The sequence below is a fragment of the Antennarius striatus genome, chromosome 5, assembly GCF_040054535.1.
Source record: "Antennarius striatus isolate MH-2024 chromosome 5, ASM4005453v1, whole genome shotgun sequence".
Classification (NCBI taxonomy): Eukaryota; Metazoa; Chordata; class Actinopteri; order Lophiiformes; family Antennariidae; genus Antennarius; species Antennarius striatus.
In genome coordinates this window covers 14,188,522-14,305,703 of record NC_090780.1, presented here as the reverse complement: position 1 = coordinate 14,305,703, position 117,182 = coordinate 14,188,522, and the positions used below count along the sequence as shown (strand labels likewise).

Here is a 117,182-nt window from a genome sequence, read left to right as displayed (position 1 = left end):
ACACCTTACTTTGTTGTTCATCTTTTCATAGTTTCATAGCATAAAATCTAAACATTGCTATCTCTGACTTTTTCAATCACAGCTTCTTTAAGTTTGCATTCATATTTTTATAGGAAATGTCCCAATGGTGATTGTATAGATTACAGTGAGATATTCCTCTAAACATGACACCTGCTAAATAGCAACATCATCATGTGAATGTACTGTATTAATCTATCTTGAAGACCAAGAAACATCGTGGTGTCCTTGGGTGAAATTGCCACACAAACAGTAACTAGAAGGAGAAATATGCATCTTCTCATCTGAATTTGACTTGCTGACTCAACATTTTAACGAGTCTTCTCAGTTATTAGTGACAGGTTGGCGTGTCTAATCGGCAGGTCTTCCCTCCATCTCTGGGACTTACTGAAAGATGATATCTGCATTTAGCTTTGGCGGTTTAATCCTGCTGTAGCCAATAAAAATGTAAACCTGTTGTTTACATAATAAAAGATAAATTATTGTTGTATGTAAAACGAAAGTCTTCATATCTAACATTGCAACCTGGATGATTTTTTGCAATTTTGTTTGGAGCAGTAACAGGTCTCCCCCTGAATGTACCAACAGTTTACTGCTGGTGCATCCTCAGGTAAGATGTCCAGATAAGGCACTCCTTTGGAAGTTTTTAATTCTCAGGGCAGTTTAATAATATAGCGTTTTAATGACCCAACGTAGAACTGAACTCACAGAGAATCAATCTCATAAATTTTCAATCCCAGGGCAGATGCTACAACCAAAAGTTCACTGACATGGATGAATCTTTGATAATGTAAGGACTACACAACAAAAGAGAGTAGTAAAATAGCACTAGTAATTTTACACTTCAAGAAAATGCAAAACAATATCCCAAAGAAACCTACTTTTGTGCATTCAGAACTAGTTCAGGATTCTTCTTTGAATTACTGACATTAACATAAAAGCAAGTGAAGGGAATAAAGGGAATACCACTGGCACCATTAAAGATAATAGGCCATTAAGACAATCGGTAAATTCAAGCATATTGAGCAAGCAAACAAATTTAGAAAACGACTACAGGATAATGAGAGTTTGAAAACAAATAAATGATTCAGTCTTAAAGAAAGGATGAATGCTTGGGTCAAGTGTTCAAGTCTGCGTTGAACCAAATGTAATGAAACTAGACACCAACTTTTACCATTGCACCACAAAAAATATCCTATGCTGTGAATGGAGGATCTGATTCTCCAGAGGAGAGGAAAGGACTGCAGCAGATCACTAGGACTGCTCTACAAATCATCAGTGCCCCTCTCCCTCCCCGGAACATATTCACCCAATCCTGCTCAGAAACAGTGCTGATAAGGTCAGGCATGACTACACACTCCCAGGGCAATGCATCATGGACACCCCCCCTGTGGCAGGCTCAGGGCTGTAAGGACATGGACAAAAAGACTGAATAACAGGTTCTTCCCTGGTACCTAATTGAAAGCCTGAAATGGATTTGCACCCAAAATGATGGGAAAGTGACTGCTCTCATACAAAAATTATAATTGTTTTAAAAAAAAAAAAGCACAAATTATAATTTCTGCATTCTCAGAATTAGCAATACTTAAGTTAAAGTTAGCTCGGAGCTACGTTACCAGAAACTTCTCCTTTCAGCTTTGAACAAAAACGTAATACACATTTTTATATTCATTCATTCGTCTTTGGAACCGCTTTATCCGCCACAGCAGGTCACAGGAAGGGGGGGCCTATCCCGGCTGGCTTAGGGCGTGAGGTGGGGGAAACTTTCCACACAAAGACAGACAACCATGTATGCACACACACACACACCCACACACACACACACACACACACACACACACACACACACACACACACACACACACACACACACGCACACGCACACGCACACACACACACACACACACACACACACACACACACTACAAGCAATTTGGAATGGCCAAATAACCTGAAGTGCATGTTTTTGGAGGTGGGAGGAAGCAAGGAACCCGGAGAGAACCCACGCAGACACGGGGAGAACATGCAAACTTCGCACAGAGCAGGACTCAAATCCAGAACCGCCTTGTTGTGCGGCGACAGCACTACCCACTGCGCCACCGTGCCCCCATTATCTCAACCTTCATTTCTATCTATTGAAATCAAAGCCAAAACTGACCTGCAACTATGCCACTAGTGTGTGCTAGTGGGCCATAACAAAAGAGGAGTGGTTATTTTAATGCAGTGGTGACTTTACTTTCCTAAAATGCTTTTTTCAAGGCTGTATGTGGTATTGAATTAGAGTACTACCTGTATTTTAATTGAGTACATTTTGCAGGTGTTTACATTTTTAAAACTACTCAAGACCACATAAATCCCATGTAATCACACAATATTAGAGCTATATGTAATTTCATGTGATTTTCTCGTTCCCATCAAACTGCCCGAACACTAAAGCTCTAAAACACTAAATCAGCTTCTCTCTGGCTTCCTTAGCTACCAAAACATGGCCCTTATTCGGACTGGTCAATACAAAATTGTAGGTGTGAGTGTGATACTGAGAGGGTGTTTGTCTATTTATGTCCCTGCAATGAACTGGCGACTTGTCCAGGGTGTACCCCACTTCGTGCCCGTAGTCTACTACGACTGACTCCAGTGTAACCCAGGACAACCCATACTTTTAAAAAGCATCCGATGAAGAATGAATGAGTGAATAAACAGGTCCTAAGCAGTTAGAGATGTCTCAGTATCCACGTGAATGACGGTGTTAGTAAAAAGGCATTTCATATGTTTGATATAAGATACAGGTACTTGGATTGGTAAAACGCCCTTCAGGTAAAAAGACCTTCAATTTGCCTGCAGCATGCAGTGTAAGTTATTTGCTTGAAGAAAATTTTACAGAAGGACAGCATACTTTTATTCTAAGCCCCCTAAAAGTCTTCCTGTCTTTTTCTACAACTGACTCTGCTGTGCTTCGCATGTGGTTTTCAGGGCATGAAAAAAATGAATCAGTTTGAAAAATGGGCAGAGATATCTGTTTCAAGAGGCCATGCCTTGGTTACTTTAGAGTTTAGATAACCTAACAACCTTGCTGAAGCCAAGGGCATGTGAGACCTACCACAGGATAATGTACTTTTTTGTTGTTGTTTTTTATTGGTTGATATCAAAAACATGGGGAGAGCTATTTCTTAAAACTGAACATACACTTGTAAAACACACACACACACACACGATCGCATGCGCACACACACACACATACACACACACACAGTTGAAAACAGCGAGATAAAACTTTCAGAGGATTATCAAAGTAACTATGATAAGTTTTTAGGGAAGTCATAAAACAATAGGGGGCTTTTGTGTGCCGGTCCTGCAAGACTGAAATAGAGACAAGTGGAATGCAACATTCATTAGAGCTTATTACATTTCACTTCTAATACGTAAGCAGGTTCATCTATCTAAATTAATATCACATTCTTTATTGTACCACCTGAGATGAATAGCTGATTGGTTTCATTTCCTTTTGCAGACGTGATTCACTCTTCAGGGATGCAAGTTGTTCTTCAGTGTGCTTATCTCAGCTCTGAAGCACTGCAGGAGTTTAACTTGTCTGTTGTCAGAGTTACCTTAGAAATGTCAAATGATGCAATTTGAGTGGATGGAAAGAGAAGCTAAAATATGAAAATTCAAAGAGCTAAACTGTGGCAGGTATGTTTTCTGAGCCTGCTTTATCCCCATGTTTACTACCATGTCTGTTTTTGTTGAAATAATTATAATTATCACAAAATTATACTGCTTGCTAGATACAAATTAATTAATATTACAAATGTCATTTAATACCATTACTCAAGATTTCATCAATGGAGGCCAATTTTTCTATATTTGAAAGACACTGCACAAAATATACGCACTGCTGAAAAATAACACATAAAGCTCTTATTTTTTTGAGGGCATGCATCTAAATCAGAGCAACGTCCACAGGGCAGACAATTAAAATCCATTATTGTTCAATGTCTCACAGTACTCAACCACAGCAATGTTTTGCTGCTGTAGGCATCTTTAATGGTCCATCAGCGAATAGCATTTCCACTGCCATGTCTCGCCACCTTCTCACTGCGAGACAATGTGCTTCAGATGAAGGCCCTGGACCCTCTGTCGGCATCACCCCACAGTGAGCTGTAATGAGTTGGTGTGTGCGTAATGAGAGCTAATGCTGCCACAGCTATTGAGCTGCTCTTGCCACCATGTCATAATGTCACTCCTGCTGTGATGTGTCAAACAGCCACATTCAAAACAGACTGGTGCCAGTGAGCCTGATAGCAGGCCTGCTGCAGTGTCTCCCCTGAAGCAGATGGATCACAGGAAGAGGGACCCCATTGAGCCGCAAATGACAGCATTTGGCTCTGGTTCAATTCACAACATGAGGTGGCTGGATTTTTGTTGTAAATACCACCTCTGTTGACCATTACTAGTTTTGGTCCTGGTACCTATGTTGCCTTGAGAAATGTACAATAATCTCTGCTATCACCCATAGAAGCTTTTCTTTAATTTAACAAAAGTTGTCAAGACTCGCAAATAATGAGATGTAATAGGCTACAGATACAGTCATACTGTATCCAAGTATTCATTATAAAGAAACAAGTTACTGATCTAGATTACATTATTCATGTGTTAAACTGTTACAACAATCATAAACAAGCTTAGACTATTTAATATAGTTGCACGTAGCACCCTGTGGTTTCTAAAAGATTCTTGAAGGATCAAAAAACAAAGGAGTACGATATAGTACAAATGAATAAAAAACAAAGTTCTGATGAATATATTGTATTGTTTATCTCGTTTATTTGTAAAATTATGTTTGTTTATGTGTTTTATACCTTAGATAATTACATCAGTTATATCATGTTAGAGTTTTATCGATGAGATGTTTCTATGTGGAACTGCTAATGAGTGACACACATCCTATTGTTTCAGACACACTATTTTTATACATAAAATGAAACACCTTGTTAATAAGGCATTTATTTTACAACTGTTTTATGAAATTTAATTTACAATATCTCAAAAATTGTAACCATGACATTCAATTAAAAGTTGTTTAATTGAAAAATACAATAATCTATTCTAGAATATTGTGGAGTAGAAATATTTGAATTAACCTGCACAGTTACTTTCTACCACTGAATACAGACTCGATGGTGCTGCTATGCCTACTCACTGCCAGAGTTATTGCAGAATTTATGACATCATTTTCCTTTATTAAGTAATAAAATAGATTTGAGCTTTTTTTATATCTGTAATTGAAGTTTTATGTCCTCCGAAGAAACCAACAGACTTGTGGCTGAAAACAACAGTGTTCTGGAATTCAAGAATTACAGACGGATAAACAAACTGCCTTATTTGTTCCTTGTCAATACATAATACAAGTAAACCTCAGCTTACATTGTTCATTGGTTTCAGGAGTTGCAATATAACTTGAAAAGAGATGCAAGTCAAATTAATTTATTTCCACGTTAAAATAACCACTCCCAGTTCCGTACTGTACTTCATTTATGAATGCATTTTCAATAATATATTTTAAATACAGATCTATTCTAAGCTTACAAATGATTAACTAGTGATTTTATGATTCCAATATTTGTGGTTGACAGATGTAAAGTCAAGTAAAAAGATATAAAATTGATATTTGTTTTTCTGTGTACTGTATTTTTTTTCAAAAACTGATGTATAATCAAGACCAAGGTAACTCGAAATGACGTAAGCCAAGGTGTACCTGTACTTTATGATCTTAATGACCTCTAAATGCTCTTTTCCACATAAGCAGATTTCCTAAAACATTATCTGAATTAAAAATATGTACCTGTATATGATTTATTATGATAATACCTGTATACAAATCTGCCCAAACATTATGTGTCAGCTTTTAGTGCTTCAAAGTTTTCAGTTTGGACACATTAATATTTTTCTTGTTGTATTATAACATATACAGCATTGATACAGACATCTGATCAGACTCCTTTTTGCACCATTAATGAACAGATTTCATGGTAAAACTTGCACTGCAATCATTATTCAAGTTGTTGGCTGATGTGTTGGAAATGCTGAGGCTTGTTAAATGTCTTGTGTTTGCGTGTGTTCAGCTGAACCGTGAGCTCGGAGGGCAGTTTGTCTCCTGGCCAGTGGCTGTGTCGTCTGACAGATGGCCTGCTCCTCACGGAGCAGGATAAAGATATTAGCTGGGCACTGTTGACACTGCATGCACACTTGTAATGACCTCATAAATTCTGCTCATGTGAAAGAGAAACAGAGAGTGAAAAAGGCAGGAAAGGGCCCGTGGACTCATTGGCAGTCCACTCTCACTCTCGAGCTGTTCCAAACCACCCAGCATGCTCTCTGTCTGCAGTACTACTCTGGGTCTGCTTATGTTATGGTCTTATGATTCTTTTTTAAAGCAGCACTTCACTAAAAAGACTTATCTGGTCTTTAATAAAGTTTCCTTTCACATATTAATATGACTGCACTAAAATATACACACACACAGACATGTGTGTTTAATTGTTGAAGATTTTGTGACCAAGGAGACCTGGTACTCCAAGTAATTTCATTTAAATTATGCAGCAATATTTCTGCTCCTCCCGCTTTATGGAGGTGGCAGTATTACAGTCTTTCCTGAGTCTACAGTCTATGGGGTTGTAAATGTCTGAAACATGTTGTCCATCTTGTCAGAAATGGCAATTTTTTTTACAAGATCTGACCTTTCTGAGTCAAAATACAAACTGGTCATTGTGTGGTCTGAGAGGGGGATTAATTATGTACACAATTGTACAAAACATCCTGAAGCAAGATACTGAAAATATAATTTTTCATGTTAATCATGTTAAAATGTTAATTCACACATCACACATGGAGTTAGGCTTACTGAAAATACATTATCAATCGGACTCTCTCTCGACGGATGTAATGATGGATTTTTGCCAGCGGTTTTCGTTGACTCACTTCAACAATTTCTGTAACTTGTTTAAAGTTTTGATGTGCGCATGGCTCAAACAGCATGGCACGTACCAATCACAATTTAACAAATTTCAATCAAAACCTGACGCCATTTATTGAGGCTGAAGTCCTGAGGCTTGAACTGTGAAGTAGGATTTATGGATAGCGAGTTAATCTCCAGGATAGCCTGGGGCGTTCAGTGTTTAGGGGCTGGTCCTCTTCTTTCTTGGATATGTCACCGGGATAACTTATGCTACACACCAAACCTACACCAGAGGGTGTTGTGTCCAGGATAAATGATAAATTAAAAGCACTGTCTACTGACCTATCAATGTGTGGAACATGATGTTATCATCGAGATCAGTGCACATACCACTTAAGATGTACTATGTGGGAAGATCCTTCATTCTGTCTCCCTTTGTGAGCAATATCAAAGTTAATTCATAATCTTCACTAAGAAATTAAAATGAACCCTTAAAAACCTTCCCCTGTTATGCGGTGGCTAATCTCATCCGTATCCTTGGACAAAAAAGACCTCAAATTCCAAAGACATATTTGATTGTTTTTCCTTTTTTCTTTAGTTAGCTGCTAATTGCTAGTTGTGCTTTTTAAGTCCTGTGGTTCAAGCCCCACCAATGTGCTATTGGTTGATCACATCCCATTTTGTTTTCTACCTCACATTTAAACAGATATTGAAATTCAGTGCTTTTATCACCCATTTGCTGTCACAGAGGTGATTCAAAAGAGATTCCTTATATGCTTTAATTGCTTTTATTCAAAACGTTAGATGTGCAGGAGTCCTGCCGAAAAAAAGGCCTTGTGCATGGGATTAAAGAGTAAAAAGCTCTACAGAGGTCAATTTCCCAATCAATTCAGGTTGAGAATCTCACCACGTAATCTGGTCACTCTTCCATCTGCCTTTGACATGCTTGTCTATTCTAAACAGATCCACCATGAAGCTCACCTCCCCAGAAGCCTGATGGTCTCTTCTATTCGATGAGTGTTTGAACTTCTTTGTGCTGGTCTAATTCTGTAGTTTGCTTTTCATATGCCCCTCTTTTTCCTGCTTATGCTCATGCTCACATTTGGATAGCTAGTTTGACCAAAAGAGGTGAGATCTACCTTAAAGTTACTGACCACCTCTCAGGGACTAACTTTTGGTTGTCATTATGTGTTGGGTATATGTTGTGCTGTTTTGTGCTGCTCTGATTGTAAACTAGCAGAATTATTTCTCCAACTGATGCAATCAGATGGCCCAATAGTCTGTTACTGTCTCCTCACATGAAAGCCAATGATTATGCCTCTATGTTGAGTAAGCCAAAAATTTCAGAAAAAAATTTAGCAATGTCTTTACAATTATTCTGAGTAACCATAACTCTTAATCATGTTAAATAATTGTGATTTAATAATCTTTATTCCCAAATAAAATTTTCTCTAAAGAAATAACTGATTGCTGGTAACAATTTTTGATTGATTGTTATGTTTAGTAGAAAAATTTGTAGGATTTGTGATCCACACAAGAAAAGGTCACTCATGGAATAGTAAGTATGCGCATTGTTGTCAAATCAAATCACTGAGATAAATTTAATGGTGAAATGTGACTGCCAATGACTTTGGTTAGATTAGATTCTCCTAAACGGGCAGTGTTTCTTGGCAGCACTGATATCACTCATGCTTGCTCCAGTGTCACATGGCCAGTATTGATTGTTAGATACTGGGACTGTTAAGGGACTACTTGCATCTCAATATGTCCTTTAGTCAAAGATAAATGTTTCCTCTAAAAACATAAAGTCTATTTCATCTGCTTTTTTCCTCACTATTAATGAAACTTAAATGGCAGCCGGCCAAACCAGAGGAAACATTGAATATTTAACAGCAGTTATTATTACATAAAACAAGCACAAAAAGTGAAAATGAAACATACTTCACCTACAAAAAAAGCTTAAATGAATGTATTACTGTAAATGTGGTTACAGTATTACAAGTGTCGTTTTACACTTTATCATTTTTTTATTGCATTGAATTTACCTCAAATGCCGGGATGGATAAACACATCATGTCCACTGACAGGTTATTGAAGATGGACATAATGCCAGTGATGGCGGGTCAGTCCAGGTTAATTTAATGTGGTTTCATGGAAGCAATATTTGAATCAACCTGATTGATTTATTGACCAGGTTCAGTGAAAAACTGTCATTTTAATCAACAGTGATTAATTCCCTGAAAGTCCAGATCCATGAATAAATCTCAGCATGTGTTGTGATATGCATTTTGTGCAGAAAATTATTTTAAAAAATCAGCACAGCAATTTAGTGTATATCTAGATATGCTGACAAGGTATTAAGAGAAGTTTGAGTAATTCTAATCACATGTTGGAATATGGGGGGTGCAGAGGCTCAGAGATTCCCGTGGATTCAAGACTGTTTATGGTTTACTTTGCATTGCTGCTGCTCCTGATACAGAAACCCTCTTCTGGCTACAGGCAGAACATGAAGAAATTTGATGAATTGTCTAAAATGATGTCATTTGTTCCAGAAAGACTGGAAATTTCAAATGAAAAAATATCCAGGGTGTGGTGTCAAAGACATGTGAAGTTCCCGTGCCTTTATGGCTCTCATCTCTGCTTAACACTCACGGCTTGACACTATATGTACAACTTGTATTACCTGAATGGCTACTATTGTATTGTGGGGAATGAAGGCACCAGGTTTTGAAAAGGAAGAGGAATGAAATAAAAGTATCTCTGGTTTTGCATCATTACATTAGATGTCCCTTACAAATAAACTGCTGCAGATGTGTCATTAAAATAATTCATGCTGTTACCCGTTTAGTTCAGCCTATTATTGGTTGAACTCAGTTATCTTACCCAAGTTTGTATCAGCAAAGAAAACATGAGAAAAATCTTAATAGATATAAAGGTTGTAATGGTGCTGTCATAAATCTTATTTTTACATCTTTCCTTTGTCAGAGTGTTTCCCATTGTGCACTTGTCAGAAGGTTCTCACAGAAGAACACAAACAACCCTCCAGCTGTGTTTTCTTCCTCTTTATGATGTGAAGACAGACTAAAATTAGACAACTCCAATAGAAGAGTTAGTTCCTGCATCCTATGGGTTCAAAAAACGTCAAAGTTCCCAGGACTCAGTGTTTCCCAAGACAATACAAGATAGGTCCCATTGATACACAAATTGGCATCAGTGTTTTTAGTTTATGTATGAATTTGTTTTGTGTGAGCAGTATTTTTTACTAATAGACACTTAATTCCTTTTCTAGTTGTACTTTTTCATTTTCTGAATTAAAGCCAAGAAAATATATTTACATGTCAGACTAATTACAATAGCAGGCTTTCACAATGTAATAGAAAAAATATAGAATATGATATACAGTACTGTATATTGAATATAAAATGCTCAAAAAAATTTCAAGAATTAGTCTAAAATGGTGGGGCTTCCTGGCAACAAAACACAATTTTATTGAAGTAAGCGCTGATTTAAAAAAAAACAACATCATAATGAAAAAGTAGAACAATGAGGCCCAGGTTGAAAATAACTATTATTATCCATTAAGGTGGGTGACTACTCCCTCTGTGCTCTACTTACACTGAAAGACTCAAAAACAGTCACAGGAAGGAGTATATCAATATGGAGTTCCTTTTTTAAGCTCCTGTCTTATTGTTCCACCTCAGAGCAGGAGAGAGGAGACGATGCACTCTTTCCTCGCCTGAAGCAAACAGGAGATACGCAGACAGAGACAAACCTCAAGGATCTGACTGTACGATGTCTGTGTAGGTTCTCAGTCATCCAGGTCATGGTTATCCAAAAGCTGTTGAGTCGATCCACTGGACGTTAAGAAAGTTCTTGTAGACGTTTCGTCTCTCATCCAAGAGACTTCTTCAGTTCTGAAGAAGAACTTCAGTTCTGATTCAGTTCTTGGATGAGAGACGAAACGTCTTCAAGAACTTTCTTAATGTCCAGTGGATCGTCTCAACAGCTTTTGGATGATCTTACTGTACCTGCCTTGAAAATGTTTTTTTAATCTATGAGCCAATACACACACATTGATCAATACTGTTACTGTACACATCTAATATATTCAGGATGTATGTCTGACCTGGATCTCCCAACCCTCCTAATGCAATCGCAGTACATAAATAAAAATTTATTGATTAGTTGTTTAACTATAGACATTCGTTTTGATTTGAAGAGGAACATAAGCTATTCCACTGTTGGAACAGTGGTATAGCTTACACACACACACACACACACACACACGCAAACACGCACACACACACACACACACACACACACACACACACACACACACACACACACACACACACACACACACACACACACACACACACACACACACACACACACACACACACACACACACACACACACAGACAAACACCTTTTAGACTTAAAGGAAAGGAAGTAGTAAAGTGGAGTCATACACAGTGGTACTAAAGGAGAACACGGCTTTGGTGTTTATGTGAGATTTGACAACAACATTTTGGAAGCACAAGGATTATTATTCTGTTAACATGTAGGTGGAAACCTACACCCTCACCCCTCTGTCCAATATGTTTTCATATCGGCCATGTACGGGGCCCACCATCCTCCCCTTTATTGACTTGGTATGAAAACACAATTATTGCACCAACAGAAAGGCGGTCAGGGGTGCTGCCACATAATGTTTTTCAATGAGGGCAACCGGAGCAGCGTGGAAAAGGTATTTTGTTTCCTTACTGTTTAAGCTGGTAGTTTTTATTTTCTCTTGGAATGTCTCAGGATTTCCATTAATGGTTGCAGGAATTCACTGAACTGATTTAATTGATATGAACATGAACTGAGCAGAAAAAACAACGGGGCTCCATTTGTAAGACTTCTTTCTTTAAAATTTGGTAAAGTTCAGTGGATTCATTTTATGGCAAAGTATACATACATGAAATGATCATATCTGAAATAAAGCAATCAGTGAACAATTACATATACTGTATCACTATCAAATAAAATGTAATACACAGTTGACTGAGAGTGCTCAAAAACACATGTGATGAAGAACCAACTCAACCAACGTGAAGCAATATCAACCTCCAGCAGACACTGGTGCATTGGATGTTATAATAGGGACACCTGTGCCTCATTTCAGGGAGAGTTCTATATTTCCATATTTTTGCTGACTCTGATTCACAGGACAAATGTTTTTTAATGAGAAACAATTCCTAACTAGCTGACCACTATTAAAGAATAAAAATGGCATCCTTTCCTTCATCACCAATGAGTTACAGTGAATTCACCAAGGGGTTAAATGTTAAATGAAGAATTCGAAGTTGGGCTGTGCAGGAAACAGGGAGAGCAGTTTCCTGTTATGTAGAAAAGAGCCTGTTGTACACCAATCAGACAGTCAGATGGGGCGCAGGGGAAACAAGGCTGTTCATCAGTGGAAGAGAACGGATTGAAGATCAAACGTGTTTTTCGGTCAGACATGATAGTGAGATGTTGAGGAAAATCAATTCATAAAAATATCTTTCAGACACAACTGGGCTCTGTGGATGTTTACCTCAAATCAGAACTGGTTTATTTTTACCAAATTGTTGAAGCTTAGATTCAATGGAAATAATAGCACAATCTGTTTTTTGTTAAATTTACTAATATGACTCAAACGTAAAATGTATGACGTAAATTCTAACCACACTAGTGGTTAGAATAAAAGTGATGATATATAGATCAGCTTTCATGCATGGGTGGTAGAGGGTCAGACCTTCGGGGGGCTCAGCCCCCAGAGATAGAGCAGATCTTTGTGCATGCAGAATTTTTGCAGACTTTTTTTGTTGCCATAAAACATCTCATTTTAATCGACTACGGTTCTAGATCTTTATTTGTATTAGGTCTTTTTACGTTTATATGTACTTGTATTTTGTCATAATCAAAGATACTGAAAGCAATACCAGGTCAATAAATCAAGTTCGTTCATTCATCTTCTGGAAGATGAGACAATTGCAATTGTCTCGTCGACAGCTGCTTATTCAAATCCAGCTCCTGGGGTCTGCTGGAGCTTATCCAAGACCAGGCGAGAGACAGTGTACACCTTGGATGAGTTGCCAGTTCATTGCAGGGCCACACAGAAAGACAGACAACCACACATGCTCACATTCATACAAATGGACAATGTGGATCAACTAGTCAACCACAGTTGCATGTTTTAGGAAGTGAGTGGAAGCTGCAGAACCCAGAAAGAACCTATTCAGACATGTGGAGATCACACAAACTCTACACAGAAGCGCCCCTGGTGGAATCGAACCAAGGACTTTCTTGCTGCGAGGCAACATTCTGACCCACTGCTTTGCAGAGCAGTCCTAAATCAAGAGTAAAATATAAAAATAAAAAAGTGACATAAATTAGTCCTACAAAGATCCAAGCGCTTGTATCTTGTTCTTGTATACTGAGTGCAGTTTTCTTTACTCCAACACTCTGTTAACCATTTTGATTGGAAGGCTCATTTTATGAACCAAACCGATGTTGTGGATACTGAGAAGCTATAACTTCTCAGTAAAACAAGAACATTTATTGTGAACTGGTTAGTCCATTTTAAAACCTGTCTTTTAAAAGTGTATAATTATCCTGTTGACTTCTTACACTCTTAGTTGTTTTCATGTGTAATCTGTCAGTAATAAGATATCAAACTCTCTGTACAACCTCCATGCGTCCATAAAACATCATTTTCGGTCTTAATATTTTACATGAATCACAAATGACGTCTGTAAAACTACATGACCATATTTAACAATATTAATAGAGAATTTGTAACTCTCTACTGAACCAATTGCAGCTGCGATAGAAGTCCTGTAGGGTTGGCTATGGGGAGCGCGGCTCCAGCCCTTTCTCCATTTATTTTCCAGTCGCGTTCTGCGCGCCGTAGGACGCACAAACGATCAGCTGGCTGCGTTTCCTTCTCAGTGGAAAATAGACGGAGCGGTGTTCTTTTGGACCCACTCCCTCACTCTCTGCACCGCTCAACTGAGTTTGACTCCTCTTTTTTTTTTCATGCAATACAAACGAAGCTGCTTCCGCAGACGAGATGTTGAGGATGGTCGATTCGCCAAAATGAACTCAGGTGAGACGATTTCTTTAAAATGACAAGGGTGGGTTTGAGCTGCTAGTCTCAAAATATTACAATTCCTTACATGTTGGATGTTAAGTAAGTGAGCATTCAGCGTTTAATAAAAAAAAAAGTTTCATTTGATTATTTATTTTACATTCCCTGTGAATACATGGAGAATTCCTGCTTAGCAACAGGATGTGAAGAGCACCATAGATTGTTTAATGCAGTTTTTCTTGCTGTTAGAGCAATTACCGATTTGAAAATGATTGTCTTCATATTTCTCTGAAAGCCCTCAGTGGGTTCTTTTTAGCAAAATTTCGACTTTATTAGTTTCAAGATAAGATCATGGTCATAATTTTCTTAATCAGAAAATCATGGACATGGTTTTCTTACACAGGGGCTTCATTAAATGTTAATTTATTAAAGTGTTAACAAAACGTAATAATTACATACATAATAATAACTCTTTTGCTTTTGTGCCTTGCTACATATTCCGTTCTCGAACCGGTAAAGTCAGTCTGAGTGGGTTTTCTCTTGAATCACAGGAAGTACAGCAGGGAAATCCCAAAGACTTTTAGATTATTTTTCAAATCATGTATAAGCTAACAATAATTTGATTTAACTTATAGTGTACACCAAAGTTTTAAAATCACTGACCGACATTTGATGGTTTGCCAGAACGGTAGCAAATGCTGTGCTCTTTTTTTCACAGAAGCAAACAGTAAAAATGCAACCATATGACAATATCTAGAAACTCTGAGCAGGTTTAGGTCACTGAAACACAATACAAATGACCTTTGAGCTATTTTAAAGCCCATAATCTTACAGTTTCCTTTTCCTGTTGTTCTTTCAGACTGTACCAAGCCTTCTGTCGCTCCAAAGCCAAGATTTGTTTGTCACAGCAGCCTGAAGCTTCCCTCCCCTCTCATGTCTGCAGCCAGGGGTCCCAAACCTTTTATAGCCCCAAAACCTAAAGTCACACCAGAACTTAATGGCAACCATGGAGGATGCATCAATGGCAGCTTGCTAACTTCTGAGGGTGATGAAGCCCATGAGACAGAGAACACCCTAAACAGAATGGTTGCAGACAAGTTACCAGCAGAACAACAATTGAGTGACTACATCTTCAAATCCCCACAAAAGGATGTTCACAATGTGTCACTGGGAACGGAGGATGACAACGTGACAGAAGAGGAAAAGGAAGAGGAAGAGGACTTTCAGAAGGAGTATGAGGACTGGAGGTTAACTGACAGTGCTCTTACAGAGGAGGTGGACTCCCTGGAAACTCTTTGGGTCAGTGACGTTGCGCTCACAGCTGATTCTGAAGAGGCGGTGGAGATGGTTGACACAAACATGGCAGAGGACATGAATGCTGAAGGTTTGGATGCAGGTGAGGCACTCGCTGACACAGATGGGATCTCTGTGGGGGACATTTCTGTTAATGGCATTGATGAGGACGCGGGCTGCTTTTCAGCCGAAAATAAACTGCTGAAGAAGAGGCAGAAAACTCTCCAAGTCAAGGAGGATGAAGGAGGTGACTGTACAGCTGATGATTTAACTGAGTCCCTCACAGATGAATCTGAACTCTTCATTAATGACACTTGCATGCAAATAGATAGAGACGGAAAAGAAGCCACGGATTGTGACATTGCAAGTAACATTCAGAAGTTTAACCATGACACAAAACAGACAGGCGAAACCCTACCGAACACTTCTTTTTATGGCTGTCTTCCAAATCATCCAAAACAGGTCTGTAATGCAACTGGTAACCATGCTGAGGAAGAGGAGGGTCTGAATCATGAACCTTACTACATCTCTTCAGAGGACATTATTAACAGAGAGATGATACAAACGTTTAAAACCACTCATGGACAACCAGAGAGTCACCTCACACAACAGAAAATGTTGTCCATAAGAAGAGTATCAACTGGGAAACGTGAGAAAACCTCAGCAAACTCTGAGGATTACGTGGAGATTGCTAACAATCGGTACGGTGATGAAAACCATGTAAGAACATATAAGAAATGGACGACTGTTAGGTCAGATGAACCTGAGGGTCAGACGGCAGAGGCTTTGCTCAATCATTTGGACAGTCAGCCGAGGTGCAGACAGGTATCTATCTCTCTGCCGACTGACCCTGACACCTCCTTGGGTTCTTTTTTCTCAGAGAGCCAGCTGCACTCCCCAACTGACTCTGATATCTCAAGGGATGAGGAAGACCTTGAAGGACACATAGTACCGTTTTTAGATGACACCACTGACACAGATCAGGACATCAGTAATGACCATGTCTATGAGGAGCCAGGGCACAGTTTTGAGGGAGAAAATGTTTTTCTGTTTGATAAGAGGTCAGCAGAGATGTGTTCCCACACACGATCACAATGGATTAATAATAATGTGCCGGACATGGGAGTGCACTTTGTTTTAAGGCCCTATAAGAGTGGATTCGGAAAACCTACGATGAGTAGCAGCCCCATGCTAAGCTCAACACACAGAACGCATGCCAAAACCCCGTATTTGTCCCTGTATCCCCGTTCTCTGTCCATGGAGGGGCAAGACACATCTCTGGGTGTGTATGGGTACAGGGAAGGAACCTCAAGACAGGGAGGTGCCATTTGTTCATCTGGAAGTTTCTCCCGATGCTCAACCAGTGGACTATCCACCCCAACATCTGCTGTGGACATCCCTCCTCCATTTGAGCTGGCCTACATCACCAAGAGACCCATAACAAAGAGCTCCCCATCACTTTTCACCCAAGGTGACTCACTGGAGAAACAAAAGAAAAAAAAATCTATTAAACATTTCCTGATGCTTAAATTTGGACGGAAAACTGAGAGCAAATCTGTGGTGGATATCAACTCATCTGTTTTTAAGTCGGCCACAGAGTGCAGCCACCAAATGTCCAGCAGGCTGCTGGATCTGGATAGACGGAGTATTAGTGGTTCTCCACAGTTTAACTCAAGGTCTGCTTATAAACCTCATTCTTCACCTGAAGCCGCCTCAAAGTTTCTATTCTATGAGGACAGCAAAAGAAAAGGGAACTCTGTGTCCTTTCTCAGTCGCAGTGTCGTCCGTGTTGAGTCCTTTGAGGACCGTTCCCGTGTGCCTTTCATCCCTCTTCCTCTGACCAAGCCTCGCTCCATCTCCTTTCCCAACACAGATACCTCAGACTATGAGAATGTTCCTGCCATCAACTCGGATTACGAGAATGTTCAGGTTCCACAGCGACGGCCTGTCCGACATATTCCAGTCACAGAATTCTTTGATCGGCCCAATCGAGGGCTGTCCTCTGCTAATGAGACTGACGGCTATGTGGACATGAGCAGCCTCCCTGGGTTTATGAATAAGATGTCATCACCTGAACAGGAAACAGAAAGGTATGTACTGTAAATGAGACAAGAAGATAGTAAGAGTCCCCAGTCACGCTAAAAGCTCATTGAGAATAAACTAGAGGTGATTACTGTTAACGTATCAGTGTTTAGCAGTCGTAATGTTTTCCATGTTCATCATAAAAAACAAAAAAAAAAGTTTATCTAACCATAAAGACCCATTGAGATTTTAAAAAAAAACTCTTTTACAAGGGAGACCTGGATAAGGTATCAGTCATCATACAGTCATCAATTCTAATTAAAACGTGTCTGTTACACAAATTGACAAAAAGATCAAAATGCTTTATTGAAGCATAGCGGGCTCACCAACATTTTTCTCACACTGTATGTTTATGGTGCTCTTAAAGTCATTAATCTATATTAATATTAGTAGTTTCAGAACCTTTCTAGTTGTTCCATGAAAGGAAAACTAGGAAAACACTGTTTTAACAGATTCTGTCAAAGTGCTGAGTAACAACAAAGAGCAACCACATGTTAATACAAAGATGGTAACTACTAGAGCTTATAGAGGAATTGAGGTATTCTGGGAGTTTAGCCAGGAAAGCTCTACAGGTGAACATACAGTATACCAGTATTTTTGTCTATGAATGGTAATGATGATCCACCAACTAAATCACGACAAACGCAGTGATGTGAGAGAGTTTGCTTTTGAGATAAAATGCAGAGTGGCATGATTCACTGAATTAAGGTTCAAAGCAGAAGATACTGCTTGCATGTGCAGTATAACACCACAATCAATCACTGGTAAAACAGTGGTAGACAAGAATGTGGACCATGATTTATGTCTAAAATAAAAGCCAATTTTCATGTTGGGTATCTTGAATAAATTAGAAATATGTACAGTAAAAATAAAGCTTTTTGTCAATCAGTAATTGCAGGTACTTAAAGGAGGACATATTTCAATTAATGTATGTAATTTACTGTATGTATGTATGTATGTATGTATGTATGTATGTATGTATGTATGTATGTATGTATGTATGTAGGTATGTAGGTATGTATGTATGTAGAATGATTATGTTTTAGTTTTGCAAGTACACTTTTGATTACATCATGAATTTTGTTTTTTGTTGATTTTAAACCAATTTTAAACCCTCTTTCTAATGAATGAAATGCAGCCCAGAGGATTTCTATCACATGTTCTGCAGATGGTGCAGATGTATAGATAATAATGTCATCTGCACACACATGAAATTTAGCTTGAATGTCTTTACCTTTAGTGTGTTTGCATACTAACATTTGCTAATTAGCACTCTGTGCTAAGAGTGCTAAAGAATATATGGGGCTCATGTGACTGACATTTGAATAGCATGTATTTGGTCTTAACCAAAATAGTGGACAATTTGAATACCAACCTAATGACGGTGGCTAGCTAGGATTACTGCTCTGGAGATGATGAACATCTGTTGAAAATTGCAGTTGATGCAGGTCACACTGCTAGTGTTTGACTTAATCCTGTTTCTGTGTGGAAGTGTGTGTTCATGTAGATTGATGCTGTTGGATGTAATATTAGTGCTCCCGACCACCTTTAACATTGAGCAAGTCCTTTTTATTACTGCTCGGCCACTGCGAGGGTTTAACAATGCCTACGGGGGGGGGGGGGGGGTTTACAACTATTTATCATCTTGAGTCCCCCGTTGCTGCAATCTCAGCAGACAGATGAATTTCATGATCGGTGATACAGTAGAAGGAACGGTGCAGTAGCTTCCCTCTTGTTATGCAGTGAGGTGTACTGAGCTGTGAAGTGTCTGTGCACTGTTGAGGTATGCTGGGGGGTAAACTGGAAAACACTGGAGGTGAGCTCTTCAGATCTAAATGAAAACAGGCTGATTTTAACCATAAATCATCTTTTAGATGAAAAAAAACCTTTTGTGTTGATGTTGTAGGTGTGGCCTCCTTGTTGGTATGATCAACCACCATATGCTGATATTAATCCATCCCCACCACACCGCGGTTAGCTGTGCCTGTATCATATACATGCTTCTCAGGATGATTAATTGTCAGAGCATTTTGGAGTCACTGCAGTTCTCAACAACAGGCTGAGATAAAATCTTGGTATGTTCTGTAGTCAGCAGTTGTTTTCTACAGTGGTTCCACTCATTGTAGGGGTAAGATGTGTAAGATTAACTGGATAGTAAAAGCTCTTAAAATACACATTTTTGTTAGATGGTAGACAGATGGGGTGGGTGATGCCTCCATCGTGTGTGCTGTAGTCACAACAATAAGCCCCCAGTCTTTAGTCTCTTTATGTAATGATTGACCTTTAACATTTTTATTTATACCATTACACTACAAGGAAAACCTGCATCTTTTTCAGCTACGTATTTGATCCTACCATGAAATGCAGCACACATGTTGACTGATAGGTAAATGTCAGCCTTTGTAATCTTACCTGGTTTATAATGAGCATAACTGCTATGCGTTGTCATAGTTTTTGATTTGACCATGTGTCTACTATTATTACTAGGTATTATTCATTAGCTGATCAACAGAAAAAAAATGCTTCACAGAATTTGTTTTGTTAAATTTGACCAAAACATGGCAAGGTTTCCAGAGTGCATTTCAGTTTCTTGAAATCATTTTCTATTTTGCTTTAATCCTTTTAATAATTTTTGTTGCCATATTGCATCATGACTGTATTTATACTTTTTTGTTGTGCATACCAGGCAAACATTCCTATGACACAAAAAAATCTGAAATGAGATACCTCTTCTCCCCATATTAGTATTTTTCTTTAAAATTCAGTACTGGATTGTAGGCCTTTGTTGTTTTCTGGCCTTTGTTAATGCCAGAATTGTTTAAAATCTTTGAGTTCATTAAAATTAAAACCTTCATTATTGATGCCCTAACAAAAAATACACAGCTGTAAATGTTAAAAGTCCCTGTGGTAGTGCTCTGTGTTATAACAAAGATGGCAATGTGATTATCATTGTCCTCACTGTGAGCCTCCAGTGAATACAGCACAATAATCACAGCAAAGCAATCTCTCAAAGGACTGTCAGTAGTTGTGCCCTTACGTTTTACAGTAGCCTGAAGGAGCAATAGTTTGCAGATCGCTGATGACTTTACCCTACCACCGCTGTCACTGGAATAATTAGTCTCACAAATAAACCCTTGGCAACAAGAAAAATACTATTTTTTATCTGTCTGTAATTTATCTCGATCAATTTAGCCCTGAGCCTCTATACAACACCGCAGGACTGCTAGAAGTGACAGTGGCTGTGCTCATGGAGTGATATAAAATCCTAATATAGAAAACGTTCATGTAGCTTATGGTTTAACATCCTCTCAAACCCCTGGTACCTCTTCCAAAGTCGGATCCCATGAGCAGTAATGGACCATGTAGTGTGTAATGTGTGCATTACAGAGACCAGAACTTCTCGCCTATGTTGTTCATGTGCTGCTAATTTACATCACGGTGGGTTTAAACCTACTGTTGCTCGTAGTGAAACATGACAGGAACATTGGCAAAGCTACTGATCACATGAAGTGCTGTTACATTACCTATGTATCTAAAAGATGTGTTTTCCTTTGCAATTCCCATTATCATATTCATGTGGTCTCCCTGCAGAAGAGAAGCATGTAGCATAAAATGTAGCAACACTACCTGTGTTTGGTATCCTAATTTTTTTTAAAGTTCTGTTACATTGCCAAACACTATGATTGAATGTGACCATTCATTCATTTTCTCTAACCGCTTCATCCGCTTGCGCGGATGAAGCTGGAGCCTATCCCAGCTGACTTAGGGCGTGAGGCGGCGGAAGCTCCGGGCGCGACGCCAGTGCACCGCAGAGCTACAGAGAGACGCAGACAAACACGCACGCACACACTAACACCTATGGGTAATTTAGAACGGCTAATAAACCTGAAGCACATGTTTTGGATGTGGGAGGAAGCCAGAGAATCCAGAGAGAAACCATGCAGACACAGGGAGAACAAACCCAGAACCGCCTTGCTGTGCAGCGACATCGCTACCCACTGTGCCACCTTGCCACCCGCTAAATTTTTTTTTTAAATTTAATTTTATATACTGGTTTGATCCCCGAAGGGAAATTAAGAAAGCACACTCTAGCTACTGATTACAAACGCATGCATACATATTTGTGAGTACAGGCCCCTGTATCACACACACACACAAAGGGGCCTGTAGGCATGCAGGGGAGGTAGAGTGGCAGGCAGCTCCTTCTTGGTGCGCCTCAAATGAGCAATTTGTAAAGGGGACGGCACCTTGCTCAAGGGTGCCTCGGCAGTGCTCCGGAGATGAGCTGACACCTACCACTGTTAGCTCACCTCCGGGTATTTTTGGGGGGGCGGGAGCGGGAATCGAACCGCCGATCTTAAATCATAGGACGACCCGCTCTACCGCCCGCTTTACCACTGAGCCACTGCCGCCCCAATGTGACCATACTTTCCATATATCTTGAGTGTATGACTGGCATACACTCAAATCTGTTTTTTTCCACTGGTGTTGCACATATCAGTGCATAACATATTGCTTTTTATAATTTATCCTTTTAAGATGTACATTTATGAATTTAGTTTTAACTCTGGCATAGGCCTCTTCCCAGTCTTTCTCTAAAATTTCAACTGCATGTCTTTTTTCCATGTATACAAAAAAACAATGTCAACAGGTTGGGAAATTGTTGTAATTCTATTCCTTATCATAATTTATTTCTGATCTGATGGTATTTTAAAAATATTTCCCATCATGACTAAATTTGGAGCTCAGCTCGTCAGGGACAAATACATATAAACACTGTAAATATTTATTGACATAAATATTTATTAGGCTTCGGGCTGAGATGAGAGGAGCTGCATCATGTGCGTCAGCTGAGACTAGCACAAAAACTTAGCAACAGATAGTCTAGCTCTGTACAACGGTAAGCACATTCTCGTAACATTGAGATGAGGAAATATCTTATATTGTGACATGTTTGTTTAATCCACAAAAAAAGAAAAAAAATAGAAAGTGCCGACTCTAGAAAATTACTGTTGTCAACCAAAAAAGATAGAAAGGTTAATCAGTAAGCTTTCAGACTTGTTGTTTTCCAATTTCCAGTGTCCCAATTCTGAATGCACCATAGCGGTACAACAGGGCCTGACTCATTTTGAAGAATTCTTCTTCTTTTCATTTTGTGTTGGTGATGTTTTGATTTTTCATGCAAAGCAGAGAACATTAGCAAAAAGGACATCCTTCACAACCCGAGGACTTAAAGTGAATCATCTCAGTTTCTTGTGTTGATATAATGTGACACATTTTTTATTCCTGTGGGGAAATTTGTTTTGAACTTCATGCAACTGACAGAAATTGGTAATAATGCGTACAGAGTGAGCCTGAACATTCATACATGTCACATTTATATGAATATTGGTACATTCCCTGTGGTCAGTGTTGCACAGGTGACAACATAGTATTTACCACCAAGGGTAAATAGTAACATTTTGCATTGACCCTGTGGACAGCCTTTGTGTTAACAGTGTTTTTTGAGGATATTATTAGACATAAGCAGTCATGAATGGTTGCCCCAAATTGGACTCTTCATGGTGATATAACGATATAAAATATTACAATATACACATGTAGAATACATTTTTAATGAAAATTTCTGGATAAATGTCTGTCATTAAACAACATCTTCTACCACAACGGTTTTCGAACAAATTATATTAGTCATAATTACTGCTATAATTACCGCTCCTACTAATATAGCTTTAACTAAGCCCAACTGCAGCGCATTTACATTACAGTGTTGCAGCGTTTACTCAAACTATTTGAACTACACAGGTTTTATTACAACTTGACTAATCATAAGCTCAACAACCATGTCAGTGAATACAGGAAGGCAACACACATGTGCTTTGTGACAGAGAGCTAAGAACAGGAGCTGACAGCGCTCAATCTTGCCATCATAATTCTTAGTCAAAAAGAAGACAAGCGAATTGAGACACAGCTTCACATCAGCCCAGCTAAGGGCTCCAGCAGCCAACTTAGCTTACATGCTGACTCCAGCTACATGTTTACAATACAGATGGATGAATGCTATAAATCATGTTATATTATTATTCACAGTAAGAAATTAAAAAGATGAATTCCCCAAAAAGTCAAATTATAAATTACATGAAAAAAACAAATAAAACAAAACAAAAGACTGTTTCTTGATTTGAGATGTCACAAGCTTGGTACATTTGGAACCATATTGTATAATATTTTGTAATGCAAGTATTATAAATTTGCTTTTTTGTCAGATGTCACTTAGTTTTTTGCTTGTGGTTGTGTATGTCTGTGTGTCTGTGTGTGTGCATCACATAATTTGTTCCTTTTTTTTCAGTGCCTATACAGAAGCCTACAACGTGTGCTCAGTGGCTGTCTCTCGAGAGGCTGCTTCAGTTGGTGAGAAAAGGGGAGAGATGAAGGGTGAAGACCAAGGACGTACCTCAGAGGAAGAGGATGGAGGTGCAGTGTGGAACTATGAAAGACAGGTTAGTTCTTACAAATCTAAATTTGGTTTTGAGGAAAACAACTGTTTCATTTGCTTCAGAAGTTTTGATTCCCTTTGTTTTCTTTCATAGAACTTTCAAAAATTAAACTTCATAATTATTTGATTTATGGTTAATTTTTTCTATTGCTATTATTTTTTCCTAATGTGAAATATTTTGTATTGTTTGTTTCATTTGAAAGCACAGCTCTTACCTTTTTTAAAAGGCGGAAATTAGACAAAACAAAATAAAATAGGAATGTTTCTCACCTTGACAGTCTGCCCTCATAAACCAGAATTTTAATACAGATTAAGGTAATTTAATGGCTACTATAATGATGTTCTTATCATTTAATTTTTGATTGTCACTGGGAAATGGTGTGTAGAGGGGGAAAAAATCAATATTTGCTGAGCTGCTTCCAAAATAACTCTTCCAACTTCCAAGGTTATTAAATGTAAATAACATATGAATTTATTCCCAGGCTGATGGCCGATCCAGGGCCTTTTACATTGCAAAAGAACTGGTGGATACAGAGAGATTGTAAGTGTGTGAAAACATTTTCCTTACAAAACATCTTTGCCTATTTTCATTTCCTTTATTTTCCTGTTGTATTGTAAAATTATTTTTCTGTTCTCAGACATGTGAAAGCTCTGAAGCGCTTGCAAGAGGTAAGTGACATATTCTGATTCTTTCTAAGTTAACTATAGGAATGTCATTGTTATGTATAAACCTAGATTTTCTCTATATGATGGAATTACAGTAATTTCTGTGATAGCAAAAAACTGCAGCAGTCCCTCTGTGCTTTGTAGGGCTGAGGTTACAGAATAATCGGTTTGATGGCACACTGACCTGTAATGGCAATATTTAACGTGACTTCTTAATAGGACTAGCTGTTAAAGATCCCTAAGATTCAGCACATCAGTTGGACCGTTGTTGGAGGAGATGGAGATGCCTTGTTTGATTGTGTGAACTTTGGCGATAATTTTGGTGATGATCACGTGATGCCGCCAGCCCAGCACATCTTCAGTTGTTTGCCCCAACGTCAATTACAACAAGACATCCTCTGCTGAGGTTGGCCCACCACAGGATGATCAGACCTGGGTGTGTGGCAGACGGTGGCACCATGTGGTCATTTGGAAGCCCATGCTGCATCTTTATGTTTCAGTGACTGCTACATTCTGCTGCAGTTGCAAGTTCTCTAATTGCCCTCCGTTGAGCCTGCCCTCTAATCCCTACCTCTTTCAGGAACCTTGTGGTGGACCTGGCTACAAAGCCTCTACAGCCAACCTCCACTGGCCACACCATCACGTTCCAGCCCTGCCCCTCTGCCTGAGCTGCTAAATTATTATATCGCAGTCTCTTCCGTTCAAATGCTTCGTCAATTGGTATCTAGGCTAGCCTTGCAACCCACCAAGATGTGTTTTAGGATCACTGGGGCTGCACACTTGGGATGGGCTGAGTCCTCTCCATACCAGACACATAGATTGGTTGGAGAGGGCAGGACATCATATGTGGCTCTGATGATGAAGCTTATCCTGTTGGACTCCATGCTCCACAGATCTCTCCATGTAATGTTCCTCCTATCCACACCCTCCCACTTCATCCAGCAGCCTTGCTGGGCTTGGGAGACTGCTGTGGCACACCTGGCTGCTTCCTCCTGGTGGTGCGCTTCTTCCACCATTATGTGCCGACATTTAACTGGAGTAGCTTTTTTCCAAGTGGCTGTTGTTGTTTCCAATCCAAGGCCACCTCTACCATGTTGGACATGCCCCACGATATCCCGGTGTCTGAGGGCAGTCTTTGCCACCGCAACTGCTGCAGGTGGTTTTCATTTCCTCCCCGTTGCTTGGTTTGGAGCAGGGCCTCTGACACATGGATCCCAGGACTCAGTGAGAGTCATCTCCAGCCTTGATTTGGCACAATTGAACTCCTCCACCAAGCTTGATATTGGTAGGGAGAAAACTCCATTACCATAAAGACCTACAGTATGTTACTAAGGCATTTCGGCAGACCAAGCCACTTCCTCACTTGCACACTGACCAGTCTCTCCAGCCGATTGGCATGGGATAGTGTGACCTCGTAGATGGACATTGGCCATATGAGATGGGACAGCAGCCTGAACTGAATGCGCCACAGTTTCAGATTTCCAGGCAGAGCCGTGCTGTTGATCTGCTCGAGGCCACTGATGGTATCCTGCTTGAGTTGCTCCAACTGCTTCAAGTCCTTGAGCTCTGCGCTGTACCAGCACCCAAGGCTTTTGATAGGCTTCTCCAGAACTATTGGTATTGACTTGTTGTTAGCATGGAACCTCACATGATCAACAATGGTAGTTACATGTACTGTAAACTCACTACCATATGTGTTCTCTCGCTTATTAGACAAAAGTCATCTAACCACAATTGTGTCTTAGCTCTGCATGCAAATACATAAAGTTGTATCTCCCCAAGTATGCCTTGCAACATCACATCGTTTATTACTTGAATTAGCTTAAAAAATGCTCTGTTTGCGCCTCAGCATTTTGTTTGACTAAACATGTTCCACATTTTAACTCTCAAACCAGGGATAAAGGCTGAAGGCATTGCAACAAGGTAATTGTTGTACAGAGCTGAGCTGCAGCACTAAAAACTGAAACAATAGTCTATTTTGATGTTCCTCAAACATGTATTTCTTCTAATGACCAGCAGGGGACAGCACCATTGTTTAAAAGAATTAATCTGATTGTTTTTAATTTCCCCAGAAAATGACGCCACTTTTCCCTTGATTATTTAACCAATTAATTTAACCAACCATTTTCCAAACAAGTTCATTACTTTAGGTATTAGTTCAAATGTTTTTCACAATGTTCTTTTCATAAATTGTAGTCCCATTTAGATTAAAATTAATGATAAAGCTTTTGGGTGTGGCTAATTTTTGAGAGGCCACAAGATACTACTGTAGAATGTCCTGTGTTCCCAGCCCAGTCAAGGTAGAGCAATCAATAGAGGAAGACAAACGTCTGTCTACATGTCGTCACTTCTTAAAATCCAGGACTGCAATGGCCATAATGTTAAATCTGACAGTTCAAAATACTAGTAGGCAAAACAATAGGTGATGTCACAGTGACACCGTGAAAGTAATAATTACCTTATTTGATTTGATTTGTGTTTATTTGAAGAAATGTTGGAATGCAGAATCCTATTAACTTAGTCTGAGTGTGATCCTGAGCATTACGGCTCATTTCCAGGAACATTTGCTCCATGCCCATTCACCTCAAACATATATGCAACATTGGCGTCTCACTGCTCCTCTGAGATGGTTCGTGATTTTCTGCATTACTTACAAGCACTTTAGCAGTAATAATGAGATAGAAGAAGTGCTGCCCTCTTGCTTCCATTTGTTGATTTAATCCCTGTGGTGTGGGGATAAAACTAGTGACTGAGACCACCACATCCCCCTGCATTCTTATCAGTGGTGAGATTTCTTGATGTGATAGCTCACATAGCCCCATCTGTCAGATATTATCTTGTTAATGCAGAAGATGGAAGGAACAGGAGAGAAATGCTAATTTTCATAGCACTTTGAATACAAAACATGATAAATAACACAAACTCTGTGTGTGTGTGTCTGTGTGCCAGGTTTTTCAGGAAGCAGTGAGGGCAGCTCATGGGAACGAAGGAGAACCTTTCTTGGATGAAGAGAGGCTTCGAGAGATTCTCAATGAGCTGCCTGATGTTTACACCCTGCACTGCAAAATCCTCAACGAGCTGGAGGATAGACTCCGACACTGGTGAGACGCATACACCAATCCATTACTCTTAATGCCAAGTTTGAATATACTAAGAAGACATTAATTCTCCCGCCTCACTTCCGAAGAGTGCAAATATGAAAGCAGCCCCAAACACATTGCATGTAACCTAAAGACTGATTGGTGCATGTTTTCCAATCTTCTCACCTGTTTCTCCATTCAGGGATGAAAGCCAGACGATTGCCGATGTCTTCTTGTCCAAAAGAGCAGAGTTTTTGGCTTTTACCACTTACATTGGCCACTATGATCGCAGTATGACCCTGCTGGAGGACAGCTGCCGAATTTCCCCTGCCTTTGCAGCTATTGTTCACCGGTTTGAGGTCAGACTTCCAGTTCTTGTCTAACTCTAAATTCAAAATAAACAGCAGATGATACAGTCCATTAGTGTAGATACAGTGTGGAAAATCCTCTCAAAATCACTATTGTTAAAATGTTCACCTCATCCTGAGCTCTGTCAGCTGAAAATTTGGACACCCAGAATTCTCTGGCTGTCCAAATCTCATTTCATCCATCGAGTTTATTGCTAATGTATTTCTTTTTGCGTATTTACATGTATGTATGCACATGACTTCTGATACTCTCACTGGGTTTTCATAAATATGCAAAAAAAACAAAAACATGAGCACTGGGAGCAAATGGAATAGTAGATTTTTTTTTATATGAAGTCACGTTAGTCAAGGCAATGAAAATTTACAGGGATTAAAGAGTTTATTTTGTGTTCATGACAGAATGGAACAGACTTGAACAAGTTATATAATTTTTTTCACAATTACTTTTATATTTAAGTAAATAAAATGAACTATTTGTCAGTGTTAAACAGCATTGTGCACTGTGTTTGTGTGCAGATTATTATTATTTCTTTTTTTGCTTTGCTCATTAAATGGAGCATTAAAAAAATAAAAATAAAAAAAAACCTTGGTGACTCATCAAAGCACAATGACTTTACCTTCAGTTGAAAAAAATCTTTCTGGTGTTATGATACCAATTTAATGGCTTCACTCAACAGACATTTTGCCAACACACAGGAATCTCAGATGCATACTATTTTATCCAGAGGTCGGGATTTGGGCACAGTGTTAGTTAATTGTATTAAAATGTGCATCTCTTTATATGTAGGTATAGTTTTATGTCAGTAAAAGTAGTCTGAAATTATTAGCAGTAAAATAAAACTAAAAAGTAAATGAAACTAAAAAAAATACAAAAATCAAAATTCATGCACATCGATGCTAAATAAAGTTTCCTTTATTTAAGAAAACAATTACACAAAACATGATGACAAATGCGCGCAATGACAAACTTGAAGCTTGCTTTGTGTTTTCAGAGACACACTGGAAGTGTGTGTGGGACAAGTCTGTGAGAGGCCTTGTGACTAAAACTAAAAGATGCAAACCTTTGAAAGGTTAAGCAAAAAGCAGACAGCTAGGTGATTAAAACTTGTAATTAATTTTAAAAAGCAACCACACAGAGTTATTCGCTGTTAAAAGAAGCTGTAATGACACCCAAAGGAAAAACGTAAACTGTTCGTTTAGGTGTACACTTGGTATGATGCAGAACAACAATGAAACACTCAGTGTCTCTTTTAAAACAGGGGAACCTTAAAATTTGCATAGTTTGCATTTCCCAGCAGCTTTTTCCAAGCTCCACAGCACATCCAGACAATGCACTTTAGTGAGGAGTTATAATTAGGCTCAATTAAATTACCAGACACGAGAGAGCATTTTTCACACCAGTCAGCCATATAAGCTATTAAAGCTAATATGTTTGGAATATGAAAAGATCAGTATAGAAGAACAGACTACAACAGTATACCTGACAGTTCAATGGGGAGATTTCAGCATCTGTTCAATATCAAATATTAAATTTACAATTGCATATTATCCAGGCAACAAAAAAGTTTTCACTGTTTTCCCTCCAGTTGATAGACCACAGAGGAGATGTTTTTGCAGAGTTTGATCCAGGAGCATTCATGTTCATTCTACATCAGTATCATATCAGTACTGTGATGCACATATGTGTCTTTACATTATTTGCCTCTCATCTCTTCAAGTGAAATTGATTAACAATTTATAATTTGGAGTTTTTAAATGGGAAACTGTTGACAGAATTCTTTGAACAAGAGAGATTCATTCATTCACCTTCAGTATCCGCTTCTTTGTTGTCGTGGGTCGCGGGGTTGGTGGAGCTTATCCCAGAGGACTGGGGAGCATGAGGCCAGTGCACCGTGGAGCCTGAACAAGAGAGATATTAATAGTTATTATCAATAATAGATGAATGCCATTATTGAAAAATAATATGTCAATGCATACACTTTTAACGCATAACTATCTCTGCACATGTACACATTTTACAGTGAGTGTGTTATTGGCCCATAACATATTTAAATTAAGAGTCCTGTACGTAGTTTTAGTTTAACTTTTGAACATTTTTTACTTTGCCTTTTATTAACAGCAATCCCTTGACTTTTTTATTTAATCTGCCATGTTCACTGGATGAGACTAATTTGGATTGCTATAGTAAAGATGATTATATTGAGCAGCAGTGATGCAGTTACAATGCTGAATTTGGTTTATTTGTCTCAGCAGCAGAGTTCAGCTGGTGAGAATGTGTCTTTAAAACATCAGCTCCTGAAGGTGGTTGTACGTGTGGCGCAGTATCGCATGCTCCTGACCGGTGAGTGTCATGTTATGCAGGACAGAGTATTTTCTCTTAACAATGTTTTCTTTTTTTGCCATAGCTTCTATCAACTCCCCTTGTACATTCAGTTTGTCTCATCTCTCTTACAGATTACCTGAACAACCTCTCCCCTGATTCTAAGGAATATGAAGACACCCAAGGTACCAAAGTAGGACAGTGTGAACAAAAGATGTTCTCTCCTTTATCCACAGGAGAGCCTCTACAGCGTGTTTGTTGCTCTGTGTTTATAGAGAATTTATTTGTTTACCTCAGATAAGAGAAAAAGCCACAAGAGAACCAATTTAGATCTTTAGTTTGTGGTAGTATGGCTGTCATTTCACCTCTCATCTGTTTAGAGAATGTAAAGTGTAATTCATGACAGGAACAATTGCAGCAACTCTGTCTCTTATGTCCAATAAGGGAGCAACCTCAGTCCGCCTTATAGACCCATCCAGGCCTCTGACTCATGTGTTTTATGTTTGGTGACTTTATATACAGACAAAAGCACAAAGAAGCATCTCATTAACTATGATGCATTCTTGTTTTATTTTTCAGTTGTCAAATAACAAGATACTGAACATTAATACAGCAGAAATTATCTATTTTCTATCTAGAGATGTAGTGAAGGAATAGCATCCAGAACACTTACTGAACACTCATTATATACAGTATATAATGATAATGTGTGTATGTAATACTGTTGCTTTGAGCAGCACACCAAAGAACTGTTTACTGTGACTTTAATACAAAGCATCTTTCATGGTTCCTCTTTCTGTTTTTATCCAATCAGCTGCTGTGGCAGCTGTGTCTGACATTGCAGATCAAGCAAATGACAGCTTAAAAGATGGGGTAAGTGCCAGGTGCTGGTGTTTATTACATTAAGAATTATAGATGTCATTATTAGCCTAAGCTTTAGCCATCATTGAAATTGACGGAAATCAACTCCCTGTAACATTGAGATATTTCCTGCTCAGTCATCCACCCAAACTTAAACAGATTACTTAAGAGAGGAAGTTGAAATGCTTCATGAATGAAAGTAACATCACTTCTCACAGAATAGATTAATTAAAGGTGTAAAGGAAAAAATAAGACATAAGTCATTCCCTCTTTTTTTTAAGCTGACTCAGCATTCAAATGATCATATTCACATTTTTGCGTCCAGATCAGCTTTTTCTGCATTGCAATATAGATTGTTAATTTTCTATCCATACTCACAGCATTTTTGTTTGAAAGAAATTCTGATTGCGTAACAATAATATGTTGGGGTTTTTTCACACCTCCTCGCCTCTTATGTTAAATCTCTCGCTAGTCCTGATTTAGTTTGTGACAATTTAACTAGAACGATACTAGGGAACATGCCTCTGCAACTATTTGAATATTTCAAGATTATGAATCTTTACAAACATTCTAACTAAGTATCAGCAATTTATTACTTTCATTGTTGATATGATAGCAAGTTGGTATAATATTTAACCTTCAAGCACTATTTTACACACAGCCTCATACATCCACTGGAATTACCTCGTCTCTAGTGGTTACATACAGTTCTTTGAGTCCCATACTGGTCATTGGCTTGATCACAGAAGAACAGTATATGACATGTCTGCAGATCCAGGTGATACAGTAACTATGTCTAAAAGCAGAGGGAGCCATGAAAATGTCAAAGCAGAATAAAACTGCATATAGTGCTCAGTCATTTTTCCTTTTATTTTGGTTTCTCTTGTGTCCCAGGAGAACTTGTTGCGCCTGGTCAACATAGACTACAGCATTTGTGGCCAAAGGGACCTGCTGCAGCCTGGCCGGGTATGATTCTGTCTGACTCTCTCTGACTCTGCAACATTTTTTTCTGTCTGCTGACTACCAGCTCACCCTGTCTGCTCTGCAACACCCCTAATTTGCCCTTAACATAATCATTCAGCTGAGAATCCCCTACCTGCCTGCTATTAAAAACAGCAGTAATTACAGCAGTTACCAGCAATGTGTCATGACTGTGAAGTTTATCTCTTTTCATTAATCAGGTCTTTGTGAAAGAGGGAACCCTGATGAAGGTCAGCAGGAAGAGTCAACAGCCTCGCCATCTGTTTTTGGTAAAAGCCACTTTTAATTTGTAGCCTATAAACTAACAGATACAATCAATTGTCACACAGAACTTTGTTTACATTCTGTATATACATACGCAGATATACAAATATATAGTAGTTTGAATGTTCTCCCCGTGTTTACATGTGGTTCTCTCCGGGTTCTCCGGCTTCTTCCCACCTCCAAAAATATGTGCTTCGGGTTAATTGGCTGTTCCAAATTGATCGTAAGTGTGAGTGTGTGTGTGCGAGTTTGTCTGCGTCTCTGTGTGGCTCCGTGGCACACTGGTGTCGCACCCGGAGTGACCCCCGCCTCACATCCAGCCAGCTGTGATAGGACCCAACTCCCTGCGACACGCTACAGCGGACGAAGCGGTTAAGAAAATAGATGGAAGGATGGATAAACATATCTATAAACATATGTATGAACAAACATGTGTATATGCAGTAATCCCTCACTTAGTCGCATTTCAAGATGCACGGCTTCATCTCATCGCAGATTTTTAGTAGGTAGTCACGTGACACTGTACGTGCATGCTGTTGGCTGACGGCATCCGGATGGTGTCGGACTGTGTTCCGAGACTCACAGAACGCAGCACGCTTCTGTGAAATACAAAGGTGCTTTAAATAGTCTATAAGAGTGTGGGAAAAGGTAATACAGATAGAAGGTGGTTTAACATGAGTATGGGGAGAGTTCATAAATGTTTAAATTACTGTAAATAATAAAATAATTAGTTTGTTGCTATATTGCGTAACTTCGTTTTTCACGGGTGGTCCTGGAACTCATTAACCGTGAGTAACGAGGGATTACATAGAGAGAGAGAGAGAGAGAAAGACATAGAAAGAGAGAGAAAACATGCACTTTAGACACGTTTGTATAATGTGTAGAATGAAGTGTTTTGTCTCTAGTGTTTCTGTGTCCAGATTAGTTTTCTGACAGGATTTTTATAAATGCTGACTTCTTTGCTGACAGCAAAGGGAATGTCAGCACTAACTCTTATGAACTGAAAGATCCATAAACACCTGTAAATTTTTATTACTTTAATTCTGTCTGCTAAATATCAAACGTGCCTTCAATATGAGTATAGAGAATTTCACCTGACTAATATAATGCTGTAGTAAACAGGGAGCAGAATGTGGAGGGAGGGCAGAAGTAACTGATTACATTCATTGCAGCCAGATCAATCCAATGTTATTCTTATCATGAAATAGAGAGTGATCTGAAGAGGCAGAGGACACCCTGACTTAAATATTTAGTTTATAGACAGAAGTTGAAACTTTACAATGAAGAGAGGCTAGAAATTAAACACCTTGACAAGAACATCCATAGAGCATCGTCAAAACCCACTGCTCTTACCTCCTGTTGTGTTTTCAAAATATGTGTTCTGGGTCAGACACTAAAAGAGCTCATAAATGCCTCTTCTGGAGGAATGCAGGTAATCATTGCTGTGTAACTTCATCAAGCCCATTAATTCACCCAGACGGGAATGATGTGTTATCAGATATTATTAATATTAAAGACAGCATAATAAAGTTGGCAAGTGCTGGCAGTCTTATAATAAGATTACTAAAACACACAGACAGTGAGTGATGTGATTTACTAGAAGAATAATAATGCAGGAAGATATCATCTTTGATATCTATAAAGTGAAGCATCCTAATTGTATATGGTCATAAAAATTGAGGGTGGAGGTGTCTTATAGCTCCAATTTTCATGTCAGTAATTTTCTAACTTGATCTTCTGCATTACATTATGCAAATATTATTCACTAATCTTTAAGATTTTTTTGAGAAAGTTTCTGATTCACACACTTGACATGCACACACGTACCCAAAAATCTGCCCATACACAGAACAAGAAAGCCCATTCCACTATTGAACACCCATTTTATGGAAGGAGATGATAGTAACAAGCATAGAATACTGCAATGGGGGCGGTGTATTTGGAAGGTTTTTGGATTGTCATTATTAATGAAAATACAATCCGTATTAACTGCACATATGAAAAAAAACACTTTTTGAAGGTAAATAAGTACAATCTTCAAACTTTCTCAAATATCAAAAAAGCAAAAGCACTGCTCCAGTAGATGGAAGAGGTGTACGTAATGCTTTCATGAATTTTTTTTTTGTAGTTTTGGAGTTATGTTGTTGATCGCTTCATCTATGATGAATCATCCCATTTCCCCATCACTATCTTCATCTTTCCTTCTTTTGTGCTGGAGATAAGATACATGTAGTTTAATGTGATTGTTCTTTACATTCTATTGAATTAGAACTGCATGAACTGAGAGAAGTTAGGTTTTATATGAGTGTGTAGGGCCTTTTGCTGGACAATCTCCACACACACACACACACACACACACACACACACACACACACACACACACACACACACACACACACACACACACACACACACACACACACACACACATCAGTGATGAAGCCTGAGTTTTCAGATCGTTGTAATATTTTATCGTCTTCTTTTGACATGGCTTTCTGATTAACTTGAACTTGTGTGTTCTGGATATCCGGGTATACCATGAATAATGAGTGTTTCCTCTGTTTCACTGATAGATGAATGATGTGCTGCTGTATACCTACCCTCAGCAGGATGGAAAGTACAGGATGAAGAATACTCTCCAACTTATTGGCTTGAAGGTCAGAGCCTTTCATTAAGTTGTTTAGTGCTTACCGGTAAATGTCACTTTGATTTATTCCCATGTTTCCCCCCCAACTTCCATATAAATATATACACTACATAAATATTCATTTACTTATTAGCCTTTATTTAACCGGGAAATATCACATTGAGATTAAGAACCTCTTTTACAGGGGCGTCTTGGCCAAGCAGCAAATAAAATACAGTTAAGGACTACACAGTGAATATGCATATACGGTATTAGACATATGCAACAATTAACTGTTGAAAAAAATTAAATTTACAAGCAGATTACGAAAAACAAGTGCAAGAAGTCATCCTCAAAGAAATTAACGCAGTCCTTCAGTCAATGATTCCATGAATGAGGTGCAGAAAACGAAAGTCCTATGACCCATTTCTGTTTGGGTACAGAGAGACTAAAGATAAATATCAGAATTTCCTTTCTCAAGTAATGTAAAAATGTAAACTGGCCAAACCTCAAGCATTGCCTTATATATAAACATTTACCAATGGCCAATCCTGTTGGCCACAGCAGGCCATCCTACCCAAGAGCACAACTGAGAGTGGTAAGTTGGTGCTTTACATTTGGTAATAAACCTCACAGAAACATAACTGACATTGTCCACCATCTGAAGCCATTGAGCAGAGGTACTCAAGTATAAAACATGTCCATAATCTAATACTGATTAAAAAAAAAGGTGGAAACAGCAATCTGCTTCACTGCAATAAAAGAAAAACATGGCTTTTTTTGAAAATAAAATCTCAGCTTCAGCCTCAGTTTCTTTGCAAGTTTTTCCACTTGTGACTGAAAGTGAGAGAGCCATCAGTCATCACACCCAGGTGTTTATACAGATGAATCATCTCTATTTCATTTCCCTCAAGAGTGGTCAATAAGGGAACATTTGTGGAGATTTCATTGATTTGGAAAACATCATGTATTTTGTCTTTTCTGCATTGAGAATCACTTTCAGGTTAGTTAATGAATGGTGAACAGTAATGTAAAACCATCTGCAGAGATTCTGTGGCCTATTCAAAGGTTGATTCACAGCAGTAAATAATTGTGTCATCAGCATAAAGGTTCAAATTAGTGTCTGACACACGTATGCCCAGATCATTTTTACAAATAATAAAGAAGAGGGGGCTTAATGTACAATCTTCTGGCTCCCCCTTGTGGACAGCAACAGATTCAGAGAGCAGAGCAGTATGTTTAATGCACTGAGTCCCATCACTGAGATAGTTTTATTTTCTGAGAGTCCTGCTTGAAGGAATCTAAATGGTCAACTGAGTGAAATACTTTAGGAAAATATACAAAAATAATGCGCAATGTTGTGGCTTATCAGATGCAACCCTAGCATCATTTTTTACTTTCACTGCAGCACTACAGTAATTGCATTATGTTTTTGATATTTTGATAATAGTATTGGAATATAAAAACATTTATTCGATTACTCACAAGAGCGTGGATAATACCTTCTAATTTTATGGTGTTCTTTGTTTTCATGACTATTCACCGTAGATATTCACTGAATTTATCAAACCTATGAGTGAACATGTGGAATTTTTTAGTGAACAAAAAAATGTGAATTTTAGATTCTTCAAAATAGCCACCTTTTGCTTTGATTACTGCTTTGCACAATCTTGGCATTCTCCCTGTGAGCTGGTTTTGTCACTTGTCATGGTTTTTCAACAGTCTTGAAGGAGTTCCCAGAGGTGCTGAGCACTTTGTCTTCACTATAACATCCATTTCATCTCAAACCATCTTGAATTGGTTAGGTCAGGTGACTGTGGAGCCCAGGTCATCTGACACAGCACTTCGTTACTGTCCTTCTTGGTCTGGTGTTGGTCTGTGTTTGAGGCCATTGTCCTGTTGAAATATAAATGATGATGCAATGATGCACAACAGATGGGATGACATGTCGCTGCAGGATGCAGTGGTAGTCGTGCTGTTCACTGTGCCTTCAATTTCAAATAAAATCACCCACTGTATCACCAGTAAAGCATCTCCTCCCCTTCCCCCCATCACGCTTCCTCCTCCATGCTTCACGGTAGGAACCTTTCCTGTGTTGCACAAAGATACGGCAGATGGAATCAACTATCTTAATTTTAGACTTATCATACCAAAGCACAGATTTACACTGGCCTAATGTTTATTCTTTGTGTTTCTTGGACCAAATTATTCTATTCAGCTTGTTCCTTTTCTTTGGTCGTGGTTTCCTAGCAGCTACTTGACCATAAAGACCTGATTCATGCAGCTTCCTCTGCACAGTTCATGTAGAGATGTGTCTGCTGCTAGAACTCCGCAAAAATTTGTAAAGCTGTCATCAAAGCAAAGTTGGCAATTTTGAGGATTCTAAACTATAAAACAATAAAACATTAGTTATCTCCCAATTTTTTGTTACCTACAGAATTCTGTATAACATGCTTCATAGTTTTGATATTGTCAGTGGAAATCTACAATGTGGAAAGTAATAAAAATAAAGAAATGTCATTGAATGAGAAGGTGTCTTGAGTGTGTGTGTGTGTGTGTGTGTGTGTGTGTGTGTGTGTGTGTGTGTGTGTGTGTGTGTGTGTGTGTGTGTGTGTGTGTGTGTGTGTGTGTGTGTGTGTGTGTGTGTGTGTGTCTATAACCTTTATATAGATAGCGGAAAATGTGAGAATGTGAGAATGAACAATATACTGTTTCTCCAACATCATATTGTAAATGTTTTCCTTTCTCTTTTTCTTTCCTGATGATTGTCTTGATTTTTACTGATTTTCCAGATCAGTAAACCCATCATAGAAAATGTCCAAAACGCGCTGAGGATTGAAGCAACAGACATCTCCATCACATTATCTGCAGGGTGGGTCATTCTGTATGATGTTCTGTTCGTAAAATGCTTACAGTCTAAGGATGCATTCTCACCCAACTCATTTGCTGCTGCAATTTTGAGACTGGGGGTGTTTCAGCCAAAAAGATTGGGTCTTTTGTTTGTATGTGAAAACAGAAAGTATACTTAAATGCAGCCAAAAAAAGATGATTGGGTCACTATGACATCCTGGTTTTGGTGTGACAGAAAATGAACTGCAGGACTTTCTGAAAATAGGTATGTTGTTTGAGCACAGTAATGAAAGCTAAACAATAAATCCATCTGGGAAATTGTGGAATTTTGTTAGAGAGCTGTGAGCAAAAATTCTTTAGTAACCACAGTCACAGATATACATGTCTGCAAGGGTATTTTTCTGATAAAATCGAAATTAAATAAACACTCTTTGTTTGTATCTTATCTGATTTACATTGATCCATTTAAAATGTTATGATCGCATAGTAAAAATTCCCAAACCACAGAAGGACAAGGAGCCTTCATATTCCTCTTATCTCTACCTCAGATGCATTAAAGTGCTGTCAGTCACCAAAGTTTGACTTAGCTGAGTGGATCCTGATAATAGCTGATAATGTAGAATGATCGTCGCCTACACTATCCAATCAGTGACTTCCGTTCCCTTTTCCATGTTTCATTTCAATTATTTTTGTATGGCATCGTTTATTAACATAAATTCCAATAGAAATTCAGAGTGTGGGTATTTCATTTGCAGATCTTTCATTGAAAGAGAGGACTGGTTTTATACCATAAGCCGCACTGTGACTGAACATACCCGAGGATCTGGTGGACTCAGCAGATGCTCAGAAGAGGTGTGGAACCCAGTTCGCCATCTGATTAGTCATTTATTATCACCATCAAACCTTGCAGTATTGTAAAGAATAGTTTGTCTATGTATTTGTTCCAGGCCAGAGACCGTCTGCGTCTGTCTCTTGGAGAAAAAGCTCCCACACTTGTTCCAGTGTCACAAGCGATGATGTGTATGAACTGTACTTCTGATTTCAGCCTCACTCTTCGTAGACACCACTGCTATAGCTGTGGAAGAGTGAGTGCCTATCTAATGGAATGTAAACTGTGCCTTTGACTGGACTATTCATTGTGCTGAACTTTCCTGTGATTTTTTATGCTGAAGTTATTTGTGTTGGATTTACGTTGTCTGATACAGATTGTTTGTCGGAGCTGTTCAAAGAACAGATATCCACTGAAATACATGAAAGATCGCATGGCCAAAGTGTGTGATCACTGTTACAACGAGCTAAAGAAGAGAGGTGGGAAAAACTATGCTTCCATATCAGTCTGTCAGTCAGCCCACTAGTTTTATAGCAGATACTGTTCTTATAATCAATTTGGATTACAGTAATCAAGTATCAGCCTAAGGACTACAATACAAAGGAACTCAAAAAAATATTTCAGAGGAAATATTTTCAAAATATTAAAACTGGAGTAAGTAATTCATGTACAATCAAACATTAATACTAAATGTAGATTATATATTATGATTACAACTAATTCTGGGTGAAGGATCATGTAACAAAGAAACACTGGCTGTGGTATTGGTTATAAACAATGAGGCTGCACAGTCAAACTGGTATTTAGTTTGTCAGCATGTGTTACAGTCGGGTGCCTGTCATCTGTTGTGGTTAAGAAGTATTTTCACATTTCTGTAGGAGATGCATCTGCACTGTCGAGTAAGACCAGTCCTCATTCAAATCGCTCCACTCGTCCTCTCTCTGCTGTGTTCCAAAACATCCATACTCCCAGCATTTGGAGACATCGAAAAGGAACCGTCTCCTTCAACCAGGTACCCCTGCAGCATTATACCTCCCCCTTTTTGTAGAAAGAAGTGTTAGCACTGATGACAAGTATGTCATGTTTGTAAATGACCAGTTATCTAACCCTGTCTGCTCCTGTGTTGTGCAATGAAGGTGTCAGAGGAAGGTTCCATTAGTGGCAGTCTACACCGCAGCAGGAAAAGCAAGAGGAGCTGGAAGCAACTCTGGTTCCTCTTAAAAGATAAGGTGCTTTACACCTATCGAGCCCAAGAGGTGAGGTGAACCTAAACACCACACATTCAAACATAAAACAGTGAGGTCTTCAGTTTTCTTGATATATTCCTGTATTTTTAATATTTTATTTTATTTTATATATTCATTTTTGTTCTGCTGATTAATTTTCTGTCTGCAGGAGAAAGTAGCCTCAGAAAGTCTACCTCTGCTGGGTTTTACAGTGAAGCTGCCTAACAAGCAAGAGGGAGAGGATGAAGTGTCCAACATCTTTCAGCTTTACCACAAAAACACTCTGTACTATACATTTAAAGCTGTGGACAACCACACCGCCCAGAGGTGAGAAGCATGCTCTATCAATAGCTAATTAAAAATTTTGAAAGATGTTGGCATTTCAAAGATTCATGTGCCTTCACACATGACAGTCATGCCATGCCTCACATCTGACAGCAAAAGTGATGGCTCATGCATGTGTGAAAATATATGCAAGTGACAAGAGAGGAGGTTGTGATCATATAAATCTACATACAGCCTGTTCCCTCCATATGAACTCTGCGTAACAAAAATTGGTTGCATTTCACCCAGAAGGCGTTTCCGAAAGAGTCCCTTATTGATGAGAGCGAATGGAGCTAAATGGACAAAAGTTTAGAACCTTAGTCATTAGCTTAAATTGTCAAGTATTATACACTAAAGATAGTTTGCCTTCACCTACAGATGATTTGTAATTCTTGATGGATATGCAAAGTGCAAACACAAGTCTAGTTTGCATTCTAGTTATCTTGTAAAGCTATGCGTGGACTGAGTTTAGAAAAACAAAAAGTTTATACAATTGCACTACTGTATATTTTTCATAAGAATTAATTATTAGATGATTTATTAGTACATCTAATAATTGTGCTTCGGAGGGCACCAGGGAGCAGAATGAGCGCTCCTCTATCTCCTCCTCCATCATGGACTCATCAAACTTGAGAGGGTACTCTGTTGCTACAGATGCACTGTCTGCTGGAGGGTCAAAAAAGAAAGCTGTAAAGTGTAAACTAAAAACCTTCAACTATTCCCTTAATACTACTATTAGTAGTATTAATACAGCCACCCTTTAAAATGTACTGTTAAAAACTCATTCATCATCATCATTCTGAAGTATCAGTCATATGACCATGTAGTGCGTATTTGTGATTTATCACACTAAACACTTATGTTATCCATCTTTAACTCATAATTACCGGTACTATTATTTACCCTTTAAATGATCAGGAAGAGGAAATTTGTGATCGAGTAAAATTGTTCTCAAAATCTTTGAATCAGAATTATTCACGAATAATTATGAGGTCCTTGCTCACTTATTAGTTCGGACTCATGTTTTTATGTGGATTATTGATCATATTTCACAGTAGCTCAGTTAATTATGAAGGAGCATATCGGGAACATGGTTGGTATTTTTAGCAGCATGAATTTATAGCAGACTGAAAATGCTATTTTTACTGCAACTGCAGTACATTCTGTTTGTTCCTAATGTAGAACACTCTCTCTTTACAGGTGGGTTAATGCCATGGAAGAAGCCACCGTTTTATAGGATCAGCTTTTCTGGATTGATTTGAAAATTTACCCTTCATCCATTTCATAAGGACTGTGTAACTATGAGGAAACACAGGGAATAAAATGCTGTATTTGTGTATGATAAAATCTTAACTGGTTGAACTGAATTAAAGAAGACATGGTGTTAAATGACAGGGCATGATTACCTACTTTTTCAACCTCTGGTGTCCCCTACCTGCTGTTATAACAGGTGTGATGCTGAAAGCCGTACAAGGTGTTGGCCCAGATACCTGCCAGTGCGTCACATTACAACAATATAACCTGCATTTTGTTCTGCAGATGATCAGTGACATTTCTCCAAATCACTGGGAAATATGAGCAAATTATTTCAGTAATTGTTCAAAAGGATCTTAGATGGTGAGAAGATGCCTGAGGAATGGAGGAGAAGTGTGCTGGTGCCCATTTTTAAGAACAACTACAGAGGAATTAAGATGGCAACTACAGATGAATAAAGCTGATGAGCCATACCATGAAGTTATAGGAAAGAGTAGTTAAAGCTAGACTAAGGGCAGACGTGAGCATTTGTGAGCAGCAGTATGGTTTCATGACAAAAAAGAGTACTACAAATGCAGTACAGTATTTGCTTTAAGGATGTTGATAGAGATGGACAGAGAAGGCCAGACGGAGCTGCATTGTGTTTTTGTAGATATGGAGAAAGCTTATGACAGGGTGCCCAGAGAGGAACTGGTATTGTATGAGGAAGTCTGGAGTGGCAGAGAAGTATGTTAGAACGGTGCAGGACATGTATGAGGACTGTAAGACAATGGTGAGGTGTGCTGTAGGTGTGACAGAGGAGTTCAAGGTGGAGGTGGGACTGTATCAGGGATCAGCTCTGAGCCCCTTCTTGTTTGCTATGGTGATGGACAGGCTGACAGACGAGGTTAGACAGGTACCATGGACTATTATATTTTCAGATGATCTTTGTGATCTGTAGTGAGAGCAGGGAACAGGTGGAGGAGAAGCTAGAGAGGTAGAGGTTTGTCCTGGAAAGGAGAGGAATGAAGGTTACCCGCAGTAAGACAGAGTACATGTGTGTGAATGAGAGGGACCCAAGTGGAAGAGTGAGGTTACAGGGAGAAGAGATCAAGAAGGTGGAGGATTTTAAGTACTTAGGGTCAGCAGTCCAGAGCAATGGAGAGTGTGGAAAAGAGGTGAAGAAGCGTGTACAGGCAGGATGGAATGGGTGGAGGAAAGTGTCAGGTGTGATGTGTGATAGAAGAGTTTCAGCTAAAATGAAAGGAAAGGTGGGCAAAACTGGTGAGACCAGTGATGTTGTTTGGTCTAGAGACAGTGTCACTGAGGAAAAGACAGGAGGCAGAGCTGGAGGTAGCAGAGATGAAGTGACCAGGATGGATAGGATCAGGAATGAGTACATCAGAGGGACAGCACATGTTAGAGGTTTTGGAGATAAACTCAGAGAGGCCAGACTGAGATGGTTTGGACATGTCCAGAGGAGAGATAGTGAATATATTGGTAGAAGGATGCTGAGTTTTGAACTGCCAGGCAGGAGGCCTAGAGGAAGACCAAAGAGGAGGTTTATGGATGTAATGAAAGAGGACATGAAGGTAGTTGGTGTGAGAGAAGAGGATGCAGAAGACAGGGTTAGAACCAAATGTACACTTTAAAAACAACCATTTTATTGCTGTTCTTTTGAGGCTGAAAAAACAAAATTGTAACTTACTATAAAATGTCCAAATGAGAGATGATCTGATCCTTAGCTGATGTAAATTATTCATGCGTTAGTTTAACTTGTGTCTTTCCAGTGGAATAAATGCATCTCTGTGACTGATACTTTGAAGTACAGCCTGCATCATGAATTAATAGTTTTACATGTTATGGAAGTATCTGCAGCTTTGCCATGTACGTTATTGTTAGTGATGGTCCTGACAGTGAATTAACAGCTTCATACTTGATCGCACTGATGTGAAATGGAACGAACTGAAAAAATAAACTCATGAACCTTCAGTGTCACCATCACTCTACTAAGGTGGAGTACCTACTCTACCTTAGTTACTTATCTTACTTAGTATACTTTTTTTATTCCAAATAATGGCAGTTATGTCTTCATTGATTTAAATACCTGAGAGAAATAAGATGTAAATTCTTTTTTGTGTAAAGATTCTAAGTCCAGCTGTGCACATACTTATTTTTGCTCAACTGAATTGTAATTCTTCATGTAATATTACATCACGAGTGTCATGGATTTTGTAATTGTACTTAAAGGTTATTCAATTCGACATTTTTATTTGAAATTGCTTAAAAGATGCTCTAATGATGGGAACTGTTGGTGTCTGGGTTTTCATTTATTTATATCCTGTCCGCTTGATGGCAACTTGTCATAGTATTTAAACACAGCAGGCTGCTACTGATTTGCTGTTGTCATGTCCTTGCGGATGGAAACCAGTGAAAACTTTATAAAAAACAACACCCCACCCCCATATGAGTACAGTACTGCACATCTTGTCTGTACTGACATGTAATCCATGTGTGGTGTGTCCTGAAGCTGGCGAATGTTTCACATTACACTGGGAGCTGCTTGGGAAGACACCAAGGACTGGCAGGCGCGCACACACACACCCACACACACACCCACACACACACCCACACACACACCCATACAATCACACACACACACACACACACACCCACACACACACACACACACACACACACACACACACACACACACACACACACACACACACACACACACACACACACACACACACACACACACACAGACCCGTGTGCTATGTGGCCAAAGAAAGGCCAGTCCTGCTCTGCTTGTCTCCCCCTGAGATTTTCTGACCTAGAATAATATCAAGCTAAAAGTTTACTTTCTGGGGCTCCTGAAAAGTTGCAGACACCTCGTCCTACATAGAGGACAGATCGTTCATCATTTTGCCCTCTCTCTCTAGCCCCAATTCTGTTTTTTCCTTCCTCTGCTGCCTCATTAATTTTAGATTTCTCAGTTCCAAAGGATTTTCTTACATTTCTTACTGTGATGTGACAGAAGACACAATTTCCTTGCAATTGACACTTCTGTTGACCTTCCCATGCTTCCTGCAGCCATCCATTTGCCTGAATCTTTCAGCTTGCTTGTGGTGAAAAATGTATTTGATTTTATTTGTACACAACAGGAATATAGAATAGTTGCTAAACAATTTTTTAACTAGTTTTTAATGTTAACGATGGTGTCTCACCGCCGGGAATCTCACAGCACGTCGCTGCCGACAGAATACACAAGCCTGTGACTCTGCTCTTGAAATTTCAGAAAAGGCTGGAAGTTCAACTTTGAGGGTCTTTCATTCACCTTTATGCCAGTTTCTCCGTGTGTTTCCACAGACTAATAGAATGGACCGTCACTAGATTCCAGATGACAGCACAATGGCATTTTTAAGACCAATTGAGTTTAAAGTGGGTTATTTCCAACACATAATTATTAGGAAATACTGAGATCAGTCAGTCAGTCAAACTTTATTAATAGAATTGTTGAAAGTTCCTTATGTTTTGTTACGTAATCACCGGTGCTCCTACAGTCTGCTCTACCGTCTGAGAGCAGCTCAGTCAGAGCCGGGACTTCGGTGACGCCCCTTGACTACCGTTGTTAGGGGGCGTGGGCCCGAGTGCCTTGTGAGGGGGCTCCTCTGGTGGCGGAGTGCGGCATGACTGGCGGCCAGACTGACGGCTTTTTTTTCAGCGACCATGTTTTTAACCAATATTAATATGAATATTAATCCATATATAAAACGCACCGGATTATAAGGCGCACTACGGGTTTATGAGAAAATTTTAGGCTTTTAGGTGCACCTTATAGTGCGGAAAATACGGTACTTGTATATTGCTGCAGGCATAAGCAATTCAGAGAAAAGCAAATAATCAAGCATATACACTGTCTACTTATTGATGTTGGATGAATTTAGGTCTATGTGCTCAATCATAGAAATAATTAACAGCTGATGCCAAAATACATCAATGCCTAAATTGTACCGGTATTGTTTTTAAAATCCCAAACAGAAGAGTTGTGCGAACTTGGCAGATTTTAAAGATAAACCCACACATAGAAATGTCCTGGCTATTTTCAGATTCTGTCTCAGGAGGAAATGTAGTGTTGTGTTAATGTTCCAAGTTAAGCAGCATTCCTGCTATTCTTTAATAGTGTTATGTAGGTGGCAGATCCTCAGGAGAACAGGAAAGGTTTTATTACATAATAGCCATAGATTTAAATAAAAGAGTAATAAATGGAGCAAAGAGGAGGCAGTTTTATCCACTTGACATTGTCTTGACATTTCTGGGTTTGCATTTGTTATGCCTTGTGTCTCTACATCCATCAGAGATGAGTATAGAAAAAAAGATGATGGAGAGGCTTGAAAATTAAAGGGACGGACTCTCGTGTCCCACTTTGCTACATCTTTGCAGCCTACACTGCCAAGTCCATGTTACACCTATTCCACCTCCCCTCAATCTTTAAATAGATCTCTCTCCCTCAACAGGATGTAGAGAAAAATACACAGCCCTTGGCGCACGCTACACTTTTGAAAATGTATTATCTTTGTTGCTTAAGCATGGAGTCTGCAATCTTCTCAACCACCTCTCTGTAGGAAATCAATGTTTTTTTCACAAATGTTCAGATATTCCTTTAAGAGTATTTTTCAAAGAAAACATATTTTATGTCATCTTTTACATTAAAACTAACATTGTATAATTTTTAAAGATTGTGGGAATAGCATTTTACTGTCATCATATAAAAGATCAATCAGCTGACAAGATTTTTCTATTTCAATACAACTGTATGAAAATCCAAAATAATGCCTTCAACAGCTGTCTTTTATCAAGATTAAAATGAAACTGAAATAAAAATGAAAATATCTGTATTCAAAAGTTTTGCAACCAGTACTGCTACATTTTTGCATGAGAAATTATTGTTGATTATTATTGGTTTACCAAAATTGTCTCCTTTTTTTCCACTTTTAGTTTTATACTTATAATCCCAAACAATGAAGACTATCCTATCCCAAATCATTAAAGAATCTTGAAAAACAATCTTGGATCCAAATCATCACCAAAATTTATTCTGTACTTAGATTCTTCTTCTCCTGGCTTGTCCCATTAACAGTTTCCATAGCATGTCATCCTTTTCAATGTCAGCTTATCTTCTGCGTTCTCCTATCTAACACCAGCTGCCCTCGTGTCTACATCCATCCACCTTCATTTTGGTCTCCCTCTTGCCTGGTAGCTCCATCCTCAACACCTTTTTACAAATATACTCACAATCTCTCCTCTGGATGTGGCCAAACATTGAAGTCTGCTCTCTCTAACTTTGTCTCCAAGACATCTCACCGCTGTTCCTCTAATGAAGTAATTTCTGATCCTATACAACCTGGTCACTCCTAGAGAGAACCTCAACATCTTCATTTCTGCCGTCTCCAGCTCAACTTCCTGTCTTCTTTTCAGCGGCACTGTTTCTTATCTGTACATCATGGCTGGCCTCACCACTGACTCTAATCCGTACAACATGGTTGGCTTCACCACTGTCTCTAATCCCTACGTCATAGCTGGCCTCACCACTGTCACCACTTTTCTAAATGTTTCTCCACCTACTCCCTGCTTTCACTGCTGATCACAATGTCATCTGCAAATTCATGGTCCATGGGGATTTCAGCCTAACTTCACCTGTCAGCCTATCCATCACTACTGCAAACAGGACGGGGCTCAGAACTGATCTCTGATCAGTCCCACCTCTACCTGTCACACCTGCAGCACACCTCACTGCTGTTCTGCTGTCCTCCTATATGTCCTGTACTATTCCAACATACTTCCCTGCCTCTCCAGATTTCCTCATGCAGTACCACAGTTCCTGTCTGTGTACCTTGTCATAAGCTTTCTCTAGATCTACAGAGGTGCTTCTGGCCTCCTCTGTACTTCAACCAACATCCTCAAGGCAAATAATGCATTTGTGGTACTTTTCCTAGGCATAAAAACATATTGTTGGTCACAAATACTCACTTCTGTCCTGAGTCTAGCCTCTACTACTTATTCCCACATCTCCATTGGGTGACTAATCAACTTTATCCCTTTATAGTTCCCACAAATCTTCACATCACTCTTGTTATGCTATGGTAAATCTTCATTGAACATTTCATGAAAATACTGTAAGTCCTTTAGTTTTTGCATAATTCTGCTTACAATAAACAAACATACAACTAAACCATACTATTCTCATAAAATCCTTGGCGGAAGTCATCATGCAATACTGATTATTCTCCATATCAGAGTCAAACAGCTATATGTGTCAAATCAGGTATAGGAGCTTTTAAGCTTCAGAGCGCATGATAAATTTAATATCTGCTTGTTTCACAGCCTATACATCCCACGGGTGGATCATGACAGGAGGCATGTGTGGATGTGTGAGTATGTGTGCTAAGAACAGAAGGATGATTCTCAAGCTTTGAATGTGCATCCGTCAGAGTCACAGTAGAACAGATGAGACATACTCTTCAGTGCACACACAAATCTCAATGTAGACTTCCTGTATCTCCCATGAGTCACAATCTTTCATGTAAATCCTCAAGGGGAAGACAGACACCTGTGCGTCCAGCCTGTCCCTCACGTTAGGGTCTCACTTTATCCACTGTTTACTTGAGCTCATCACATTGGTCTAGAGACAGTGTCACTGAGGAAAAGACAGGAGACAGAGCTGGAGGTAGCAGAAATGAAGATGCTGAGGTTCTCTTTGACCAGGATGGATAGGATCAGGAATGACAGCACATGTTAGAGGTTTTGGAGATAAAGTCAGAGAAGCCAGACTGAGATGGTTTGGACATGTCCAGAGGATAGATAGTGAATATATTGGTAGATGGATGCTGAGTTTTGAACTGCCAGGCAGGAGGTCTAGAGGAAGACCAAAGAGGAGGTTTATGGATGTAGTGAACGAGGACATGAAGGTAGTTGGTGTGAGAGAAGAGGATTCAAAGGACAGGGTTAGATGGAGGAGACTGATTCGTTGTGGCGACCCCTGAAGGGAAAAGCCGAAAGGAGAAGATTTAAGCTCATCACATGAGAATATCTAACTTTGCATATTCATTTATTTATATTTCTCTCTCCCTCTCCCTTTTCCACCCCCCCACCGTGTGTGTGTGTGTGTGTGTGTGTGTGTTTGTGCGTGCGTGTGTAAATACAAGCATGAAGCAGTAGCCACCTCCTTGCCAGCAAATACTGTACTTTGTCAAGCCTAAAAACATTCCTAGCAGTCCACAGTAACACAGCAACATGCGACCCCATCCCTGCCAAACAAATGTGTTATCCTGTACATGGCCTATCCAGTAGTTAGGTAGGCCACACTCGGGCCTAGATGTAGATGGGATGTAGATTTTTTATCTGTAACTTGTCTGAACAAGTTTTTCCAAATACGACCAGCAGTGGGGAACAAACACCACCATGTTCAAAAACAGGAAACTGACATGTATGCAGTATTTGTGTCAGTCCGTTTGACCGCTTTGACAACTTGTCCGGAAAAAACGGATGGTACCTTTATTCAAAGTAGGACAACCGCGGTCGCCGAGACACGGACCGCTTTGTGCGTGCGCCCGTGCGCGTGCGTGTGTCAGGTAAACGTCACAGCCCTGGTGATGAGAGCGCGCGCCATACTTCCTTAATCGACGGAATCACAGAGCGAAAGCCAGAGGAAGAGAAAAAGGCAGTTTCGTCGTGTTGCGGTGGAAATAAACGGCACCTTTTTCGCAAAACGAGGTAAGAACGCTGTTGGAACTGTGTTTTAGTCGAGTTATTTTCGTGGCTATAGTTTTCATGTTTGGAACTTGCATAATGTCGCTGTAAGAGCAAAAAGTTCTCCCTCCTCATATGGCTGCCTTCATCCGGGGGTAACAAACCCCCGCTGTCGCTGACGTCTGACGGAAAACGAATAACTACGTTAATGTGTGTTAGAGTTCTATCATGAATAGTTCGTCTTTGACTTTGACGAGCATTCGGCTCGGATTGGAATGGCGATACCTGTCAACTTTTTTAAGTGTTGCAACATCGTAAGTACATTTTAATTAAAGCCGTGCGACGGAATCTATGACCTGTTGTGATCCGTGACGCTGCTGGACGGAAGTCAGAGTGATGATGGGTTCATCAGATGATGACAGGTGATGACTTCAAGGCTGTCTGAGTCGGTCATCATCACCTTAGTCTGTGACAACTCTCAAAATGTTTGACGGTATCAATATAAATATACAGTTAATGAAGTTCGACTTAAGATCATAGAACCTCACGGGTCGCATCATGTTGTGAGAGGAATGCAGGCAGATCTGGACAGTAAAGAAAGCCTATTTTTATAATGCAGATGCATAAATTATGCATTTACTTACCTATAGATAGATAGATAGATAGATAGATAGATAGATAGATAGATAGATAGATAGATAGATAGATAGATAGATAGATCCACATCCTTGAGAAACTTGCTGAATATCACTGACTGATTCTCTACTGAAACTCATTCTCAACAGTTGATTGCACCATCACAGTTGCATTATAAGTCATTGCAATAACCATTGTGTACCCTGTGACTGTCACGGTATTCTGCACGTTTTGTTCTTTAAAATTGTGAGCAGGAATTGTTTGCAGTGTAATTCACTTCTGTTACATGCATGCATATGTATGTGTACAGAGAGGTTCGTGTAAAGACATGTTTCTGCCACCAACAACATGATGTCGTGTAATGCAGCTTATTTAATGCTTGTGTAGTAATTACATACATGTAGCTGGTAATTGTACACCTTTATTTTTCTGTTTTGTTTTTTTTTTAATTCAAATTAGAAGAAAACTGCTCTTCCGCCTCCCATGTTGACATCACTTATAATGTTTGTTTATGGCTCAGACTTCAGCACTCAAGCTCCACATGTAGAAGATATTAATTCTGCACCATTTATGAACTATTAATTCAATGCCTATCTTGTAGTTGCTCGTTTTATATTTGAATGTGTTCAGTACAGTGCCCTAGGATATTAGAATTTAGTTGTCTTGATAGTAGCAATGCCTGCTAACAAATTGGCCTTTTTATATATCATTAAGAAAGGTACAGGAAGTAGCCTATATAATGAAAGTAAACAAAGTCAGGTGGAGTTCACATATTATGGCCTACTGGTGGGACGTATCTACTGAATTTAACACATGGGACAAATCGAAACTGTACATGAACAGTTTGCTAGGTAATCAATCACTACTGCCCTCAATTTAGACAGTGTGCTTGGTATTGATTCACACCCCAAACCCTGACATCGCGGTTCACAGAGGAGTGAGCAGTCATTTATCGCCTTCATCTCTTACCGCATACTTATTTCTTTCCTGGATTTCTTTCTGCATCCAGTTTTTCTGTTCTCAGTGTGGGCGGTTAAGGGTTTGGGATTGTGAATACTAGCTGATCTATTGTGGTGATCTGCATGCTTGTATTTGGATTAGCGGCATGTTGAGGCTTGTTCTACTCTGGTAGTGCAGACAGGGATCTCCATTTGTTGAAACTGCATATTAAAAAGAGCTCCACAGCCCTGAAAACACAATGACACATGGAACCAAATTGCAAAGGAGCAAATGGCTCATTTGACATTTTACTACAGACTACGCATAGAAGACAGCATGTGTGTGACTGAACTGTGCAGCCAATTTATGATGCTTATAGATATCTTTTGCATGGCACAAACAGAAACAGGTGGCGCATAGACGATCATAGAACTAGTAGTGCTCTCATCTGTAGCACACAGGCATTGAATCATGCATATAGCAGTTAGTCCCCTCCATGCTGGATTATATTGATCTAGTATTTTAATTAACCGTGTGTATGTAGCCTGTAAGTGGATGAAACTAGTTTTTATCATTTTGTTTCTTTCAATAACTTAATCATTAGGTTGACAGAGACTATTAAATGACAGAAGTCCAGAAGAAGAACATAATGATGAAGTAGTGAGAAATCCATTTCATTTGACCAGTGTAAGCCTACCTCATTTTAGCCTGCCTCAGCCGTAGCCTGTGGTATAACTGGATTATACTCAATTACATATATGTATGAAATTCAAGCGGATATAATTTCAAGCTGTAAATATGTGTATGTCATCATGGGAAAACATCAGCAGGGTAACTGTGATTATCCATCTCTTCGAACAGGTGACGTGAATATTTGTCACCATGGCTCCTTTCTTGAGGATTGCCTTTAACTCCTATGAGTTGGGCATCCTGCCTCCTCTGGCTGATCCACCTTTCTGTGCAATCAAGATGAAGGAAGCCTTGTCAACTGGTGAGAAACTATTTGATGACCTTCAATACCATGTCCTTAACAGAATTCGTTAATTTTGTTGAAAGAAATATTACATGTTTCCTGCAATTAAGAACGTAAGGCATTCTTCCTGTTTCCTAGAACGAGGTAAGACCTTGGTTCAGAGAAAACCTACCATGTACCCGGCTTGGAAGGCCAGTTTTGATGCACACATCTATGAGGGTCGAGTACTTGAGATACTGCTGATGAAAACACCAGAGGAGCCCCTTGCTGAGGTCACTGTTGGTGTATCTGTCCTCGCTGAGCGCTGCAAGAAAGCCAATGGGCGTGCTGAGTTCTGGGTAGGACATCACAGACTACGCTCTGTCTGTTAAACCATATTTCAGACTTCATGTGTATAGCTGCCCGTTTTTCTAACTTTGGCTCAGGTGGATCTCCATCCATCTGGCAAAGTGATGATGGCAGTGCAGTATTTTCTGGAGGGAGGGGATACAGGTAAAGGAAATTCATTTCTATTTTAATCCATTGTCCTCATTTACAAAGAACATTTTTGTCTGTAATTTCAATGAACTGTATTGTTCGCCTTAGGGGAAATTATCTAAGTGAATAAATAGAATCAGGTTCCACCGACATTTGAACTCGGATCGCTGGAGTGCTGACCATTACACCATGGAACCACATACATTTTCTGTAGGTGTTTAGTAGCATTGTTTTCTATGGTATTACATGTGCCATCAGTCTGTAGCCCCTGTAACTTTCAGATCCGTCTGAAACAGATTTTTGATTGTAATTTCTAAAAACTGTTCTACATCATTTGTTTTAGTTTATCATGCACAGATATACATGACATAATTCTTTCTATAATTTACGACCCTCACGCTTCAAACCAAATCATGCACAAAAATATGCACAACTTATGCAACAGTTATGTAACTTTTGCACAAAAGTTTTATTAAGCCTAGTACACCATCATCCACAGTACGATGCTGATTAAATAAATCAGTAGACTTAAGGACATTTGAAAGTTTAACATTTAACATTTGAAAGATTTATGAAATACCCAAGTATTTCATATCGATGTAACTTGATCTATAGGTTCTCAGTAAGATTGACTGACCTTTGATTTGCTTTTTATTTTGTTAATTTTAATACCTGAGACTCCATTTTATGTATTCAGAGACTGGACAACTACTTGTCAGTGTTTTGCTTGGCTGATCTATTTTTATTATTCACAGGCATATTCCCGTGGGTTCCCACTTCAAGGCTAGCAATGTGTGGCATTTACTAGATGACCTTTGTTTTTCCACTGCAGTGTGGGTTGACTGATCTGTATTTCCGTTTTTTCTGTCTCAAAGAGAGTAAGCAGTCTGCCAAGGAGGAAGAAGCTCCTACCCTGAACCGTAGACGAGGGGCCATAAAGCAGGCAAAGATCCACTTCATCAAGAACCACGAGTTTATTGCCACATTCTTCAAACAGCCCACTTTCTGCTCCGTGTGCAGAGAATTTGTCTGGTCAGTCTTGCCTAAACTCAGCTCTAAAAAGTTCATTCACCATTTTGATCATACTTGAGCTGTAGTAAAAATTTAATATTAATACATATATTTGCATAAATGTGGTGTGGTTGAGCATCATTATTAACAAGTGATTAATCAGCATACTGTTCACTAATTTTTTTCTCACAGGGGACTCAACAAGCAAGGCTATAAATGCAGACGTGAGTGTACCAAAGCTTAAAATCCCTGTACTTTTTGCAATACTTAAAATAAAAATCAAATGTATAACTGTTACACAAAGTGCATACTTTACAATGAAAGAAATCAAGTTTTGTTTTCTAAACCTTTAAGAAGTGTTATAAACTATTTAAATCTCTTTTGTCTTTGCTTGTATCAGAATGCAATGCAGCCATCCACAAGAAGTGCATAGACAAAATCATTGGCAGATGTACTGGTACTGCTGCTAACAGTCGAGATACTGTGGTATGTATTTGTGTAGCACCTCATGTACTGTGAGCATACTTCATATCAATCACAATTTCAATTTATCAGATATATTTTCACTCTGGTTTTTGCTGTTATTCCTTAAGTCTGAATCGGTAGGCGTTGCTGGGATAGAATGTGACATAAAGGTAGATACCAGCCAGATTGAACATGTTGGTGGATTAGAACAATCCAAGACCACCAGACGTAGAAAATGATCAAGCTTACACACCTTCCCTTGAAGAATTGATGGAGTATATACTAAAGACGTCCTTTCTATCACAGTGGAGGCTGACAATAGAGGAAATAGGGAACTTTCTGTCAGAGTTGACTTTCAGAGAGGAAAGCAAAAGACAAAGGAAAGAAATAATAAGATGACATGGGTTTGTCAGACTTGTGAAGAACGCTAATCAAGATTCCTCTGCCACAAGTCATCCTGAAGATAACAAATCCCATTTGTCCCTACAGTTCCAGAAGGAGCGCTTTAAAATTGATATGCCACACCGTTTCAAGACCCACAACTACATGAGTCCCACCTTCTGTGATCACTGTGGGAACATGCTATGGGGTCTAGTCAAACAAGGCCTCAAATGTGAAGGTACGGCACAGCTATACTGTATTTGACTGATTGTGGAAGATATTATCATCTTTAACAGATGCTTTTGTTCTGTTTGCAGATTGTGCCATGAACGTCCACCACAAGTGTCAAGATAAAGTAGCTAACCTTTGTGGTATTAATCAAAAGCTGCTAGCTGAAGCACTTACTCAAGTCAGCCAGGTGAGTTCACAGAGTCATTTTTGGGTATGAATTTAAGATCAAATCATATGTTTGCTGAAGTCAGATTTAGGTCTAAAGAATTTGAAGCACATACAGTATCTAACTCATCCTATTAAAACAACATTGCTCTCTCTGCCAGACTGCAAAGCTGGTTATTTTATCTGGTACTTACATATATAGCGGTGGAGGATGAATGGGTGGATGGATGGACAGTAAATACAAGTATACTGGGTAGGACATTAGACCATAGTTATGGTAATGAAGGAATGAGTTAGGAATGATGAATTAATGAGTGTGATAACCATTAAATGGTTATGCATGTTATGAAAACAAAAATAACATTAACATTGTAGTTGACCATAAGGAAGCTAAACTTGTGTAGATCAGTCAGTCAGTCATCTTCAGATTACCACCGCTATATCCGCCGCAGCGGGTCACGGGGAGCTGGAGCCTATCTCGGCGGCATAGGGCGTGAGGCGGGGGACACTCCGGGCACGTCGCCAGTGCACCGCGGAGCCACACACAAAGACACACAACCATGCACACACACACTCATTCCTACGGGCAATTTGGAACGGCCAATCAACCTGAAGCGCATGCTTTTGGAGGTGGGAGGAAGCCGGGGAACCCTGAGAGAACCCACACAGACACGGGGAGAGCATGTGAACTCCGTACAGAGCGGGACTAGAACCCGGGTCCGCCGTGTAGTGAGGCGTTGTGTAGATCCATTGTGTAGGAATTGGTTTGTGCACTTCTGTTTTTCCAAATCTAAATTTGTGTAGCTTTGGGGGTAATCAGCACACAAGTCTTTGTTAACGAAAAGAATTTGACTAAATAACTTCACCGTGGGTATACCTTAGCTAGGTATCATTGCTGGGAATCTGTTGGTCTTGCTGTGTCTTATATATTTTTGCATTTGCTATTCCTTCAGAAATCATCAACCCGCCGTTCTGATCCAAACCTGCCTAATCTGCCTGATATTGGCATCTATGATGAAGTTAACAAACTTGCTGGACTTCAAATTGAGGGTGAGCATTGTTCTTTATGTGCATATAATTAGATGCATTCATGTAAGTATGTGCTGTAATAAATGCCACTTGCAGACGAATATACAAGTGTGCTCAGAGTTAAACATAATTCTTTGAATAATTTTATTAAGTGCCACTTCATTTTTTCTTTAGAGGGATTTCCCTATGGCCGACTGTGGGAGGGGTCTAGCCCACATCCTCCGTCTCGTATTACACATGTGACTCGCGTCAATGTGGACAACTTCATCTTTCACAAGGTCTTGGGAAAGGGCAGCTTTGGGAAGGTACATAGCCTAACAATGTCCACATGAAGTCATACTCTTATTAAATATAATCTCTCCTCAGTTTTCCTCATCCATATTTTCACTTGTTGTCCAGGTTCTCCTGGCAGAGCTGAAGGGTCATGGAGAGTACTTTGCGGTGAAGGCTCTGAAGAAAGATGTAGTGCTGATGGATGATGATGTGGAGTGTACTATGGTGGAGAAGAGAGTCTTGGCTTTAGCCTGGGAAAACCCTTTCCTTACACACATTTACTGCTCCTTCCAGACTAAGGTACTCCATTTTCAGTTCAGTAGATATTCTTGCATTCACTAGTTGGAGTTGTCCTCAGTGATCCGAATCAAATTTGTCAACAGGAGCATCTGTTCTTTGTGATGGAGTATCTCAACGGAGGAGATTTGATGTTTCACATCCAGGAGAAAGGCCGCTTTGAACTCTACAGATCCATGTGAGTCACACGTATCATAAACATAATAACATACAAACTTGCCGCCATGGTCCTGCAATACTGAAAAGATCTGTTGTGTAGGACTAGATGGTCATATTCCTCTAGAGATTAATACTACCCCACCAATAAGATTCTGTAGAGTTCAAACAAGTGATGGCATCCTTTGGGTTGTCAAGTGGGCGACCTCTTTCATGGATGTTTGCTGATCAACCCACGACATCCCAAGAGGGTTCAGAGTGAGTCCCAGGTTCACTCCCTAGATGCCATCAGCTCACTTGAAGGCCCAGGTCAGATCCTTTCTATCAATGTACAGTACATTCATGTACAGCCACTGGCTCCCCCTGAGCTCGGCTCACAATGTCCCTGTGAAATGATATCCAGATATTTTCTGGGGTTTTTTTTTCAGTTGTGATATTTAGATAATATTTTGCACAATATATAATGTGCGTGTACATACATGTCCCATCTTCATAGCATGTAATTGTAAATTAAATCATATCCATAGGAACAACATGATTAAAGAAAAATGTATTATTACTTACTTAAACCGAAGCATTTAAATAATGTGCTTCCAACACCATGTCTATTTTAATGTTGTTTTGTCAGCATTTGTTGTGTCATGCCATCTGTTGCTTATCTTGTCTTTGTGAGAAAATATTTTTGCTGAATCATTCTGCCAATGTTTGCTGAATGTGTTTCTGTGCAGGTAGGACAGGTGTCTCCCAGAAAATTTTATGTTCTTATAATCTTAGTATTTTTCTGAGACATTGAAACAGTTTGTTCATTGATGGTAACTAATCTGTTGAGCAACAGGGAGGCTAGGGAAGCATGGGTAGTTTTTTAAACAGCAGGAGAGATATTTTAGATAATAAGCATTACACACTGGTACTCACTGTCATTACTAGTGCTTTTTTATTTTGTTATTGTGCAGAGACTCATCTATAGATTCACTGATGAAAACCAGATTCTCACAAAGCAGAGTCTGTGTTTACTCTCCTCATGGCACCTCCAGTCTCTCTTTCTCAACATGCTTTTTTATCTTTCTTATGGGTCTACAGTGGAGCCTGTTAGCTGTTGCTCATGAGCAGAATGGCCTTGTAAGGAGTGAGCAGCTCTCAGTGCCTGTGCACTTGCTTCTGTAGGAGGTATCAGTTACTACCTCCAACCTCACTAAACATGACTTTGGGAATCCTTCCAGAAAATAACAATGGCTCACTGGTACAAGTAGTATTATGGAATCTAATGCTTGGTGGCACCTGTTTCACCACTAACTCAAGTCCCACATTCTCAGACAGAAATAGAAATAAATAATTTCTGAAAGGGTCATTTTAGATGCACAAGTATCACGTAAACAACCATAATAAAAAAAAGAAAACCCTGCACACACAAAGTAGGTATAGATTATGAGCAAGAAAAGACTATGTACTGAATGTATTTGCAGTGACAGATTTCAATGTATGCTGTGTTCTGCAACTTTATTTTATATTTGAAAGGGATAATTGCAAATGTACTCCACTGGTACATGAATATTTATGAAGATTTTTATACTCATTTTGAAAAGGTTTTACATTATGCCAGTATGAACACTAACAATGAATGTAGTAGTGTTTTTCCATTTCCTGTAATTAAAGTGGTGGCTGTGTCCTGGACCTGTGAGATGACAGGAGTAATGTTGTACTTTGCAAACAGACACCTGATCTTAATCTGGCATTCTCTAAAATCCTCCTCATTCTGTGACTGTGTTCAGCCCAAATGGAAAATTTCTTCTCAGCAGTGGGGTGGGGGGAGTGGGGTGTTTTATTAAATGGCATAGCGTTCATTTGAAACAAAACATGCCTTTACATGTTAACATAGAGTTAGTCAACATACTTTATATATAAGAATATAATACACTTTTTTGTGTGTTGTTCCACAAGCTGTCAAAGTGGAACGGAAAGTATCTCTGGATGTTGTTATGCAATATTTTTCCTGAGGCAGCAAATGAACTGCAAATTTTATGGTGACCTCTTTATAAGGACAAATGTGTTATTCTGCCAGCGGCTGCTGCTAACCTGTTGACGCGGTGCTGTGAAGAAGTTAGTTTACCGTCTCAACATTATTCACATTGCAAAGTATAACTTACTCGCACTGACTGAACTTTGTCATGTATTTTGCTGTCTAACTTGTTCTGTAAGTGGTAAAATACATTGGTAATGGTTTTCAGTGAGAGATGATGAATAGATGAAACCTGATCGGTTTATTCAGTCCTTTTCAATTAGTCATTTGTGTTGGAGTGGACGCTCTGTCTCTTCTCACAATTTTTTGTAACACATGACAAGAGAAGCAGTTAGAGATGGGCTAATCTTTCGCCTCTCATGTTTCCCATTATGAGAGCGTTATTCACCTGTGTCTTACTCCATACAAATGTCCTCTTCAATAATTTAGCTCTACACTGACCAAGGGAGCGAGATGGATACACCTATACCTTTTCCCCAGGGATGAGTGAATGATTCTCTGCCATGTTTGTTTTCACAGGTTCTACTCTGCTGAGATCATTTGTGGTCTTCAGTTTTTACACTCCAAAGGGATCATTTACAGGTCAGAGTTCAAATATATGTTCCATTTGGATGTATGTATGTACACAATGCTATTTCTGTACAGTTACAGTGCGATGTAGTAAAGAATTTAAAGACTCCAAACCTGCTTGTTTAGGTACTCCCCACATTTTGTCTCATATTTTGATTCAGAAAATCTCATTATCATTGGGTGGTAATGCTGTTGTTTACATGGACTGTTCAAAAAACAGTGTGGGAAAGTCCCAGTGGGGAGTCAAAAAGTCTGCTTCAGAAGAAACAATAAAATAAAAATTTTGTGAGAAATGACAATTTGGTCATCTTTTATAGTTAAGAGGTGGATTTTAAAGTGTCAGGAAAATCTGTAATCTTACAGTCGGCTTCCACCTTCAAAGCGATCACTATTATTTCTAAATGTGATTTGATTGGTTTGTTTTCAGAGATCTTAAGTTAGACAATGTGATGCTGGACCAAGATGGGCACGTAAAGATTGCTGACTTCGGCATGTGTAAGGAGAATGTGTTAGGAGAGAATCGCGCCACAACATTCTGTGGTACTCCTGACTATATTGCTCCAGAGGTACTGAGTTTTATAAGTAGAGATGCTCTTTTTGCTTCAAATATTCAATCTTGCAACCAGACAAATTTTCATTCTTTATACAGACAAGTGCTCTGTCTCCTCTAACATTTCTTTATCATATCGTGTTTCAACTTAGATTCTGCTTGGACAGAAATACTCCTTCTCTGTTGACTGGTGGTCATTTGGGGTGTTGCTGTATGAAATGTTGATTGGTCAGTCACCCTTCCATGGAGATGATGAAGATGAATTATTTGAGTCCATCCGCATGGATACTCCCCACTATCCACGTTGGATCAACAAGGAGACCAAAGACTTGCTTGAACGGGTCTGTCTAAAACACCTTTTTCAAATGCACCGTTTGTGCCACAGGGCAGATTTATTATTTTCTTCTGTTCCTTGAAAATACACAGGTTGATCAAGTCTTCAAATTAAATTAAGAATGTTACCATTGATAGCTAAAAATAAGTTGATTTTGAGATGTAACGGTCCATATTCCTTATATTACCTTCACTGACTCCCTGCAGTTATTTGAAAGGGACCCCACTCGTAGGCTGGGAATTGTGGGTAACATCCGTTTACACCCCTTCTTCAAGACAATTATCTGGCAGGCCTTGGAACAGAGAGAAATTGAGCCCCCCTTCAAACCCAAAGTGGTATGTCCCCACACACACAACTGGCAATTTTGTTATGGATTGTGTGTTGTAGTCATGTTTGTTTATAATATATGATTACTTCTCTTACAATTTTGCTGTAATACTATTGTTGGCAATTACAGAAAGCACCAAATGATTGCAGCAATTTTGATCGGGAATTCCTGATGGAGAAGCCACGTCTCTCCTACAGCGATAAGAACTTCATAGATTCCATGGATCAGACTGCTTTTGCTGGCTTTTCATTCATCAACCCCAAGATGGAGCAGCTATTAGAAAAATGACTGCTGTGATGACAGTCAGACCTGGGTTACAGCCCTACTGTTTCCAGAGAGTTCCGTTATTTGTCACTTTGTTTAACTTTCCAATGAGTGAACGGTTCTGCAGTCAGTATTTTTGTGACCTGATTTTAAGCACAATCTATTCTCCTAGGTACATGTTGGAATGATACGAGTAGAAACAGGTCTAGGGACTTGTATGTATTGATTTTAATGTGTTTGTATGCATGCTTTTTAATTGTGTAGGTTTTGAAGGTCTGTAATAAACTTATGGTAGAAGGTTACAAATCCTTACATTCCGCTTTAGTTACTGCAATTTTGTGCAGCCATTTTTTCTCTGTTCTCGTAATATTCAGTTCAACCCAATTGGACATGCAAAATTAGCAGGAGGCAAGTGCAGTAGATAGTATGTAGGAATGTATTACACAATATATACCAAATATATGGATGTGCGATGTAGGTAACTGCATGTATAGACATCAGACCAACAAAAACCTATCCATCTTTAAATGTAAATTAATTATGTTACTTGTCTTTGAAACATCTAAATTATTACCGGAGAATTTACGTTTGTGTGATGACCTCCATATTGCCATGTAAAGAACAAATTACCAGCTGATCTCAGCTGTTTTGAAAGGTCCTGTCTGTGCATGGCGGTAAAGTGAATGCACTCAGGGATATAAACTTTCGGTAAAGGTATGACTATAAAAGATGTGTGGAATTAATGACATGCTGTATATAGACAACATATTTGTATATTGTTGCAACATGTATAATGGTTTGATAAGGATGTGCTTTTTTTTTATTGTCTCATCTTTTACATCTGATTAAAAACCCATCAAATTCAAAGTCTAAGGTTCATTTCTCTTAAGAATGCTTTTGCTGTTTACGGGACTAATTAAATTTCCAAAAAACAGATGCTTGGGTTTTGTCTGATCAGAGTTGTCACTTAAACAGAATCTTGGGAATTGTAAATGAACAGTTTTACACTCTGAGGAGCGTTGTGGAAATTTCTTCCGACTAAATAAAAGGCGATCGCTAATACTGAAATGAGAATAAAGACTTGGAAAAACCAAGATTCGGTTTTGTAATTTTATTCAAAGGTTTGGACTCAGTTCACACAAGCAGCAGGATGGTTGAGAGAAGTGACTGTAGAGTGTAATATCGTTCTTTTGCACGGTTGTGACAGTGACCTCTGACACTGATGCAAAATTGAGGAGTTTGGACCCGATTTGAACCGAACTCACCGCAATGATTTGCTGTCTTAAAGAAAACAGATCAGACACCTGGTAGATTACAGATAATCCAATAGCAAATCATTAGTGACACGTGGGTGTGACACGTGGGTGTGTACGGACTCATGTTCTATCAGTCCGTAGTCTCCAGTGTGCTGTCATACGCCATTGTGTGTTGGGATGGGGGGGCCAGGAAAAGAGATATGGACCGTCTGAACAGACTCATCCGCAGAGCGGGCTCAGTGGTCGGGCTGAGCCTGGACTCTGTGGATATGCTTCTGGAGAGCAGGACCATGTCTAAAATTAAGGCCATCATGAACAACACCAGGCACCCCCTACACACCACCTTCTCCCAGCAGAGAAGCACCTTCAGCGACAGACTGCTGTCACACAGCGCCTCCACAGAGAGGCTGAGGTCCTCCTTCGTGCCCTGTGCCATCAGGGGGTACAATGACTCTCTCAGGAGGAGCGGGGGGGAGGTGGCGAGGTCAGCACGGGGTTGAAAATGGATTTAATTTAATTTAATTTAAATTTAATTTTATACTGTTATATATATATATATATATATATATATATATATATATATATATATATATATATATATATATATATATATATATATATATATATATATACACACACACACACACACACACACACACACACAATTTAATTTATTTATTATACTGTTTTATATTTTAATTCAATTTTATACTGTTTAGATTTTATTTTATACTGTTTATATTTTAATACTGTAATATTTTTTAAATTTTATACTGTTTATATTTTAGTTATACTTTAGTATATAAGTCCTGTTAGTGCTGCATGTGCCTGTCTGTTAGTGTAATGTATGTCTTGTGGTATGTCCTGTGATGTCAGTGTTTCCTTTTCTCCTGGTGTTTATCCAGTATTATTTGTTATGTAATGCCTGAGCAGTGGATATATGCAATTTCCTCCGGGATTAATAAAGTATCTATCTATCTATCTATCTATCTATCTATCTATCTATCTATCTATCTATCTATCTATCTATCTATCTATCTATCTATCTATCTATCTATCTATCTATCTATCTATCTATCTATCTATCTATCTATCTATCTATCTATCTATCTATCTATCTATCTATCTATCTATCTATCTATCTATCTATCTATCTCTCTATCTATCTATCTATCTATCTATCTAGTGAAAGTGAAGAATTTAGAGTGAATCAAAGTGTCTCAACCAGCTGTGAGGATTAACACAGGGTAAAACATTCATTCATTCATTCATTCATTCATTCATTCATTCATTCATTTTCCAACCCGCTTAATCCGCTAACGCAGGTCGCGGGGTAGCCAGTGCCTATCCTGGCAGTCTCAGGGCGTGAGGCGGGGGACACTCCGGGCACGACGCCAGTGTACCGCGGAGGGTAAAACAATGACATGATTATACAAGAAACAAGAAACTTTGACAAATATCTTGCCTACACAATAGGTAGTATTTATTGCTGTAACATTAGTGTAGGGTAATAGTGCCGATTAGTATTTGATTTTAGATTAGAAAAGTGCAAATAAATTGTTAGGAACTTGAAATTAGTTTTTTTCATAGAGAGACAAGTGAAAAACTATCACACTACTGGCACCTGTCTATAGACTTCCATCGCTATCCTTAATCACATTAACCTGTTGCATGTCCTTCCTATCTCTGTCTCTGTCTTGCCAATCGGTATAGATCAGTTTCTCCCTCCTTACTGTCCAATCTAGCATACAAGTAATCTTAAACTCCTTGTTTTGCCTTTGCTACCTCTACCTTCACCTTACGCTGCATCTCCCTGTACCCCGTCTACTCTCCTCTGTCCTCTCAGTGTCCCACTTCTTCTTAGCTACCCTCTTTCTCTGTATACACTCCTGTACCTCCTCATTCCTCCTTCCTAAAAGTCATGCAACACTTCCATTTTCAGCTTCCACCATTTCGTCTTCTGCTCTGCCTTTGCCCTCTTCATCTTCCTCACCACCAGAGTCATCCTGCACACCACCATGCTATGCTGTTTGGCTACACTTTCGCCTACCACTGCAGTCACTGATCTCCTTCAGGTCACACCGTCTACACAAGATGTAGTCTACCTGTGTGCTCCTACCTCCACTCTTATAGGTCACCCTATGTTCCTGCCTCTTCTGGAAGAAAGTATTCACTATAGCCATTTCCATCCTTTTTGCAAAGTCAACCGCCATCTGTCCTTCTGCGTTCCTCTCCTGGATACCAAACCTGCCCATCACCTCCTCATCACCTTTGTTTCCTGCACCAACATGTCCATTAAAGTCTGCACCAATGACATCTCTCTCACTTCTAGGTATGCTCTGCATCACTTCATCGAAGTCTAACCAGAATTTTTCCTTCTCCTCCAGCTCACATCCTACCTGTGGAGCATATCCATTAACAACATTGAACATCACACCTTCGATTTGTAGCTTCAGACTCATCGTTCTATCTGGCACCCTTTTTACCTCCAGGACATTCCTAACAAACTCCTCCTTCAAGAAAACTCCTATTCCATTTCTTTTCTAATCTACACCATGATAGAAAAACTTGAACCCCGCTCCTAAACTTCGAGCCTTACTACCTTTCCACCTGGTTTCCTGGATACACAGTATGTCTACCTTCCTCCTCTGCATCATGTCAACCAACTCTCTACCTTTTCCTGTCATAGTTCCAACATTCAACGTCCGTACTTTCAGTCCTATACTCTTGGCGCTCCTCTTCTCTCTCTTCCTCCGTACACACTTTCCTCCTCTCTTTCTTCGACCATCAGTAGTCCCATTTCCACTGGCACCCTGTAGGTCAACAGCGCCAATGGCGGTTGTTCTTAACCCGGCCTCGACAGATCCGGTATGGAAGTCATAGGTTTGATTCGCATCTTTGATTTGGCAAAAGTTTTACGCCGAATGCCTTTCCTGACGCAACCCTCTGTATATAAGACACTGGCTTGTGTCCTCTTGTGGCTACATTATAAAAATAAAAAATAATAAAATAATATTAATAATATAAAAATATATATATACAGTATATATATATATATATATATATATATATATATATATATATATATATATATATATATATATATATATATATATACATATAAATATAAAAACATATATTAAAAAATTGGATCTGCGTAAAAAAATAATCTGCAGTTGTTCTGCAGAATTAATTTTATTGGGCCATAATTTAGCCAAACAGTATCGACATGTTGATGTTCAACATGTAAATTCAGCTCATGACGGACGAAACTGTCCAGCATGAGCCAGACACTCCTATAACCGTCAGAGGATCAGAGGGCCTCTGGCGCCCTCTAGCGACTTTGCTTTATAGCCTCCATGACGTCACCACGTAACGTAATTCCGTAGAATGTGTACGGAAGTGTTTTCACCAGGACTGCAAGTCCGCTTCCTGTCACACTCACGAATCTGTATGAAAGCGTACTTTCTGTCGCCTTTCTGGCAGGAACAGTGACAGTTTCGACACGATGGATGTGTAATAATCACACAACTTGGAAAACTGCAAATGAATTTGCAAATTCACTTGTGACAAAGATTTCTTAGCATCCAAAATGACTTCTCTGGATGTATTGCGGAACGCGTCCGCTCTGGCATCATACAGTGTGTTGCTACAGGTGTGTAAATGCACTGGATGTTTCACGAACGGTAACCTAATATTTCTGTCACGGTCGTTAAATGATAGAAATGATAATTGTTTTTCTCATCTCAGGTGATGTTCCGTGTCCTGACATTCTTATTGAATGGATTCACACTGCGGTTTGTTTCCAAAGAGCTGATTGGGGTTGTTAATGTCAGGTAAACATGTATGAGATGTTGAGCTGTACCTACATCAACTTTGTCTGCTCTAACGTGTGTGTGTGTGTGTGTGTGTGTGTGTGTGTGTGTGTGTGTGTGTGTGTGTGTGTGTGTGTGTGTGTGTGTGTGTGTGTGTGTGTGTGTGTGTGTGTGTGTGTGTGTTTTATCATGCAGGCTTACATTACTTTACTCCACATTAGTATTTTTATCCAGAGAAGCTTTTCGTAGAGCTTGTCTGAGCGGGGTGTCAGGGACGAGCTACAGCTGGAGACAAGCGATCAATCTGTTGTGGCTGACGTGAGTTCATTCTACAAGTCAATGCTCTTAAACCTTGTGTAATCCACTTACATTTTTAACTTGTGTGCTTCACTTTTGCTTTTTTTTTTTTAACCTTTCAGGCTGCCTCTAGGTATGTTATGGGCAGCCCTGCTGGCCTCGGTGTGGCTGTTTCTCCTGGAGCAACCCGACCCCCAAAGTGTTCCTTACTATGGTGTCGCTGTGGTGCTGTTTGGCTTGTCAGGAGTGCAGGAGCTCCTGTCTGAGCCCTTCTGGGCCCTGGCTCAGGCTCATATGTTGGTTCGATTGAAAGTGGTCACTGAGAGCTTAGCAATGATCGCTAAATGCATTGTAACTGTGGTGCTGGTGGTGTTCGCCCGTGATTGGGGACTTTACATCTTCTCTGCTGCTCATGTAAGAACCAGGTTGTAGTTTTCTACGTTATTTATGTGATTATGTGCTCTGTGTGTAAGTATTTTACACTGTGAGTTAATCCACAGCTGGTGTACACTGGATTACTGGTGCTCTGCTATGCTGGTTACTTCATTCGTTTCTTGGGTTCTGAAGAGGCGTCAAAGAAGAACTTTCCTCTTCACAGTGCAGGAGAGCTCTTGCCCCGGAGAGCTGATGGAGAGGTATTATGAGAGGGGAATAGATAGATTTATCATGATCCATCTACACAAAATCAAACTCTTTGGTTTAAAGACAAAAATGTTGCCACATAAGATGACTGATCCTCATCTCCTGCTTCTAGCCTATGATTGATTGGGCGCTCGCCAGGCTGACCTGGAGCTTCTTCAAGCAGTCCTTTCTGAAGCAGATCTTGACAGAGGGTGAGCGTTATGTCATGACATTCTTTAACGTCCTCAGCTTTGGAGATCAAGGAGTGTATGATATCGTCAGCAACCTGGGATCCATGGTGGCTCGATTTGTCTTCTTGCCAATTGAGGAAAGCTTCTACATCTTCTTTGCCAAAGTACTAGTGCGAGGACGTGATGTCAAAAGTCAGAAACAGGTGTGAGGCTTGCGTGCATCACAAAAGTGCATTCGTGAATAGGTGCCGACGAATCATTGCTGGTTGTACTTCATAATGTGAGCTTTGTCCGCAGGAAGAAGTTGCCATTGCAGCTGAGGTCCTGGAATGTCTGCTGAAACTGGTGCTGGTAATCGGTCTGATTATCACAGTGTTTGGCTATGCATACTCCCAGTTGGCTCTGGACATTTATGGTGGCTCTCTGCTGAGCAGTTGGGCTGGTGAGTGAGGTTACAAATTCTGTTCATTTAAGGTATGTGTGGTAAAGGCTACTGATTTCTTAATCACAGCACATTTATTTATTCATTTTTTTAAGGCCCCACTTTGCTGAGATGCTACAGCAGCTACGTTCTCCTGCTTGCAGTAAATGGTGTAACTGAATGTTTTGTATTTGCTGCCATGAGTCACAAAGAGGTTGACAAGTAAGAATGCTGAAATACATGCAGACACACACACTGACTCATTACTCATAATGTTGCCTGTCAGTTAGCACTGTGCTTGTCTTTTGTTCACAGGTATAACTTTGTGATGCTGGCTCTTTCTGTGTCTTTCCTGTTCCTGTCCTACATATTGACATGGTGGGCCGGTGCTGTGGGATTAATACTAGCAAACTGCCTGAACATGGGTCTACGCATCTTGCACAGCCTGCTTTACATTTATCGCTACTTCCAGCCCAGTCAATGGAAACCTCTGCGGGGCTTGTTGCCCTCCCCTTTTGTTTTACTGACTCTTGGCATCAGTGGTGCTGTCACAGCACAGTCTGAGGTACAATAGAATTATGCCTATTTAATCCATCTCAAATTGTTGATGATAGTTTCTTATAACATCTTCACTCAATCTTGGTTGCAGGTTATTTTCTGCTGCGACAGAGGTTGGCTTCTAAGGCTAGCCCACATCGGTGTAGGAGCAGCATGTCTTCTCATTGTGGTTGTCGTCATTCTTCTCACAGAGACTCGGCTTATTCAGTTTGTAAGGACTCGTCTTTTGCCCCGATACACAAAGAAACGCACTTAATTCAGACTGAAAGTGGATCTACTGAACTGGAAAAAAGCCCCTGTTTCACTAAAAAACAGTTCTAACACTGTGTAAAAGCAATGATGGAAACACTTTTTTATTCACTGGATCATTCCTGTGTTGACTCACAATAATAAAAACATTTTTTATTCCTGTTTGATGATCAATTTTTTTTAAATCAGGTTGTATCAGGAGTGGATTGTACTTCACAATAAACCAAGGCTGGTTTTTCATATTTGTTGCATTTAAAATAGTCTAGCTACAAATGATGAATGTGTGAATTTAAAGGAGTCCAAATGATCTGGTGTTTGTGTCAAAATGTTTGGATTACAGGTTTATTGCTGATTTAAGTAACTTATTAATTTCTATAAGAAACTGAATTTACGACTTGGTAACTTCACATGTCCTACTTAAAACTGTAGATAACTTTAAATTTACTTGCACTCGGTCAACATTTATCTTTACATGCTTTGGATGTCTCAAAACCAGTATGTATTTACATGAACTTGGTTATTGGCAAGGTTAACGGGATAAGGTTTTTTTTTTACACCACTAAGAACAGTGGAGCACATCCATTTGAAATGTATCAGTGATATGTTATATGTTAAATTTGTTAAGTGACAATCTTCATTGTTGTGTGAGGAGGAATGCGCTTCCTGGAACGTGAGTTTTTACAAGTGACATGGCTTTTTGTGATTTTTTTAAACGTAAGGTAGGTACAACATCTACAATTATGTTGCATAAAAAAGTTATTTATCCGGTCTATTGCCACTAGTAATATACTCCCTAAATGCCAGGTAATGATATGATTAGGAAAGGGTGGAGACATCCCTGTACAGCAGGACAATGCTCACTCTCCTTTTTTTTAATGTTTGTATGCCCAGCATGGTGTAAAGGCTGTTGAGAAGTTAGATTTCTTAATAAAATTGAAGTATTTACTAATCAAAAGGGCTGGTTTAGCTGCCCCTGAGTAGTGAATCCCTCAAGCAGTAGCGATGATCTCCTTTTGAAGCACTGAGAGGAAGCAGGCCGTGAGAAGAAGCAGAGGGAGAGAGACAGAAAAGGAGGAGTCCATAAACTCATTGCGTCATCAGGCTCAGGAACAGATTTATTGTCAACCAGGGAATCTCTGCTAGATGGTGTTTGTGCTGCTTGTTGGAGTGGACTTACAGGAGAGACAGTTGAGTGGAAAGTTTCTTGCAGCACATCTTCAACATGTCTCAAGTAAGACAACACTTGCTATTTTTTTGAGAAATGACTTTTCCTTGTTCAAACTTCCTGCAGATTTATAGTATCTGACAGTACAGATGTCCCATTTTGTTCTCTTTTACTGTTCTTTAGCCAGTTCAGGAGGAAGATGGACAAATGCGTCCTGAGGTGAGAGACGAGGATTTGACTGCAACAAAGAACACATTGGGTCTAGGTGGGCCAGCGAAAAGCAAGACAATGCAAGTAATGGAGGATTGCGGTGAGGACACACATGCACAAACATGGAAATGTGATGGAAATGTCTTGTTTTCTGGATATGGTTAAGCTAAAATCATATTTGGGCAGGAAGTCTGTGAGGGGCGTTTCTTTTTTTGTTTCCACTCCTTATTCAGAAAAGGGAGGGCTGCTCTGAAACCTGATGGGATGAAACTTCAAACACATGTAAAGAATGTATGCCCCCAGTATTACATAACAGCCCCATTGAAAGCTAAATGTTATGGTTGTCTTTTCCCTCAGAGAAATCAGGTGCAGCTGCTCCCTCTGTGTTCAGTGGAGTGAAATCAGGAGCAGAGACAGTTTTGAACGTACGTTCAGCTCGACCAAACAGGAAGTAGCAGGCATGTCTGACCATGATGGCGCATCTCCTTTCTCATAAGAGTGGGATCAGTGGATTTCCATCTCCACTTGAATTCATGTAGAAACACTTTAAAGCCTTTTGTTAACGCTTTGTGTTGTTGAAGTACTGTTATTTCCCTTACTCACATTCTTAAATATAAAACACATTTGCACTAACATTCTTTAACTTTTAAGAATCTTCCACTTAATTTTTTGGTCAAGTGATGTTTAAACACAGATGCGTGTAATGTAATGGACAGGAAAATACTGATTCAATGAAGAGCTTTACATCATGTTTCTTTGTCGGGTTTGTTAAAACTGTTAAAAGAATTGTGATTTCTTTGAGATGAATAAAAATGTCTGTAATATCTGCTTTTCTGTCTCATCCACTACTTTTAATAAGAAGACAAGCATTTAGTTTGGTACATGAGAAAATTGAAATAAAACAACTGAAGAAAAAAAGGGAAACACATAAGAAGTGGCTAAAATTACCAGCCCTGCAAACTGTTCTTTTTATGAAGAAAACAAAAACATCAGCAACACTTATCAGAACAAATTGTGAAAAATTAAGTACAAAGATGAGAAATAAATCCAGTTTTATTTCATGAATTTGTGATGTTGATCTTGGAGAATTTTGGCTGAAGACTTGGCATCGTAGAACAGCTCATTGATTTCCTCTACCTGCTCCCTCTCTGCTGTCTCTTTCCCTTGAACACGACCCAGCAGACTGGCTGGGGTCAGCAGCTGTACAGCGTATCTGAAAGGAAACAGGAAATAAAATCAACGTAATTTTAGACCAGTAGTAGGCAAGTATTGGAGTAATGAGTAGTTTTATTCAGTGATCATTTCCCTTTGGAAGCCAATGTCAAAGTTTGACCTTTCTATTCCTACGTAACAGTCAAACAGACGTTGGCATTTCCTCTTTTTGGTTCAAAATAAAATTCCACTACATGTTTTTATACCATGAGCCTCATTGTCAGCTGTATTAATGGAGAGAGTGGAGCACTATGACCACTCAATGTACAGAAACTACTTCTTCATTCCATTCCTTCTCCTAATTCATACCTGAGGGTGGTCTTGGTGCCAATTTCTGCCAGGTGGGTAAGAGCCTCCTCACTGATATTGATCCCCTCAGTCTGAGCACGGATCTTGATGATCTACAAACAATGTGATTAGCAATGCACACATACGTAGGTCTCATACATCACATGCACAAGCCTGGCAGTCAGACCCACTTGCTTCATTTCCTGTGGTGTGTACATCATGGTACGGATTATCATGACTCTGTCAAGCAAGTCCCGAGGAATCCCATGTGGAGAGTAGATATCCTCTGTCCCCCTGAAAAGCAACAGATGACTTTTAATGATACAAATCTTTCACAGAAGAAAAAATGTTTTCTGTTTTGTAGTGTCATGAAATTTTGAATCCTCCACCTGATCAAACAGTTTCCCCTGTTTGAGGCGAACACGACGATGGGGGTAATTGTGCTCTCAAGCGCTCGATGAAGGTAAGTGAAGCATTCAATGTCCAACATGTGCACCTCATCCACAAACAGCACACCAGGTACGAGCTCTGCTACACCTTGGTCAATATAGCGATTAACCACCTTGTTGATCTCAGCCCGCAGCTTATCTAAAATGAAAAGAGCAAATGGAAAAAAAAGAATTTCTATATCTTATGAATGCAGCTGGTGATGTGAGCTGGGAGGTTTGGTTATCTACCTGTGATTTCCGTCTTTTTAGGCTTCATAAGCTGTCCCATCATGGAGAGAATGTCTTGGCCTCCCTGAGATGATAAATTTGAATACACTGAAACTGGCATTTTTTTGGTGATACTAGTTTATATGATATGTGCAGTTACATACAGTACCTGGGGTCTGGCATTAGCAACGTCCAGATCATGCAGTGTAACATCTTGGACTATTTCCTTCTTTTTGTGGACATCACCTTTGGGCAGTGGCACATACTCCTCTGCCTCAAGGTCAAACTCTGTGGCAAAAGTGTCACAGCGACCTTGTCTCTACAAAGACACAATAACACCCCAATGTGTTAATTGTGACAATTCAAACATCTACCCACAGAACTTAAGTTTCACATTGCTTTTGGGCAACAGTGAACAAACGACAGTGTGGAGAGCAGGTGTATGACTGACTCCATTGCCAGGCCGTAGCAGAGAGGACGGCATGCGGAGGATAAAAGTTTCAGAGGGTAGGTCATGATTTAGCTGTCGGCAGCAACAAATGTGTCCAAACCTCATCCTCTGGCTTCTGACTAGAGCTTCTAGCCCACCTGCACTGACTAAAGCAGCCGTCATCTCAGCTTGTCAACACAGGCCACAAACCCCTCTGCTGGAAACGAGGCATTTTGGGAGATATAGAGATAACGGCAGCAAGGGAAAATGAAGGAATGGGAGGATCATTCCAGGGTACAGTAGAAAAGCAGCAGAGCTTTCATGCAGAACTGGTGGAGATAAAAGAATGCTAGTACATTAGTACGTAGCTATAACTAATCAATTTGAGTTTAGTATGTATGTAACATCTTTCTCTCACTGACTTGCTGATCAAATAAATAACAAATAACACACAACGACAATATTCCACTACAAATAAAAGATATGCATTTAGAGCATTCCTAAATAAAAGGTATTGTCAATACATAAAATTATCAAAAGCAATTGTACCTACTATGAAAAAAAAGTACCTCTTTCCTTTGCTGTTATTTGTCAAGTGAAGCTTTTACATGGTTTACTTGGTTTACATAGTCAGACAATTTTCTCAAGACACGTTACATTTAATACATATTTTGAAAGATAATTTATACCACACATGAAATCTATACAAAATGTCAAAACTAACTTGTTGTTAATATTGTGAGACAAAAGCTGTAATGTCAAAAAGCACAATATTTGCATGGAGACATGGAGTATAAGTATATTGAGAGAAAAAGTATAAGGGGACATAAAATTGTCAAGGAAAGTTAAAGTACTTTGAATTTGTACTGAAGTACAGTGATGGAATAAATGTGTGTTATATAACTGTTATATACATATGTATAAAATGTACAGAATACCTTAACAGCTCCACTGTTGGCTTCAATGTAGATGACGTCTCCCACTTCCACACGCTCTTTCTGAAGACTCTCATAAATACTGGGGTCCAACTAAGGACACAACAAAAGAGATTTCCAACTCAAACACTGATTCTTGTCTTACAACTTTATTAATACGACACATTGTTTAAAATCAACAAAGAGAAAACTACTTCACACTAAAAGAGAATAATCAGAAAACAATTAACATTTTAACACACACACACACACACACAAACACACACGCACACAGCTATAATAGCTCACTGTATGACCTTGAGTTGCTTTGTGCCTTTGCCCGTTTTCAACCCGATGATGACGTGGCTGATGGTCTTTCCATAGCCACCCATTGGATTCTCAGTCTCACAGGGGGTCAGCTCAGTCACCTCACCTTCATAAACCTCCTTTGTTTCTTTGATACGCAGTCCTGTACATGAGGGCAACATGACAGACACATGTGTACAGTAGAGTGACGACTCAATCGGGCCTTTATACTACTCTATGAAGTAAGCCGCCACATTCCCCTGTCCACTGAACCACAGATTTTATTACAGACAGAACTTGTGTGAGCCCATGCCCATAAAATTTTCACAGTAAATTATCAACAGTAACTTGATCAGGCTCATTCTCAGCTTTCCATCTTTCTAAGCATGAGCTCCACAATTCCACTGCATAGTTCAGCCTTTCGACTCATGATAATGATGTTAGCAGGACATCTCACTCTGCCTGCAAGGTAACTTGTTACTGAGTACATGCATCAAATAAAGATTGATCTTTTACACCAAAAAAGAAATTACTGCAAAAGCACAAGTATCACAAGTACAAAGACCTTGATGTGAAAGATCTTGGAGTTTGGAGGTATGTCCAAGAGACCAACCAACACTCACCTATGGCCCTCCTAAAATTCTCCATCAGGACTTCTGTTTTTTTAATTTCAGATGAGTAGACTTCACTGCCAACCATAGGGCAGAAAGGGACCTTATTTCCCAACTCCTGTGCTGTAGCCAGTGCAAGGGCAGTCTGAAGGAAGGAGGAGCAGAAAATCACATTACATCGCCTTTTCTGCAGCCACATTACAGGTCACATTCATTTAACTTTTGCTGCTGTCTTCTAGTGTCTAGTGAATGAACGTTTACCTTTCCAGTACCAGGTGGTCCTGCCAATAACACTGCTCGTCCAGCCATCTTTTTAGAACGGATCATTTCAACAATGATGCCACAAGCCTAGGGAGAGATGTTTTTATTCAAGTAATATATTATCAGATATTCTGGACAACTGCAACAAATATGTAAATACATTATCCATTGTTGAAGTCTTGATCAGCCGTCAGAAACTGCCATGTCATTGTTATGCTTGCCCTTCACTTCATGGGCAATTAATGTCAATTAACAGTGGTGCCCCCAAGCTACACATCACAATGCTCGGGTACATTTTGCATTTATTTTTTATGACAATCAGATTTTAAAAAAATTAATTCACTGTCAGTTTCTACATCTGTCAATACATTTACAAAAAAACCCATATAGAATCTTACTGTTAAAAAGTAAATGAGAAATAATTTAAAAAATGAATCAAACATTAACCGTAGATAAAATAATATAAACTGCTGTGGCTTCCATTCCAGTCTATTACTTCTATTTTTTGCTCACATTATATTCAGGTTAGACCTCTGACCCGGGTATAAAACGGTGACATCACGCTACCGGGTCCGTGCTGCTAATTGAGTTAAGCTAGCTTTTTGCTACACCTTGCCGCTGGTGAACTCTTTCTGCCATAATCCCTGAGGTCTACTATTAGCTCTTCTACAAAATGGAAGAATACCATAGGTGCAGATAAACATGACTATTACCTCTCTTGCAGCCTCCTGGCCCACAAGACCACAGGATAACTGTTTAGCATTCCCGGCCTCGTCTAGCCCAAGTCCTTTAACATGGCTATGTGTGGCGATCCGTTGAGTTTTTGTGGTGCTTTTTACCTCCTCTATCTTCATTTTGGCTGATTTTACAGTAATTTGACTAATAGTTTATGATAAAAAAATTTTATCCAAGGTTTGTTCTGAGGAAAATCCGTCTGTCTCTCCGATTAATATTCGCCGCCTCAATCGGCGCCGAAACTCAAAACACAGGAAAGTCTGTTTCCATGTGGGTTACCAGGGAACATGAGCGGAAGTGATACAAAAAAGTGCCCCATGTTTGGACAAAGGGGAAAAAAATAGAGTAATGTAACACACACATTGGTCAGAAATTATGTCTTTCAAGAAAGAACCCGCCCATGACAGTCGTCACTTCCGTTTGTGCAGCAGTTGTTTTGTCGTAGTGGAACTGGAAACTACAAGATGTTGAATGTTCTGTATATGCTGTTTTGTCACAGCACCTTCCCGACATTTGTGATATTTGTAGAATATTGAAATATAGAAATCTTAAATTTGACCAGAAAAGCAGTGGCACATTTTTCTCTTGAGTTTATTATGCAGGCTTACATCAGTCCCGTCATGTCTTTTATTTTTTTTACTATACATTAATTACTACGATTACTACTGCTGCTATTACTGTACTACTGCTACCATAATTGTATTAATAATGATAGTAACACCGTACGTTCAGCATAATATAAATTATGACAATATTATTTTGTTTTAAAATGGCTGTGACACCAATATATCAGTGATTAATAAATCATTGATAATCAGTATCATATGCATCAGTAATTAGTAGACATTGTGTACAGATTTCAGTACCAGTGTTTGCAAACCAGCATAGCAGTTTCTTATTGTTTTTTCAGGCCTTATCCTTATCCTTATCCTTGACAAAGTGAATGGCCTTAGTTGTGGCTCTGGTGTATCGGCTGCCCCTTGCTGATTGCTTCGACAATGGATTCGAGGACCTGATCATGCCTCCATTGATACCGGCCCTCACACAGTGCCTTGGGCCAGCTGATCTGGATTATTTTTTGGTCCACTCACTTCGAAACAAAGATACATGTAAAGTAATGGGCATGAAAATACCGATATATTTTTCCATCCCATTCTTTGCCTTTTTCCCCTGGATTTTGATTGTTTGTTAAAAGATAAAATATTGAAAGAATTGTGATGTCTTCGAGATAAATTAAAATGATTTTAATATCTGGGTTTCTTGTTTAATAACAAGAAAAGCATTTTTAATGTGGCGCATGAGTAAAATGAGATAAACCAACTGAAGAATTTCAATACATTTATTGGAACAAAACTACAATGATCAGTAAGGCAGGGGCACTATATTAAGCCATGGTGCAGAGATGAAAATGTCAGGAAAAGAAATGAAATCACAAACGAAAATCAAGGTTAACCACGTAAGAACTGGCTAAAATTACCAGCCCTGCAAACTGTAAACTGTTCTTTTTATGAAAAAACAAAAACATTAACAAATAGAACAAAACGAGAACATTTTTAGAAAAAATTGTGAAAAATAAAGTACAAAGATGAAAATCCAGTTTTATTTCATGAATTTGTGATGTTGATCTTGGAGAATTTTGGCTGAAGACTTGGCATCGTAGAACAGCTCATTGATTTCCTCTACCTGCTCCCTCCCTTCTGTCTCTATTCCTTGAACACGACACAGCAGACTGGCTGGGGTCAGCAGCTGTACAGCGTATCTGAGAGGAAACAGGAAATAAAACCAACTTAATATTAGACCAGTAGTTGGCAAGTATTTCGAGTAGTGAGTAGTTTTCTTTGTTGATCATTTACATGCATGTGTTTCAAAGTCAGTGGCCTCATCATCAGCTGTTGCTATGATGATGAGGCTTATAAACATTCCTTCTTCTAATTCATACCTGAGGGTGGTCTTGGTGCCAATTTCTGCCAGGTGGGTAAGAGCCTCCTCACTGATATTGATCCCCTCAGTCTGAGCACGGATCTTGATGATCTACAAACAATGTGATTAGCAATGCATGCATACGTAGGTCTCATACATCACATGCACAAGCCTGACAGTCAGACCCACTTGCTTCATTTCCTGTGGTGTGTACATCATGGTACGGATTATCATGACTCTGTCAAGCAAGTCCCGAGGAATCCCATGTGGAGAGTAGATATCCTCTGTCCCCCTGAAAAGCAACAGATGGATTTTAATGATACAAATCTTTCACAGAAGAAAAAATGTTTCCTGTTTTGTAGTGTATTTCATGAAATTTTGAATCCTCCACCTGATCAAACAGTTTCCCCTGTTTGAGGCGAACACGACGATGGGGGTAATTGTGCTCTCAAGCGCTCGATGAAGGTAAGTGAAGCATTCAATGTCCAACATGTGCACCTCATCCACAAACAGCACACCAGGTACGAGCTCTGCTACACCTTGGTCAATATAGCGATTAACCACCTTGTTGATCTCAGCCCGCAGCTTATCTAAAATGAAAAGAGCAAATGGAAAAAAAAGAATTTCTATATCTTATGAATGCAGCTGGTGATGTGAGCTGGGAGGTTTGGTTATCTACCTGTGATTTCCGTCTTTTTAGGCTTCATAAGCTGTCCCATCATGGAGAGAATGTCTTGGCCTCCCTGAGATGATAAATTTGAATACACTGAAACTGGCATTTTTTTGGTGATACTAGTTTATATGATATGTGCAGTTACATACAGTACCTGGGGTCTGGCATTAGCAACGTCCAGATCATGCAGTGTAACATCTTGGACTATTTCCTTCTTTTTGTGGACATCACCTTTGGGCAGTGGCACATACTCCTCTGCCTCAAGGTCAAACTCTGTGGCAAAAGTGTCACAGCGACCTTGTCTCTACAAAGACACAGTAACACCCCAATGTGTTAATTGTGACAATTCCAACATCTACCCACAGAACTTAAGTTTCACATTGTTTTTGGGCAACAGTGAACAAACGACAGTGTGGAGAGCAGGTGTATGACTGACTCCAGTGCCAGGCTGTTACAGAGAGGATGGCATGCGGAGGTTTTGACACCCCTGATAATTTTCCGGATTTTCCTTTATAAATCATTGGTTGTTTCGATCAACAATTTCATTTAAATATCTCATATAGCAGATAAAACAGTACTATTTGAGAAGTCAAATAAAGTTTATAGGATTTACGGAAAGTGTGCAGTAATTATTTAAACAAAAGTAGGCAGGTGCATAAATTTGGGCACCCTTGTTATAATGATTTGAATAGTTTTAGCACGAATTATTGCAACATAAAATTTGTTTAGTATGCTCATTGACCCTTGACCTACATACAAAGGTGAGAAAGGGTATTTACAGTGGGTATTGTAAGTTGTTTGCATTTTCTATGGAGAGTGGCAACAGAGGAGCCTCAAAACAACTCTCAAATGATCCGAAAACAAAAGATTGTTCAACATAATGGTTTTATGGGAAGGATGCAAAAAGCTCTCTCAAAGATTTCTGCTGTCAGTTTCCATGAAACTGACAGCTGAAACGCAGTGTGGAAATGGAAGAACACAGGCACAGTTCTCGTTAGGGCCCGGAATGGTAAGCCAAGAAAAATGTCGGATAAGCAGAGGGGACTGATGGTGAAACAGTCAAAGTCATCCCACAGACCAGCTTCAAAGACCTACATCATCATCTTGCTGGCGATGGTGTCACTGTGCATACTTCAACTATTCAGCACACTTTGGACAAAGGGATGCTCTATGGAAGAGTGATGTGGAAGAAGCTTTGTCTCTGCACATGCCACAAACAAAGTCGCTTGAGGTATGCTGAAGCACATTTGGACAAGCCAGCTTGATTTTGGAATGAGGTGCTCTGGACTGATTGAACTAAAATTGAGTTATTTGGATTAACAAGGGGCGGTACGCATGGCAGATGAAGAACACAGCGTTCCAAAAGAAACATGTGCTACCCACAGTAAAATTTGGTGGTGGTTACATCATGCTGTGGGATTGCATGTCCAGTGCAGGTACTGGCAATCTTGTTAAGCTTGAAGGTTGCATAGATTCCAGTCTGTATCGGCAGATTCTTGTAAATAATGTTTAAGAATAAGAGATAAAGTTGAAGTTACGCTGGGGCTGGATATGTAAACAAGATAGCAACCCTAAACCCTATTCAAATTCTCCTAAGGCATTTATGCAGCGAAAAAAGTACAATATTCTGGAATAGCCATCTCACTCCCGGACCCGAATATTGTCAAAAAAGTTTGGTATGATTTAAAGCGAGTTTGACCATGCTGGCAACCATCAAACTAACCGAACTGGAGAGGTGTTGTGAAGACAAACAGTCAAAAATAACCAACCAAAATCCAGACCCTCAGTGGAAGCTATAGAAAGCATTTAGAGGCTGTTATTTCTGCAAAAATAGGCTCTACTAAATACTGATTTAATTTTTGTGTTGGTGTGCCCAAATTTATGCAATTGTCTACTTGTGTTTAAATAATTATTGCACACTTTTAAAAAAAATCTTATAAACTTCATTTCACTTCTCAAACACCACTGTACTCATCTGCTGTATTATATACAGTATATATAACTGAAATTGTTGATCTAAACCACCAGTGATTTATAAAGGAAAATCTGGAAAAATTTCAAGGGTGCCCAAACTTTTTCATACCATTGTAGCTGTCGACAGCAACAAATGTGTCCAAACCTCGTCCTCTGGCTTCTGACTATAGCTTCTAGCCCACCTGCACTGACTAAAGTAGCCGTCATCTCAGCTTGTCAACACAGGCCACAAACCCCTCTGCTGGAAACGAGGCGTTGTGGGAGATATAGAGATAACGGCAGCAAGGGAAGATGAAGGAATGGGAGGCTCATTCCAGAGTACAGGAGAAATGCAGCAGAGCTTTCATGCAGAACAGGAGGAGATGAATGAACGCTAGTACATTAGTACGTAGCTATAACTAATCAATTTGAGTTTAGTATGTAACATCTTTCTCTCACTGACTTACTGATCAAAAATTGTGAGCGCAATTAACAGCAATAGTTAAAGAACAAATAACACAAGTAATAGTACCTCTCTTTCCTTTGCTGTTTTAGATCATTACCATAAGGAAGTAATGTACAGTATACCTTAACAGCTCCACTTTTGGCTCCAATGTAGATGACGTCTCCCACTTCCACACGCTCTTTCTGAAGACTCTCATAAATACTGGGGTCCAACTAAGGACACAACAAGAGATTTCCAAGTCAAACACTGATTCCACCTTACAACCTTTATTAATATGACACATTATGTTTAAAATCAACAAATTAACAAGGAGAAATTAACTTCAAAGTAACAGAGTATTCAGAAAAAACATTAACATTGAAACATTTCAGCATTTTAAAAAACACCCCCCCACCCCCCCACACACAGCTGTATAATAGCTCACTGTATGACCTTGAGTTGCTTTGTGCCTTTGCCCGTTTTCAACCCAATGATGACATGGGTGATGGTCTTTCCATAGCCACCCATTGGATTCTCAGTCTCACAGGGGGTCAGCTCAGTCACCTCACCTTCATAAACCTCCTTTGTTTCTTTGATACGCAGTCCTGTACATGAGGGCAACATGACAGACACACGTGTACAGTAGAGTGACGACTCAATCGGGCCTTTATACTACTCTATGAAGTAAGCCGCCACATTCCCCTGTCCACTGAACCATGGATTTTATTACTGAGACAGAACTTGTGTGAGCACGTGCCCATAAAATTTTCCCTATCAACAGTAACTTGATCAGGCTCTTTTTCCTATTTCATGCAGCATGCAGTACTGAAAATAAGCAAAACAGGTGATTTATCCACTATGGTGGGGGTCAGAAAGCAATGCTTAAATCAGGGGCTGTTGGTCACAGAACTCTGATCCACTATGACAACCATTTCAAAAGTAGATCCCCTTCCCTTTATGGATCTTATTCCAGCTGCCGCATTCCCCTGTTGACTGAAACATGTATTTTATTACAGAGACAGAACTTGTGTGAGCTTGTGTCAATTTGTTTGTGGGTGTTGGTTTGTTTTCTTTACAACAAATATACTGTGGACCACTTTTCCTACCACCTATGCTCAGTGTCCTTACCAGTATAAGGAACCATCAGCAGGAAAAAATTTAAATGTATACAATGAAATAAAAAATAAAAACATATCATCCCGAGCCTTTCATCTTTCTCAACACTACTTTCGTAATTCCACTGACAAGTTCTCAGGTCATTAGAATGATGTTAGCAGGACACCTCGCTCCTCCCTGCAAGATAAATTGTTACCAAGAATGTGTATCAAATAAAGATCAGTCTTTTACACCAACAAAGAAACTACTGCAAAAGCATTGCTTTCCTCTTATGGACTGAGGTGTGGAAAAATCTTTGTCCATCTGTTATGCTACCTTATCAAAAAGTAACACAAGTATTACAACACAATATTTTGTTAATTTATCAAATGCTGTCTTAATTTTCACACTTGATTTCTCTAGAGAACACAAGTGGCAATTTAATTTTCGCAAGTACAAAGACCTAAGATCTTGGAGTTTGGAGGTATGTCCAAGAGACTAACCAACACTCACCTATGGCCCTCCTAAAATTCTCCATCAGGACTTCTGTTTTTTTAATTTCAGATGAGTAGACTTCACTGCCAACCATAGGGCAGAAAGGGACCTTATTTCCCAACTCCTGTGCTGTAGCCAGTGCAAGGGCAGTCTGAAGGAAGGAGGAGCAGAAAATCACATTACATCGCCTTTTCTGCAGCCACATTACAGGTCACATTCATTAAACTTTTGCTGCCGTCTTCCTAGTTAATGAATGTTTACCTTTCCAGTACCAGGTGGTCCTGCTAATAACACTGCTCGTCCAGCCATCTTTTTAGAACGGATCATTTCAACAATGATGCCACAAGCCTAGGAAGAGAATTTTTTATTTAAGTAATATCTTATCAGACATTCTGGATAACTGTAACAAATATGTAAATATATTATCAATTGTTGAAGTCATGATTAGCTTTCAGAAACTGCCATGTCGTGGTTACACTTGCTCTCTTCTTCGCGTGCAATTAATCTTAATTACAATAAGGAGAAATAATTTTAGAAATTAATCAAACATTAAACACAATTAGAATAATATAAACTAACATGGGTTCCATTCCAGTCCATTACTTCTATATTTACATTCACATTACATTCAGGTTAGTTCTTAGTTGGGCTTTGACCTCTGTATAAAAATACCCGGGTCAACTACTGGGTCCGTGCTGCTAATTGAGTTAAGCTAGCCTTTTTTGGTGCACCTTGCCTTTCTCTGAAATCTTTCTAGCACAAAGCCCGACGTCTACTATTAGTTCTTCTACAAAATGGAAAAATACCATAGATGCACAGGAACATGATTATTACCTCTCTTGCAGCCTCCTGGCCTACAAGACCACAGGATAACTGTTTAGCATTGCCGGCCTCGTCTAGCCCAAGTCCTTTAACATGGCTATGTGTGGCGATCCGTTGAGTTTTTGTGGTGCTTTTTACCTCCTCTATCTTCATTTTGGCTGATTTTACAGTATTTTAATTAATATTTTGAGAGATTTTTGTCCAGTTTGTTGTTAAGAAAGCCACTCTGTGTCTACGATTATTCTGCAATGATACCAAGTGGTTCCGTATATTTGGACAAAGGATAAAAAACTTTTCAAAGCTCAAGATCAAAGTTAAAAGTCAGCTTTAATGTCAGTTCTGCTACATCCACCCATCCATCCATTTTCTCTACCCGTTTCTTCCACCGTTGCAGGGTGCTGAGGCTATCCCAGCTGACTGTGGGTGTGAGGCAAGGTACACTCCGGGGACGACAATAGAACACACATAGACGGACAGACAACCATTCACGTATACAGTCACAATTTGAAAACTGCTAATTCACCTGAAGTGCATGTTTCTGGAGGTGGGAGGAAGCTGGAGAACCCCGGAGAGACCACAGACAGACATGGGGAGAACATGCAAACTCCGCACAGAGCGGGTCGCAAACCCACTGCACCACCGTGCTGCCTTTTACACAGAAATGCAATTTCAGCTCTGGGCGGACACATACCAAGACCTGAAATTCATTTCTTTCAAACCCTATAAACATAAAGCTAAGAACAAAAAATGTACATACAATCAAACAAGAGAGAAGAAACAATATGACAACAACAGCCCTAATCTACATAGTGCTCAAAGGAGGCTATTGTTTTGGGATCTGATTATTGCAGTACAAAACAGCAGACAAGAGTGCAAATGGCATTTGCTATAAACATTAATTGGCACGGCGACATCTGTGTGCTGTTTCAGTCCAGTTTACTGGTTATTGAGGTTATTTTATGGGCGGTAGTGGCTCAGTTTCCTCTCTTGGGTCTGGCCTTGGCTTTGCGAGGGGGCTTGTGCATTCCAGTGATTCTGGAGAGCAATACCATCAGGAGCTTGCTCCTGGTAGGGTCACCCATGGCAGGCTGGTCTCCAGGGTAAGTTCCAGACAAACAAAGACCCCAGCGTGTCGGCACGCTGTGAGGTGGCAGGCGCACCAGCCGAATATTCTGTGGAGGGCTAACAACCCACCTAGGAGAAACCCCTCTATTACGAAACTGACCAAAAGGAGAAGTCGAACCGACCAACATGATAATGGACCCCAGCCTGCCTCTGACCAACGAATACAGATCAACCTTCGTCGTAGGACCAGTGTTGCCACATGGAATATCCAGACTCTTCTTTGCCCCGGAGCTGCCAATCTGTTGTCTCGAGAGCTCCGCCGCTGTAACATTACCCTGGCAGGGCTCTCTGAAGTACGATGGCAAGGCAATGGCGAAACAACAGCAGGTGACCACTACTACAGTGGCCCTGAGAGATGGACAGGCCTCTAAGGCGTGGCACTTGCTGATGAGGATGCGAAGGATGCCTTCTTTGACTAACTCCATCAGGAGACAAGCCCCACCACACGACATCACCATTATTCTCACTGAATCCAATGCCACACTTTCCAGCAGTGATCGGTCCACAGGCTCACCTGTCGGCACAACCTTTGCTGACAGGCTTACAGACAACAACAGTCATCGCCTTCTCCTTCTCAGCCACCACAACAACCTCTGCATCGCTGACACCTGGTTTCCCCCAGAAACTGATTCATCACTGGACATGGTACAGCCCAGATGGCAGAACCAGGAAAGCAGTGGACCACATCTTCATCTCCCGATGCTGGAAGTTGTTTGTCTCCAACTGCCATGTGTACAGAGGAGCAGAGCCTGGCAACACTGACCACCGCCTGCTGGTGGCCCAGCGGGTTTCCAATAAAGTACAAGATTGGGGGTTTGATTCCCGCTCCTGTCCCACTGTGAGCTGACAGTGGGACGTGTCAGCCCTTGAGCAAGGCACCGTACCATTTACAATTTGCTCATTAGGGCGCACAACGTAGGAGTTGTCCGCCAATCTACCTCCCACTTCATGCCTACAGGCACCTTGTGTGTTACAGGGCCTGTACACACTATGTATATGCACGACTAAAAAAAAAACTAACAGTGTGATCCGGAGTGTGCTACTAATTTCCAGTCAGGGATTAAAACAGCAGTAAAAAATATATTGATCAGAGTTTGTGTGTGCAGCGGAAGGGGTGGTAAAGATAGCATGGAGGGAAGAAAGTTCAGCTTCCTGACAGCCTGATGGAGGAAGCTGTTGACAGTCGGCTGGTCCTGGCCTTCAGACTCTTCACTCCTCCCTGATGGCAGCAGGGCAAAGGGGCTGTAGGACGGGTGAATGGGGTCAACCACAATGATTAGTGCTTTGCGAGTGACGAGATGCTGTAGAGGTCCTGGAGGGATGGCAAAAAAACCTTTCTGCTCTTTCCAAGACGAGCTGGAGGCTCCTGAGACCCGAGGATGTGGAAGAACCGTCCAACACGGGGATGCTGCTGAATGGGACGCTCTCGATGGTGCCTCTGTTGAAGATAGGCATGATGGGGGCGGGGACTTAACATCACACACTGATTGGCCAGAGTTTATGTCCTTCAAGAAAGAACCCGCCCATGACGGTCTTCACTTCCGTTTGTGCAGCAGTTGTTTTGTCGTAGTGGAAACTACTAGAAAGTTGTCAAGCTGTGGATAAATGAATAAATTAGTGCTAATATAAGAGTAAGTTCGTCGTCTTATAATTATGCTTTAACAACCAGTTTTAAAGTTCGGATTTTCTCTGTCCATTTCTGGTAGCTGAAAACCAGTTCCGCTTTAGCGCTGACAGCAGAGAAGGCATTTGGATCAACCATTCTTTAGTACAGTATCGCTAGCCTTATTCAAAACCATCTGTTTTGAAAGGCTAACAACTAAGTAAAACCTCGTGTCATTTCAGCCACTTATATGATAGTAAATGAATGTCAACGAGCGACAACAATAGATAGCAAGTAACGTGTCGGTAATAGATATACTTCAAATTGGGACCGAACGCCTTGTAATACCGCTGGAGTTCAGAGTCCAACCCAGAATAACGAAACGCATGCTCGTTAATGAACATCACGCTACAAAGGCGTCAACATGTCAGAGTCTGCTGATCGTCACACTAAGATCCTAAACTTTAACGTCGGGGTGCTCGGGCACGTCGACAGCGGGAAGACATCGCTTGCGAGAGCGCTGAGCAGCACCGCATCCACGGCTGCCTTCGATAAGAACCCGCAGTCACGGGAGAGAGGAATCACGCTGGACCTCGGCTTCTCGTCGTTCACGGTGGAACTTCCTGCCCACCTGAGGGGCGACGGACGGCAGCAGCAGTTTGACAGCCTGCAGTTCACCCTGGTGGACTGTCCGGGACACGCCTCTCTGATTCGGACCATCATTGGGGGTGAGTTCTTGTGAGTTTTAGGTTGTAAACAGAATCAGGCTTTACCAAACCCTACTCGGCTCCTAGTTGATGTAAAGGCAGTTAAAAACCTTTTGTCGTGTTGCTTCACTTGGATGGTTTCTGTGAAAATTGCGTTTTTTTATAACGTCTTTTGGTTGTCTTAATCAGTAACAATTAAAAAAAAATAACACCAAAAACGTAACTACCATGATTTTTCAGCTTTACGCAATTTGATTTTGTAATATTTTACACAGCCACTAAGTAATGAGTCCCCCCCCCCCATCAGCAGTAATCCGTCTCCTCATGAACTGGCACAACCTTGGGCTGATGTCAACTTGTGTAAGATGCTCATACAATTAGCTTACTGCCAGCAATCCACATGTTCCACATGATTTAGGTTTGGACTCTTAACTGGTCAGTCCAGAACTGATACTACATTCTCCTCCAGAAACTGTAGACACACTGGTCCAGATGGGGTAACGTTGTATCGTGGGTTAGTTTAATAAGGTAATTCTCAGTTCGGGATGGCTGGATAAGTTCTTGTGACTGTTTCTTCATGCACCTGGTGCTAATCACAAAGAAATGTGACCATATTGTTGATTGTACATTTTGTCACAGCACCTGTCCTATATATGTGATATCAGTAGAATATAGAAATATAGAAATCTTAAATCTGAACAAAAAAGTGGTGCATTTTTAGTTCTCTTGAGTGTATTATACAGGCATACATCAGTCCTGTAATATATCTTATACTTATTTTCTACTACTACGTGTACTACTATTACTATACTGCAGCTACCATAATTGCATTAATAATATTAGTAACAACGTGCATATAGCATAATATAAATAATGACAACACTGTATTATTTTATTTAAAAAATTCTGTGTCATGGCAATGATCAACAAATCATTTATATATGGTATCATATGAATCAATTATCAGACACTGTGTTGTAATTTTAGTAGCAGTGTTTGAATAAAACGTAATAGAACATAAGATTATGTGACTACGTGTCCTCTTATCTCCATGCTTGAGCCAAGGCCGCAGCAGGACTCCCCTCCATCAGGTTCTTAATCTCATGACGCAGAACTTCAACTTGTCCAGTAGAGGGCACTGTTTGTTCGCCAAACACTTGACTTGAACAGACGTTAATGATTGGAGGCTTTCCAGAGTGGATAATGATGACACCTCTGTAGCTGCTTTCTTGTCTCACTTGTTCTTATTTGTCAAACAAGTGAACCAAGGTTTCACTCAGAGTGTGACATGAGCTGTATTATCTAGAAATAATGGTTGGGAGTTAAAATAACGACGAGTAACTTGTACATAAAGGGTTGTTTTAATTCACATATTGAATGACAGATATTTGGTAGTAGGAGAGAGTGTAGCCAAATAGCATAGGATGTGGTGTTGAGGAAGATGGAGCAGAAGACGAAATGGTGGAAGCTGAAAAAGGAAGAGTGTTGCATGACTTTTAGGAAGGAGTTAAGACAAGTTCTGGGTAGTCAGGAGGTGCTGCCAGATGACTGGACAACTACAGCTAATGTGAGGGAGGGAGACAGGTAGGAGAGTACTTGGTGTGTCATCTGGGAGGAAAGTAGATAAGGAGACTTGGTGGTGAAATGATGAGGTACAGGAGTGTATACAGGGAAAGAGGTTAGCTAAGAAGAAGTGGGACACTGAGAGGACTGAGGAGAGTAGACAGGAATACAGGGAGATGCAGTGTCAGGTGAAAGTAGAGGTAGCAAAGGCCAAACAAGGGGCTTATGATGACTTGTATGCTAGGTTGGACAGTAAGGAGGGAGACACTGATCTATACCGGTTGGCAAGACAGACAGACAGAGATGGGAAGGACGTGCAGTAGGTTAGGGTGATTAAGGATAGGGATGGAAGTGTATTAACAGTAGTGTGGTGGGAAGATGGAAAGAGTATTTTAAAGAGTTGATAAACGAGGAAAACGAGAGTGAACAAAGACTAGAAGAGGTGGTTGTTGTGGACCAGGAAGTAGCAAAGATTAGTCAGGATGAATTGAGGAGGTATTGAAGAGGATAAAGAGTGGAAAGGCACTCTGTCCTGATGATATACCTGTGGAGGTGTGGAAGTGTCTTGGAGAGGTGGCAGTAGAGTTACTGACTAGGTTGTTCAGCAGGATCTTAGATAGTGGGAAGATGCCTGACGAATGGAGGAGAAGTGTTCTGGTGCCCATTTTTAAGAACAAGGGAGATGTGCAGAGTTGTGGCAACTACAGAGGAATAAAGCTGATGAGCCATATAATGAAGTTATAGGAAAGAGTAGTTGAAGCTAGACTAAGTGCAGAAGTGAGCATTTGTGAGTAGCAGTATGGTTTCATGTCAAAAGAGAGTACTACAGATAAAGTACTTGCTTTGAGGAGGTTGATAGAGAAGTACAGAGAAGGCCAGGGGGAGCTGAATTGTTTTTGTAGATCTGGAGAAAGCTTATGACAGGGTGCCCAGAGAGGAACTGTGGTATTGTATGAGGAAGTCTGGAGTGGCAGGAATGAAGGTTAGCCGCAGTAAGACAGAGTACATGTGTGTGAATGAGAGGGCCCAAGTAGACGAGTGAGCTTATAGGGAGAAGAGATCAAGAAGGTGGAGGATTTTAAGTACTTAGGGTCAACAGTCCAGAGCAATGGACAGTGTGGAAAAGTGGTGAAGCAGCTTGTACAGGCAGGATGGAACGGCTGGAGAAAAGTGTCAGGTGTGATGTGTGATAGAAGAGTATCAGCTGAAATGACAGTAAAGGTGTACAAAACTGTGGTGAGACCAGCGATGTTGTTTGGTCTAGAGACAGTGTCACTGAGGAAAAGACAGGAGACAGAGCTGGAGGTAGCAGAGAGGACGATGCTGAGGTTCTCTTTGGGAGTGACCAGGATGGATAGGATCAGGAATGAGTACATCAGAGGGACAGCACATGTTAGAGGTTTTGGAGATAACGTCAGAGAGGCCAGACTGAGATGGTTCGGACATGTCCAGAGGAGAGATGGTGAATATATTGGTAGAAGGATGCTGAGTTTTGAACCGCCAGGCAGAAGGCCTCGAGGAAGACCAAAGAGGAGGTTTATGGATGTAGTGAAAGAGGACATGAAGGTAGTTGGTGTGAGAGAAGAGGATGCAGAAGACAGGGTTTGATGGAGGCAACTGATTCACTGTGGAGACCCCTGAAGGGAAAAACCAAAAGGAGAAGGAGATTGAATGACAGAGATAGACTGAATACGGTAATTGTTTTCATCAGTTTTCCTGTTTGTTTTTAAATTCTGGTAGTTTGTAAAATACTAATGTATCATCATTTGTAAGTGCATGTGTGTGTGTGTGTTTGTGTGTACACTGATCATTAATATATTTGGTTACGTTTGGCTTTTAAGTGAATTCTGCTTCAGTTTTCTATTTAGGTCTGTCTGTATTGCTTTGACTCAGATGCTCAGATGTTCTTATCCAGCTTGTAATAAAGCTGTTTGTATGGACAAACAGTGGCTGATATCACCCTTCAAATTATAAATTTGAAGGGTGATATCAGCCACTGACCATCTAACTGTTTTTTCCTGCCACAAACTATATCATCATCATATCTACCTTTTGAAAATCCAGTACTGGTTGACCTCTGCTGAATGAAATAGTTTGTGGGGTGGCACATGCTGTAGATTAGGGAGGAAGGAAAATATGGGGTTTGGAGTATGTATTAAACTTCCCCTGCTGTCCCATGTGGGAAGAGCACAGGAAAGAGAGAAAGCCAAATAGTATAAGAGAAAAGAGGGGAGCACAGGAAATAGAGACTGCCAAACTCAGGTAAAGAAAAGAGGGAAAGGAAAGACAACCAAGTGAGCTGCAGCTCTAGTTTCAACCCTCTAGCTTCTTAGTTTTTGCATGTGTGCACCCCTCCCCTAATTTCTCCTCTCGTATTGTTTTTTTTCTGGGGGGAATGGCTATCCATTCCTGTTTGTACTGCTGTCGTTGGCGCCATTGTTTCTTCAGTTTCCACTCAGTTTTTATTTCTTTGGATGCTCATCTAGAAAGCTGGAATCAATTTAACAGTAAATTAAGGCGTTCCCCTGCATCAGCTTTCCATTTCAGAAGTTTCAATTCAGTAATATCTGACATATTCTTGAATATTTTTATGCTTTTTCTTCTTTAGGTGCCCAAATTATTGACATGATGATGCTGGTGGTGGATTTGGTGAAAGGGGTACAGACTCAGACTGCAGAGTGTCTGCTGATAGGAGAGCTAACTTGCCCCCGCATGGTGGTTGTCCTGAACAAAACCGACCTGTTGCCACCAAACAAGAGACAGAGTGCTATTGAAAAAATGACAAAGAGACTTCACAAAACACTGGAGAGCACTAGGTCTGTATGTTAAAACTTTGTCCCTCATTACTCATTCTGCCTACTTGTCTACATTCAAGCAGGCTGGTTGTCACGCCCGCTTTTTAAAAAAAAAAAAATTGAAGTAATGTTAATCATTACCTCAAAATCAAACAAACATTTCCATTATGTAATTTTTTCCCCCTGTCTGCTAGATTTAGGGATTGTCCTGTGATCGCTGTGGCAGCAAAACCAGGGGGCCCAGAGGCTCCTGACACAGAGGAGCCACAGGGAGTGCAGGAGTTAATAGAGGTAAAAGCAGGAAATATTGACGGTAGTCTGGTGAGACATAATAGTCAGTTGACTATAAATGGATAAAGTGAGTCCTCAGCTTTGTTAGGCCATGGTAAAAATGGAACTTTATTATTTATAATTTTGAAAAAAATATCAATACAAATAATTGCTAAAAATGATTCAAATTATCATTTTAATTTAGTTCTTTATGTGAATGATGATAATTAGGTTTATAGATTTCCTAATATACCTCAATACCTCTGTTAACTTACCCATTTTACAAAGGTAAACAAAGCATGTTTGAAAAGTGCAGTGGTATTCATTTAACTGTGAATATATCAGTATGAGCAAATAGAATGTTGTAACATAGAAGAAATGACTGTGATCTTAGTTTTTGTCATATCATCCAACCTGTAGATTTACTTTTGGTGTTAAAACCCACGACTTATGAATGAAAATCTAAATAAGTTAGATAGATAGATAGATAGGTACTTTATTAATCCCGGAGGAAATTGCATAATCCCGGAGGAAATTGCATTGGCGTTGTTTTCCTGACTGCTGCAGTAGAGGTGGTAACATTTTCATTGTATTTGCTTTAGTCTGTAAAAAGAGCAGTATCAAATAAATGTAAGTCAAAGTAGAACTCAAGATGGTGCATTATCAGTTGGTGTTTGTAAAGTCATCACAAAGTCAGATTTCACTCTGTACATGGATACAATAAATGCTGGGACTCATCTTTTAGGTGGTTCAGTGTTTTTCCTTATTGTTTTGAAAACAGTTGTCGTTTAGGTATTAAGAGTGTCACTCTTTAATTTTTCTGTCTCAGCTTTTGAAGAGCCAGACGTATGTCCCTCAGAGGGACCCTGGAGGCGACCTACTGATGGCTGTGGATCACTGCTTCTCCATACGTGGTCAGGGAACAGTCATGACTGGAACCATCCTTCAGGGGTCGATGGCCATCAATGACACTGTGGAAATCCCAGCGTTAAAGGTACACTGCAATAAAGAGGTTCTTATTAGGTGATGTTTACTACTAGTAAATAATATATGAGTGGGCTAGAAATATCTTGATAGACGCAGTAGCAAGAGTTCATAACTTGACTGGATGTGGGCACACAGAGGGAGGGATTCGCCAAGAGTGCTCAGAGCATGTGTTGGTTCATGTGAAAGAAGGATGAGGAGATTGGGTTGGACTGGCAGGATGGGAACTGAGTAATTTAGACCAGATGCACACTGTAAGCAACACTCAGCATTTATGTCTGCGGTGGTCATATGTACCTCTTGGTGGCAGCAAATTACAAAAATAGCTTTTTTAAAAACTACTATTGATATACAGTAGTACGGAGCCCCTTATGCAGGGCTCGAAATGAACTTTTTTTCTTTGTAGCACTGGTGCTCCCAAATTTAGAAGTTAGCAACACCAGCAAAGACTTCAGGAGCACCTACCCAAAAGCAAGGCAGTGATGGAGCGATAGAGACGCTCCGTCCATCTCAGTTCCTCGCACCTCTCTCCTTCGCCCCAGGAGCGCAGCCGCAGGTGCACTCTCATTGTTTCCTGGCAGGACCGCGGTCCTGCTCAGACAGTTTGGCGCACATTCTCCGGCAGGTCCACACTCATGTGTCCGCATCAAACAAACTGTCACGGTAGTGCGTTCGAGGGTGCACGCTCCGCGCCTACGCGTTTTCCCCACATCCACACAAAACTGTATGAGAGACGCTCACCTGAGGATGCTGCGTTGGTCTGCCTCCGGGTCAGGGGCCAAACCGAGGCACTACCTGGGTGTGGCTTAAATAGCGCATTGTGGCGCGCTGTCAGGCCAGCCCGGCACCTGGACTTAACCATTTTGGTTATTATTGGACTGTATTTTAAAACATCACTAAAAGAGGTTTTATGTTGCCCCAAACTCCATCATGCCTTTAGTGAACAGTCGTTTGCATTTTTCTCGGTCATTTTGCCCTCAGCTCGGACTTCAGGGGATAATTCTGCACAAAAGATCTGTGATTTGTTTCATAGTGGTGCTTCATGTTACCACTTTTAATTCATGCTACGTATTTAGACCATATGAGGTAAAATAGTTTTGACTGCCTAACGGAGGAATAAACATAAATTTCGTCCACTCATTGTCAACCAGTGGTTTTCCTCGTTAACCTCCCTTCGTTTGGAGCTATGCTGTCTCCCTTCTTCTGTGCTCCTGTAGCGGTAAACTCACAGCGGTAGCGGCAACGAGCTGTCTCACTTCCTGGTGCACTGACAGCGCAGGGTAGACAAACGATCTGATTGGCTGAACTGAGTGGCGCTATTACCGTATTAACTGGAGGAGCAGCGCCCGCTGTCTGTAGCCGTGAACTGCAAGTAAAAATGCGCCAAGAAAATCTACTCTCGTGAATTTATCATGGAGTGGTCACGGGTCCGTACAGAACCATCATGCGGTCCGGATCCAGACCGCGGTCCGCCATTTGGTGACCCCTGCTCTATGGAGAGAGAGAAAGAGCGACAGAGAAGAGGAAAAAAAAGGCACAACAGTTTTTTTTCCCTAGTCGCACCGGTGCTCCAAAATATATTTCATAGTCGCACTGATAAAAATTTGGGCACATATGCGACTACAATGGTCGCAATTTCGAGCCCTGCCCTTACGTGACATGGAGAGAGAGAGAAAAAAGGTCCATCTTTGCGAGATCTTGCAAAAGATGGACTTTTTTTTCTCCCTCTCCATGTCACCTAAGGGGCTCTGTAATTTAGTAAGAGTACATTAGGGAGTGCCAGAAAAAAATAATGCAGGAACATTCTACTCAGCCTGATCCTGCAGTCATAGAAGGGCAGATGGACAGATTGTGATTATATCTTTTAATTGTTCATTTGTAGACTCGTGATATGTTTGTAGATGTGTAGCTGACACCAAGCAAAGAACATCAGTTATAACAGCATCTTAGTCAAAGATAGATAATTAAAGATTGATATCATCTACATGCACATTCACTTACCGTATTCGTCATTTACATGCAAAATTAGTGGTCTGAAAAATAGCTTTGTTATTGTTTAAGAAGTTGACTTCTTGGGAAGTTAAGGAGCTGCTTACGTCTGAATATTTGTATTTTATTGACAAAAAAAATCAAATCTTTGATAAGATCTTTACACTTAATAAAGTTTAAAAAACATCCCTATATTGTGGAGTTAATAACTCCTATCCAGTAATGAATTTTTTATGTTATGAGAACAATATGTTGATGTCCAACATATTTGAAACACATCAGTCTTAATGTAAATTAAAAATAATTCTCTTTATTCACACCAAATATGAAGCTAGTTCTGTGTTCCCCTAGATTTGACCCATCCTTGTGGAAACAGTGGATGATGTGCAGGGTCAGTGCAAAGCATTGTCGTCCGATCTGAAAATATTCAGACTGAGTGGAAAACACTTTATATGTCATGAGTGGAGGCCCACGGCCACTGCTTAGCTGCTGAGAGTCAGGGAGATGTGGACTGGCCGGGTGGGGAGCTGTGGCATGTAGAGGAATAAACACCTGCAGTCACATCAGATTCTGCTCTGATCTGGAGCTGGTTGGTCGTCGAAGGAGCTCAGAGTTTACTTGTTTAAACTTCTGGGGCTAAAAAGTTGATTCCTCTTCTTGGTTCTAAACCAAAGTGAGCCACGGCTGCTTCTGTTCATTTCCCTGTGGTGGTGGGGAAATGCACTTTGTGTTATGCTTTAATATTTTTCTGTCTTTAATCTCCTGCTGCATTCATAAAGTGTTTCTAGGTTTTAAATGTAAAATCAATGTTGGAAGTACAGTTTGAAAACAGTTTGAAAAGAAAAGAGAAAATTTAAAACACGAACGATTGCGGCAATGTGATCTATACGCTTTTAACAGAACCAATTTATGATTAATGTGTTTTTTGATTCCTTTTGATTATTTTCCAAATGTGTTCTACTGAAGTTTAAGTAAATAAAAGACAGTAAGTATTTAATTTTACTTTTTGACATCAGGTTAACAAGAAGATCAAGTCGGTGCAGATGTTTCGGAAGCCGGTTTCGGGGGCCATGCAAGGAGATCGCGTGGGTGTGTGTGTAACACAGTTTGACCCTAAACTGCTGGAGCGGGGCGTGGTGTGTGCCCCGGGGTCCCTGCATACCCTCTATGCAGCTGTCATCTCTGTGAGGAAGATTGGCTACTTCAAGGGTTCGCTGGCTACTCGAGCAAAGTTCCACATTACCGTGGGTCACGAGACAGTCATGGCGAAGATAACCTTCTTCGGACTGCCGCTCATAGACAACTCACATCCTTCAGCAGACGGCAACGCAGCGCCTTCAAAGCCCAGCTTGCTGGACACCCCCTTCACTTTCGACAGGGAGTACTCCTACCAGGATGAGTACATCACCAGTCAGGCAGAAGCGAGTTCAGGACCTGACCCAGAACAGTGGGCATTGTTGGAGTTTGAGCGGCCAGTCACATGTCCCTCACTCTGCTTGGTGATTGGTTCAAAGCTGGACACAGACATCCACACCAACGTGTGCCGGTTAGCCTTCCACGGCCATTTGCTGCATGGGTTCGAGGATAAAAGCTATTCTGAGACGGCCCTTCCTCATCTGCGCATCTTCAAGACGAAGCACAAGGAGGGGCAGGTGGAGAGGGTGAGTTCTGAATGTGTGTTTTCCGTCCTCCGTGCTTGCCCTTGAGCGTTGGCCTTACCCCTCTGCCCTTTCTGTCACCTTGAGCTCCCATTGGCTCTGGTTCATCAGTAGATGTTTCTCATTGCTGGTGGCAGTGAAGCATGCCTCTCAGACAGAGCCCCCATTGTTAATTTGTAAACAGATATGTACACACAAACAAGTATGCATATGTAGCCCTGTGTGAGGCATGGGTAGGGGTGCATGCCTGAGCAGAGGCTGTGACACTGGTGTGTGTGGGTGGCCGCCTGACGCCATTAGCCCTGTCTGGCTATGAGAGGCTAGCAGTGTTTGGACACACCTGAACGGCACAGGAATACCCACATGACTGTGTGAGTTCACTTTCACTTCTCTCTGGCTCAACATCTCTCTCTCTCTCTGTCTCTGTCTGTCTCTCTCTCTCTCAGTTACGCTTTGTTCTCACTCCATTCATTCTGATTTATATCTCATATTATCCAATTCTGCTGTTTTCTTATTAAATTCTATGTTTCACTTTTTGTTTTTCTTGACAAAGTCAAACCTTTTGACATCTTAGTTTGGAATTTCACATATAGGTGCACAGCGATGTGTGATTCTTGTCACTTTTCTCTGTACAGTATTGTTTTCCTGTGTGCATCCTTGGGGAAGGTCAGATTCAGGTCAGGGGTCAAGTGTGTAAACTACTTTCCTATTTTCATGTTGTTTGCACCGCAGGCTGTTGACAGCTCCAGTCACTGACTGCAGAGGAGAACAGCATGTGCTAAAGGTCAGACCGCGGTCAGGTGATTTCATAGCTGTCATTTGTTTGTTCCTTGAAAAAGGCAGTTGTTATAATGTGATTTAAGAACACATTACTGACTTCATTGAGATTCGACAGCCTCATGTAGTCACATGTAGACAGAATTCATACAGCCTGTCAAACATGTACAACAACCTTTTTTTCTAATCGGTGCATCAGTCATGCTTTAGGGACTTCAGGGTCAAATGTTCAAGAATGAATGAGGGTGAGGCAGAGGAGCGAGGAAGAGCTGGTGGTGGATGGGGTGAGCTGGAGTCATGATGGTGCCCTCCTGTTATCAGATAAGAGGTGGGTTCAGATTGACTTAAGGATGGATGATAAGAAAGAAATACAAACAAGAATAGCAAAAAATGCGCAGACAGCCAGGCAGCCAGTTTTTACAAAATACGTCTGATGGTGATCAATGCAGGCGGTCAAGCGCTTTCTCCTCACCCTGTCGTGACGATGAGTGAAATCACAGCAAAGCCAGAGATTTCAGAAGGAACGTGAAGCACATTCTTCCATTTCCACTGTCCTCATTAGACCACATGCTTTAACAAGTACATCAAATCATGTCTGTCACATTGTGAGCTTTCATCTCTGTCATTAGTTCTGCAGCTCTTAAGGCTTCTTTCTGCTCTTCTGTTCAGGTGACTGATGATTATACTGTGATCGGCCGCACACTGTTCAAGAAGGAGACCAACCTGCAGCTCTTTGTCGGGTTGAAGGTCATGCTGTCAACAGGAGAGACGGGTGTTATTGAGGGCGGCTTTGGACAGAGTGGGAAGTTCAAGATTCGGATACCAGGTGAGGATTACCGAGTTATTATTGTTTAATATCTTTAATATCTTTCACAAACCACTGATGGCGTTATACATTTCAAACTCATTGTGGTTGTTAAGTTTCACCTCACACAGCATGGATTCCTTCCTATCCTACACACCCCCTGCCACTTTCTCCGTCCTTCCTCATATTTTGGGGCTCCTTGAAAATTTTCAGGATGCGGTAAGAATGGACTGCCTGACATCCTGAGACACATTCCCAGGATTCCTCTGGGGATCGCCTATGTTCCGGGGGAAGTTTGTTCTGTGTTTATTTTACCTTCTGTTACTCCGAGCCCACTGTTCCACACTGGGAGGGAAGAGAAAACAAAAATGTTTAGAAAGACAACCTCACCTACATCCCTTCACTGCCTCACACTTGTAAAAGCTACACACTGACACGCACATCGTCTGCTTCGGCATAATGCAGACGTGCAGCTGTGTTCATGTGAGTTACTTACGTCACACGACGCTATTATACTGATATGGCCACAGGCTTTGTTTCCACACTTCATAATGCAATGTCCACACTTCATAATGCAACGTCATTTATTCAGGACACGTTAATGAGAAAAAGATTGAACCGCCTTCTTGAATGAATTTAAATGTATTTATGTTCATTCCTCTTGCTTATACCAAAATTTTTGGGGCTGCAATAACAGTTAATGTCTCTTAAATCATTGAAAACGTGAAAGCAAAATCACAAAATCTTAATTTAGGGAAACTTATATTAATGTGTTTTTGGCCTTTTGGTGGTGATTATGAGCCCCTGGCAAGGATAGACAAGGCATAAAAAATACAGTGGTTTAAATCTGACAAAATGTTGGGCTGCAGAAATAAAGTTTCTGCCAAATCTTTTCAGATTTTGTTGAATAAATACTGTTTGTGCCACATCCTCACAAGCTTTGATTCATGTGCACTTATTTAGATTCTTAGGGTTCTTTATTATTCCCTCTAAGACTATGTAATATTTGTTACACAGTTGTTTTAGTCTTGTGTGAACACATTTAGTAATTATGCACACAAAAACCTTAAAGTGCATTTGAGGACGGACGTGCAATTCCTCTGTGTCACTTGCATGTGAACATAAATCATTGAATTTTGGGTGTTCGACTGTGCTCCGTGGTGGTAAACAAACATCAGCTGATCGTAGATAACATGAAGAGATTTTTGACTGTGCTGCAACCATAACAACCCTCACATTGGCATAACGATAAGAAGAATGCTGGCGCCATATTTTACATGAAGTCAGACAGCTTGTGTGTAAAGCAGTGAACCCAGAACATTTGCTACCATCCGTGAGCAAAACAGCAAACAAGCAACCAGTTTCTGTCCTTACAACACACACACACACACGCACGCGCACGCACACGCACACGCACGCACACACACACACACACACACACACACACACACACACACACACACACACACACACACACGGAGTGTGGGTAGATTTGATGTCATAGAAGGATTTGTAATGCATGCATGAGGAGCATCAAACAGTTTTGCACGGCTGGGAATGAAGCCCAAGTGAAGGAAGAAGTTCTGTTTGAGCAGACATGGAGACAAAACACTGGAGTGTTGGACTGAGCAAGACTAATGCAGAGAACGGGAGCAAGAACCGAGATCCTGTTCAATGCAGTTTTTCATCAGTTAGATCAAGACAGTGAAGGCATCAGTTGATCTCAAGGGTAATTCACAGACGTCCTGATACAGCACCGACTGCACACGCAACATGGAGGACAAGATCTCTATCAGGCTTAAGATACACCTACAATCATATGATTAAATAGACCTGCAGTCTTTGCTGTAGTTCATTCACTAGAATCTAGATTTATTACACCAGGGCATCGACTAGAGGCAACATTTCACGATAATCTGCATTTAAACATTTGTTTCACCTTGTACTAAGTGTTCATCCTTTTTTTTTTTATTTCAGAGGGTCTTTGTCTAGAAACCAAGCAGATGTTATCTTCCACCTCCAAGAAAAAAGGAAAAGGTGGAAGCAAAGGTGGACCAGCAAATGAAGACAATGTCAAAACAGATTCCCAGCCTGTTAGCATTCACTTGAATTTCAAGCGCTACGTCTTTGATCCCCACAAAAAGATGGTTCAGTCCTGACCTTCCAAATTCGACCCTGTGTTACACTGGTTTACAAAGGCAACTGTCATTTTCAGGGGCCCTGCCTTCAGAGGAGTGATTCTCTATTAGCCTTGTTTTCCAGCGATGGAGATGGTCTACTGAAATGGGATGGCTGTGGAATGCAGGACGCATGTGAAACTATGATTGTTTTATCTCCCGTCAAGGATACGGTCTTAATCCAGTTTGAATCATCACAAGGGTAGAAGATGCCTGACTCCTGATGCGTTTGAATGGTCATAAATTAGTACTTGTGTTCAGGATTCTTCTAAATCAATTGTTTTGCCTCAGAATGTCTCTAGTATGTTTCTTACTTAGTTGAGCAGTAAATAGCATAATCATGAGCAAGCACTATAGAAATACAGTGATCTCAGCTTTTCTCAGATTGCTGATAAAGGTGTTGTTTTTCAGGCCTGGATTCATTGGTGGTTGCTGTTTGATTTTGAAAGTGATTGTATGTAATTCAACATTGGCTGTAAGCTCCTTTCTATGACTCTCTGGGGTGCTGCATTCCATCCAGAATAATGGTTTATTTGAATAGTTTTCTTTTCAGAAAGACTAATAAAAGAACTGACACTATTCTTGACTATTTTCTATGTGGTAACGTCCATGATATACATATAATTGTAATTGTGTCCTAATTCCTAAACCAATAAATCAACAAGAGAACATGGACATGATCTTGGATCCAGGTAAAGCTTCGGCTTGTGATGTCATAGTGTGATTTTTTATTGGTTCGCTGAAAGCCTTCCTTGAAGTGCTGCAAGTAAAAAATATTAAATGACACCCAAATGCGTGGTGCACTGGCGTCGCGCCCAGAGTTTCCCCCGTCTCACGCCCTAAGACTGCTGGGAGAGGATCCAGTTCACCGTGACCCATGCAAGCAGATGAAGTGGTTAGGAAAATGAATGACACCCAAATCTGATGGCTTGTTTTCTTGGGGTGTGTCCTACTGTCCATTTCTAACGTTTTGAGTAATCCTGCTAACAGAGAACAACCTGCAGCTCATGTACAGAATCATATACAGTATTTCTGCTGCCTGTGCTGCATTCTGTACCATTTAAAAAGATAATGTCTTTCTTTTAATAGCAACTTGAGCACAGTGTGAACCTGAACTGTGTGTCGAACATTTGGTGCCATGTGCTTGGTTTTTTCACCATCAGTAACACATGGCTTAATTAATTCTACCATATTTCCTCCAATTTTTTTTTCTAATGTCTGTTCAAAATTAATTTGATACATAAACTAATCAAAGCTGTTTGTAATAACTAGCATTTGCCGCTACAGGAGGGCAGAAGATCCTCTCTGTGTCTGTGAGGGTTTGCTTATTTTGTGTGGCGTGGAGAAGTTTTTTGGATGGGGCGTTGAGGGACCAGGACACGGTGTGTAGCAGATGATGTCAGCAAACTGTCCCTGTGAACAGCGACTCTATCTCAGCAGGAATCTGGAAATTGAAGAGAGAGGGGAAAAGGGAGGAACAAGAGGGGACACTGGAAGGATTGTTCCCCTGAGTGACAGTCCTTTTAGTCTTATCTTTTCTGGTTCCTCTTATAGAAAACCAGACAGAAAAAAACTGTCACTTTTTACTTGTGTCTCCAATTTCTCTCTCTCTTGCTCCGTCTCTCCTATTTGCTCGCCATCCATTCTAGTTTTTTAATCTAAAATGTGTTTCTATCCATTACTGGCATCATGAAGAACAAGTCATTTTTCTAAATCCTAAATTTCCTTCAGTGGTCCCTCGATTTCGTAAACAAACCACTGACCACTGTCCTGCACTGTGGACTCACTGGTAGATGGAATTTGATTATTTTATTGAAAATCTAAAAATTCAATTATCATTAAAAAAAGGTATTTATCTTTCTGCATGTAATATTTGAAAAATAGATCCCACACTGGTATATGAATGAGCTGTCTACTTTGTGTGACTTTATGAAAAAAGAAAAGGTAGGATGCGATATGCTTTAACGTAATTACAAACACTAAATCGATGCAACACTGCATATCCTTAGAAGATTATTTTCATCCTTGTTTTGACAAAGATCCTCTTGTGTTTCACTCATTCAGACTCAGGAGTGTGTGTGAACTATTTAAACATGAATGCTAATCCTCTTTTCCGTGCCTATGCATATGTGTGTGTTTGTTAGAGAGAGAGACACACACGATTGTCCATTATTGAGCTTTGTCGAGGAGGTTCGGGGTGAACTTGATAATCCACTTTTGGCGCCATAGCTGATCATCTGAGGAGGAAATAGACTGGAAGGCCACGGGACTACAGCTGGGAGTGTGTTCTCACCTTGGCTCATAACACACACACAAGCCAGGCCGACCAGTAGACACCCGATACTGGAAAGTGATTGCCTGCACTGTTCGTCCTGTCCAGTTTGGCCTGGGAGTACAGCACAGCACTCGTATTCTTAACCATTACTTCCTATGAGCCTGAATTTTCCTCTATTTAAATCTCTTCTCTCCCATGGAGATAAGACAGCAGCGATGATTTCCCTTCAATACCCCTGACATTTCTGCCACTGACCTCCAGGTCAGGCAAGAGTCAGGGGTCAACGTCTGAGCTCCTGAATGTTTATAGATGAAAAACAGTAAGTGATGAGCGTAGATAAGAGGCAGCTGTGAAAGAGAAAGAAACGAGAGAGACGACGGCAGGAGCTGATTGCTGAGAAGGCAAAGGAGGAGGAGGAGGAAAAGAGTTTGAAATGTGGTTCAAGGCGAGGAAGATTGAAAAGACTAATTAGCAGTAATTTGACTGGCAAATGGGTGCCACGTTAATTAACAATTTAACCAGTGGGGAGGTGGTTAGGCTGCTAACGTGCTCTCTTTAATCCAGGCTTCTTCCAGACTATTATATTCCCATCTTTGTTTGACGGTGTGGTTTTTTCTTTCTTTCTTTTTTCTTTTTTTTTTACTTTAAAGCAGCTCCATAAGCACTTTCTCCCCAAAATTCTCTCTGGATGAAACTCAATCAGCTTCATTCAGGTATTGCTGCTGGTCTGTTTGACACAACTGCAGTTTAAACAGTATCAGCCTCCTCTGATAAGAGATGATGTTCACGGCCGATTATTAGATGACAGGAGATGTGTGAGACTAATGAGCAGGGCTGTAGATAGAATCATTCTCAGTCCTCCTCCTCCCCCCATCAATCTTCTCAACCCCCACCTGTAAATATAATTAGCTATGATTAAAATGTGCATCGTTTAATTAATACCGCCATAGCCTCTCTCATTCAACTTCTCCATTTCCGGGTTTCCTTATCTCCCAGCGCCCCACCCCCTGTCAGCTGTGGAAGTCTTTCTTGCTGCGTTTGAATTATGTGCGTGCGAATGTAATTACGGGTGTACTGATAACATTATACTATTTTGAATATGGTTTTGAATATTTCTGCTGTTGTTTTCAAATTCCACTAATACAAGATGGCAATCAACACAATGCAGTTTTTATAGCAAATGATTGTACAATCCAGTTAGAAGACTTTATATTTACTATTTTCTTCAAATTGCACCTTTATTTCATAGTTATTTTATAGTTTATAGTTATGTTTACCATATGTGAATATGTATATTTCATATGTTGCATATGTTAATATGTATGTATATTATTTAAGTATTTATGTATGACACCCCCCCCCCGCTGCCACGATCACACAAATTTCCCCACTGTGGGACAATAAAGGATTATTATCTTATCAAGTTTGTATGTCAATAATGCCTTCTTTTCAGCATTACATCAATCTGAAAAAACAAAACAAAACAATAACCTTGTCATTGCTGGTGTTTATTTACTGTTACACATTACTGGGTAGTTTAATCTGCAGAAATATTTTTTTTAAAATGTTTTAATAATCTCTATATTCGTTTGTGAGAAATATTTAAAAAGTACGAATTCAGCCTCTCCATGAAGAATAGGAAGATTAAAATTATTCTGCTCTGTATCAGGTAAACCATGTGTTTTTCTTGGTGCTGTTATGACACAACATGAATATTCAGTCAAGACCCTACTGATAATTAGGACAAGATCAGCTCATAAAGATGTCTTTCATATTTATGTTGTGCCATAACATATATTGTAAATAAGTATAGTCAGTACTTGAGGAAACCAAAATAAGTAATAAACAAGCAGCTGCTAAATAAACATGAGGAGGATGAATGTACAAGCAGTAATTACACTCCTGTGCAAATAAATTAAATTTGATAATTCAAAATAGTGGTAAAAATTTTTTTTATCAGTGTCTTAATAAACGTGATTTGTTCCAGATCACCTGTCAGTTATTGTTGTGGACTATTTTTAATACCAGAATCTGAGGTTTATTCTGATTATTATCATTCAAAACTAAACCACATGAGTCTGACCCTCGTGATGTGAGCCATCGACCATGAAACCCTGCCATGAATCTGAAAAGACTATCGGATCATTATTATTGATAGTTATTAATAAAAGAAAAACAAAAATCTGTTGTTTATATTGAAATGCCAGATTTGGAATATTATTATATATATTACTCGGATCCAAATTGTGATGTTGGGCCGCTCTTATGATGACGTCATTGTATACTTCAAGAATAATGTCTAAAATGAATGGATAAAATGTATGATGTCATCATTCCATACTTTTTGTCCATGCACTGTAAACGTTACTCTTGAGGTTAAAAGCAAAAATGTTGCACTTGTTCCTATCTGCAGTAATACACATCCTGGATCAAGATGATGACGTGAATCACACAATAATCTAATAGATTGTTAATTGGGTCATACCCTATATTGCAGAAAAAAAATCTTTTCATTATTTTTCAGTAGTCCTTACAAACTGATATAGAACAAAAGCTTAAATCTGGTAGACGTAATTCTACATTTACAAATATGTCAGGTAGCAAGTCAAATTTATATTTCTTTTGCTTAACAAAGAGGATCAGCATTTGATGTGTCGCCAGCACGTTTGGAAGGAGTAAGCAGTAACCTCTGCTGAAAGAAAAACCCTCCTGACTACATTGTTCCTCCATCACCAAAGAGTTGTCTGCATATCTATTCTTGTCTCATTTACATGGACAGACAAAAAGATGCAAATTACTGCTGGCACCTCAATAAAGCGATGTATTGATATACTGTAACGCTTCAACACAGACACACAACACAACTGCTTTTCCTGCCACTGTCATCCTCTCATCTGCCTCCTCATCACCTCAGGATGAGGGGACAGCTGCTAAAAGACAGACGCTGATGACCAAAGAATAACAGTCAATCATTACAGCTGAGCTCATTAGAATCCAGTCGTCAGGGTCAAAGGTCACCTGCAGTGTCACCTTGAAAAATGCCTCCCTGTAGTCTGCCTCTGTCATGGTGTGGAACACATCATTCACCTCCACATGTATGATATAAGCAGGGATATGTGTAAACACAACCTGGACTTGACATTGTGACTTGGAGATCAAGGTGATTTGAGAAACAGAAGGGAAGTTAAACTGACTCTGACAAAATGTTTAGCAGGATGAAGGCCATCATTATTCAAATGCCCTGCACACTTGTTAATAACACTGAAGTTCTCTTTAGATCACCAACATTTGTGTGTTACTATTTCATGCAACTGAAGAAATACTGTAACTAGAAAATATTGCTGCTATCACAAATAGAAGCCATTTGTTAAAATGATGCTCTTAATGTTCTCTTTTTCTGTAAATTAAAACAAGATGTTTTACGACTCTTAAATATAAAATCGTATCCTAAACATACAACCTTGTCACATTTAAAACATAATGTTTTGCAGGATTGATTTTATATCCGATTTTAATGTTCAAATGTCTTTTGGATTAAAATCTAACATTTAACTTGTGGTCTTGTGTATGAAAAATGTTCCCAGTGTTTATGTTAAAGCAACATTGTAATGCTTTTGAAAATAATGCCTGAAGCTGTTCCTTTTTGAGCATTGTGTTACACCTGAGTGGACGTTGCTTTTAAATCTGGGGGTTCATTTCAACTTAAGCTTCTGTCAGTGGGGGCCAAGTGATGTGTACTAGGGTCATGTGAAAAGTCACTTCCACTCCGGATAACATTGTAAAACATGTCAAAGAGATGTCAGCTATTCTTGGATTTTCATGCTTGTTTTCCAATCTAATTAAATGTCTGCAGGCACTTTTGGGGAGTCCATTCGGTCTACAGCATCCCAGAGGTGGACATTATGTTTATATTAGTCACCAAACACGATAGCCCCAAACAAAGAAATCACTCTGAACTCCACTCTTGTGTCACGCAGCCCATGACGTTATGTTTCTGAACCCTCTGAACCTACAATATGCTCGTTATTAGTCTTACAAACAATGTCATGTTCTTGTCAACCTGTCTGATATGAAATCACTGGAAAAAAGAATAGGAATAATTAACAGTACTGCAGTAAATCTTTTTGGATATTGTGCTGAAATGTCTCTAATTTATTTATTATGCTTGTGTATGCATAATTTCCCTTCGAATGATTCCAGGCCCTTTACACGGGACAAAAGCCATACCTTGTGTACAGAGGAAGAAAGGTGAAGAGCCATACAGTGAAGTTATAGGAAGGAGTAGTTGAAGCTAGACTAAGGGCAGAAGTGAGCATTTGTGAGCAGCAGTATGGTTTCATGCCAAAAAAGAGTACTACAGATCCAGTATTTGCTTTGAGGATGTTGATAGAGAAGTACAGAGAAGGCCAGAGGGAGCTGCATTGTGTTTTTATAGATCTGGAGAAAGCTTATGACAGGGTGCCCAGAAAGGAACTGTGGTATTGTATGAGGAAGTCTGGAGTGACAGAGAAGTATGTTAGAGCAGTGCAGGACATGTATGAGGACTGTAAGACAGTGGTGAGGTGTGCTGTAGGTGTGACAGAGGAGTTCAAGGTGGAGGTGGGACTGCATCAGGGATCAGCTCTGAGCCCCTTCTTGTTCGCTATGGTGATGGACAGGCTGACAGACGAGGTTAGACAGGAATCTCCATGGACTATGATGTTTGCAGATGACATTGTGATCTGCAGTGAGAGCAGGGAACAGGTGGAGGAAAAGCTAGAGAGGTGGAGGTTTGTCCTGGACAGGAGAGGAATGAAGGTTAGCCGCGGTAAGACAGAGTACATGTGTGTAAATGAGAGCAATGGAGAGTGTGGAAAAGAGGTGAAGAAGCATGTACAGGCAGGATGGTAGGGGTGGAGGAAAGTGTCAGGTATGATGTGTGATAGAAGTGTTTCAGCTAAAATGAAAGGAAAGGTGTACAAAACTGTGGTGAGACCAGCGATGTTGTTTGGTCTAGAGACAGTGTCACTGAGGAAAAGACAGGAGACAGAGCTGGAGGTAGCAGAGATGAAGATGCTGAGGTTCTCTTTGGGAGTGACCAGGATGGATAGGATCAGGAATGAGTACATCAGAGGGACAGCACATGTTAGAGGTTTTGGAGATAAAGTCAGAGAGGCTAGACTGAGATGGTTTGGACCTGTCCAGAGGAGAGATAGTGAATATATTGGTAGAAGGATGCTGAGTTTTGAACTGCCAGGCAGGAGGCCTAGAGGAAGACCAAAGAGGAGGTTTATGGATGTAGTGAAAGAGGACATGAAGGTAGTTGGTGTGAGAGAAGAGGATGCAGAAGACAGGGTTAGATGGAAGCAACTGATTTGCTGTGGCGACAGAAAAGCCGAAAGGAGAAGAAGAAGAAGAAGAAGAAAGCCATACCTTGTGTGCTATCTGTATTTCCACCAGATACCTAATTGACAAGCGATTTATTTAGTTTGTCATTATCCTGTTGTTGACACTAGAGGATAATGTTGGGTAACATTAACCCTTGCTTACAAGTTATTCTTAACAGAACTGCTGGGCCCCAGGAACAGCACATGTGCTGCTGCCTAAATTTAAGTTGATTCACAAACGTACAGATATCAGAAACATTTGTTAAAATTTAAACCGGCATTAAGTGAATATTTTTCCATTTGAAAGTAGAATGAACACATGCAGCACTCTTGGTTATCAAGGTGAAGCGGTGTATGTATCAAATCAATATTAATTTATTGTATTTCAACTATGTCAAGCATAGAATCTTCTTTTTAGCTCCGCTTTCGTCTCCACTACTCCAGCAGGAAACGTCTGACTCTTATCTAACTGCACCATGTCTTTTAGAATAGGAGAAAATCCTTACTGATTCAAAAGCGGTATACAGTGTGTCTTCGTTCCTCGAGGTTAATGTGTTCCAAGAACCACACGAGAACAACAAATTCTGCGATACAGCGACAAACTATTTATCTTATTATTTACAGTAATTTAAACATTTTTGAACCCTCCCCATACTGATATTAAACCACCTTCTATTTGTATTACATTTTCCAACACTCTTATCAACTGTTTAAAGCGCTTTTGTGTCTCACAGAAGTGCGCTGTGTTCCGAGACTCATGGAATGTAGTGCACTTCAGAAAGCAGTCAGCCAATAGAATGAGCGTACGGTATCACGTGACTACCTACTAAAAATCTGTGATGAGCTGAAGTCGCGCGTGTTGATACGCGAATGTGCGAGGGATTACTGCTACAACACTTGTACTTCTCAAGGTGGAGATGCAGGGCTACTATTGGGATCATGGATTGCTTTTCAAAAAAGTGTTCTAATGGAACCGTTGCTGAACTGCAGATGTCGATCTTAGGCTATGCAGAGGTTTTTGGAGCCACAGAAACCCAAATGCACCCTTAATAACCTCAGGATATCAGCTGTAGGAAACCACAAATGGTTCTTTGAAAGAAAAAAACTTATAAAAGAAGAATGTTGTTTACAGATTTAGAGGTTCTCCATATAGTAAGACATTAACATAGCTCACAAAAACTTCTAAATGTTGTCCTTTCGTCCAACACAAGGATATCAGATTGAAGTTTATTCACCGTCCTTGAGATCCACGCTGTGTTGACTGTAATGGCCCAGTGTGTACATAGAGTTAATCCTGGACTGACAAGCAGGGACAATAAGGTTCCGATGAGCCAGAGGACTCTGTGTCTGCTGGGGGACCCAAACATGACTCTGGTTCTGTCTGGGACTCATCTGAAAGCCTGGGACTGTCAGGCTGGCCCAAACACTGCCTGATGGGGCTTTTAGGAGCGCGGAGTGAGTGACGGCGGTTTAGAGGAGATCTGACACTGCAGCCTGTGGTGCTGCTGTATATGTATGTATGATAGCCCACCAAAAACTGCATTTATGAAAACAGTGGCACGCTGCCCATCAGATACAAGCTCCACAGCTGGGACGGGGACAGCTCCTCTGAAAGAACTGAAAGGAGATGGAAAGACAGACAAAGACAGAGAAAACGACTGGAACGAGAAAAAACAGGACAATAACAAATAGAACGTATAAGAACGATGCAAAGACTGTCTCTGTCTCTCTAAGTCTTTATTACTTGTACACTCCACTTTGTCTTGTGTCTTTCTAAATGTTTCGCTTAAACTCCAGAAAAAGCAGAAAATACTTTGCCTCTCTCACTAATCCACCCCTGTTTTTAATTTGATTCCTTCTCTGTGTTTAGACCCCGTGGTTGTCTTCCTCCTTAATTATCTCATATCCCTCTGGTTTGCCAGATTGAGGCTGTTGACACGCACAAGGCACAGCCCCGGACCAAATATATAAAAGTACCCGCCCAACTACTAACATCACAGGCGCTCACTTATTCTATGACTCTTCAGGAGCCTAAAATGTGCACATACTTGGATTATTAAATTGTTATTATCTGGATTGGCACTAGCATTTACGTTTAATGTTTTTACATAGATAATGTGTGTGTGTCTGTGTGTCTGTGTGTGTGTGTGTGTTGGGAAGATGCTTGTATTAAACTGGCTAAAAACAATTTTATTTTCATACTTTGTTGGGCTCCACTGATGTATTGCTTAGACGGTGTCTATGTTGGTTAAAAGGAACGCTGAGCTCAAACACTTTTGCTTAAGGTTTACTTCACTTGTCCTTAATCATTTTAATTTCATCTAAGGGAAGGGGAGTGAAAACTGCGTCTCAAAATTCACATTTCAAATATTTTAATTGTTTAAGACAGCTTTCATTTACTTTTCTAATAATCCCCTGAGGCAGCTGGAAGAGTATTTACTGTCTTTGATTTGCAGTCCTGTAGCTTTTACTTCAAGCGTTAATTAACCTTCAAATGGAGAAATTATAGCAGGCACACTAGTATGCGTGCACACTTGACAACCACACACGTACACATACGCCAACAATGGAGATTTTTTTTCTTTGCTTTTCATCTGAAATCTCCCTTCCTGTTTCTTTCTCCCTCACACACACACGCACACACACACACACACACGCACACACACACACACACACACACACACACGCACGCGACTTAAAACATGCAAGTCGACATTTCATCCTCTCTCGTCTCCTTTGTGCACCAAAGTCTGACTCAGTCTTGGCCTCCGGATTCTTTGAACTTCTGTCAGCACAGAAAAAACATTACAGGTTCAAAGACAACAGATATCTGTTTTCTGCTCTGAACCTTAATCTCTTTTGCCTTTCACTTCATTTGTTTCTCTCTTCAACTCATTTCCATCCTATATGTCATCATCTGCATTTTTTCCCCCACTTATTACATAGTTAGGAGAACATTGTATTATTTTGATATACACTCCCATTTACGGTTCAGTGTAATTAAAAGGACTCATTCATATGAAAATGTAGGACTGATAGTGATTTCCTTCCCTGGCAACAATCACCAACCCTGTATAACGGCTCTTAATTAGAAACTATTTTGATTGACATTGTGTATGCTCTGCACACACACATATACACACTTGCATACATAAGCAAAACATCAGTAAAACAATAAACTTTTGACTTGTCTACATCTGTTATACCAACAATGTTTCACCAGAAGTTTAAATAATAATCATGAAAATATATACATTCTCAAAAGCTCTGTTGACCCTGATTTTGTTTGTATGAACACTAAATTAGATGTATATATAATTCAGTATATCCTCTTTGCCTTCCCTGAATTTGTTCCAGGTCATGCTTCTGATAGGTTAATTTATGTTGGGTTTACTGTTCCAAAAAGATTCCCATCCGTTGTTTTTTTTTCTTCCACTCATTGCTCTTATTTCCCTGCTTTCACTGATGCTGCATATTAAGCATCAGGTGTGTGTGCATAACGTCTGCCAGAAGACACACAATGACATGGAGAAAACAGAGAAAGAAGCCATTCATGGGTGAGAATTATTGGAAGACACGGATAGATAGCACAGAGCAAAATACCCAGATTGCTTCTTTCCTTGTCTGACACAACACTCATATCCTAGAACAGTAAAAGTTCCATTCTAATTCTATACAGAAAATATCAATACACATACATTTTATTTATTCATTTATTAAAATTTTATTCACCAAAAAAAACCCTTATTGAAATCTAGGAATCCTGAACAAACCAGGCAGCAGGTTTCTGACTGAACTTTCAAAGATGGAGAATAGCCTTGTAAATAATAATATGCCTCTGATCAAATCTATGAGAGAATAACCAGCAAACAGACATCACTGAAGTCCATCACGTACACATAGGTGGAAACAACAAGTCTCCTTTTGTCCCAAAAAGAAATGCAGGATGTGATTCTTAAATAAAAATAAAACTTCAATTTTTTTATTTACTGTATTTATTTACTTCCTTACTTACTTTAATTATTTTGTTATTTATTACCATTAGTTAAACGTGAGGCATAAAAAGAGAGAGATAATCAATTAATCATAAAGCATATATGTTTGTTTTGTGATAAAGATTGCCATTAAAAACAAGTAAAAACAAGTTATAAATCAGAGAAAAAATGTTATAGAATATTGAAAGGTAATTTTGGTTGAATGAAAGTTGTTATTGTGAACAGGTTAAGTCTGTCAGCATTTGGAATGTTTTGGTTGACAAGACTACTTCCACGATGAACAAGAGGTTTTATCACCAAGATCCCCGTAGTAGCATCATGTTTGTTTTCTAAAATCCTGACTGGAATCAGACATCATGGATAAAAACATTTTTAAAATATTAACTTAAAAGAGACTCCAGAAATTTAATCAAAATGACATTTTTGAAACAATGCAAATTTCTATTTCAAAGAATATTAGTGTCTAAAAATATGTCAAAGGTGGTTCAACAAAATCAATAATAGTAACAATAGTAGCAGTAGCAGTAGCAGTAGTAGTAGTAGTAGTAGTAGTAGTAGTAGTAGTAGTAGTAGTAGTAGTAGTAGTAGTAGTAGTAGTAATAATAATAATAATAATAATAATAATAATAATAATAATAATAATAATAATACAAAAATAAGGCTCCAAAAGATCAAGATCTGCCAATCTTATTCTTTTGTGTGTTTTAACAACCTCACCTTGTGTCCTTTCTTGGATAATTTATCCAGAAAGACAAAAAAAAGAATTAATTAACCATTTTATTTATACTACACAAATATCTATTCACAAATTCAGTTTGTTTGGGCCAGTTGTTTCACCTGCCATTGATAGGTCATTTTTCACGTGGATACATATGGGTCTTATTCATGTTCCTGATTCTAACAAAGACTCACAGTGTGTGAATGGAAATATTTGATAGGACATTGGGTTTGTTTAACTGATGTCAGACATGGGGATATAGGGTAGTGTCCCAAGGAAACAAGCCACTTGAAATAAAAATGTTTTTGTTTTTCTACTTTGCATTTTTCTCCTCAACATTTGGTATGGTGTGAAGACACACAGGATGAGAGACTTCGTGGTGAACCTGCTTTTGAGTTAAGTTTCATTCATAAAAATTTTGCTTCGATCATCATGTTATTATTCAATCACTAATGTCTAGCATGTGTCCTGAATTCTGCCATTATTCTGGCATTGCCATAAATTGAACTGTGTACTGTCTTGGAATTTATCCTGGTTTGTGCTCATGAAAATAATATGTAGCTGACAAGTGTGGTCTGGTTTCATGCTGATAGGAAGATGGCACATGAAGATTGCACAGAAGTGAGGGATGTAGTTGAAGTTACGGATGAGGTGTTGCTTTATCAGCCAGCACAAGGCCAGGATTGGTGTGATGAGCAGATCTTTGATGTGAGTTGTGATCCAGACAATGAGGAGGTGAGCTATCACACATCACTGGTGAGGGGGGTGGAGTGGAGGCCTTATTTAGACACAGCTTAGCAGCACAGAATCACCCAAACAAACAGAGGTAAAGGATGTTTTCTGACAATTCATACTATCCTGCATACAAAAGCCCATTAATCATTAGTTATTGAAATATGCATACAGCAGCGGCCGAAAAAGAAAGATGGTGGAGATAGTACAATACAGTTAAATCGAGTACTGTAATCAAAATAACAAGCCTAATCACCTTTTGATCTAATGAAGATGTCATGCATCAAGTGAAATCCCTTTCAGGATCTTTGTTTTCACTGTTTATACTGGGTAAGTTGGGTCTTTGCTGGTGATTCTTTGTTTCCTTGTTAGCAGGATGCATTTAACGTAGTTAACTGGATGTGCCTTGATAAAACTTGGTTGAAGTATTGACATGTAGCGACCAAGAACCCATTGCATTTTGGGTTGGGTATGGGCAAAGGAGCAGATTGTTTTGATTATGCGTTTTTTAAGAAGTTTTGTCAGTTGAGTATAAACTACTTGCCATGGAAACTGGTTAAAATGGTTAAATAAAGGCATGGATCCATTTTTTTCTTTGGTTGAAATTCAGATTGAGCTTTGACTTTAATGAAAAGGAAATGATGTGCAGAAGTCTGCACTCTGCTGTGTGTCCTTCTACTTTCCTAATGTTTGATATTTTACAGATATGTTGGTGTTACAAAAATTCTATTTATGATGACAACATAAAGTCTAGATTCATCTTAACTAGAAATAAATGTAGCCCATTGAAGAATGAAATTACACACTGGAAATATTTTTTTCTGTATTAGAGCTCATGTTTCTTAAATGACTGCAGACAGCATTTGGGCTGTGTGGATGGGTGACTGTGTAGGAAGTTGACTTTAAGAGTGTTCTGTCCTTAAATGTGAGTCTTCACGTGACATAGTTCTTCTCCTGGAGGATCTGACTGACCACCTTTTAAAGTTGCTGATTTGACTGTGATGAGTACAAACTGTGAAACACCTGCTGCACACACGTTATGCTACTTATTGTGTTTCCTGTAAACAGAAGCTATGAAACACTGAAGACTGTCCCTCATCCGCAAAAATATTGGCCCCTTTATTGAAATGCTTATTGAAATATACTCAACACAACTCTGGTCATGTCTGATCATTCTTTAGCTACTGGTATTAAGTTCATAATCCTAGAGTGCAGATTGAACTCATTTATCTGGATGCAGTTTAGATCTTGTGAAGACACTCATTAATTCTACTTCCAAACTTTTTAAAAATTCTTATTTGATTGGCCCTAATGGAGCAAAACTGTGTACAGGCACCAAATTAATTGTTCTTCTCCCCTTAAATCTCTCGTTTATTATGTCATTGAGTCACTGAGAAAGTTTGTCCCACCTGTCATTCTCCCTTCTCTTTTCAACTGTTTTTGTTTTGAGATTTTGAGGCTGATACTTGACTGTCATACAAAACTAAGATCCCGTGTTGAAACGTTGGTCTTGTTAATTGCCATCAATCTTGAGGCTAAATTTAGCTTCATCTTCATTCCAACCCAGACTTCAGTCAAATATGAAATCTTAAATCTTTTATTTTGTCTGTGCAATTGCTAACTAGCTATATGATTATGTAATATACACATCAGCCATCTTTATTCATACTAAAAATACACATTATTTGTGAGAGCCAGACACACTCACTAACTTTAAATTACAGAACAGCATAAAACATATAAACCTTGCACTTTTATGAAGCACTGCAGTTTAGTCTTAAGCATTTTCATTAATTTGTTCATGTTGAAAAAGGGAAGATTAGTTCACTCAATCCAGCTGCCTATGCAGGCAAGCTCTAAAGCATCATGATCATGATTGGCTGCACATGGATAAATGAGCTTGAAAGTAAATCAGGAGGAATGGACACATATATTTAAAATCAGCCATCTCTGCTTTGATCCATTTATCTGGACTTCAGGGTTTTAAAAGGCTTTTAGTGCACTGGTCCTACCATATGGTTGCTGTTGTTGGTCTGTGGTAATATTGAGGCTTAATTACATAACTCCCATCTGGAAACGTGGGTTTGACTGTTACTATTAAGCCTGCCTCCGATGTAAGGTCTTTAGCTAAACTCAAACATTTTATAGTTATGCACCACTAGTGTGTCAGCCCCTTGACATTAACAGAACAAGATGCGCTGCCTTCTCCTCGTGAGGCATGTCTGCATGTGGTTTAATACATTGTGTGTTGGTCAAAAGCCATTTGAAATAAGTAATAAATGTAAAATCTGCCTGACATCTTCAGTGTCGTATTGAGCAAAAAAAAACTACTGGGGGGAGGTGGAGGAACTGTAGTAACTGGTAGAGATGAGATCAATAGAGGCAGAATGGAGGATTGATTCAGGCTGTCAGATCTTTCAGATTAGTGGCTCGATTAGAGACAAATATGGGGGCTTATTCATGTGACCTTTGCAGTGACAGCCTGAACTAAGTGGTCATAGATTAATTACATTCAGAACCCCATATCCCCACTGATGCTGGAGATTTTAAGATGACTGCTACATTTTTTGTCCAAAAAATGTTTTGTCTATTTCGTGGCCTAGTTTTTGATAAGGCTGCTCTTCGCTGTCAATAATGTGGCTCTCCACTGGAGATTTAACACACTGTGGCCAAGCTGGTCAATTCATTAGTCAATGCTACATGTTCTGGGATTCTGGTTTGTGGAGAATGGCTGAGGGGAGTTTCCCATTCACATCTAAATGTTTTGACACCTGAGACATCTAATGTAGCAGCAGCAGTAACCATGAATGCTTTGGTGGTTTGGATGTCCCCATTTAATAATAATGCTGATAGAAATATAAACAAACACACCACAGACAAAAACCAATAAGTTATATGTTTGCTTTTGAAAAATGGTCTGATGATGGATGAAAAAACACACTATACCAACAAACAGCTCCTATTATAGTTATCAATGTTGAATGAGATGCTAAACAGAAAACCTTTTTGCAAGATGAAGTTTTGGAGCTGAGGTGTTAAGTTTTAGGTTTAGGTTAAGTTAACACTGATTTAAACAAATACGTAGATAGTTTTCCGGGATTTTATTCCAATTCTGCACTCCTCCAGGTATTTGATCATATGCATCCAAAAGGAGTTGCTGATGGGACAGGAAAGTGGGAGATAATGGGGGTTCCACCATCTAAAGAAAGCATACTTGTCCCCAAAGACAAGGCATGCTGTTCATATTGCAATGGGATTACTGTAGGTATAATGGAAAAAACAAGGTCTGACTGATTTCATTTATATTATGCAATTATTATTTAACAGACTAAAGACAATGCCTTAATACCTTGAGCTTTAATGCAACAAAAATTTTAACACTATACAAATAAACATCTTTTTAAAAAATGTTTTAAAGACTGTATAGGGTGGTTATGTTGTGACCAGTCTGACAAAACCCACATCAGTCTTGTATCGATAGAAAATACATTACAGTAAATAAAACCTTACCTACTTGTTGTTTCTGTTCTGTTTATCTAAATGCACAAACACAGGAAGTATCTGTGTGTGGAATGTTTGATTTTAATTTCATTAACTCATGCATACATTTATGGTGGATTGATTATACTACAATTAAGTCTTTCTGTCAACTTGGATGCAGTCACTTGTTTCCACTGATGTGTTGTTCATCTAATTTGTTGCTTATGATTGACAGATGATGCCTGCTTCTGTTACCCACACTGATATGAATGTTCAGCAACAAACAAGACTTAAAGCAAGAATTAGTTTAAGAAAACCCCTGTCTGCCACCCACAATACCCCTGTGCAGATAGCCATTTTAAATTAGATTAATACATTTTAAAGCTTAATTATTTTTGGCACTTTGAGCAATTATTCTCTTCAACGATAAAGTAAGGAATGGAAGAAAATACAATCCCTTGAAGACAAATCTCTTGTTTTTCTCCTGCTGTCTTTCTGCTTCCAACCCCAAAAGGCATCACTTTATTTCTTTCATCTGTTATTTGATTTTCTCCAAACAAAACAAACTTAATTAACCTTATTTTTCCTCTCAAATCTCTACTTCTAGAGGACTCCATCAAGGACAAACAGATAAATGTGTGTAACCCACTCTGATACTACACCCATAATGGACACGGCGTTGCACTACCGTTAAATAAGCAGTCAGACAAACAGTTTTAATCAGTGTATAGAACCATTATTAACCACAGCCTGTCAGTCTCTCCACTTTCAGCCACACACATGGTATTTTAGGACAAGTGTAATTCAATCAATTCACACTAACTCTCTACCCCTCCCCTCTTTTCCTGCTGAACTTGCCAGGTCATGTTCTGAGGCTCACATGTTTGATTGAGGCCTCCCTCTCATGTCTGGGAGAGAGGGGATGTGGGATCCACAGGGAGAGACGGCCTGAACTTCCCTGAGCTGGGAAACAATTAAAACAACCCAACCCTCACCCCTCCTGCTGCTGTTCATTTCTCCTCAGTCTATCCACCAGTATTCTTTTCTTTCTATCCCTTGCTTTTACACTGTCTCTTCCATCCCAGTCCTGGGGCTCTATATACCCCCTCTATTTATTTGTGTATCACAAAACGGAAATGGACTCCCACCCAGGGAAGAGGGGTGAAAGTGAGGTGAATTGTGAATGCACATGCATGTGAGCCATTGTGTGCCAGTCCACAAGCAGATATACAGCTAGTACAGTTTGTGGGGTGAGGTGTGCAGTGACATTTAGTATCCAAAGGTATGCTGTGCACGCAGCGGCAGCATAATATGTACAATAATTTCTTGCAGTTGCATCTCCATTAATTTGTGATTTGTGCACTTATCATGCATATGCAGATGACAATGTACTATTATGTTGCACTATTATGATGATGGACTGAGGTGGTAACACTTGAGGGAATATAGTAATTTGCTGAAAAAAGAAGTGAAGAAGACGGCTGATAGCTAGTAAGCCTGAATGTATAAACTGTAGGATCCATTCAAGTTGTTCGTCAGTGTTAAATGGTTGAGCTAATAAAAGCTAATTTTTTCTCACTGATCTCAACTCCATTATACAGCATCAGATTTATTCCTAATCTTAACAGAAGACCTTATTTATGGTGCCTACCTTCATGGAAAACCAACCAAAAAGACTCAACCGCAAAAACACGGAAACATCAACTTAAATAAAACAAACCAAAGAAAAAAAAAAGTAAAAATGAAGCAGGCACACCATAAGATGAAAAGCTCTGATTGCATTGTGCCCTTCCCAGCTCCTTCCTGCATGCAACCTTTGCCTGACCTCTGGGAGACTCCTTTGGAAAAAACCAAGGACTTCTGCTTGGCTGCTTAGCGCTTGAGGTGGAGGAAGACGGGGTGAGCTGAGGTTCAGGGGCCAGCTTTCTGTTTGGCCCAGAGCGCGTGTTATCACCTTCATCACTGCAGCACACTGTTGTAATTTCAACTTGTGAACATTTTCTGGACAAGCTTTGATTTTTTTAAAGCCTTTCGAATGTTCTCCTCCACCCTGTTGTCACAATCAAACTTTTCACTTCCTTTGACTGTCAACGCTTTAAATGAAGTGAATATGGGTGATGGAATTTGGGG

General features: G+C 39.8%; 7 protein-coding genes across 10 annotated transcripts; 5 read left to right on the top strand and 2 right to left on the bottom strand.

Moving 5' to 3' along the window:
- Positions 1-13,964: 13,964 nt before the first annotated feature.
- Positions 13,965-43,886, top strand: fgd5b (FYVE, RhoGEF and PH domain containing 5b). Of its 2 annotated transcripts, XM_068316214.1 has the most exons (22): positions 13,965-14,105; positions 14,947-16,851; positions 17,254-17,470; positions 23,812-23,962; positions 24,441-24,499; positions 24,597-24,627; positions 27,574-27,725; positions 27,907-28,063; positions 30,326-30,413; positions 30,527-30,577; positions 31,207-31,265; positions 32,148-32,219; positions 32,435-32,503; positions 35,072-35,155; positions 37,917-37,996; positions 38,730-38,826; positions 38,922-39,059; positions 39,180-39,282; positions 39,682-39,815; positions 39,940-40,059; positions 40,199-40,356; positions 41,554-43,886. In XM_068316214.1, exons 1-22 carry the CDS (start codon positions 14,036-14,038, stop codon positions 41,588-41,590), a joined length of 4,032 nt encoding a protein of 1,343 aa, XP_068172315.1. In that variant the 5' UTR covers positions 13,965-14,035; the 3' UTR covers positions 41,591-43,886. The 2 variants fall into 2 exon arrangements, with proteins under 2 accessions (XP_068172315.1, XP_068172313.1); XM_068316212.1 differs by having other exon boundaries at positions 14,947-17,470.
- Positions 43,887-49,175: 5,289 nt separating this feature from the next.
- On the top strand, positions 49,176-61,301 carry prkcda (protein kinase C, delta a). Its single transcript, XM_068315566.1, has 18 exons — positions 49,176-49,362; positions 51,775-51,904; positions 52,025-52,224; positions 52,312-52,378; positions 53,239-53,395; positions 53,567-53,598; positions 53,775-53,860; positions 54,329-54,458; positions 54,538-54,638; positions 55,570-55,666; positions 55,820-55,950; positions 56,045-56,218; positions 56,302-56,393; positions 58,908-58,970; positions 59,386-59,524; positions 59,661-59,849; positions 60,049-60,177; positions 60,300-61,301. Exons 2-18 carry the CDS (start codon positions 51,796-51,798, stop codon positions 60,456-60,458), a joined length of 2,055 nt encoding a protein of 684 aa, XP_068171667.1. The 5' UTR covers positions 49,176-49,362; positions 51,775-51,795; the 3' UTR covers positions 60,459-61,301.
- A 3,798-nt stretch (positions 61,302-65,099) lies between these two features.
- rft1 (RFT1 homolog) lies at positions 65,100-68,004 on the top strand. The gene is made up of 10 exons (XM_068315776.1): positions 65,100-65,345; positions 65,441-65,526; positions 65,701-65,823; positions 65,925-66,216; positions 66,303-66,437; positions 66,557-66,817; positions 66,912-67,056; positions 67,152-67,257; positions 67,351-67,600; positions 67,685-68,004. The coding sequence occupies exons 1-10, from the start codon at positions 65,283-65,285 to the stop codon at positions 67,847-67,849; spliced, it is 1,626 nt and encodes a 541-aa protein (XP_068171877.1). The 5' UTR covers positions 65,100-65,282; the 3' UTR covers positions 67,850-68,004.
- A 915-nt stretch (positions 68,005-68,919) lies between these two features.
- mustn1a (musculoskeletal, embryonic nuclear protein 1a) lies at positions 68,920-70,046 on the top strand. The gene is made up of 3 exons (XM_068314894.1): positions 68,920-69,073; positions 69,191-69,317; positions 69,575-70,046. The coding sequence occupies exons 1-3, from the start codon at positions 69,065-69,067 to the stop codon at positions 69,670-69,672; spliced, it is 234 nt and encodes a 77-aa protein (XP_068170995.1). The 5' UTR covers positions 68,920-69,064; the 3' UTR covers positions 69,673-70,046.
- A 206-nt stretch (positions 70,047-70,252) lies between these two features.
- ruvbl1 (RuvB-like AAA ATPase 1) lies at positions 70,253-74,901 on the bottom strand. Its single transcript, XM_068314892.1, has 11 exons — positions 74,609-74,901; positions 73,896-73,982; positions 73,647-73,779; positions 73,035-73,186; positions 72,742-72,831; positions 71,543-71,692; positions 71,395-71,458; positions 71,107-71,305; positions 70,909-71,011; positions 70,739-70,830; positions 70,253-70,430 (listed from the first exon to the last, which is right to left on the bottom strand). The coding sequence occupies exons 1-11, from the start codon at positions 74,747-74,749 to the stop codon at positions 70,271-70,273; spliced, it is 1,371 nt and encodes a 456-aa protein (XP_068170993.1). The 5' UTR covers positions 74,750-74,901; the 3' UTR covers positions 70,253-70,270.
- A 1,106-nt stretch (positions 74,902-76,007) lies between these two features.
- LOC137595322 (ruvB-like 1) lies at positions 76,008-82,906 on the bottom strand. 2 transcript variants are annotated; one of them, XM_068315341.1, is made up of 11 exons: positions 82,557-82,906; positions 81,473-81,559; positions 81,230-81,362; positions 80,075-80,226; positions 79,765-79,854; positions 77,378-77,527; positions 77,230-77,293; positions 76,942-77,140; positions 76,740-76,842; positions 76,570-76,661; positions 76,008-76,389 (listed from the first exon to the last, which is right to left on the bottom strand). In XM_068315341.1, exons 1-11 carry the CDS (start codon positions 82,761-82,763, stop codon positions 76,230-76,232), a joined length of 1,437 nt encoding a protein of 478 aa, XP_068171442.1. In that variant the 5' UTR covers positions 82,764-82,906; the 3' UTR covers positions 76,008-76,229. The 2 variants fall into 2 exon arrangements, with proteins under 2 accessions (XP_068171442.1, XP_068171443.1); XM_068315342.1 differs by having other exon boundaries at positions 82,046-82,699.
- A 1,333-nt stretch (positions 82,907-84,239) lies between these two features.
- eefsec (eukaryotic elongation factor, selenocysteine-tRNA-specific) lies at positions 84,240-99,156 on the top strand. Of its 2 annotated transcripts, none has more exons than XM_068315338.1 (7): positions 84,240-85,489; positions 89,640-89,847; positions 90,021-90,117; positions 90,926-91,090; positions 94,086-94,730; positions 96,174-96,330; positions 98,287-99,156. In XM_068315338.1, exons 1-7 carry the CDS (start codon positions 85,186-85,188, stop codon positions 98,466-98,468), a joined length of 1,758 nt encoding a protein of 585 aa, XP_068171439.1. In that variant the 5' UTR covers positions 84,240-85,185; the 3' UTR covers positions 98,469-99,156. The 2 variants fall into 2 exon arrangements, with proteins under 2 accessions (XP_068171439.1, XP_068171441.1); XM_068315340.1 differs by lacking the exon at positions 84,240-85,489 and adding an exon at positions 87,890-88,725.
- The last annotated feature ends 18,026 nt before the right edge of the window (positions 99,157-117,182 follow it).

Excerpts from the sequence above, each read along its gene's own strand:
- LOC137595322 (XM_068315341.1), bottom strand. The coding sequence starts at position 82,763 with ATGTTTATAGGGTTTGAAAGAAATGAATTTCAGGTCTTGGTATGTGTC. Across the intron at positions 81,560-82,556 it reads TCCAGAAACATGCACTTCAG|GCTTGTGGCATCATTGTTGA; the intron begins GTGAATTAGCAG and ends TTCTCTTCCTAG. Across the intron at positions 76,390-76,569 it reads GGCACCAAGACCACCCTCAG|ATACGCTGTACAGCTGCTGA; the intron begins GTATGAATTAGA and ends GTTTCCTCTCAG.
- eefsec (XM_068315338.1), top strand. The coding sequence starts at position 85,186 with ATGTCAGAGTCTGCTGATCGTCACACTAAGATCCTAAACTTTAACGTC. Across the intron at positions 89,848-90,020 it reads AAAACACTGGAGAGCACTAG|ATTTAGGGATTGTCCTGTGA; the intron begins GTCTGTATGTTA and ends CCTGTCTGCTAG. Across the intron at positions 91,091-94,085 it reads TGGAAATCCCAGCGTTAAAG|GTTAACAAGAAGATCAAGTC; the intron begins GTACACTGCAAT and ends TTTTGACATCAG.
- rft1 (XM_068315776.1), top strand. The coding sequence starts at position 65,283 with ATGACTTCTCTGGATGTATTGCGGAACGCGTCCGCTCTGGCATCATAC. Across the intron at positions 65,824-65,924 it reads ATCAATCTGTTGTGGCTGAC|GCTGCCTCTAGGTATGTTAT; the intron begins GTGAGTTCATTC and ends TTAACCTTTCAG. Across the intron at positions 66,818-66,911 it reads ATGTCAAAAGTCAGAAACAG|GAAGAAGTTGCCATTGCAGC; the intron begins GTGTGAGGCTTG and ends CTTTGTCCGCAG.
- fgd5b (XM_068316212.1), top strand. The coding sequence starts at position 14,036 with ATGCAATACAAACGAAGCTGCTTCCGCAGACGAGATGTTGAGGATGGT. Across the intron at positions 23,963-24,440 it reads TGTGGAACTATGAAAGACAG|GCTGATGGCCGATCCAGGGC; the intron begins GTTAGTTCTTAC and ends ATTTATTCCCAG. Across the intron at positions 31,266-32,147 it reads ATGACAGCTTAAAAGATGGG|GAGAACTTGTTGCGCCTGGT; the intron begins GTAAGTGCCAGG and ends CTTGTGTCCCAG.
- prkcda (XM_068315566.1), top strand. The coding sequence starts at position 51,796 with ATGGCTCCTTTCTTGAGGATTGCCTTTAACTCCTATGAGTTGGGCATC. Across the intron at positions 52,225-52,311 it reads ATGGGCGTGCTGAGTTCTGG|GTGGATCTCCATCCATCTGG; the intron begins GTAGGACATCAC and ends ACTTTGGCTCAG. Across the intron at positions 56,219-56,301 it reads ACTGCTCCTTCCAGACTAAG|GAGCATCTGTTCTTTGTGAT; the intron begins GTACTCCATTTT and ends ATTTGTCAACAG.
- ruvbl1 (XM_068314892.1), bottom strand. The coding sequence starts at position 74,749 with ATGAAGATAGAGGAGGTAAAAAGCACCACAAAAACTCAACGGATCGCC. Across the intron at positions 73,983-74,608 it reads GCCAGGAGGCTGCAAGAGAG|GCTTGTGGCATCATTGTTGA; the intron begins GTAATAGTCATG and ends ATCTCTCCCTAG. Across the intron at positions 73,187-73,646 it reads GAATTTTAGGAGGGCCATAG|GACTGCGTATCAAAGAAACA; the intron begins GTGAGTGTTGGT and ends CCTCATGTACAG.
- mustn1a (XM_068314894.1), top strand. Across the intron at positions 69,318-69,574 it reads GCAAGTAATGGAGGATTGCG|AGAAATCAGGTGCAGCTGCT; the intron begins GTGAGGACACAC and ends CTTTTCCCTCAG.